The following is a 137,413-nucleotide window of genomic DNA, read 5'->3' on the forward strand; positions in this document are numbered from 1 at the left end:
TTGGGAAAATTAGGATGAGAATTTAGGGTTTTGTTCTGCGGTTTTGAGATAGGGTTTCGGGATGGTTTATGTGATTTTCTTGGGTGACGATTCCAGGAAACCATAGTAACCTATCAATGATTTCTATTTTCATGCGGTAGGGCTCGACCTTAAATTAGTAATGAGAGGTTAGGGGTATTTTAGCTAGTACAGTATTGTAGGATTCGAATACTCAAATAATTTGGTAATATTGTAGGATGGACCCAGGAGGTAGTAGCACGCACGCTAGTGGGGATGACAGAGCTGGTCCTTCTGGAGCAGGAGGCGGGGATTCAGATGTTGTGTTACGTAGTGTGGCTCAGCAAGTTATGGCTGAGATAGCTCGGAGCTCTAGAGAGCAGGGAGGTCCATCTCTAGCTCAAAAATATACTATAGAGAAATTTATAAAGATGAACCCGCCAGCATTTTTAGGAGTGACTGACCCTGCAGTTGCGAAGAACTGGATGCAGGAGGTGGAGAAGATTTTGACAGTACTTCACTGCACTAATGAGTAGAGGGTCCTATATGCTACGTATAGACTGGCGGGGGAGGCCGAGAGATGGTGGACAACCACTAGACTGTTGGAGGAGTATAGAACAATTCCAGTGCCGATGACCTGGACCCAATTCAGGAACGTATTCTTCGATAGATATTATCCTGCCTCAGTTAGAGAGGCTCGGGTATAGGAGTTTCTGAGCTTGTCCCAAGGATCATTGACCGTTTAGCAGTATGCAACGAAATTTATTGAGTTACCGCGTTTTTGTTCTTATATCATTCCAGATGAAGTTAAGAAGGTTAGAATGTTCAAAAGAAACCTGAGGCATGATATTTACATACATGTGGCAGTATTGAGAATATATGATTTTTCAGAATTGGTTGACCAAGCCATAATAGCAGAGGAGAGTTTGCCAAGAGAAACTGAGATACAGAACCAAAAGAAGAGGACAGCACCCTCAAGTTTTTAAGTGGTGTCCAGCCGAGGCTCGTGGAGAGGAGGTAGATCTGGCAGGGGACAGAAGCAGATAGTAGAGTACGATGGATTTCAGGGTGGATAGCCTCCTATCGCTTGCCCCAGATGTGGACGAAGGCATCCGGGGGAGTGCCGACTAGGGGAAAATGTTTGTTACCCGAGACCCGGCCATATGGCTCAATCGTGTCAGATGCTGTTGATTTATGTACCAGCTCCCAGGCCATTTCGGGGTGGATACCAGGCGCCCCGCGGAGGTCAGCAAAGGAATACTGCGCCGGCAAGAGTCTATGCATTGACGCCGGGTGATGCCAAGATGGCCGAAGGCGTAGTCACAGGTACCCTTATTGATTTTCCATATAAAGTTATTGTTTTATTTGATATAGGTGCCACTCATTCCTTTATATCGGCGAGATATGTAAGAATAACTAGGGTAGAGACACAACTATTAGATGTAGAACTGTCTGTGGGTACACCGATGAGATCTGTAGTAAGATGCAGGAAGGTGTTTCGGAATTTTCCAATAAGTATTCGGGAGAGAGTACTATCAGCTGATCTCGTGGTCCTAGATATGCAAGGGTTTGATGTGATACTGGGTATGGATTGCCTAGCAACTCATCATGCCAGCATAGATTGTCATCAGAAAGAAGTGATTTTCAGACCCCCGGGTGAGCAAGAATACCGATTTGTGGGTTCACGGGTGCGTGCCTCATCACAGCTAGTGTCGAATATTCAGGTGAGGAGACTGCTATAGGGGGGTTACTAGGGGTATGTTGTGTGCATAAAAGAATTGTCAAAAGAGGAACTAAAACAAGTTGATATATCACTAGTGCGTGAATTTCCAGATGTTTTTCCAGATGAATTGTCTAGCTTACCACCAGACCGAGAGATTGAGTTTACTGTAGATCTGTTGCCAGGGTCAGCATCGGTATCTAAGGCACCATACCGGATGGCTCTAATAAAATCGAAAGAATTGAAAGATCAGTTACAAGAATTGTAGGATAAGGGGTTTATCACGCCCAATGTGTCGCCCTGGGAGTGCCAGTTCTGTTCGTGAAAAAGAAAGACGGGACCATGAGGTTGTGTATCAATTATAGTGAGATAAACAACTGACAATTAAGAATAAATATCCTCTCCCTAGGATCGATAATTTGTTTGATCAGCTCCAGGGGACCTAGGTTTATTCTAAAATTAACCTGCGGTCGGGTTACCATCTGGTGAAAGTTAGAGCAGAAGATATTTCAAAAATAACGCTCCAGACCAGATATGGGCATTATGAGTTCATGGTGATGCCATTTGGGTTGACTAATGCACTAGCAATATTCATGGGTTTAATGAATCGGGTGTTCCATCAGTACTTGGACCAGTTTGTGGTTGTATTCATTGATGGTATACTGGTCTACACGAGAAGTTCTAAGGAGCACGAGCATCATTTGAGGCTGGTGTTGCAGATATTAAGAGAAATAAAACTGTACGTAAAATTCAAGAAATGTGAGTTCTGGTTAAGGCAGGTTTCTTTTCTCAGTCATGTGATCTCTAAAGCAGGTGTATCGATTGATCCAAGTAAAATAAAGGCAGTGGTGAGTTAAGAAAGGCCAGGAAATGTCCAAGAGGTCAAGAGTTTTCTGGGGTTGGTAGGATGCTACCGATGCTTTGTAGATGGCTTCTCCAGGTTATCGGGTCCATTAACACGACTTACGAGGAAAAATATAAAGTTTGATTAGACCAGTGATTGTGAGCAGAGTTTTCAGGAATTAAAGCTGTTGTTGGTTTCAGCACCAGTTCTAGTTATTCCATCAGGAGGGGATGAATTTGTGATATACAGTGATGCCTCTTTGAACGGTCTTGGATATATGAAAATGCAGCATGGAAGAGACATTGCTTATGTGTCTAAACAGTTTAAAGAATATGAGAAAAACTATCTTGTGCATGATTTTGGAGCTAGCTGCAGTAGTTTATGCTTTAAAGATCTGGAGGCATTATTTATATGGTGGGAAGTGCGAAATCTTCACAGATCATAAAATTTTAAAATATTTCTTTACCCAGAAAGAACTGAATATGAGGCAAAAAAGGTGGTTGGAACTCATTAAAGACTATTACTGCACTATTAGTTACCACCCAAGGAAAGCAAATGTGGTAGCAGATGCTCTAAGCAGGAAATTCGTGGGACCAGCACTGGCAACAATGGAAGTTCAACATCTGATCCTGATGGATTTGGAAAGACTTGGTGTGGAGTTGGTAGAGGATGATCCATAGGCATTTATCGCTAGCCTAGTTGTGCAGCCGACGCTATATGAAAAGATTAAGGCCTCTCAGAGTGATGATGTAGAATTAGCAGAGGTTATGGTTAAAGTGCGGGAAGGTCAGGGAGAGGAGTTCAGTATCTCTAATGATGGAGCTCTAAGGTTTTGCACCGGATTGTGTGTGCCTGCAGGTGATGATATTAGAAGAACAATTTTAGAAGAGGCTCACATATCACTATACACTATCCATCCTAGCAGTACTAAAATGTAAAGGGATCTGCGAGAGTATTTTTGGTGGAGTGGAATGAAGAGGGAAATTTCTGAATTCGTACAGCAGTGTTTGACGTGCCAACAGGTTAAGGCTGAGCACTAGAGACCAGTAGGGCGGTTGCAGCCATTGTTTATCCCAGAGTGGAAATGGGATCACGTCTCTATGGATTTTTTTTACTAGGTTACCACCAGTGCGACAGGGATTGAATGCAATTTGGGAGATTGTTGATCGTATGACGAAGATAGCCCATTTCATCCCTATTAAAGTCGGTTATTCCATGGACAGATTAGTAAAAATATATGTTTAGGAAATAATTCGCGTCCATAGAGTACTGGTATCCATAATCTCATACTAAGATCCTCGGTTTACCTCATGATTTTGGAAAAGTTTTCAGGAGGCTATGGGTACACAGTTAGCATTCAACACTGCTTTTCATCCCCAGAAAAATGGTCAGACTAAGCGGACAATTCAGACATTGGAAGATATGCTTCGGGCATGCATGTTAGATTTTGGGGGTGGCTGGACCCAATTTATGCCGCTAGTTGAGTTTGCTTATAATAAAAATTATCAAGCTAACATCGGCATGGCACCTTATGAGGCATTGTATGGTAGAAGGTGTCGTTCTCGTCTTTTCTGGGATGAAGTAGGTGAGAGGCGTGTTTTGGGTCCAAAGATAGTGCAACAAGCTTATAATAAGGTCCAACTAATTAAAGAAAGAATCAGTACCGCTCAGAGTCGGCAGAAAAGCTATGCAGACACTCGCCATCAGGAATTAGAGTTTGATGTGGGGGATCGAGTATTCCCGAAGATAACTCCCTTAAAAGGAATTATAAGGTTTGAGAAGAAGGGCAAGTTGAGCCCTAGGTATATTGGCCCTTTTAAGATACTAGAAAGAGTGGGGTCAGTTGCCTATAGGTTAGCTTTGCCGCCAGCTCTATCTAGAATACATGACATGTTTCATGTTGCTATGTTAAGGAAATAAGTCTCGGACCCATCCCACATAATCATCTATGCAAAGATAGAGCTTAAAGATTCACTAGCCTATGAGGAAGCACCAATACAGATCTTAGACCGGAAGACACAGGAACTGCGCACCAAGGAAATTTAGCTAGTGAAAATTTTGTGGAGAAACCATGCTATAGAAGAAGCATCATGGGAGCTTGAAGATGAAATTAGATAGAAATACCTGCATTTCTTCAGTGGGATATAGTAGTGATTTATAAAGTTTAAGAATAATAGTTTTATATTGTTTAATGTAAGATAATGAATGTATAGTTAAATTTTCTTTTGACTTTAGGATAGGTAGTATCTTGGTTTCAGGAGAATTTTATTTTATAGTTGTAATCTCCCAAGACTTTGAATGTAACCACGGTATTCCTCCGCCATAAGTGAGGGTAAGTAATAAAATAAGTAAACCATTTGCCCCTAGGGGATGGTAGATTGTATGAATGGTGTTTAACACAGATAGTAAATTTCGAAGATGAAATTTTATAATGAGGGGAGAATATAATAACCCAAGAAATTAATCAGGGCTTCATCGACGAACATAGGGGATTCGTCGACGAGGGTACATGAGGATCTCGTCGACGAGGACACAACTCATAAATAAAAAGATACCGAGAGGGGGTTTGTGGCAATCTGAAATTCATCGACGAGGGGTGCAGGTTTGTTGACGAACTTCTTCAGGGACTCATCGACGATATGACATGTCTCGTCGATGAACCCGAGGCTATAATTAGCTAAAACCCAAATTTTCTGCAAAATTTGACACTGGAACCCTCCCTTTCTCTCTCTAAACGTTCCTCTCCCCTTCTCTCTTCGATTCCGGCTCCATTTCTCGCCGGATTGACGATCTGAGGTCACCACGACGCTCTTGGAAAAGTTCTCTGCAAATCTACTGGAGTGGATCATTGGTGGGAGTGATTTGAATTCCATCCCAATTTCAGTGTAAGGCATTTTATTCAGTATTTGTCTTTCCCATAGTTATATAAAATGTTGTACATAAAAAAATAGTGATATTTTTTTATGAGAGATGTTGTTTTTAGGGTTTCGAGTGGGGAACTCTGCAGGTGTAGGACCAGGCACAGTGGGAGGCTTTTGCTGAAATCAGGTAAGGGAAATAAGCTATGCTAGGAGTTTTAACCATGTTATTAGAGATTTTATGTATATACATGTATGCTAGTTTATTATTCAGTTTTTTATAGAATAAAAGTTTTTAATGTATGTGTGGCCTAAGTAGGTATTTACCCGATATAGAATTTTATACAGATTTTCTAGCATATCATGTTATGCAGTATATACAGGTTTAGACAGATATTCACAGATATTTATGAGATAGATATAAACAGATTTTATTTAGTTCAATATATTACAGTATTTATAGAATGTCATGTTTCCTAATACCATAACACTCTGTTTATACAGACAGATTATGCAGACAGATTATACAGACAGATTATATAGATAGATATATAATTATAGCATCCAGATGCTATAGTTATATTATTAAGTTATATAGTATTCTAGTACAAAAGTATGGTGTTATGGTTATTTTGGAAACATGATGGAAATAGTAAAGATAATTATAGTATATATATTTATACAGTATCAGATCGCTAAGAAAATAGTATAGACAGATACAGTTTACGAAGTACGGTACCTTTGCTATATACATAATAGAGTGCAACCACATATCTCAGATAGTGTGTGGGTACCGTCAGCAGTGCTCGGAGTGGATGCAGTTCCCTAGTTTTTGGGTTCAGGGGGGCGGTTTGATGAGGTAGCAGTCCAGTTCTGTGCTTAGGAGTGGATGCAGTTTGGCCAGACTGAGGAAGGGTAGAGTACAGTGACTTACCTGGTGGGCGAACTAGAGTTAAGTCTCGCCTACGGGCCACACAACCTTGTCATGAGAGGTCAAATCATGACATACAAACTTCCAAGGAAAAAGCACAGTTATGCATATGTATATAGTTTTACAACATTTTATAAATATGGTATGATATTAGCAATATGAGAAATAGAAAATTCAGATGATACAGTTATATTTTAAGTTACGATAAATGTAAGATATATCTCTACTGACTTGCCAGCTTATATAGTTTCAAATGTTATTATTATAGTCATGTAACTTCGTCATCACACACTAGTAATAGCATATTTCCACTTACTGAGCGTCAACTCATCCCAGTACTTTAACATTTTTCAGGTGAACCAGTAAGGCGAGCAGATCAGACTTGCAGATAGAGTGACCCCTTGATTGCATTGTGTATAGGGTAAATATGAACAGAGAGATTGAGTTTTGAGGTGATGGTACTGGTATATGTAATTATAGTATGGGAAATACTAGATTCTGGTATTGCATGTATATATGGGTGTATGATTTTATGTTTTCCGCTACATAGGTGTGTCCGTATGTACATGAATATCTCAGTGCCCATCTGAGGCTTGGGATGTTATAGTAAGGGTATCAGAGTAATTTTATTTATTTTTTTTAAAAAAATGAAGTAAGTTTTGGGTCATTACACTGTAACTGTCTTGCCGATTTCGGGTGCTCAGCCTTTACCTACTGGCATGTCAAACACTGCTCCACAAACTCAACTATCTCCCTCTTCATACCACTCCCCCAAAATGACTCCTGAAGGTCCCAATACATCTTAGTGCTCCCAAGATATACTGTGTAGAGGGATTTGGGCGCCTCCTCTAGGATAGTCCTTTTAATTTCAGCATCTACAGGTACGCACAGCTTGGTATGGAACCTTAGAGCTCCATCATCTGAAATATTAAACTCCTCCCTCTGTCTGTCCAGCACTTTACCCATCAGCTCTTCTAATTCTACATCATTCCTCTTAGCAGCTTTAATCCTCTCCTGTAGGGTAGGTTGTAGTATCAAATTAGCACTAAATGCCTGATGCTCACCCTTTACCAACTCCACACCGACCCTCTCCAAATCCATCTGAATCGGATGCTAAATTACCACTGCTGATAATTCTACTCCCATTGATTTCTGGTTTAAAGCATCAGCCACCACATTTGCTTTCCCTCGAGTGGTAACTGATGGTGCAATCATAATCCTTAATAAGCTCCAATCATCTCCTCTGCCTCATGTTTTATTCTTTCTACGTGGAGAAATACTTCAGGCTCTTATGGTCAGTAAAAATTTCATACCTACCCCTATAGAGATAATATCTCCAAATTTTCAGCGTATAAACCACCACAGCTAACTCCAGATCATGCATAGGTTAATTCTTTCATACTCCTTAAGTTTTCGTTAAGCTTATGCAATAACTCTCCCGTGCTACATCAATACACATCTGCATCTTTTCTGGGACGCATCACTATATATAACAAATCCATCATCTCCTGATGGAATACATAACACCGGTGCAGTGACTAGCTGCTATTTCAACTCCTGAAAACTCTTCTCACACTCGTCGGTCCATTCAAACTTCATATTTTTCCTTGTGAGTTGTGTCAATGGACCCGATAACCTAGAAAAACCATCCACAAAATTTCGGTACTACCCCACTAAAGCTAGGAAACTTCTAATCTCCTGAACATTTCTCGGTCTCACCCAATTCACCACTGCTTCTATCTTGCTTAAATATATTGATATGCCATCCCCAAAGATCAGAAGTCTAAGGAAAGTGATCTGCCTTAGCCAAAACTCACATTTCTTGAACTTAGCATATAACTTCTTTTCTTTCAGTACCTGCAGTACTAGTCTCAGCTGAACTTTGTGTTGTTCAAAACTCTTTAAGTAGACCAGTATATCATCAATAAAGACAACAAAAAACTGATCTAAGTATTGATAGAATACTCGATTCATCAAATCCATAAATGCTGCAGGTGCATCACCAAAACTCACATTTCTTGAACTTAGCATATAACTTCTTTTCTTTCAGTACCTGCAGTACTAGTCTCAGCTGAACTTTGTGTTCTTCAAAACTCTTTGAGTAGACCAGTATATCATCAATAAAGACAATAAAAAACTGATCTAAGTATTGATAGAATACCCGATTCATCAAATCCATAAACGCTGCAGGTGCATGAGTCAGACCAAATGACATAACTAGAAACTCGTAATGACCATATCTGGTCCTAAATGCTGTCTTCGGAATATCCTCTACTTTAATTTTCATCTGATGGTATCCCGACCGAAAATCAATCTTGGAGTAGACCTGAATTCCATGTAACTGAACAAATAAATCATCAATTCTAGGAAAAGAATACTCATTCTTGATTGTCACTTTATTTATCTCCCTAAAATTTATGCACATTCTCAACATTCTGTCTTTCTTCTTTACAAACAGTTCTGACGCACCTTAGGGCGACACACTAGGTCTGATAAACCCTTTATCTAAAAACTCCTCCAACTGGTTTTTCAGCTCTTTTTACTCGGTTGGGGCCATCCTGTAGGGTGCCTTAGATATCGGTGTTGTTCCTGAAAGTAAATCCATAGCAAATTCAATCTCCTCATCTGGTGGTAAACCAGATAACACTTCTGGGAATACATCTGAAAATTCCTTGACTACTGGATATCAGCAAGTTTCAATTTTTCCTCTCACATCTCTTTTATATAAGCTACGTAACCCTAGCAACCATTCTAGAGTAGCCTCCTGGCCAAAATGGCTAACACTAACTGTGGCAAGGCGTGTAACGCCCCGAACCCTTAAACCCAGGTCCGGTGTGTTATACCTAATAAAATCCTGATAATCCATAAGTTAACATATACCCAACAGAAAGCATAAACATAGTCTCCATAAATATAACACCATAATACCAGAGTTTACTAATTCCTATCTACAATCCATATTATCCATTCTTCACCTGCATTTCCTTATGTTCACATATCTTTAAAACATTTCAGTATTCACAATCATTCCTTCCTCATCAAACTTAAAACATAACAACATAAAACATAAAGCAAAAACTTAAAATTTATACAACCCCATAGTTTAACAAAAATATACCATTTCTCTTTACAATTCTCAAAAAACTATAAACCCTCGAGCTCTATAGGCCCAACCTCAAGGATGTCCAGAAAAAGAAATAGTCATATTCGGGTGAGACATATTTCAGTAAGGGAAGAAACAATATATTAAAATAGCGTGTGACTAACATGAGGTTTGTAACTATCATTTTAATAATATTTGCAAAACATTATCATAAATACTAAAATCATTCTATGAGCCTAACCAAACACATGCAAAGTTTTTACCCACGAGATTACTTAAGGATAGGGGTGATTACCCGCCCATATAAGTAGCACCCCTCTACTCTGATACTTAGGCAACCTGAAGGTCACTACTTAAGCATATCAGGACACTCACATTACTCAGTAAGTCCTCAAGTATTAGATTGATCTTGTACTCAAATAGTTCAACAAAAGTTTACCAGCGAAGGCCCCAAGGATAGGGAAATCTACCCGTCCATACAAGTAGGTTCCTTCTGCCCTAATACGTTATACCGCTACTGCCACATCTGAAGTTACTAGCGCACTCGCCTTTCTCAGCAAGCCCTTTGACGAAGAATACGCTTCACCCAATCGTAACATGTTCTAATAGCATAAATACTTCTAATAACATAATACATTGTTCTTTTTGTCATTGCTCAACCATTCACATCTATTCATGTTCATAGCTTAAACATAACATTACATTTCACTTTAAGTGACTCTTTCCATTTATGTCGTCACATTTCACATTTCATTCCATTATCATTTTATTGCATTTTCCTTTCTTTCATTCGTACTATAGTTGGTCTTTAGCCATCATCTGTTAGTTTACAACTCCTTTTAGATGTCATTAGTTAGTCTACATAGAAATGTGCTAGAATCTGCTAACATGACTCTTTTTAGTTGTCTTACATTTACATGGTTGCACTAACATACACAAGTAGCATAGTCCATCACATATTTTATTCTTAATGTTTTACTTACTTAGCTTGTATCTCATACATTTAACATATATTTACACAAAATTTACATTTACTCATGCCACACACAATTTAACAGTAAAATTCATACATATTTCTTGTAAAATAAGTCAACCCACATTTAATGTTTATATACTGAACATACTTTTCATGTCTTACATAATTTTCCCAAAAAATACCTTTCACTTTCATCAGTTTATTTTCACATATACATAGCTATATAAGTAATCCTAGGCTCAGAAAACATAGTTTACATGGTTGGCATTTTCATAACCCACACCAAAACATAAACATAAATATAACATAATTTATTTCCTTTAATTTCATAAAATTTGATTTAATATACAATTTCCCCTTACCTGACTTCTGAACTACGCATGTAGGATCCCCGAACCGATACGCACGGCATTCACTTGGACCTTGAATCCAAAAATCCTAGTTTAATTAAATAAATCCCAATTGACTCAGATCTTAAGAAAAATACTTATTTAATACTTTCTAGACTCCAAATAACAATATTCATTAAGAAATTCCCAAAATAACTCACTTACCCTGATTTTGGGATGTTTCCCAAACCTCTCAAACCAACGATCAGCTCGTACAACCTTACAGAGAACGATCCTACGAACCTTGTGGTGGTTCCAAATCGTCAAACCGGGTCAAATCCAGCCCGAAATCGAAGAGAGAAGGCTGGGAGAACCATTTTTTAGAGAGAGAGAGAGAGAGCGAGTGAAGGTTCCCAAATTTTCTCGCTGAAATGAAGAAAACTTCTAGTTATAAGCAGGGCATCATTGACGAGACACGTAGGTTCTTCGATGAGTCACTGTAGATACTTCGTCGACGATAAGATACATTCGTCGACAAAATTCGGAGTTTCAAATTTACTCTCTCGGGATTCCTTTGTTGACAAGGAACAGAATTCGTTGACAATCTCTAGAAGGACACTCATCGACAAGGAAAGGACATTCGTCGACGAGGCCTACTATTCCTTCTCCTAGTTTTTTTCCTTTTTCCCTCATTATCCATTAATCCATTTCATTTAGTATATTTCCTAATTATTTATAATTTTTAATTTCTGGGTCGTTACATTCTCTCCTCCTTAAGAAATTTTGTCCTCGAAATTTTACTAACTAATCATGCTTTCACTCTACTTGAATTCATTTGCTAACTACAACTATAAGAACTCAGCATATATGTCATCATATAAGTCATTCAACCATTCTTCATTAAATTAAATCATCACTCTCTTAAATATAATCTCATACCTGCTTCTCTAATGGCATCCTCCTCATCTCGAAGTGTGTACACCCAGGGTGGAGCACCTCTTCTAAGCAGTACCTGCTGTTTTCCTTGGTCTTGATTCTGAACAGATACCATAGGCAATGGTTCTCGGCAATCTTTCTTTATATGCCCTGCTTACCGCACCTGTAGCAATTCGGAGTACCAAACCAGCATTCGCCCCTATGCCTCTTATTACACTTCGGGCATACAGAGCCCAATGCTTCTTTTCCTTTCTTCGCTAATCCCTGACTGGCCTCAGACTGAAAACTAGATGGTGCAGGTCTCTTCTTCTGCTCTGAAGACTCAATGCTGCCCTGAATACTCTTCTCCAACACTAAGGCCTTATCAACTAATTCTGAAAAACTTTGGACCTGAAACCCAACCACCAGCTCGTAGATTCTGTGCTTCAGGCCTTTCTCAAATTTCCTGGTCTTCCTTACTTCATTTGGGATCCTAAATGGAGCGAACTGCGACAATTCCACAAATTTAGCCGCATACTCCGCAACCGTCATATCTCCCTGGGTCAGATTAGTAAACTCCTTAATTTTTTATTCTTTAACAGATAAAGGAAAATACCTGTCAAAGAACAGCTCCTTGAATCTCTCTCAGGTAAGAGCTATCTTTACGACCCTCTGATCCTCTAGCAGCTTCGCAGAAAGCCACCAGTGCTTCATCTCTCCAGTCATTTTGAATGCAGCATACCGAACCTTTTGTTCGTCTGTGCAATCGAGTACAACCATAATCTCTTCTATTTCCTGTACCCAATTCTCTATAGTCACTAGATCAAGTCCTCCTGTAAAGGCTGGAGGGTTCATCCTCATAAATTTTTAATGCTGTAACCCTGTCCTGCAGGTGGACAGTTCTATTCTTTTGGATCCTTCTTCATCTTTGCCTTAACCTGACGAGTGATACCCCACAGCACCTTAGAGGTATCTATTTCTTCTTCACTAGAAGTCATTGAATCCTCTCTTCCTTAAGCCTTTACATTCTCATCTCCAGAATCCATCCTGAAAATGGGACAGAGAAGAAATAAGAATTCCATATCATAACCCCAAACATCATATTCATTAAATTAAATCCAATAAAAATCCAAAATCTCCATATAAGGACCAATCTCATGGCTAGGAAATACCACCGTCGATGGATTTACCATAGTTTTCTAAGACCATCGACTGAATCAGAAAATCACAGAAGTCTGCCAAGAGATTTCTGCCTCCTAGCTATAAGACAAAATCCTATACTTCCCTAAACCTAATCTAACCCTTCCATCTATTATCCTTATCTTAACTAATTCCTATACTCTAGTATAAATCATTTCTTAAATTCTCAAAATCCCAAAATCATTGCTCTGATACCATAATGTAATGCTCCGAATCCTTAAACTCGGGTCCGGTGCGTTATACCTGATAAAATCCTAATAATCCAAAAGTCAATATATACGCAGCGGAAAACATAAACATACTCTCCATAAATATAACACCATAATACCAGAGTTTACTAATTCCTATCTACAATCCATATTATCCATTCTTCACCTACATTTCCATATATTCACATATTTCCAAAACATTTCAGTATTCACAATCATTCCTTCCTCAATAGACTTAAAACATAGCAACAAAAAATATAAAACAAAAACTTAAACTTTATACAACCCCATAGTTTAACAAAAATATACCCTTTCTCTTTACAATTCTCAAAAGACTATAAACCCTCGAGCTCTCTAGGCCCGACCTCGAGGATGTCCTGAAAAAGAAATAATCATATTCGGGTGAGACACATTTCAGTAAGGGAAGAAGCAATATATTAAAACAGCGTGTAGCTAACATGAGGTTTATAAATATCATTTTAATATTATTTGCAAAACATTATCATAAATACTGAAATCATTCTCTAAGCCTAACCAAACAGATGCAAAGTTTTTACCCACGAGATTACCTAAGGATAGGGGTGATTACCCGCCCATACAATTAGCACCCCTCTACTCTGATACTTAGGCAACCCGAAGGTCACTACTAAAGCATACCAGGGCACTCACTTTACTCAGTAAGCCCTCAAGTATTAGATTGATTTTGTACTCACACAGTTCAACAAAAGTTTACTGACGAAGGCCCCAAGGATAGGGAAATCTACCCGCCCATACAAGTAGGTTCCTTCTGCCCTAATATGTTATGCAGCTACTGCCACATCTGAAGTTACTAGCGCACTCGCCTTTCTCAGCAAGCCCTTAGACGAAGAATACGCTTCACCCAATCGTAACATGTTCTAATAGCATAAATACTTCTAATAACATAATACATTGTTCTTTTTGTCATTGCTCAACCATTCACATCTATTCATGTTCATAGCTTAAACATAACATTACATTTCACTTTAAGTGACTCTTTCCATTTATATCGTCACATTTCACATTTCATTTCATTATCATTTCATTGCATTTTCCTTTCTTTCATTCGTACTATAGTTGGTATTTAGCCATCATCTGTTAGTTTACAACTCCTTTTAGATGTCATTAGTTAGTCTACATAGAAATGTGCTAGAATCTGCTAACATGACTCTTTTCAGTTGTCTTACATTTACATGGTTGCACTAACATACACAAGCAGCATAGTCCATCACATATTTTATTCTTAATGTTTTACTTACTTAGCCTATATCTCATACATTTAACATATATTTACACAAAATTTACATTTACTCATGCCACACACAATTTAACAGTAAAATTCATACATATTTCTTGTAAAATCTGTCAACCCACATTTAACGTTTATATACTGAACATACTTTTCATGTCTTACATAATTTTCCCAAAAAATACCTTTCACTTTCATCAGTTTATTTTCACATAAACATAACTATATAAGCAATCCTAGGCTCAGAAAACATAGTTTACATGGTTGGCATTTCATAACCCTCACCAAAACATAAACATCAATATAACATAATTTATTTCCTTTAATTTCATAAAATTTGATTTAATATACAATTTCCCCTTACCTGACTTCTGAACTACGCCTGTAGGATCCCCGAACCGATACCCAAGGCATTCACTTGGACCTTGAATCCAAAAATCCTAGTTTAATTAAATAAATCCCAATTGACTTAGATTTTAAGAAAAATACTTATTTAATACTTCCTAGACTCCAAATAACAATATTCATTAAGAAATTCCAAAAATAACTCACTTACCCTTATTTTGGGATGTTTCCCAAACCTCTCAACCGAACGATCAGCTCCTACAGCCTTGCAAAGAACGATCCTACGAACCTCGTGGTGGTTCTGGATCGTCAAACCGAGTCAAATCTAGCCTGAAATCGAAGAGAGAAGGCTGGGAGAACTGTTTTTTAGAGAGAGAAAGAGTGAAGGATCTCGAATTTTCTCGCTGAAATGAAAAAAACTTCTATTTATAAGCAGGACTTCGTCGACGAGACACGTAGGTTCGTCGATGAGCCACTTTAGATACTTCGTCGACAATAAGATACATTCATCGATGAAAGTTAGAGTTTCAAATTTACTCTCTCGGGATTCCTTTGTCAACAAGGAATAGAATTCCTCGACAATCTCTAGAAGGACACTCGTTGACGAGGACATGACATTCGTCGACAAGGCCTGCTATTCCTTCTCCTAGTTTCTTTCCTTTTTCCCTCATGATCCATTAATCCATTTCATTTATTATACTTCCTAATTATTTATAATTTTAATTTCCGGGTTGTTACAAGGCCCACACACACGATCCCACAAATCTAACTTCCTGCTTTCCTAGGCGTCTGAAGATCACCTCTTTTTTATAGCAATCAATGCTGGTGTAGTTAGCTTCCAGCCAGTCCATACCAAAAATTATATCGAATCCCTGCATGTTTAATACTACAAGATCGGTTGGTAATATTTTCTCCTAAATATTCACTGGATAGTTTTTAATCACTCTTCTAAATCTTATTGCCAATCTGGTTGGTGTCACTACTAACAAATTAGTATCTAACAACTATGTCTCAACTCCAATGGACTTGACATACCGCAGCAACACGAACAAATGGGTGGCACCTGAGTCAAATAAAACAAAACCTTTATATGATAAAGCAATAATCACACTTGTCACAACGTCGCATGTAACCTCACATCTCCCGACAACAACGCATAGACCCTCATTGAAGCTGTGTTCCCCTGCTGGCTGCCACCCCTGGGTAACTGGTTATGTCCCCAGAACGGTCTGGGACCAGGAGCAGTACTATACGGCACACGACAGTCTTGTGTTACATGACCCGGTCCACCACATCGGTAACAGACATTCCTCCTCGCTCGACATTCTCCTCTATGTCTCTTTCCACATGTAGGACAAACTAGATATGCCTGCTTGCCCTAAATCTCCCGTCTCCCAGTCTCTTGCCTCTGAGCTCTTCCGTATCTGTCTCCCCTCCAAGGTCCTCAGCTTGACCCTGCCTAGAATCCCAAAGGCGTGGGCCTCTTTCTTTGACTCGACGTCCCTACATCCCTCTAACTGCTCTCCTATGCCACTGTGGCCCTGTCCACTAACTTGGACAACGCCTGCACCTTTAGGACTGCCACCTGTCTATGGATGTCATGCCTGAAACCTCTCTCAAACATTCTCCCCTTCTTAACCTTATGTGGAACGATGTAGGGAGAAAAGCGTGACAGCTCGATAAACTTTGCTGCATATTGCTGAACTGTCAGTTGTCCCTGAGTCAGATTCAAGAATTCTGCTATCTTAGCTTCTCTAACAGTGGGAGGATAATAATGATTAAAGAACATCTCCTTGAATTAGTTCCATGTCATTGCCATTGGTACGAGTCTCTATTCCTCAAGCAATTTCACGGCTGTCCACCATCTCTCAGCCGCACCTGTAAACTTATATGTAGCATATAGGACCCTCTTTTCATTGGTGCAGTGCAGCACCGACAGTGTTTTCTCAATCTCCTGCATCTATTTTTCAGCAACTGTAGGATTAGCTCCTCTTGAAAACGTTGAAGGATTCATTTTGGCAAACTTCTTTATAGTGCAGCCCTGGTTTACTGATGGTCCTCCTTGCTTCTTAGGGTTCCATGAAATTTCAGTCATAACCTTCTGAGCTACACTACACAGAACTGCATCAGATTCACCGCCGCCCGCACTAGAAGGGTCTACACCATCATCACCACTAGCGTGAGTACTACTACTTACAGGGTCCATCCTGAAAAGAAAATAACATAGTCTGAGGACCCTATCTACATATCATAACAAACATATTTATCTTACTGGAATTTCATATTGTTAGCTTTACAGTGATCCCAAGAGGGGGGGTGAATTGGTATTTTTAAAATTTAACCCCTAGGTATTCCTCCTAACAGTAGTATGTTCACAACCCTATGGTCAATCTAGTGCAAGTAATATAAATATATCAGAAATTAAATAAAGTAGTTTAATCAATTACACAAGCACCAGAAAGCAGTAAAGAGAGGGTGACACGCAAATATGTTATTGAGGTTCGGCCAACTGCCTACGTCCCCACCTTGGCTAACTAGCACAAGGATTACCACAATAACTTGCTCACTTAAATTAGTGGAGCGGCACCTATACAAACCAGGTCAATTAGCATAGGGCTGACCTCAACCTTTACACCAATCCTTACCAGGCTGGATTACCGCCCCCTCAAGCCACGCCTGAATCACTCAGATTTACAATCAAATGGTACAATATAAAAGTGCTTTCGCGTAAAGCAGATTTGTACCCAAATGCGTTCAATCACATACACCACAGATGATTTAATATGTAAGCTCGGTGTAGTCTAAATAGTTCAACTCTCAAATGTATTTTCTATCAATGTATGAGTATGTGAGAGTGTCAACAACAATCTGTGTATCTCAAAATATTCAATCAAATGATTTCACACAGAATATCAAGTGAGTTTTAAGTATGTCAATCAATAGGATGTCTCAATCACGAATATAGTGTATATGCTTGGTTTGCAAAAGCTATGCAATCTTTGTATTCAGCAAATGATATATACTTGGATAAATATTGCCACAAAGATTAATATAACAAATACAAATATGTTTTCACAAAAATGTCAATATGAATACCACGAGATATTTGAGTAACTTTGAAATATTTTTGTAAGCCAAAAACAAATACAAACTTCCTAAGTTATTGCAACGAGAATGCAACACTTGGAAGTTCAACACAAGTCTTCTTAGGGTAGGCTTATTAGCAAAGCCTCCTAAGAATACTTAGGTTATGCTCTCGTAAAAAATCGATTCAAAACACTCAATAAACGAGAGAGCAAAACTCTAAATATCAACACTCAATATACTTACAAAGGATATGGAGAGATGTAGAAAGTAAGAATGAGTGGTTTCTCAAAGTATGTGAACAATAGAGAGATTTTTGGCTTGAGAGACATTTTTCACTTTTTTGCTTAATGATGTCTCTAATTTTCCCAAATGAAGGGGTATATATAGACACCCCATGAATTATGACCGTTGGGAACCTATTAGGAATTATTAGGAAAGTTTGATGACATTTCAAATATTTTAACCCTGTTTAAAAAATATTTAATTGCGGTAAAAATCAGGGCAACCCGAGAGGTCCGGTCGACCAGAACCATTTTGGTCAACTAGAGTTCATATGGTTCGGTCGACTAGGAAATTTTTGAACTGAAGACTCAGTCGATCGAAAGTGGTCGATTTTCCACTTTACCAAGGTTCGGTCAACTAGGTAATTTTGAACTGAATGGTTCGGTCGACCAGACCGTTGGAATTTTTCCTGAGGACTCTCGGTCGACCAGGTAGTTGGTATTCATTTTTGGCTCGGTCGACCAAATGGTCAATTTGTTGACCTCAGGGGGTTTCGGTCGACCGGGGGGTTTTGAACTTGTCACGCCCCGAACCCGCAAGTGGGTCCTAGGTGTGAATTTAGTAACCTAATATGTCTCTGCATCAATTTAGAACATACCTGATACAATACAAAGTGAGGGTCCGACCCCGTGAGGTGAACGGATGCCCACATACATACATACAAACATCCATACTCATCCATAATACGCAGCGGAATATGGTCTTTTATACATAAACAATATCATACTAGAGTCTATACAAGCTAGGATATACATCCTCATAATACAAAACATACCCTAGGTGTCTACAAAACTATTCCGACAACCAGGATACCAAAACTCATACCTAATAGGTACTAGTAGTAGCTATGACACCCTTGCTCTCGGACGCTAGGATGCTACTTACGGCTACCTGAAGGACCTAAAAAACATTGTACATACATTCGGGGTGAGACACCTCTCGGTAAGGAAGAAAGTAGGTTATATTAGTGTATGACATACCAGTGTTATTTTACATATTTCAAAACACTATAAAAGATACGATACATTTTGAAACATTTTCATACAGTTTCATGCATATACATACAGTTCCAGTATTTTCACAAAAACCATTCCAGTACATACGATACCCAAAACATACGGTTAGTGTCGTCACACTAGTTCGCAACTACACAAGGTCACCTTATCTCAGAGCGATTACATTACTACGCATGCAACTACGCTGCGACGACCGAGGCCCAATAGTGATTACATTGCTCCATGAGCAACTACACAAGGTCACCTAGTCTCACATCGATTACATTGCTACATACGCAACTACAATGCGACGACTCATGCCCACAGTGATTACATTACTACATACGCAACTACACAAGGCCACCTAGTCTTACAGCGATTACATTGCTACACACGCAGCTACGAAGCGACGAATCAGGCCCACAGTGATTACATTGCCACATACGCAACTACACAAGGTCACCCAGTCTCACCACGATTACATTTCCATATACACAACTACGCTGCGATGACCTAGACCCACCGTGATTACATTGCTACATACGGTGTAGAACACACCCTTCGGTGACCAGCTGGAACATATTGGTGATATTTCACACCTCGGATATAGAGCCGGCCACTCTCGCCCATGGTAGTTAACCGATACATGGCTATTTTACAAATCCCTGGAATCATTTTGGAACTCACGTTCCTATACATTTTAGCATACGGTAATTAGCCGCCACATAGCTATTTTACAAATACCTAGAACAAATACATGCACCCATACATACCACACTTATTTGGTTTACGACAAATCATATCAATTACAATTTCAAGTATACAGTTTATGCAAATATGGATTACGGTCACCTTAATAGTACAATTTTAACATAACCAACAGTTTCCAAAACAAAGTAGAGATGATACCCGAAATCCTCAATTTTTCCTGAAAATTGTAACCCGAAAATCTCGTATTTTACCCGATAGATTTCCCCAAATAAGTAGCCAAAAAATACATACGATCGTAGCCTACAAGCTTACCAATCCTGATTTCGAAAATGAACTGATATAAACTGAATCCCCTTACCTTAACTCGAATTCCAACTACGAACTCCACAGTCCTTAAAACTATGAACCGAGACTTCAAAACCTACAAACCACAGTATAGTACATGCTTACAATTGGTACTACTACACATATATTGAATCAGAAATGAAAATTGAGTCGTACCTCGATTTTAGCCCGAAACCCAAAATCACTCGAAACGAGATTTTGATCCGCTAAAAACGTAAAGAATCCTTCGCTCATCCTCGCAGTAACGTTGGATTTGCGAATCATGCGACAAATGGTGAAGGAATCGAGGAAAGAGAGAGAGAGCTTCGAGTTCTAGAGAGAGAGAGAGAGAGTTTGGGGAAAACTTATCTCCAAAGCAACCCAAAAATACCTTTTATAGGCCTTTGACCCGAGGGGATTCGTCGACGAATTGGGGTCCTCATTGACGAATTCTTCACTAGCGTCGTTGACGAATCGACAACCTCGTCGACGAGCTAGATATTTCACATTTTCTTGGACCTCTCGGCATTCACTCGTTGACAAGTTTCTGAATTTCGTTGATGAGAAGCCTTCAACCTTCGTCGACGAATTATGGCCTCGTCAACGAATTCTGTGCAAATTCCATTTTTACCCCTCTTTTACATAATTAACCCCTTTATCATGGTTCGGGTTCTTATAGAACTACACTGGTTCGGTCGACCAAGACCTTGGTAAACTGTTGACCTAGGCCTATTTCGGTCGACTGGGGTAGAATGAACTGCTAAGGTCGGTCGACCGAAAGTACATAATGTGTGCATTTTGGTCCTGTCTTGAAACACACAATCCCTATTCAAGGGCCTAACAATCATAGGTGCAATGGTGTGTGTCCTAAGGTCATTTTTGTCCAAAATAAAGACACTGAAAGAATCCGGGTCGGTCGACCGAAGGGTAAACCCTAAGGTCTTTCTAAGGTCATTTTGCATTATGGTTGGTTTGAGTTTACCTATTAGATCATGCATGTGATGTGTGTGAGCTTATTACAAACCAAACCCTATTTACTATTACAAATCTTTTGCATATGAATTATATTACAACATGAAATAGAGTATAATATGAAATGGGTCTTCCAGCTTTAAGCTTTCATGTCCCATCAATACATCTGCTAATATAGACCTGCACATGAACTAGATATTCATTAAATACAAGAGTATTTGTTATTATCAAAACTGGGCGCGACCTATAAGGTCAACACATATTATTAGTTAACCTAGCATCCTTATTCCCAATTTAAGATTCAGTCCAACAATTGAGAAACACAATATGACAATAGCTTACTATGACTTTCCTGAAATCGTCACCCCAAGAAAGACACAGAAACCACTACGAAAATTCTGCTTCCTGATCATGGAACAAAACCCTAAATACTCATCTTAATTCCCCAACATTTACTCACTAAATTCCTGATCTATTCTTAAACTCTAGTATTGTTTTCGTTGTAGACTAAAGTCTACAGAAACTAGCAACCTAGGCTCTGATACCAAACTTGTAACGACCTCAAATTTCGGCTATATTTTTTTTTCACATACAAATAATACTCTGATACCATAAAACATAGTCAAAGTCAACCTGGACCAATAGGTACCAAAAAATTACCTGTATATACATACATGTCATCTAAGCAGTGGAAACTATAATATACTTAACTTAAGATACAATATCAGAGTTTTACTGTTTGTAATATACATATACATATACATACATATATATATATATATATATATATACCCAAAAAATCCATCCTGCTCCTGACTTGACTACTTACCCTGTAATTGGGTTAGTACCAACGAACTCCTCTATCAAAGAACTCGCTCCACTCGTCTGTCAGGGTTTCCTAAAATATTTGTACTACTGGGGTAAGACACCTCTCAATAAGGGAAATAGACTAATGTCAGTGTGTGACAATGTGAGTTTTATCATATTATAAACATATACTACAAATAATATAACTGTAATGTAGAGACCTGCTTAATAAATTGATTTTTTTTTCCACTGTAGTAATTAACATACTCTGATACCATAGTATTAACCTAAACAGTAAGAAGCAGCAATCATACAAACATAACCATAAACCATTATATACAATACAAAACCAATACCACACAATACCAGAGTACTACATATTTCCCAAAATATATATATATCACTAATTTCCCAAAATACCCTTATCTAGCTAGGGTATACAAAAATTCTCCCAAAACATACTCACTTCACTAACAGGGCACTACAAACGCCCCTCTATTTGCGAGCCTGATCTGCTCCCCTACCTGGATCACCTAAAAAATATTTCAACACTGGGATGAGCCAACGCTTAGCAAGAAGAAATATGCTATTATTAGTGTGTGGCAAATGAGCTACTATATATCATGAAATCTGTTTTCACATAAACATGAATAACTGAATACGAAAGTACCCTATAAATAATAAAATACACCACCCCTTTTTTCCCTATTGCTTAACATAACAGTATTATGGTTATAATTCAAAATACTTCTAGTACATAAGTAGGATCCCTGTTTCTGTAAATCAATATGTAAGTAATAGTAACTGCAACTGTTCTCTGTGGCTAATTGTGTCATGACATGCCCCTCATGACAAGGTTGTGCGGCCCGTAGGCTGGATTTACCCTGGTTGGCCAACCAGGAATAAATCACTGAACTCTGTCAGTCGACCTACCCACCTCAACCCATATCTGGATGGGGAGCCTAACCTTTTCAAGGGCCTAGGTGGTCGACCATACCACGTATTATCTGAATAGGTGGTTGCACTTATAAAGTAACATAATATTTTGTAGCAACGGTACCGTGCTCTATAGCTACAAGTCCAATAGGGTCTGATATCATATAATATATTTCTATACATATTTATCCGATTTACCATGATTCTAAAGTAATCATAATAACCATGATGCTGCAAAACGTACTGAAATCTGAATAATCATAACATGGAACTACATATTCGTAATACTAGAATTCGTATAATCATGGTACTAAGATTCGTATAATCATGGTACTAAAATCCATAAAATCATGGTACTGAAGTTCACATAGTCATAACACTTAAATCCGTAAAATCATGGTACTGAAATTCATAAAAATCATGAAACTAAAATTCGTAAAACATATCCCCGTACTACATACACATTCACAAGCCACACCATACTTTAATACATAATCTTCGTAAATAAATAAACTGTATCATATTTAGAAATTTCCTAGCATAGCATATTTCCTTTACCTTAACTTTGAAAAGCCCCTAGGAAAAATAAGTCTAACACCCGTAGGGCCTCCTACAAAACACCCTGAAACCAACATATGCTAGAACAAAATATTAGCATTTTTTCGTCTATATCATTTCCTATAACTGCCAGAAAGCCAAAAACTAGCTAAAAGACCTTACCTCGAATTTGGGATGAAATCCAATTTCGTTTTCTTGACGATCCGCTCGGCAGTCTTGCAGAGAACTCCGTCAGGAGTGTCGTGGTAGCTTTGGATAGTCGATCCGGCGATTGGTGGGGCCGAAAACGAAGAGAGAAGGCAGAGAGAGTCGTAGGAAAGAGAGAGGAGAGAGAAAGCGGCGAGAGAAATGAGAAATATCCCGGTTTTCCTCATTTTATACTGCCAGATTCGTCGACGAGACATGTCACCTCGTCGACGAGTCTTTCATAAAATTTGTCGACGAAGCCCTGTATTCGTCAACGAAATTCAGAGCAGCCGGAAACCTTTCTCGGTATTTTCTCGTCGACGAAATCCTTAGGGCCTTCGTCGACAAAACCCTATATTCCTCGACGAAACTTGTCAATTTTCTAAAATTTTGATTATTTAATATTATCTCCAAAATGTAATGTCGTCGACGAAGTCTACGGTCTCCTTCTGTTTCTATATCTATTTTCTCTCCCTCTTATTATTAGAAATGTTATTATTCTTCGGGTCACTACATGTAATATATCTTAAGTTGTAACTGATAACACATGAAAATATGTTCTTTTAAACATAATCTTACTATATATCATAATGAATTCTCGTATCATTTAAATCATCTGTTAAATCTGTATATTACTGAATTCTTACCTTGGATATATAATTGCAAATCATGAATTAACCTCGCATGATTTGGGTTGTACGGCCCGTAGGCTGTACTTAACACTAGTTAGCCTACCAAGTTAAGTCAAACATGAATAACTACGCACGATTGCCCACCCATCCTGGCCTGCACATCCTACTCTTCGTCAAACCTCTAACAGGTCAGTACACAGTGGGTATCCTACTCACCAACTACACTTCAGGGCTGATTAGCCTCCGACCCACACTTCTTGAATAGTGTGGTTGCACTGTCGGATATACACCAACCTGGTCTGCCCATCCTTCTCCTCGTCAAACCTCTTACGGGTTGGCACACAGTAGGTATCCTTCTCTCCGATTTGGCTAGCTAGCAACGGTACTGTGCTCATAACATATGTAACCATCCAAATTCTGTTACTTAATACATTTCACATAATATATTTATATTCATAAATAACATTTTCATATTTGTGAAATAAAATATGGCTTTTACATATTTCAGAATAAAAACTGTCATTTCATAATTTCTAAATAAACTGTCATATAAAATCTGGCTTTCACTGATCACGGCATCTGCGCAGGCTTATCATATTACGACATCTACGCCAGCTATCATTACTCAGCATCTGCGTCGGCTGTCATATCATATTACACTATAAAATATCTTAGCTTCTCTACTATTTATGTTCTTTCTAAAAATTACTGTAAAATCATACTTATTCTATGAAATATAATATATTCTAAAATACTGTTATTTACATTAAACTTACACTCATGCCACACGAGTGAGTTCTACTCTGTATTATACTATAACATGCTATAAAATCTGTTTTATCTATTAAATACAAGTATTCCCAAAAAATACATTAATTCATAAATAAATTTTTGAAAATACCTTACTTAATCTATTCCCTTACTTGTTTCCTAAGAAGCTAGTAGAAAAACCCTAAATCACGTCTGCGACATTCAGAACTCCAAACCCTAAAATCACATCAACCTTAGTTTAAAAACCTCAAACCCCAGTACATTACCATCTAACACCTTTCCTGGGTTCACATATTCCAAATAATTGCATAAACCCTAAAATAACTTACTTACTCTGATTTTGGGATGGTGCCCAAGAACCCCAAATTAGCAATCTGCTCTAACTAAGTTGTAGAGAATCTCCCCGGGATCAATATGGTAACTTTCGATCGTCAAAACGGGGAAAAACGGAGCCAGATCTGAAGAGAGAAAAAGGGAGAGCCGAAGTAGAGAGAGAAAGTGAAGAGAAAAATGAAATCTTTGCTGATAATCTGATTCTTAACATATATATATGTAGACTGCAGCCACGTGGCTTTGTCGATGAAACACGTGTACTCGTTGATGAGTCAAAGAAGGGTGTTCGTCGACAAAGATGATGAGTTCATCGACGAACCCTTAATGGCCTGAATTTTCCTGCTCTTGATATCTTCTTGTCGACGAGACACGTGTACTTCGTTGATGAGATCTAGAAGGATGTTCGTCGAGGAGAACCCTGGGTTCGTCGACGAATGCCTGCTGATGCTCCTGTAATATAATTCCTTTTTCTTTTATTATTTTATTGTTATTATTCGGGTCTCTACTTCCTCCCCCCCTTATAAAAATTTCGTCCTCGAAATTTGCTATTCATCTCTTACACCAAATCCTGAAAGATAAATGTTAAAATTATATTAACAACCCTCTCTTATAGCGGAGGAATACCGTGGTTACACATAGGGTTCTGGGAGATTACAATAACTAACCAAAATCCTCCCAAAACCCACTATATCCTATAATCCAAAACACAATTTATACATTTATTACCCTGCACTGCATAAAATAAAATTGAAATAATACTTACATTACCCGAGCTATTACTTTACTTTTTCTGACTAATGTTGATCCCCACTGAGCATATGTGGGTACTTCTGTCGTATCTCCTCCTCTATCTCCCACAAGGCTTCCTCCACTGTATGATTCCTCCACAATACTTTCACTAGTGAAATTTTCTTGGTGCGCAACTCCTGTTCCTTCCTATCCAGAATTTGTACTAGTATTTCTTCATATGTTAAAGTATCTCTAAGCTCCGATTCTTCATAGTTGATCACGTGGGAGGGATCCGAGACATATTTCCTTGGCATAGATACATGGAATACATCATGAATCCAGGAAAATGCTGGTGGTAAAGCTAATTTGCAGGCAGCTGGACCAACTCTCTCAAGTATTTCAAATGGGCCAATGTACCTTGGGTTCAGCTTACCCTTCCTCCCAAACCTCATAACTCCTCTCATTGGTGCTACTTTCAAGAACACATGGTCTCCTACATCAAACTCTAATTTTTGGCAGCAAGTATCTGCATAACTTTTCTGCCAACTCTGGACTGCATTAATTCTGTCTCTAATAAGTCAAACTTTATCATATGTCTGCTGCACTATCAAGTTAGCAATAATTTTTTGGTGCTCACCCTCTACCAGCTCCACATTGAGCCTCCCCAAATCCATTTAAATTGGATGCTGAATTACCACTGCTAATAATGCTGCTCCCACTAATTTCCCCCTTAAAGCATCAACCACCACGTTTGCTTTCCCCCAGGTGGTAACTAATGGTGCAATCATAATCCTTAATAAGCTCCAGCCATTTCCTCTACCTCATGTTTAATTCTTTCTACGTGAAGATATACTTCAGCCTCTTATGGTTAGTAAAAATTTCACACCTACCCCCCATAGAGATAATGTCTCCAAATTTTCAGCATGTAGACCACCGCAGCTAACTCCAGATCATGAGTAGGGTAATTGTTTTCATACTCCTTAAGTTACCATGAAGCATATGCAATAATCCTCTCGTGCTGCATCAATACACATCCGAGTCCCTTTTTGGGACGCATCACTATATATAGCAAATTCATCATCTCCTGATGGAATAGATAACACCGATGCAGTGAGTAGCCGTTGTTTCAACTCTTGGAAACTCTTCTCACACTCGTCGGTCCATTCAAACTTTACATTTTCCTTGTGAGTCGTTTTAGTGGACTCAATAACTTGGAAAAATTATCCACAAAACGCCAGTAGTACCCCACTAAACGTAGGAAACTTCTGATCTCTTAAACATTTCCCAGTCTCACCCAATTCACCACCACTTTTATCTTGCTTGGATCTACTGATATGCCATCCATGGAGATCACATGTCTGAGGAAAGTGATCTTCCTCAGTTAAAACTGACATTTCTTGAACTTAGCATATAACTTCTTTTACTATTGTGAATGATTAGGTTTATAATTGCATAGACAGACCCTAGGTTGAGTAATATTGTTGTTAGATTAGTTGAACCTAGGAGAGAAATTTTAAATACCCAATTCACCCTCCCTCTTGGGAATACACCAAAGCTAACAGCAGCCCTAGTCTACTAATGGTCCTCTCTACTCCTTAGAGTTCCGTGCAATCTAAGTCATAACCCGCTGAACTACACTATATATAACTGTGTCTAAATGACCGTCACCCGCACTAAAGGGGCCTGCACTGTCATCACCACTAGCGTGAGCACTGCTACCTCCAGGGTCCATCATGAAAAGAACATAACATAGTCTAAGGACCCTGTCTGCATATCATAACTAACATATTTATCTAATTAGAATTTCATATTATCAATTAACTTGGCGTCCTTATTCCCAATTTAAGATTCAGTCCAGCAATTGAAAAACACAACTTAACAATATTTTACTATGACTTTCTTGAAATCATCACCCCAGGAAAGACACATAAACCATTACGAAAATCTTACTTCCTGATCACGGAACGAAACCCAAAATACTCATCTTAATTCCCCAACATTGATTCACTAAATTCTTGATCTATTCCTTAACTCTAGTATTGTTTCCGCTGTATACTAAAGTCTACAAAATCTAACAACTTAAGCTCTGATACCAAACTTGTAACGACCTCAAATTTCTGCTATAATATATTTTTCACATACAAATAATATTCTAATACCATATAACATAGTCAAAGTCAACCTAGACCCATAAGTACTGAAAAATTACCTGTATATACATACATGTCATCTAAGCAGCGGAAACTATAATATACTTTTTTTTTTCACCTCTCAGTAAGGGAAATAGACTAATATCAGTGCGTGGCAACGTGAGTTTTATCATATTATAAACATATACTACAAATAATATAACTGTAATATAACTTAAGCTGTAACTGATAACACATAAAAATCTGTACTTTTAAACATAATCTTACTATATCATAATGAATTCTCGTATCATTTAAATCATCTGTTAAATCTGTATATTACTGAATTCTTACCTTGGATGTATAATTGTAAATCATGAATTAACCCCGTATGATTTGGGTTGTGTGGCCCATAGATTGTACTTAACGCTGGTTAGCCTACCAAGTTAAGTCAAACATGACATAACCACGCACGATTGCCCACCCATCCTGGCCTGCACATCCTACTCTTCGTCAAACCTCTAACGGGCCAGTACACAGTGGGTATCCTACTCACCAACTACACTTCAGGGCTGATTAGCCTCCGACCCACACTTCCTAAATAGTGTGGTTGCACTTTTGGCTATACACCAACCTAGTCTACCCATCCTTCTCTCCATCAAACCTCTTACGGGTTGGCACACAGTGGGTATCCTTCTCTCCGATCTGGCTAACTAGCAACGGTACTGTGCTCATAACATATGTAACCATCCAGGTTTTGTTACTATATAATACATTTCACATAATATATTTCTATTCATAAATAACATTTTAATATTTCTGAAATAAAATCTGGCTTTTACTTATTTCTGAATAAAAGCTGTCATTTCATAATTTCTGAATAAATTATCATATAAAATATGGCTTTCACTGATCATGGCATCTGCGCAGGCTTATCATATCACGATATCTGCGCTGGCTATCATTACTCGGCATTTGCGTCGGCTGTCATATCATATTACACTATAAAATATCTTAGCTTTTGTACTATTTATGTTCTTTCTAAAAATTACTGCAAAATCATACTTATTCTATGAAATATAATATATTAGGACATACTGTTATTTACATTAAACTTATACTCATGCCACACGAGTGAGTTATACTCTGTATTATACTATAACATGTTATAAAATCTGTTTTATGTGTTCAATACCAGTATTCCCAAAAACTACATTAATTCATAAATAAATTTTTGAAAATACCTCACTTAATCTATTCTCTTACCTATTTCTTGAGAAGCTTGTAGAAAAACCCTAAATCACGTCTGCGACATTCAGAACTCCAAACCCTGGAATCACATTAACCCTAGTTTAAACAACTAAAACCCCAGTACATTACCATCTAACACCTTTCCTGGGTTCACATAGTCCAAATAATTGCATAAACCCTAAAATAACTTACTTACCCTACTCTCAGTATCTTCTGGTCAATGAGACACGTGTACTTCGTCAGCGAGATCTAGAAGGACGTTCGTTGACGAGAACCCTAGATTCGTCAACGAATGCTTGCTGATGCTCCTTTAATATAATTCCTTTTTCTTTTATTATTTTATTGTTATTATTTTTCCGGGTCTCTACAAAAGAGACCTTCTCATTCACTGCCAATGTTTTACCCCCTTTATATAAATGATAATATAACGAACTCCTTATATCCTGCCAACATTATATCGCGATTTATATCAAGGACAATATATTGAACTCCTTAGGCATGCCAACGTTATATTGTGAAATACACGAATAAGCACACAAAACAAATCACCCAAACATATAAGTTTTTGTACCACAGTAATCACAATCGGTTCATTATGAAGAATTAATCCCATGCCACATGATTTGAATGTTATATCATGCCCTAATAATTTAACCGGAGAACATATATCATATAATACCCTGTATACTTTAATGAAATCCAGGGTATGATCACCTCTACTGTTTTAATTTAACTCAAAATATGTAATTTGTAGGAAAACGGAGATGATCAACCCTACTCACCTTAGTTTTCCCAAAATACGTGTATAACCACAAAAACCATCGATTTTATATGTATATTACATTTAGAAAATACCATATGATGTTCCTGTATCCACATACTCAATTTTAAATGGTTCCATTTCCAAATTAAAATGATATAATATAATCCCTATACCCAAACTCAATTTCAATCAGCTGGATTTTGAAATACAACTAGTATAACATTTCTAGTATCATAAATTATAGTTTAATGGGTTCAAATTTAATAAAAAGATGGCATAATTTATTCCCCTTACCTGTTCCTGAAAATATGCCTAAAATGATGGGGAGATGGAAACCCTAGCTTTTCAAAACTATCGTGAAAACTGATCTGGCAACCCAAAAATGGAGAGAGAGACGATCAGAGAGCAAGAGTGGATCTTAAGAAGCCTGGGAAGAGAGAGAAACGCACAAGAGAGGGAGAGAGAGAGAGAGAGAGAGCAAAGCCCTAATTTTTAGAGAGAGAGAGAGGGATGAAGTTTTCTAAAAAAAATGAGCTTAAACCTATTTATAGGCAAGTTGGCTGACACGAAATCGTCGATGGTTTTCTTGAGCTTAACGAAACCGTCGACGGTTTTTCTAAGACTCCCTGAAACTGTTGACGATTTTTTTGAGACTTTCTAAAACCTTCGATGGTTTGGTCCTGTCCCCAACCAATTTCCTTCTTTCTTTTTATTTTATTTATTTTCTTTTATTTTCTGAATTTGGGTCCTTAAACCATATTGGGTGATTTTCGAATAAACTGTGTTTCTTTCGAAACATTGCACGCACTCTCCATTTGCAATCGAACTCCTTACACTTAGCAACTCATAACACTGGGTTAAACTCATAACATATAAGTCATGGTGGGTTCGAGCATGAAAAATCTGCACTGTCGCTATCAACTGATCCTTCGTCCCGAAGAACATCCCCTTACCCAGCTCGAACGATTCATCCCAACGAGTCGCTTGATTAGGAAGCTCCTCTTCGCATGACAAATCTGCTACATCTACATCAATTTGAGCGTACATTGGAGGTTTGTCCATAAACTTAGCGTTGTAGATGGCATCATTCGTTTCACGGGGGAGGGGGGTTCACATCATCTGTGAACTCATTTAACCCTTTAACGATTTCCTGCTCATATGTTTCTTCATCTTCTAAATTAACATCGTTCGTAATATTCATCCCCTCGTCTAATGCAACGTTCGCAATGATGAACAACGATCTTGGACCTTCAGCGGGAAATTCTTTGTGACCTCCCCGTTCATCTATAAAAGAAACAGGTCTTTTATACATCAACGACTCGAACGACAATCCTAGACCTTCATTGAAATCCACAGCAAGCATCCCACCAACCTCCGCACTCGTGTATGGTTCAATACAACCAGACGCAGTCATTTCATAATGACATGTTTGTTGGATGTCTTTCTCCACTTCAACCACATGTTCGGCAGGCGTCTCCGTCTGCCTATCCGTGGCGACACCCATTTGAGGAATGGTTTCCACATATAACTTGCACAGTTATATATAACGCATTTGCGCAGTGTGCATCCAACACAATGTGCAGACCATAGTCATCTGTTAGGAGAACAACCTCATAGAGTACTATATCATTGAACCCTCATATGGGGTATATTGCGGTCACCCGCAATGCATATTGTTTTGGATCAATATGTAAATATTTGTATATCTTCGCATACAATTTGTTTAATTTCGTCCTATTGCCAATTCTAATTGGTCGAATCGGCTTGATATTATAACTAACACCTTCTACTCCGGTAATAATTCCCCCCCATATACAACAATACAGTCACCGAAACACTGCTTGAACTTCCTGCCATTTAGATCGACCCTTAGGAAATAGTAAAAACCTATGCCAAAATAAAATTGTATATGTAAGCACATGACATAACACCTTTTTTCGAGATTTTAGACAATCAAAGTTTTCTTCTTCTTTAGGTTTAGAGAAAAATTTCAAATTGATTTGAATATACTTTATTATAATTTAAAAACTCATGCTTTAGTTTTTTAACAAAACCGTTGGAAAAGAAATACTTTGAAATTTTAATAAGTAAAACGACCATGACAAGTAAAACTACTTTGCAATTTTAAGAAGTAAAACTATTGTGTCAATTAGGGAAGATTAATCAAATTTTTTGTGGCGTATTTTAGAACAAGCATTCATACTTGTTTGGAATAACTCATCAATTAGCTCCCACATGTGTTTGAAAATAAAGTAGTACTTTCGAATATTTTAGAAATATTTAAGAATCTCCAGAGACTTTAATTATTACGATTAAAATATTTATTTTACTTCTTAAATATTTGGTAATAAATTCATGATTTTAAAATTTGTATCTTACAATTTGTATTACACATGAGTTTACTGAGAGACTAATAAAACAATTGAGAATATTTAAATAAATATTATCATGAAATCAAGTATTTTTTTTTTTGAGTGTTAAAGTAAAATTAAAATTTTATACTAAAAGTGTTTAAATACTTGAAGGGTAGGACGCGATTTTCATAAGCGATGGGTTAGAAATATTTTCACCGTGTAATATATATTCTCCAAATATTTTTAGGATTTCAATTTCAAGTTCAAAACATGAGAGGAGATGTATTACCTAGTGATGACATGTATAACAAAACAATATTTAAATACAACTGCATTTACCTTAAGTTTATTAAAACATATATTTAATGAACAAAATGCAAAGTCAAAAGAATAAAAATAAATAATATTTACAGATAAATTAAATGCACAATCCAAGCTGATGCACTGCTATGGCATTACTGACTACTCTAACCTCACAATGCCAACTCATTTTAAAGTCATAAAATGAAACCTACCAATAATTCATTTTCTTTCAATAACAATTTTAAAATACTAAATTGTAGCATACCCAAACACTATATTACACATATAATATATAACAAATTCAAGGAAGTAAATTACCAACCAAAAAACCTAACCTCAAATTTGTGGAGATTTCAAAATGATGCTTCCAATAAGCAAATTGAATGTATTAGGTACTATTTTATGAGTCACACTAATGAATTTATGAATCAAACTAACAAATACTTCAATCAAACTAACAAATCTAAATTAAAAAATATATGAGCGTAAGGGTTTAAGAGTGAAGCTACATACCTCAACTCCCCCATTTATATCTTCCTCCCCAACGTTCGGCTCTCCAATGGTCACCTGCTCAGGCATCCAATCGTCTAGCAACACTGCAACAGCTTTGCAACACTGCTCTCCCCTCTGCAACTTTACAATTCGCGAGGAAATGAAGGAAGAAGAAGACTTCATCCAGCGATTTTTGCCACGCGTCAAACACTATTCCATTTTTTAGGCAAAACTTACTGGATGTAACAACGAGATTTAATGAAAACTCGCTGAACCATCCAGTGAGTTTTAGCTGCCACGCATCAACACAAGAAGAGCCTTGGCCATTTAAAACTCGTTGCATGGTCTAACGAGTTTTAATTAAATCTCGCTGGACTATTTAGTGAGATTTGAGATGTATCAAAATGGAAAAATTTGTTATAATCAAGTTGTTATTTAATATTTAAGTAAATAATAAATTTAAATATGGAAAAAACTCAAAAAAGAAGGTATTCTGAATTGAAGCAAAGCTAAAACAGAGATGATGAAAGGTAGAAAAAATTAGTCCGACAGAGGATAGCAGGATTGGAACCGGACATAAACTCCCTGCGGTTCACTTTCCTCGGCGCTCCATCTCCGGTCTCTGCAACTGTAACGCTTCACATGTCCGAAAAAAACCCTAGGACGCCAAACGACCCTCTCATCCCCCTCCCATTCTCATCCGTGGAAATGGACACTCGCCAACTCATCGACTCTCTCACCTCTCACATATCACTCTATCACTTCTCCTCCCCAAATCATAATCCCAATTCTGACCCCAACCCCAGATCATCCATCCTCAAATGGTTCTCATCACTCACCGTCCATCAGCGCCAAGCGCACCTCACCACCGTCGAACCGAACTTCATCCAGCTTCTCCTCTGCATGCAGTCCAAGCTCCGCACTCATGGCCATGGCTTTTTCTTCATTCTCCCCGATCTTCCCTCCCGAAACCGTCCGTTCCTGCCCAGCCTCTGCTACAGAAAGTCCCAGGGGCTCTTGGCTCGGGTTTCGGAGGGGAATGGTTTGGAGCGGTCGGTTTATGAGTCGGTTCGGCTGTTCGGGTCAAGGGAAGGGGAGAATGCGAACGAGTGCTGTTGTTCTCTGAAGGGTCTCGATTCAATGACTGTGTGCGAGGATTTCGTGGTGAATGTGGATAGATTTGTGGCGGTAATGGATGGGGTTTCGAATGGTGGTTTTTTGAGGGGCGAAGCAACTGAATTGGGCGCGGATTGGGTGGAAATGAAGTGGTTGAAGGCCAAAGGGTACTACAGTATCGAGTCATTTTTGGCTAATAGGCTTGAGGTGGCATTGAGGTTGGCGTGGCTAAATTGTAGTAGTGGGAAGAAGAGGGGAGTGAAGTTGCAAGAGAAGGTGAACGCCACAGGCATGGCAGTTAATGTGTTTTGGAGGAAGAAGGGATGCTTGGACTGGTGGGGCAAATTGGATGGTGCAATTAAAAGGAAGGTGTTTCGGACAGTACTGGGAAAAGCGGCAAAGTCTCTGGTACTTCTCAAGAACTTTGCTTTCTTAATGTGATTTTGCTGATTTATTGTTTTATGCAACAATACTTAGTGTTGTTAATGATGGGATGAAGATGATAAATGAGTCTTAACACATGATATCAGAAAAATGGCGGGAGGTACATGATGTGAGCCAAAGCAGGGATCTTGAATGCCCCGGGAATTCACACAACTTCAGCTGAGATTTCAAAGAATTTAGGGATATTGTAGGAAATTATGCTCAAGTTTGAACCATAAGTCAGGAAATCATTTGCACTGGTATGACTAAATTTTGGATCCATCATAGGTGTTGCTTTTAGATGGCTTAGGAATGACATGAGTCCTGCATTTGCTGCTTTGGATATTGGTGTGCTGCCCGATTGGCTCTTCTGGCTGACTGTGCATGTGCATGGTTGAATGGGTGTGCAATGGACTGCCCCAAATGTGCTTGTTGAAACAATTCTTCATGCTTTGGTTAAGATATTATTTAGCATTGGATGAAGAAACTTTTGTGAAGAGATTGTTTGGTGACTAAATCAATTGTCAGTCATAAAACTGTTAGTTTACAATGTTTACTTAGTTTAGGCAATGCACTGCCACAAACAATATATATATATATATATATATATACATACATACATACATACATACATACATACATACATGATTCTATTTGGGCATGTGAAAAAATGTTGTAAAGAAAAATGTTATTTATATGAAAAGAGAATTTTGTGTTGTTGGCCTTGAATGTTACTTGTCTTGGTTCACTAGTAGTTGCATTGTCAGTTTGGATTAAATTGGAATTTTGATATCTCAAAATATGGCATTCTCTGTAGTTATGTTGTGCCTATGTCAGCTTTAAGGAGAAAATGTGAAAAATTACAGAGCACATAAATATGTTGTATAGCATGGGTTCCTATGTCATATTCAAGTTCTTTTTCACAAGACTGGGAGAAGAGGGCCTGTGTGAAAATTATGGATAACATGAATGCAATTTTATGAAGATTATTGAAGGGGCCATTTATGAACTATGGTCCATAATAAAATGATTTGAGAAATATGTGGCATGGCTGGATTTTGGATCAAACTTATGCGGGCATGCAGGGTGGATTGGTGATTTAGTCCAGCCAACCTGCCTTTTTGAATTCAGATAGTTCACTATATGGTTTGTTTTAAAAATTCTGAAACAAAAGAAGAGCTTAAGTTTCTTGAACAGCCTCGAGTTTGTTCAAAGGAATTAAAATGTTCATGAAGGTTTCTTGGTCAATCCCTTTGAGCTTAAGGACCAAGAGACATTTTACATGTGGCTATTTATTGACCACATCTATTATGGTTATTATGCAATTGCATAACTATAAATGGTAGTGAAGAGAAGCAAAGATAGTAGACACCCTCAGCATTGAATAGAAATACCGAACCTCTAAAATATGGATTGCATGGAGTTTGGACCCCGGAAAAGTACCTTATTTTATTTTATTGTTTTCTTTTTTTGGGTGGGCAAGGGGGTAGGGTGATGTGGGGTAGTAATTTACAGGCGATATTATGAATGTCCAACAATCGTTCTAAGGTGAGAAGTTTCAACTTTTTGTGGGCTATGTTTGCTTATTAGAGTGAGCGTATGTATGTTGATATTTTTGTTGATAAATAGAAAAGATTGGAATATGATAAACCTGTTAGAATAGAAGGCCTGAATAACTGCCATATGCAGATTTGATATATGATGTGAATGAAATAAAGCAAGTTCATATTGTTGTGCTTTTGAATTCCTCTAATGGTTGGCTTACTATTTTTATTTTAATGAAATGTTTACAGAGGTCCAAATATAGAACCAAAACATGATTTTTTTTTTCTATAAATAAATTCCTAGCAAGGTTGGCAATTTTAGATTGGATAAATGCACTATGCCCTGTTTAAGTGTCTATTTACATTAGCTTATGGGAAATTATTTATTATGTTTGAGTTTTGTGAAATGCATTATATGTCAACATTGAAAAGTGTAAATTAGGAACTGTAATGTGGTCATGCTGCATGGTTGCAATGAAATTGGATGGTGTTATGATATCTATTGTGTTTATCCCAATTGAAGTTGAACACCATGGCAAATGGTGAGTATTGTGGATTGAGGGATGTAAATGTCATAGTATAATGGCTGTATTGCCTTTTTGTAGCCACCAGCTTTGTTTTTGTGTGTGTGTGTGTGTCTATAAGGTGACTCGTGGAGGCGTTTGTTGGTATCTATTCATATATATATATATATATATATATATTTGTATATTGGTATTGTTGATTGTGAATATATAATGTTTGCAACTTGATACTGAAATGATCCTTGTTTACAATTGCAAGTAGGTTTATATATATAGGTTCCTTGCCTGCGACGACAATCTTTTAAGTTAATCTATGAAATGGATTAAGACAATTGTAAGAGATAGGGAACTAAAGAGGGGGGGGGGGGGCGAAATGAGAATATGAAGAATTAAGGTAACCTGTGTGGCTGTCAATGATTTTAATCCTCTTTATGTGGATATCATGAGGTTATTTCTAAAGTTCCTTGAGTTTTGCAAAGTTTTGAACCTTGCATTTGTGGTCATGCACTCAGAAAAAGATGGATAGGCAGTTGAATTAAGGCCACAAAAGCAAGAGAGTACAGTAAATTTGAATTTCTATTAAATAGCCTAAACGCATGAGGTGAAGTGGTAAAAAGGAATACTGTGACTGTGGAATAAATCCTACTTTATTAATTTCAATTTATAATGTAAAATTAATCTCACTGTTTCTCTTCCACAGAATGAGCAACAAGTTTGATCTAAACTTATGATAGAACAAAGAAACTTATAAGAGAAGGAAAGAAGATACAAAGAGGAATAAATTTTCTTCCTAGCCAGAATGGAAAACAGAAAAACAAGGAGAACATGACAACATCACAAGACTAATGAAGCAAAGCCTTCCAATCTCTTTGCAAATCAGTGAAAGAAACCCCTATAAAAACCATATGCAGAGCACCAAAGCAACACAATGGAGACCACTCTACATTGAACCAAAGCAACATGAGTTACATGAAAACACGAGCCTCCAAACAGACTCTAAAGAACTGCAAAATAACACGTCTCCAAATAGCTTTCCTTATCCAAAATCTCTAACCCTAGGCATAATCAGCCAAAGAAGGAGAACAAACCCAATTTGCATTTTTGTTTTCCTTGGTAAGATATTGCTTATTTTCTTAGGTTTCTATAAGTGGCCCTAAGTGGATTTCCTTTTCTAGCTGGATTTTATTCCAAATTGTGTTGCATGTTTCTTTTGAGTTAGAGTTGTTTTGATGGAGTCATGATTCTCTATTAAGACCTAGTTTGTTTTGGTTGAAACATGCTAGAACTCACTGAAATGCATTTTATTTCTGGAATAATAGTTTCCCTTAAATTTTTGTTAGTATTGAGAACTGAATCATTGTGTGCTTTCACTGCTTTGTTTAAAATTCCGTGATGCGTTGAATTGATTTCTTTTTGACCTCTGAATTCTTCGACACCTGAAAGGCTTTTTTAAGTGGCTGCGGTGTGCTTCATGTGGGTGGAATGAGGAGAGTTATCAGCTTTAGAAGCTCATAGAAATTTTAATTGCATGTGCATTTATCAACTTATAACAATCATTGTGATGTTTATTTCATCTACTGTTTGAAAGCTTATGTTCACAACTGCGGGGGCCTAACATTTTATCATCATAAGTTTTCAGACTGACGAGACTTTGAAGGGGGCGAATAGTGCCTTGGAGGATGAGATGTGGGCCTTCAGTGTAGGAATGGAGCAACCATTGAGGTACAACTCTTTTGTATCATCTCAAAGGACTATCACAGCACCCTCAGCCGATGTGGAATTTGGTTCAACCATTGCCCCAGCTTCTGTGTCTGGAAAAATTACTCCCTTGCCCCAAATCTTTAATGGTTTGCTTGTGCTTTGGGATATTCTTACTATGCTGTTGTCATGTCAGCACTCTGAATATGACAAAGAGAAACTATTTTTTAGCACATTGGGTTCTGTCAGTACCATTTCAGATTGTGTACTAAGGAAACTGCGAACATTTCTCATGGTTATTTCACTTGATTGCACAAAAATAGAACTATTGGGAGAGGGAACTTCAAAGTGCCCACCAAATAAAATGAAAGAAAACTCTGGAGCGGGTAGCCGGAGAAAAAAGAGGAAAACACGGAACATGAAAAGGGTAAATCCCGTTTCAGCATTTCAAGGAGATAATTTAACAAGATGTGAACCTTTGGAGGTACCACTTTTTTTCCGAGAGCATTTCTTGTTATTTCCTTACATATTGTTGCGAATGTCGAAAACTTCTGGTTTTAATTGCTTCAAAGGATATTCCAGGGTCAAGGACGCTGTTTGGCTCAGGCAGAGATTGTAGATTTTGCAGAATCCAACAATATGGCTTGTATACATCAGGGAAAGAATGTTTGCAGAGAGGCATTGTCATCAGCAGTTAAAATGGTACTTGAGTTTTTCCTTTAAAATAATATTACTTATTAATAATTTAAATAGTTTTAACTGGTAGTCTGTTATCAGGAGCATGCCCAGTGTCTGGTTGAAGAAAATGTCCAGACAGCTGCAAGGAAGAACAGGAAAGGAAGAACAAAGAACAAAAACGGTAACTTAATTGATCCTCTTGAAAAGAATAATGAGATGAAAACTAGAGAAGTTTCTTCTTTCTCTGATGGTTCTCAAGTCGAGGCTGGAAAGTCTCATTGTGTATCTGACAGTTCAGTTGTTCAGAGCTTGCCAAACAGTGACGCAACTATTAGAACCAACCTTGAGCGAAATTTAAGTTTGTGCAATTCTACCAGTGGAACTACTCAGGATGATGCTGCTCAGAGCATTCAAGGAGATCCTGTTCTTGGCTCTACTAGGAGTAGGTGTCATGCTAGTCTGGAGTGGGACCAGTTCACAAATAGCGTGATTGAAGAACAGACTGTATCCAGATCCAGTGGTGCCTCTCATGCTGCCCAAAGCATTCAAGGAGATTTTGTTCTTGGCTCTACTAGGAGTGGCTGTCATGCTAGCCTGGAGTGCAATCAGTTCACAGGTAGCGTGATTGAAAAACAGACTATATCTTCCAGATCCAGTGGTGGCTCTCATGCTGATACAGAGTGGGACAAATTCAGATATAGTGATATTGAAAATCATACCACAACTCCCAGTACTGAAACTTTAAGCTGCAGGGTAGATTGTAATAGAACGCCCCATGTCGTGCCTGTGATGGAGCATGATAGTGTTGTAACCGATGAAGACAACTTTTCTGACCCTGGACAATTAAATGAAAATGGTGCAAAGTCAATTATAACTGTAGATCCGATCAAAGCTACTGGTACTGAGGAGGAAAGCAAACCAATCCCAGGGCAGGAGAGCGAAAATCTATGTAGTAGTGAACTAGCAAATTCTGTGGGACGCCCTTCATATGAGTGGCCTAGTGTAAGCTGTGTAGCTCCTATTCATTTCCCATCTGTGAACTCACATCTCCCAGCTGCCACTGATAGATTACATCTCGATGTTGGCCACAACTGGCACAATCACTTCCGCCGAGCCTTTTTGCCTGCAATGCATCAGACAAGAAATCCACAAATTGAAGGTGGATGTGGCCGAATTCTTTCCCGACAACTGCCAATGAGTTTAGATTGGCCACCAATGGTGCGACATGTCAGTGGATTGGCTCCATCTATGACCTGTAATTTTGATTCTGGTTTTGCCTCAAGACGGAAGTCTTCATTTTGGCAGGGTTTCACCACTCACGGTTTACAGATCAATGCAACAGCTACTGAGGAGGAAAGGAAGTATTCTGGGGACTTTGCAGACTTGTCTGATCGAACAAATTCTCAGGACCTGGTGGATGAATTGGACAGTCATTGGGTGTCAGAAGAAGAATTTGAGGTGCATGCAGTTTCTGGGATGGATTATAATCAATACTTTGGTGGTGGTGTGATGTACTGGAATCCTTCTGATCATACGGGGACAAGTTTCTCTCGTCCTCCTTCTCTTAGTTCTGATGATAGCTCGTGGGCTTGGCGTGAGGCAGACATGAATAGGGCCGTTGATGACATGGTTGCATTCTCATCATCCTATAGTACAAATGGTTTAACTTCACCAACTGCAGGTTCTTTTTGTTCTCCCTTTGATACTTTGGCCTCTGGACACCAGGCACTTGGTTATGTTATGTCAGGAAATGAAGCAGCGAACAAGGTGCTGCATACATCATCAACAATGTCGGATGCAGTGGCAGAGGAAAAAGTCTCTGGATCTTTGACCAATTTATCAGGTGATGTTGAGGGGAATTCAGGAGACTCATTTCCTTACCCGATTTTGCGGCCAATTATTGTTCCAAATATGTCGAGGGAAAGATCAAGATCTGAATTTAAGCGTAGTCAAGGTCACAAAAGCCCATGTGTTCCTCCCAGTAGGCGAGAGCAGCCTCGGATTAAGCGGCCACCATCACCTGTAGTGCTTTGTGTTCCACAAGCTCCACGTCCTCCTCCACCCTCCCCGGTAGGTGAATCCAGAAAGCACAGGGGGTTTTCTACGGTTAGATCTGGTAGTTCCAGCCCAAGGCACTGGGGTGTGAGAGGTTGGTACCAGGATGGAACTACCTTTGAGGAAGCCTGTGTTTGCATGGATGGTGCTGAAGTTGTTTGGCCTTCTTGGAGAAATAGAAGTATTTCAGTTCATCCCATAATTCAACCTCTACCAGGAACTCTGCTGCAGGATCGCCTGATTGCAATCTCCCAGCTAGCTCGTGATCAGGAACATGTAAGCTTATACTCTTTATCGTTTCATTCCCTTTTTAATCTGGGCATTGTTTATGCATTTATTAGTTGATAGTGTTCTGTTACACAGCCAGATGTTGCACTTCCACTGCAACCACCAGAGTTACTTAACTGTCCCTTGCGGAAGGCATCGCTCTCTTTGATGCACAGTCGTCTTCATGATGAAATTGACTCTTTCTGCAAGAAGGTGCTGGGCTGGCTAAATGCTTTGAAAGCTTAAGATACATTAAAAGTTTGTATTTTTAAATTTTTTAATTTTTTTTTCATTTGCAATATTACAATATCATTGATTGTTTCTATTTTATAATTATATCCAAGGTTTCGGCAGAGAATATGATTAGGAAACCTTACATTAATTGGGCCGTTAAGCGGGTTGCACGGTCGCTCCAAGTCCTCTGGCCCCGGTCCAGAACAAACATCTTTGGTTCAAATGCCACTGGTTTGTCCCTTCCAACGAGTGACGTGGACCTCGTGGTCTGTCTACCCCCTGTGAGGAACCTGGTAAGAACAATCTTGATGTTTCTATCTTGTTATTTTCACATTTTGTGTTGTGATGGGAAAAACTAACTTGTGTATATGCATCTAGGAACCTATTAAAGAAGCTGGAATCTTGGAGGGTCGTAATGGTATTAAAGAAACTTGCCTTCAGGTATAGTGGTGTTGGCATTTTTTTTTCTAGTGCAGTAGAGAGACAAGTGTGGCATGACTAGTAGTTCAAATTGTGAATTCCTTTTTAAGGGTCTGTTTGGTATTGTTGCTGTTTTCTGTTTTCTGTTTTTGTTTCTTCACAGCGAAAAAATAGATTATAAAGATGCGTTTGTTTGTGTTGCCAGTTTTCAGCATTTTGCCAAAAAACTAAAATCGAGATTGTATGGTTTTCAGTTGTTCTGACAACTTGTTGCCAGAAATTTTAGTATCCAGAAATAGTTTTTTTGGATTAAATTATTCATTTTATATACTTTTAAATTAAATCCAAAATTAAATAATCATGCAAATTTAAATATAATTAAAAGAAAAATATACATAAATTTTAAAAAATAATTATAAAGCCAATTGCAAAATATTTCTACTATTTTTCAATTATTATGTCCGATAAAATTTTTATTGTAAAGTAAATTTTGAAAGAATTAAAAAATATTTCAACTATTTTTCACTTATTATGTCCAATAAAATTTTTATTGTAAAGTAAATTTTGAAAGTAGAACAATTAAGTAAAATAATTATAATAAAATTTATTTTTATTATAGTATTTTTTTAATGTGTATTATTTGTAATTTTATTATTTTAATCATATTTTTATAATATTTTGATTTAAAGATGAAAATGAGCATTTTTTAATTAAGTTGATAATTTGTATTAGTTTTATAAATGTTAACCAAACACAGGTTGCTTGTTTCTAGTTTTTAGTTTCTCTTTCTGGTTTTTGGTTTTTGTTTCTCTTATTTTTGATAGTGATACTAAACGGCCCCTAAATATTTATGCTCTACCAAAAACAAAAATGGGGTTCCCCTGCCACAATTTTTGTAAATGTTTTGCAAAAGGAATTGGAATATTTGTTTTATATCAGCTTGATCAGTTTCTAGGGTAGATCATATTATCAATTGAACTCTCTTTTAAATACTCCTGGATTGCCTTCTGCTGTTTTATGGATGAGAGTGGTTTGTGATAGAAGCATGCCTACGTAAAAAATAGTTAATATCTCTAATATAAGTGGATGATATTTGATTTTGATGCTTAATTCAAGCATGTGATTTCTGCATTTGTTTTTAAAACTTATTGTGTTGTTGAAGTTCAAATTTCTTGTTCGTTAGGGATGTACTTGGCTATTCTGGTAGCATTTGCAGCTAATATTTCCTGTAGTTACTATTTGTCTTGGCTGATTGGTAAATTCCAAGCTTTTGTGTTGTTCTTGTCTAATACTGGCTGGAATTTGGTACATAATTGGGGAAAAAATTAGAATTCATTTGTTTGGGTAATGCTTTGACATTATTCCACTTATTTCTTCATGCTACTTTTTCAGACCTTTTGCTGCTAAAACTGATGTCTCCATCGGCATTTATTTGTGGTACACTAATTAATGACCTTTAATGAAGAAATAATTACCTGGAGTTATTGGAGGTGCAACTAGTTTGAAACAAAATCTAATTAAATTATTTGCTAAATAAAAAGAAATATTTTGCAATACCCCTGGCATGTTTTCGTTTTTATTGTAAACATAGGTTGTCTATATGTTTGAACTATTTTTCTAGAAACTTACAAACTCTAAATAAGATGTAGTTTAGTTTCGTAAGGGTGGTGTAAATGGTAGTTAATCAAAATAATGGTACTGCATAATCATGTTTCCTATTGAGAATTTCACTCGTATATAAAACTGGAACATTCTCCTCCCTTAAATTCTGGAGTGGCAATGTTTTTGCTGTTCCTTTTATTTATTTATGTCTTCAAATGCTATTACTCTTTCCTGTAAATTTTCATTTTATGTTCCGTGTTGTAATCAACTCAACCAAAAACAGCAGACTGGTCTCTGTTCCATTTATGATCTCAGGGTTATGCACTATCCTTCCTTCTTCCCCTCGCCCTTTCTCTCTTTTTTTCTTTCTGTTTTAGGTGGTAAACTGGAAAATGAGCGGTGATAATTGTTTTGCTTTCTTTCTCCCTTTTTTTTTCACTTACCTGTGGAAAATTGTTTCTGTTGTCAACTACTTTATTGCTGTTGCTTGTTATTGACAACATGTCAGTTTGGTTTTACAGCATGCTGCAAGGTATCTTGCCAATCAGGAGTGGGTGACAAACGATTCACTCAAGACTGTGGAAAATACAGCTGTAATGCCTCTTTCATTGATGTCATTTGTGCTCCTTTTTCTACCTTTGCATTTTTTATCATGTATCTAATCATGTTGCTGATTTTTGCTCTTAGATACCTATTATCAGGCTTGTCGTGGAAGTTCCTCATGATTTTATAACTCCTGGTGCGTCAAATTTACAAACACCGAGGGATGTGCCAGCTGGAGTGACCAGTGAACTAGGCAATCCTGCTCATATCAATATGGCTGGTTCGGAAAATTTTGTATCGTCAAAGTGTTCACAGATAAATAGTGGCAATGATTCAAAATCCATCCGCCTTGACATCAGTTTCAAGTCTCCATCGCATACAGGACTCCAGACAACAGAACTTGTAATTAAGCACTTCCCATATTGCAAACTCACAACCTTTTAATTGTTTTGTTGTTCTTTTCATCTTTTTTGTTCATGCGTTTCCAGACCCTAGCTGGTGTGGGGGAGCGTCGTGCCTTGGGTGTTAAGTTTATTTCTTCCCAAGCATACTTCGTAATATTTTTGACCTTAGAGAAGTTAGATATAAGAGAAGAAATGATTAGAGAACTCCTGGCCCAGTTTAATGCCCTAGATAGAAATGCATTATATTCTGAAGCATGTGATCTGGTTTACAGATTACAAGTGTTTTAAGTGCTTTAAGGTGACTTTGTTCATGTCCATGCAAGGTCGTTTGTTCTCCCTTTCTACTGTTTACTTTTGGACTAGATTCTGAATCTAGATTACAATATATTAGAAGGGGGTAAGCCATGCTGCATGAATGCTTTGGTATTGTTAGGAGGAGATGATGATGAACCATCTTGTTTTTATTTCGTTCCCTGCTGGAACGACAAGAGTTTATTTCATGGATTCTTCGCATCACTTGGATATTTACTTATTCTATGCTTTTTATGTTGGGAAGTTGATCTCCCTGGTGGTCTGCTAGGACCTGTATGAGGAATGTAGTAGTTATATTTATTGTTTATCATCATAATGTTGTTGACAGTGTATTTTCTGTTTTAAATTTCTATTCTCATTCTGACTTGATTTTAACATCTGTTGAACCTTTATCAACATGGTAATTGTAACATTCTGTCAGAAGTTTGTTGAATTAGCAAAGGCTTGATAAGTGTAAGTCTCTCTGTCTCTCTCTCTCTCACCCACACACAAGGGGTTATGGCCGTTGGGTTTGTGGCCATTGAAAGGAAGATATTCAACCTTGTGCTTAAGGGCAAAAAGGAGGATTCTTTACATGTTTCTGAATATGGTAGGAAGCATGGGATTTCCATTTTTCTTGACATGGAGAAGCTGCAGTAGTTCTTCAATTCATGGATGGCTTTCTTGAATTGGAAAGGGGCAAATCCTTGGCTCACGACACTGGGGAAGGATGATTAAACACTGCTTTTCTGTCTTAATTCCAACGCTTATGGTATATTTTTGGTATCATCAGAAATCAATGGAGGTGGTATGAGATTGACGGTCTTCCCTGGGGCTTTGGCGCAAAACAGTTTGGCAGAATCTTTCCCAAGAGTTGGGAAAGAAGATTATTCTTGCCTCCGAGTTCAAATTCAAATCGGGAGATGGACTAACCTAATCATTTGATCCACGGTTAGGGCAGAGCTGATAAAATCCACCTTCGATAGTCTTTATTATAGCCCTAACTGCTGGAAGCAGAATCCAGAGTGGGAAGATACAAAGAAGATATATGATAATTTGGCTGTTGAGTGGGGTTGATCAACAACAGCTATGAAGGTTTAAGAGAGGATCGGTAGGTCTCTTCTCTAGAAGATGAGATGGACGCAGAGAGGGTGATGGTGATAAAGGAGATGCGAGCACAGTTGGAGATAAATCAATCTTAGATCTGCCAAATTTTGAAGATCACTCTATTCTAACACCCCCCCTCGCCCCCACCCAGACCCCCCGGGGGGGGGGGGGGGGGTGGGGGAAGGATCCATGACAAACTGGAAAGATGTGAATTTTGAATGTGGCCCAATGAGCAAATCTTGCCAGTTTGTCATGGGTCCTTCCCCCACCCAGACCCCCCGGGGGGGGGGGGGGGGCGTGGGGGAAGGATCCATGACAAACTGGAAAGATGTGAATTTTGAATGTGGCCCAATTAGCATCCTGACCAAGAGTCTGTTTTGGCCTGGGTCATCTGAATGCAACACTGGTGCACAAATATTCCATGCCATATCAGGCCTGGAGAGGGAAGGCATGATGTATACCACCTAACCTCCTCAATTGGAGAGGTGGTTTCTTTGACTTGAACCTGTCTTTTGGGTTTGAGTGTTACACCTTTGTCATTTATTTGTATGTAGCACTCTCCCTCTGCAAAGTCAAAGCTGTCACTCAATCAGTAGGGGTCTCCTTTGAAGTCTTTGAAGAGCTGGTTTATAACGTATTTCAAGAAATAGAGGGGGAGAAGAAATGGGAGGTTGCTAATAGAAAAGGGTGCAAGCAACAGTATAAGAAATTGGGAGGTGAAATGGTAACTTAAAAGGTCGGAAACTCGGAATTTGCTATCTACTATGATTGAAATCAGGTGGAGAAGGGATCAAGTGAAGGCAAAGTGGAAGAGAAAGCAAATACTTTCAACTGAAGGCTTTAAAGATAATCTCTTGGAATGTTGGGGAGCAGAATGACAGGTGGAAAAGGGCAATCATAAAGCATTGCCTTACAATCTGGAATTATCTTATCTGCATCTGGGGAAACAAAGTGGGAAAAGTCAGTGAGCTGCATTTGCAGATGTAAAGTTTTCAATTTGGAAGCTTTACCTGGAAGAATAACAGCTGAAGGGTTTCTTGTAATCTGGAAGAAGGAAGACAGATCTTTAGGAAGTAACTGACGATTGGTCACATGAGTTTTATGTTAGTCGTCTTATAAAAAATCTTGTGGTTATTTTAGGTTGAGTTTTTTAGTCTTTATGGGCCAGGGGAAGGTCATAGTAGGGCTCATTTAATGAACAAGCGGCTGACTGTTAGGGAGAGGTGGGGAAATCCTTGGCTGCTGGGAGGGAACTTTGATATGCTCCTCTTTGGGTAAGCAAGGAATGTCTCAAAGCCCTTAAATTTTTAAGTCTGAATTCCCTTACCCTGTTCTTGGGGATTGGAGTTTGGACCTTAGATTTGGATTAGTGAGGATTTGGGTAAAATGCAATATAAATTTGTATTGAGTTTTGTCCAAATCCAGAAAAATCCAATTCAAATGGCTCAAGTCCATGCTCCCAAGCACAACCTTTTTAATCTTTTATCTCCCTCTATTGAGAGGGTCTTTCACTTGATAAAACTTTCTAGAGAATCCCTTGCGATCCAAATTGATAGGTTCCTCTTATCCATTGATTGGGAGGAGCACTTTCTTAAGCAACTCAAAAGCTCCTTAGACTAGTATCATATCACCACTCAATTCTCTTAGATATTGGAGAAGTGAAATGGGGTTTTGCACCCTTCTGCTTCTAGAATATGTGGTTTAGAGCAAAAGGATTGAAGGATTGTGTGAAATAATGGTGGAATGAGTTACTAGTTGAGGGATTTGCAAGCTTTGTTGTGGCAGCTAAATTAAAAAGAAGCTCAGGCAAAAAATTAGGAAATGGAACAAAGAAGTTATTGAGGATGTTGGGGTAAAGAAAGAGGTGATACTAATTGAGATTTCTTCTCTTGATTTGAAGGAAGAAGATGATCTGTAGAGAGGAAATTAATTGAGGAACAGGGTTGAAGAAGGAATTTTTTATTATGGCAGGAAGAAACTTACTCAAGGCAGAAGGCAAGGGCACTATGGCTTAAAGGAGATAGAAACTCAAGTTTCCTCATACGAGATGCAATTTCGTTGATAAGGTTGAAATTGATGGATTTTATCAAGTATCATCCTACCTCTAATCACGTGTCTCTATCTTTTATCCCAGCCAATGGACGATGAGAAGAGAATGTGTTGAAGCACAATTGATCATATCCTGTTCTTCTGTTTTGCAGGTAGACAAGGACGGGGCTTTAAAGAAGAACTCTCTCCCTCTCTCGTGTGTGGCGACACGAGAAGAACAATGGTCGTTGAAAGGAAGATTTCCAATCTGATTCTTGATGGAGAGCATGTTGATCTCCCTGGAATCACAGAATACCGCAGAGCCAGGAAGATCTATTTTCCTGGAGGTGGATGAGGTACAGTGGTTCCTCGCTGTATGGGAGGATTTCTAGACATACAGAAGGGAGGGAACCCTATCCTCTTCATAGTTTTGTCACAAAAGGAACAAGGATAGAACCTTGTTGTTTCAACTTAAAGAATAAACCTTGGTAAATTTCTTGCCAAGTGGAGTTTAATGCTGGTGGTGAAGAATATAGGGCCTTGGCGCAATGAGCCGGTGTGCAAAATTTCCTGTGCGGCTGTGGACCTGGGGAGGCAAGTGATTCCTGACCTGAAGTGAAGTCACATGCTTCTTCGTGCGTGCAATGACAGGTAACCAATGATTGTTTTAAATTTTTTTTTGGGTCAGGCCCACTTTGGCCTAAGGACTTTTCAGGCTTTAAGGATCTTGGGATGGGCCTTTGTTGCCTTTGTTTGAGCTCAGCTAGCATTGAGTATGGCGAGTTTCTATTCAACTTATTGTACTCCAGCCCTCTCCCAGGGCCCCCCTACCAGCACTATCTTTTTCGCTTCCTTTTCAACTTAAGAAGGTCCAAGTGATGCCTAATCTCTTAAGGTCCTGGTCAGCTTGGGGACCCCTGTTCGAGCTCACCTGGAGCTTCCACCTCTTCAGTATCATCTCATGCGGGGTGAGAAATCTAATTGGCAGTCAAATTTGGAGTCTTTGAAATCTCGGGAGGATGAAGATTGCTTGGCTACAGTTGGAGCTTCTATTCATGCCTTAATGACTCACAGGACACTATCCCCTCTACTTGAATTGAGGTGATAAGAGGACTGGACACTGGCAGCAATTGCTTCAAGTAGCTAATTTTTCATTTGGTGCTCTTGAAGTGATGATAGTTAGCAAAATTATTGGAGGGTCTTTTGAAGGCTTTGAAGATAGGGCCATGAGTCTATAAAAAAAGGGAGAAGAGAAGGGAAGCTTATCCTTTAAAAACCACTGGGCAGTAGTAGGAAGAAAGATGCTAATAGGGAACTCAAATGATTGGAGTTTTCAGTAAATTATGACATGATTGAAGGGATCTCAGACTTGGTGGAGACTGGCAGCAGCTGGGCTATTTCGGTGACCCTATGTTGAGAATAATGATTTCATGGCATGTGAGGGGTCTGAAAAAAAGGGCTTTGGTTATGGCTTTTTACAAGGATTGGATGGGAGATGTTGCATGCTCGCAGAAAACTAAACTGAGTCTGTACGATTATCATCAACCGCTTATGGGGGCATAAAAATTGCAAGTAGGTTTCCCTTGGATTTGCTGGAAATGCACGAGGTATTCCTCTTTTATTGAAGGATGAAGGGGCGGAGTTGCTGGATCACTCTATAAATTTCTTCTCAGTTTCCTGCCTTTTGAGGAATATGGAGATAATTTCAAGTGGATTCTCAATAGTGTCTACATTCCAGGTGAAGGACCGGGCTCTTGGAGGTTAAAGGTAATTGGGATGCCCCTTGGGTCATTGGGGGAAGACTTCAGTATGGTTTTATATCCTCATGAAAGAAGTGGAAGCATCTTGGAGACCACTAGCATGAAAGAATTCCTCTATTTCATCAATGTGAATGCCTCTTATCTTCCCCTCATGGGTGGCTCCTTCACATGGTCAAACTCTAGGGAGACCCTCATTTTCTTGGATTGATAAATTCTTAATCTCCATAGATTTGGGAAGAACATTTCTCTAAGGTTACCTAGAAACTTGATAGGGATTTATTAAGTCGGGGCCAACTCCTTCCTGGTTCGAAAACATGTGGCTCAAGCATGATGGGTTCGGGCATTCGACTTTATGGTTAAACAATGGTGTACTCTTTATTTCAAGGGGAAAACAAGTTCTGTAGCTGCCTTGAAATTAAAGGGGCTGAATAAAAAATTGGAATGGAGCAAGAATACTTTTGGGAATATTTACTTAAAAAGAGTCTACTTCTTAATGGCATAAAGGAATCGGATGATGAGATAGTCGGTCAAGGCTTCAATACTGATAATAAGGCAAGAAGAATTTTGCTTGTAAAAGAGCTTGCTGATGCCATTAACAAGGAAGAGACCTGTTAGAGACAGAAATTGAGGGCTCTATGGCTTAAAAGAGGGGGATTGGAACACGTGTTTCTGCCACTGAAGTGCAAATGCTCACCACAGGTTCAACACTTTGACTGGAATTGAAATTCAGGGGGAGGCTTTGGTTGAAGAGGATATCAAGAAGCAAATGCTCACCACAGGTTCAACACTTTAACTGGATTTGAAATTCAGGGGGAGGCTTTGGTTGAAGAGGATATCAAGAATGGCATTTGTGATTCATAGAAGAATCTTTACACTGAACGAGGGACTTGTAGTCCAGCAGTAGATGGCGTCACTTTCAACACAATGAATCCTTCCACAATGCAGTGCCATGAAAGGTCCTTTGATGAGGAGGAAATTTGTCAAGTCATCAAGGATTGTAATGGGGAGCAACTGGCCCCCATGAAAACTTTGGCTTTTATCAGTCTGATTGGGAACATTTTAAGCAATACGTTATCAGCATTTTTGTTTACTTTTAAAGAACATGCAGATTAGTATTTACTCCACCTTTTTTTGCACCCTGGTTCCCGAGCAAAACGAGGCTTGCAATATTAAGGCTTTCATCCAATCAGTCTTTTCAGTAGTATCCGTAAGAACCTATCCAAAGTCCTTTTTGTGAGGTTTAAAAAAGCAATTTAGGAAGTTATTGACCAGCACCAGCATGCTTTTCTAGCAGATGGGCAGGTCATTGACGAAGCTGTAAGAGGTATTTATGTCTTTTAGTATTATTATTATTATTATTATTATTTAGTGTGTTAGTATGTTAATTAGTGAGAGTTAGTAAGGGTATTATTGTCATTAGAATGTATTTTCTTTGTATTATAAATAGAGGGAGAGACCTATCTTCTAGTTAGGTCAATCAAATCTTAACATGGTATCAGAGCGTGATCTTAACATGGTATCAGAGCGTGATCCGACCTAAACTCTATTCCCCTCAGTCATCACCGGAAAACACCATTCCCGCGGCTGCCCCTCCCAGACTCACCTCCATCCCATATTATTTCACAAAACCAACCATACACCCATAAACAAAACCCCCCTGAAGCCTAACCCCACAAAACCCCATCATCAAAGGAGCCCCCATGCGCCCCCACGTGCTAGGCAAATGCTAGTAGGGCCGACCACAAGCATGTTTGTGAATATCCGGCCACTTTTTCCTACCTCCCCCCCCCCCCCCCCCCAGGCGCCATGTTCTGATTCCTTCTCTAGACTATATTATCAAGCTGTTAGGCCAGTTTTTGCTAGAAAATTCAACATTTTTCGACCATCCACTTGCGTTATTTGGTTATTTTATGTTCAGAGTTTGTGAAGGCTTCTTTGTGAATTTTTTTGGAGCCGTGGCAGCGTTCATATGCTCAGTTTTGAGGCTGTGGCAGTGCTATATCCGTCAGTGAGTTGTTCATCTCGTCCATGGTTGTGTCGGGTTTGTGATTGTCTTGATTAGTTTTGATTGTTCTTCTTGTTTTTGGTGTGGTTGCTGATTTGTGAGTGCTGTGGCAGTGCTATATCCGTTGGTGAGTTGTTCACCTCGTGTAGTAACCTGAACAAAAAAAAAAAAAAAAAACAAAATAATAAATAAATAAATATAATAATAAATATCTTGGAGGAGATATTTTTAGATATTTATATATATAAATATCTTGGAGTAGATATTTTTAGATATTTATATATACTAAGTTATGTATTTTTTTATATGACTCTCAACTCTCTCTCTCTTCCTTTCTCTCTAAAATTAGGGATTCGATTTTCTCTCTCCCTTCCCCTAGCTCGTAGGATCTAGTTGTTCGGCCGGTTCAAAAAGCTAAGGTTTCGGGTTTTCGTCCGTTTCGGGTCGTTTTTCAGGAAATAGGTAAGGGGATTTGTTTACATCAGTTATTTTCAAAATCTAAACCGGTAGAATTGTAGTTTAGGTTTATATGTACGATATGACTGCTTATTTGGAAAATTTCACCGGGTAGAATTGCTGGTTTTTCGGTTTTGGTAATAACTAGGGTTTTGGGGTATGGTCTCCAATCTTCTTAAAACTCCTTTATTTGTATTAAACTTAAAGTAGGAGATGCTTGAAACCCTTGTTTTCAATTTAAATGATATTTTACGAACCATTTACTATACTTTTGCATATTAAACCAAATGAGTGTGGCATGAGATATTAAATGTAAGTATACTGAACTGAGAAATATGAGTATGAGATATGGGAACTGGAGTTCCAAATTGCTATCAGGAAATGTATAAAAGAGATGTCGGTTAATTACCGAGAGATGTACGTACAGGGCTAAGCCGAGAGCTGTGTGTGTCGGTTTATACCAAAGAATGAATGAAAGAATGAAAGAATGAATGAACGAGATTGTGAAAGATACTGGAATTGCTTAAATGCTTTATAGAATGAAAACAGGCTACGGTGCTTATGTTATAAATTGTATGTGTGATATATGAACCGCCTTAGAAAGCTTGTTACTAAGAGAGTACGGTACCATTGCTAGAAAGAGAGATACAATGCAACCACACGTTATTCTTGAGTGTGGGTATCTATGTATAGTCGATTGGTGCGATGGACCATTGGTTACGTACTGGGATGGTGAAGGCCAAGTCAAGCTGGAGGAAAAGTATGTGACTAGTGTGGTGGCCGTCAGGGCTAGTCAGGGTCTACGGACCGCACAACCCTTGTCATGGGGGAAGTAAATGACATTGTTATGATGTTTCAAAGCTGGGATGAATTCAATATGCATATACATAATTTAGAAACTAAAATGGGCAAAGTCACAGCAATGAGTACCGAGCAGAGGGTTTGTATAGTGTATGGGCTTGTACCTTACCCTAAACTCGGGAACTCTCGCTTGTAATGAGCCAAACTATCTTTTGCAGGAATTGTGTATATATCTCCTATAGTACAGGATTGAGAATGATTTAAATGTATAACTATTTTCTATTAGAATAAACTCATGTAGTCACACACTGATGTAATATGATCTACCTTACTGAGAAGTGTCTCACCCCAATATACAAATATTGTTTTAGGTCCTGCAGGAAACCAGTCCTAGACTACTAGAGGGATTCTGGGGTATAGTGCTTTGATAGTTCATGTAAGTTCTTGTATATGTACTGGGCTTTGGCCAGGTTACCTTTTTGGGGATTGCAATAACAGATTATGTTTTTAGTATGTACAGATGTATAGAGGAAACAATTAGAAAGTCTGATAAGTTTGTAATAGATGTTTATGTTTTCCGCTATGTATAATTATGCAGATCAGTATGGAACACTTGATTCTCCCTTAATTGGGTGGGTTGTATATGTATGGTATCAGAGATATGTATATTATGTATGTATAGTAGCACTCCAGGCCCACTTAGAGGGTCGGGGCGTTACATCTTGTTTGTGGTTATTTTGGTGCTTCACATAGTTTGCGATTGTCGCAATTAGTTTTTGTTCTTCTTGTTTTTGGTGTGGTTGTTGATTTGTGAGTGTTGGGATGGAATCTATGAATCCCAAAAATTTGTATCCTACATTGCTGCCACAAACAATGACTCAAAAATTGGATGGAAAGAACTATGTTCAATGGTATAAAGCTGTTCGGATTTAATTAGTAGGATTAGGGAAATCTGATCACTTGCTCCAATTTGATCCTTTTGATGAGAATAGAAACGTGTGGGTTCAAGAAGATGCCTTGATTGTTTCTCGTTTATGAATTTCGATGGAGTCACAGATTGCACAAATGTGTATGCATCTAGATACATGCAAGGAGATTTGGGATTATGTTAAACTTCTATACTCTAGTAACATTTCATGTATGTATGATTTATTCCAGGAGTACTTTCAGTTACAACAAGGAGATAGGAGTATTGCAGATTATTTTGGAGAGATGAAGTGTATTCATGATGAGCTTAACGTCGTGCAACCTATAATTGCTGACATTTGTTAGATGCAGAAGTGGAGGGAGTAGATGACAGTTCTTCGTGTTCTAGCATGCTTGAGACCTGAGTTGAGGCAATTCAGTCTTGGATACTTAGTAGTGTCAAGCTGCCATCATTTGTTGATGTTTATTCTCGTGTTCTTCGTGCTTCCTGTAGCATGCATTCTCCTGCTCTTGTATTTGGCTCTGATAGGACAACCTTTGCTACACATAGTGATTCCAGTTCTCTACCAAAGAATCGCAAAAGCTACCGTGGTGGTTTGAGTAGTCATAGTGGTGGAGACGGACGAGGCATAGGTACTCCTTGCAAGCGCACTCATTGTGGACAGAATAATCATACTATTGAGTAGTGTTGAGGTCTTCGTGGTAGAACTTCACAACTTGCCAATGCAACCACCATTGACTTCACACCTTTGGGTGCCAATGCAACCACTACTGACTCCTCACCTTTGGGGTTGAGTGGGGGGCAACGTACTGTCTCTATGTTAGAGGAAGAGTATTCCAAGTTCCAACAATATCAAGCGTCACAACAAGCTTCTCTTCCTATTGCATCTCTTTCTCCAACAAGTAATCACACAGTATGCCTGTCATCCAGTACTTTTTGTCCTAGTCCTTGGGTCATAGACTCCGCTGCCGCTGATCATATCATAGGTATATGTAGCTTTTTCTCCACTCTTCAATATCTTGCTAATTTACCTTGTGTTACTCTTGGTGATGGATTGACTACTGCAGTCAAGGGAATGGGGATTATAAATCCCACTTCTTCAATTTCTCTTCCTTTGATTTATATATTCTCAAATTTCCTTCCAATCATATGCCCTTTAACAAAATTACTAAATCCACGAATTGTTCAGTGACATTCTTCCTTGATTTTGTGATTATTCTGCATTTGAAACGATTGGCAGAGGTTGAAGCTGGTGGACTCAATCACTTTGAGCCACTCTCTCCTTCTACTGCTTGCACTGCTGCTGCCACACCTTTTCAAATTCATTGTTGCCTGGGTCATCCTTCATTGGAAAAGTTAAAATGTCTTGTTCCTAGTTTGAGTTTTGTGTCTAGTCTCGATTGTGAGTCTTGTCATTCAGGAAGGCACCATCATGTTCCTTTCACTTCTCGAGTAAATTAACGGGCTGTAAGTTCTTTTATGTTAGTTCATTCTGATGTTTGGGGTCCTAGTAGGATTGTGTCCAAGTTGGGTTTCTGGTATTTGGTAACCTTTGTGAATGATTATTTAAGAATGACTTGGTTGTATTTAATAAAAGATCATTATGAGTTATTTAATGTATTTTATGGCTTTTGTTTTTGAAATACATACTCAATTTGGTTTGCTAGTTTGAATTCTTTGAAGTGATAATGCTAAAGAGTTTTTTAGTACACAATTCACTACTTATATGACTCAGTTTGATATTGTTCATCAATCATCTTGTGCCCACACTCCTCTACAAAATAGGGTTGTAGAGAGGAGAAATAGACATCTTTTTGAAATCACTCGCACTTTACTTAATCAAAAGCATGTGCCTAAAGCGTTTTGGAGTGATGCTGTACTTACTACTTGTTATTTGATCAACAGAATGCCATCCTCCGTTCTTAGTGTAAAATTCCCTACTCCGTTCTCTTTCCTAATTCACCTATATTTTCTCTTCTTCCTCGTATATTTAGGTGTGTGTCCTTTGTTTATCAACTAACTCCTGGGGTAGATAAGTTGGATCATTGTGCTATAAAATGTGTCTTTTTGGGCTACTCATTTACTCAAAAAGGATATGGTTGTTATGGTCCTGTGTTGCATCGCTTCCTTTTTTCTGTTGATGTTACCTTCTCTGAGTCTAACACCTTACTGCACTAGTTGCTGAGCACTTTTGAGCTCAATGAGTCTTTTCCTTTGCCTAATCTTTTAGATTCTACGTTGCTGTCCTTGCCCAACCAATCATCTAAGTCTCCATGTAATTCGAGTCCTTCTGATTATCTTGATCATCCTAATTTGTAGGTGTATTCACAATGAAGACTCTAAGGAAGAGAGCCCCCTCTAGCTTCTACTAACACGCCTTTGGTTTCCTCGTCTGATGATCATACTTCCCATGATGTTGATCCTCCTATTGTTTTTTGGAAAGGTAAATGCATAATCAACATTCCATTTCCAACTATGTTTCTTATGACTCTTTATCAACCTCCTATTATTGTTTGTTTACTATATCATCTACTACCCTTCCTAAATCTGTTTTGGAAGCCTTAGCCCATTTTGGGTGGAGGGATGCTATGGTTGAAGGGATGAATGCTTTACATGACAATGGTACTTGGGACTTGGTATCTCTTCCTTGTGACAAGTCTGTGGTTGGTTGTCGCTAGGTTTACACTGTGAAAATCAACCTTGATGGTTCTGTGGCTCGTCTAAAGGCCTGTCTTGTTGCTAAGGGATACACTCAGGTGTATCGTTTGGATTATTGTGATACTTTTTCTCTAGTTTCCAAACTTACATTGGTACGTTTGTTCATCTCCTTGGCTACTACTACTACTAGTCACTAGCCTTTGCATCAGTTAGATGTAAAAAAATTCCTTCTTGCATGGTGACCTTGAGGAGGAGGTTTATATGGAGCAATCACCTAGGTTTGTTGCTCTGTGGGAGTCAGGCTTAGTGTTGTGGCTCAAGAAGGCTTTATATGGCTTAAAATAGTCTCCTACAACGTGGTTTGGTTGTTTTAGTGCCGTAGTTCTTGAGTTTGGTATTCGACGGTTTGTTGTGGATCATTCCGTGTTTTATCATCATACTTCATTTGGTAGGATCCTTCTTGTTGTTTATGTGGATGATATTGTTGTTACATGTGATGACGACAAAGGTATTCACAGTCTCAAATATTTTATACAGACTAAGTTCTGACCAAAGATTTGGGACTGTTGAAATACTTCTTGGGTACAAAAGTATCTAGATCTTGTATTGGAATTGTTTTGTCACATAGGAAGTATGTTCTTGATCTGTTGGATGAAATTGGCTTGTTGGGATCTAAATCTATTGAAACACCCATGGATCCTAACGGCAAGTTTGTGCCGGATATGGTTTATAGTCACTTGGCCAGACATATCGGCTGGATATATCTTTTGCAACAAGTCTTGTGAGTCAATTTCTAGATTCTTTGAGGACAAGTCATTGGGATGTAGTAATTCGCATTTTAAGATATCTTAAAGGTGCACCTGGGAGAGGTCTTTTATATTGTGATTAGGGTCACACTTATATCCATGGATATACAGATGCAGATTGGGATGGATTGCCTTACGATTGAAGATTCACAACTGGGTACTATATTTTGGTTGGTGGTAATTTGGTTTCTTGGAAGAGTAAGAAACAAATTGTGGTGTCAAGGCCAAGTGCTGAATCATAATATAGAGCTATGGTTTACACTACTTGTGAGCTTTTCTGGTTGAAGAACATGTTGGAAGAATTGGGTATTTTTCATTCTTAGCCTATGAATTTGATGTATGACAATCAGGCTGCACTTCCTATTGCCTCCAACTCGGTCTTCCATGAGTGGACGAAGCATATTGAAGTTGATTGCCACTATGTTAAGGAGAAAGTTGTGTAGAAGATCATTACAATCACTTGTGTGAAGTCGGGCATGCAGCTTGCTGATTTGTTTACCGAAGTGTTTTGGGGGGGGGGGGGGGTGTGCTCATATTAATTTCATTTGTAACAAGCTAGGAGCATATGACATTTATGCTCCTGCTTGAGGGGGAGTGTTAGAGGTTATTTATGTCTTTTAATATTATTATTATTGAGTGTGTTAGTATGTTAATTATTGAGAATTAGTAAGGGTATTATTTTCGTTAGAATGTGTTTAATTTGTATTATAAATAGAGGGAGAGACCTATCTTCAAGTTAGGTAATTCATTTTAATCAAATCTTAACAGAAGCCTTTGTAGCAAACGAAGTTTTAGGTGCCTATAGAAAGGCTACAAATCAATTTTTTTGCTGTTTTAGAAGTCCAAGGCAAGATGATGATCTCCCTCTCCCCTTTAGTCTTGGTAATGGAAGTGTTGTGTCTTTTTATGAGTAACCGAATTGAGGGAGGCCTTCTCAAAGGTCTTAGTATTGGAATGAATGAGGTGGAAGTCTCCCATCTTTTCTTAGGTGACATCATCATTTCATGTCAAGAGGACCCCCATAAAATCTTTGGTCCTAGGTGTATTCTTCTCAGGTTTTAAGCAGTCTCAGATTTGAAGGTGGACTTAAAACTGAATTCATTCCAATTGAGAACAACACTGAGGGGCCTCTCTTTGTAGCCTTTGGGTCGCAAGCTAGGGGCTTTTCTAATTACCTATCTTGGTGTTTCTCTTGGAGCTAAATTCCAAGAAAAAAGAGTTTGGAACCCCATCATTGAAAGATTTGAGAGGAAGCTAGCCAAAAAAGGATCCTTCGTGTATAATCTTGCATAATCTCGAATGTTTTCAATTCTAGTACTTAGACCAAATGATACAATGCAAGCAAAAGTTCCTAGATTCATGGAAATAAAAACTTCGTATAAGTTATCATGTTTGCATATCCATCATATGAGTCTCCAATAATTATTCCAATAAATACGTATCCGATTTGTTGACCTATGGACGAATATGCAAGCATGTGTTTCATGCTTGTTTACGTAATAGCACTGATATCCCACAATATCATGGTAAGAATAGCTAGGATTTCCAAAATAAGATGGCATTTGTTTGATGAAAAATAAAAAGGAATATTGGAAATTCGAGTGGCTACAACTGATGTAGCTACTTTCAAAGTAACAAAAAGAAAAGCAACGACTAGGTTGGAGATGGAATTATTTGTCCAAAGGAGGGGGGGACTTAGCCTTATTAAGAGCAATTTATTAAATCTCCTTGTCAATTCAAAAGAAGGTTAGAAGGAATTCAAAAGAAATTTCGTTGGGTGAGTTCGGGGGATGAGGGTTTCAAATAAGAAATATCATCTTGTCATGGGGGCTGTAAACCAACCTATTAGTATCAGATACGGAGGTTTAGGCTGAAATTTCTCTCTCTCTCTCTCTCCACCTTCAACAACGACTTCCTTGGGAAATGGCTTTGGAGATTCATGAAGAGAAGGATCATCTTTGGAGGGGAAATATGGCTTCAAAATATGGTTTCTAGCATAATGGTTGGACTACTAAAGTTAAGGAGCGTATGGTGTTTGAGTTTGGAAATTCATTAGGAATGGTTGGGATGATTTTTTTCTCCCACATTAGTTTCCAAGTGGGGAATGGAGATAGTATTTTATTTTGGCATGATATTTGGTGCAGCCAATTTTTTTAGCACAAAATTCTTCTATTTTCAATTTGGCTTTTGACAATGACCTTATGAGTAATTATCTCAAAATTCTGTCTGAGGATTTTTTTGGAAAGTTCCCCCTTGGTTAGAAATTCTTTTGGTTGGGAAATTGACCATCTACAAATTTTCATGGTAGCTTGTACAAAATTCAATATGGGAGCACTAATAATGATCTCACGTGGATCTTGAATGAAAGTGGAATATTTAATGGTCAGATCCTACTATAGAAAACTCATTCGTCCAACAAAAAACTAGCAATCAGCCAATGGCTTTCCCTAGAGGTCCATGTGGAAAACAGCGGCCCCCACATTGGTTGCTTTCTTCGTAGAGGAGGCTGCCCCTTGTTAACAGGTGCTTTGGTTTTTGTGAAAAGGCTGAATCCGTTGATAATGCACCTTGGCAAGAATCCTTCGGAACTCGCCACTTCTCTAATCAGGCAGCAGCAGCGGATTAGTGCCAAAACAGTGGAAGGAGAACTATAGGCTGGGAAACATATCTCCTCTAGCAAGGAGAAGAAGAAAGCTTTGTCCATTGTTCCCCTTGCCATTTTTTGGTTTGTGTGTAGGGAAGAAATAAGAGAGCTTTTCAAGTATTGACCATGCCCTTAAATATTAGGGCAAAGGACATTCCCCTAAGATTTGGCAAAAAGACAAGGGCGTTCTAAGTTTTTAAAAATTTCATGAACCTCGCTTGAGGTTTGGAAAAAGATGCATACCTCCCTTGAAAATTTGAGAAACCTCTTCTAACTTTTGATTTTTTGGACACTTTTAGCCTCATCTTGTGCTTGTCTTTTTGCCAAATATAAGGGGATGTTCATATCTTTGTGTCAAGCCTCAGGGAGACTATTTTTGAGACCTCAGGGGGTCCATCAATAGTTACCAATATTTATCAAATTTGTTCCCATCTAATAGATTGTTATTTGATCAAATGACAAAGACATTGTTGAGAAAAAAGATGGATTTTCTTGGATGAAATGAAAATTCGATAGATATAACAAGAGAGTCTTTTGGCCAAACCTTAAGGGTCGTTTGTGGAGTTTTTGAAGCCTCAAGGGATGTTTGTGTCTTTTCGTCAAAACTGAGGGGAGGTGAGTGTCTTTTTCTGTAAATATTTTTGAAGACCAAGGTCTCATATTTTGATTTCAACTCAAATTTTGAAGCTCCAAAAGTATGGAAATTTCAACCAAAATTTCAATTTGAAAAAATAACAAAAACTTGTAGTAAAACATGGAATTCTTTTATGAAACTTTAGAAATGGTATTAGACTAATATATTGCAAGTTAAATATGTCTAAATTGTGTATATGAGGTGGAAAAGTTGTAATATGTGTGTCAAACATATTTGTAAGATAATGTCAATTAAACATAATTAGTAAATACAAATGAAATTCATAAATCAGTTAAATATTATTTATTATACAAATAATGATAATTTAGACATGAATGGTTGAGTAAAATGTTGTTGTGAGTTTATATTTTCATATAATGGCAAAATCCTTATAATAATCTTTTGTTTCAATAAAAAAAAAAAATAAATTTAAGAGAGAAATTTTACTTCACTTCTAAATCTCTCATTTGAATCTTGAGAAAATTTCATTCTATAGTTAAAATTTCAATAAGTTTTGCTAAAATTTTGAGATTTCAATAAATTTGGATGACTCATTGAAATTTTGATGAAAATAACGTAAGACAGAAATCGACTGCCATTTCGATTTCAAAGGTGATGGAAATCGGAATTTCGACAGAAATTTCAACAATTTTGTGGAAATTTAAGACCTTGTTAAAGACCAATGGATTGCTAATGGCATATTTATTGGTTTTTGGTTGACTTTCTTGTAATTTTTGATTTATTTGACACCCTGCTGTGCAGGAAATTTCCTTCTCTTGTTTATACTTTGGATGGCATCCCCTTGGTGGCCTTTAATGAAATTCTCTTTGTTGAATTTGATAAAAAAATTTGAAATTGATGGCATGGTTTTAAATCGTGCTAGTGGGTAGCATAACGTAATGGTAACGGGAAGCGGGAGTAGCGGATGTTACATAACGGGAAGCGGTTGTAATGGTGGTGAATTGTTTTGAAGCATGCACAACCTTGTGCATATTAGCGTACTTGCATGTTTTAAGCTTTTAGCCCTTCTTAGAAAGAGTTTTAGTGTATTTTGGATCCATTAGTTCGATTAACTAAGTTATTTGATAAGGGCAACAAGTTTCCATTTGTTTCCATTGCTAGAAAAATTACGTGTGTGCGCGTATTTATATGTCTCATTGTTCTTATCTGTGATAAATTCTTACGTTTGCTAAATTAATTAATAAAAAAAAAATACATTATACACTTCATTAATCTATTAGACACATAAGACATACGAACAATACAAATATAAAATAGCTAGAAAAGAAAGAAGGTTGAAGTTGAAAAATATAGAACATAAATATCACATTACTAATATTGTCAAAATAAAATATTTTCCTACCAAGTTAGTATTTTCAAATTATTAATTAATGCCTCTCTTTGGAGTATTTAAAGAAATAGTAAATTTGGTATCATTGTCATCTTCATTATAATCTTTTCCCCCTCTCGCCACATTGTATATTGAGAATGATTTATGAAAGAGGGAAAAAGTGAGAAGAAAAAGTAAAAAATAAAATAATTTTTTTTGGCGTAACAGCCTTGTAGCGGTTACGTAACGGCCGTAGTGGCCTTTATGTAACGGTCGCGGTCCATAACGGCCACTACAACCGTTATTTTTCTTCCTACCGATTTCGAGGTTTGTAATGGTATCGGTAACCCAAAAAACTGTTACGTAACGACTTTACGAAGAAGAAGAAGCAGGTATGAACACGTCCTTAAATTTTGATTTTGACTCAAATTTCGAAGCTCCCAAAGTACGAAAATTTAAACAGAAATTTCGATTTCAATTTGAAAAAATGACGGAAATCATTAGTAAAGCATGAAATTCTTTGTGAAACCTTAGAAATGGTTCACATACATGATAATGTAAGCTTTAGGACTAATATATTACAAGTTAAATACATCCATGTTGTGTATGAGGTGGAAAAGTTGTAATATTGTATGTGTATCAAAAGTATTTGTAAGATAATGTGCATTAAACATATTTAGTTTGTACAAATGAACTTCATAAATCATTTAAATATTATTTATTATACAAATAATGATAATTTAGACATGAATGGTTAAATAAAATGTTTTTGTAAGTTTATTTTTTTGTATAATTTCAAAAGCACTTGTAATAAACTTTTGTTTCGATAAAAATAAATAAAATACATTAAGAGAGAAATTTTACTTCACTCTAAAATCTCTCATTTGAATTTCGAGGAAATTCCATTGCATAGTTAATATTTCGAAAAGTGTCACTAAAATTTTTAGATTTCGATAAATTTTGGATGATTTGTTGAGATTTCGATGGAAATCACACAAGATGGAAATCGACTTCCATTTCGATTTTGAGGGTGACGGAAATCGGAAATTTCAATGGAACTTTCGACAAATTTGTGGAAATTTGGGACCCTATGAACGACATTTGCAATTTCTATAAAAATTCTATGTTCAAAACTGGAAGTTAAGAAACATATTTGAGGGGGTTATAGAATTTATTTAGGTTAGTGAGGATATAGCCTCTTGGTTTGCATGAGGTTTTGATTGCCCTCAGCCCTTGTTCAGGATGGATTCTCTATGACATTCTAGAAAACAAATTGTGCTTGAAAAGGACATGACGATGATTTTAGAAGATTTTTATGCAACAGAGGACTTTGTGGACAAGCTTAATGCAACTTTTATAGCCTTGATTTCTTTAAAAAAATGTGCTGCCATCAGTACAAAAGTTGTTGGGCCTATCAACCTTGTTGGGAGTGTGATGGATTCTCTATGACATTCTAGAAAACAAATTGTGCTTGAAAAGGACATGACAATGATATTAGAAGATTTTTATGCAACAGAGGATTTTGTGGACAAGCTTAATGCAACTTTTATAGCCTTGATTTCGTTTAAAAACATGTGCTGCCATCAGTATAAAAGTTGTTGGGCCTATCAACCTTGTTGGGAGTGTCTGTAGGCTCATTTTAGAAGTGTTTGCTTCAGACTGAAAAGGGTGATAAGGGAAGTGATTTGACTGTGCCACTATGCTTTTGTCGAGGGGTGACAAATTATGAATGCTACCTTGGTTCCAAATGAGGTGGTTGTCAATCACATAAAAAGGGAGGATGGCATGGTGATATGCAAATTAGCCATAGAAATGGCTTTTGACCATGTTTATTGGGACTTGTGTATGTAATGGACATAATAGGTTTTTGTTAATAGTGATGCAGATGGATTAAATGGTAATCCTACAGGGTTCTTCAGATCCACTAGAGGTCTTAGGCAGAGGGACCCTCTGTCTCCCTTCGTTTATTTTGGTCATCAACATCCTAAGTAGGATGTTAATATACACAACTGACAATGATCTTATTAAGGGCTTTGGTGTTGAAGTAAGATTTAACAACATGAATATTTCTCATCTACATTTTACAGATGACACCATGATCTTGTGCAAATTCTCACGTGCACTGTAGTTTGCTTTGGAGTAGTCTCCAGCCATGAGGTCAACTTAAGCAGAAGTGAGTTAATCACCTAGCGAGAATAGGTTGAGGGAGGTTACTGGTTGACAGTTGGCACTTTCGGATGCAGTTTGGGATCACTTTGTACGGCTTATTTGGGGTTGCCTCTTTGGGCAGAGTTTAAAGAGAAACACATGTGGGGTCATGTTGTCAATAAATATGAGAAAAAAGCTTGCTGGAAGGAAGAGGAATCTCCTATCAAAAGGAGGAAGGATTACTTTCATTGAAAGCAATTTCTTTTGCCTATTTCCTATATGTTTCTATTTCCCATCCCCAGTTCTGTGGTGAAGAGGCTGGAAGGCATTCAAAAGAGATTTTTACAAGGAGTTCAGTTATGACTTAGTTAAGTGGAGGTAGTTAAATTAGCTTTAAAATGAGGGGGTTTACTCATTAAATCTCTCGCTAGCTTCAAGAAAGCCCTTCTTGGGACGTGGATTTGGCACTCCATGGTTGAAAAAGTGTCCTATGGAGGAAGGTTGTTGGTTCCAAATGTGGCTGATATAGAAATGGGTATCCATGGGGGATGTTAACGAGGTATATTGGGTGGAGGTTTGGAGATGGATTAGGAGGGAGTAGGATGAAATTTGGTAGCATGTGGGTCTTGTAGTTGAGAAAGGAACTTTGGTTCTCTAGGGCATGACAATTGGTGTGGTGATCAAGCTCTCAAATTTCAATATCCATAGCCCTTTTGGCTTGCAAAAGAGGGGAATGCTCTGGTTGCAAACTGTATCACTTGGGTAACGACACATGACTTGGAACAGTAATTTTCAAGAACGGTCACTAAATTGGGAATTAGAAAAACTTTATGAGTTTCTAATAGTTTGCTGAGGAAAACATTGAGTGCTGAGAATGTAAGTTAAAAAGGAGATGGGGGGAAGCTTTCTACGATGAGATTACAAGCAGGAGGGCGGAGTCTGTCAGTTCAGTTTTTCTTGGAAAGCTATATGAAGAGGTCCAGCAGAAGTAGCCTTCTTTACTAGAGAGGTAGCCTGGCACAGGACCTCATCAAAATAATGTACAATATGTTTCTTAACAAAAGAACAATAGTCTGTCCACCATCTTCCGCTTCACTATTCGTGGGCCAAGGAGCTTTGGGAAACAGCACTTTCTATTGTGGGTCTTTCTTGGATAAGAGCTGGATTAACTGCAGAAGAATTGTGGGCTTGGTCAGGAATTAGAGTTTGTATTGAAAAAAAAGCCCAATTAATCCCTTTTACTAGTTTTTAAATTGTAGGAGAGGAATAGAAGAGCCTTCAAGGTTGGAAACCTGTCTTGTTTGACTCAAAAATAAATGGTTAAAAATCTTGACTTTGTTTACTGGAAGTTATGAAATGTATGTGCAGTGCTTTTGAATCTTGTTTATATTTTGAAGTGAGTTGTACTTTGGTTGGCGTTCCCTGGTGCCTTTCTAATGAATCTGCCTCATTTTTACTGATAAAAAGTTACTTTGCCCAAGCATGATGAGGTTGCCCTGTTTTACATTCTTTGATTTGCATTTTACTTTGACACATGGCAGTTATTTTTTTTCTCCTGTCTCAAGGGTTTGTGGGTTCAGGAACTTGATTGGGAAGATATTACAATGGAAGGATGATCTAAACATCATAAATCTTTATTGATGATTTTTTATGCCTTTTGCTTTTTTTTTTTTTATTAAGTGAATTGTTCCAATTTTCTAATGTGCAGTATTGTGAGAATATATTTTGCCTTCTAAAAACAACATGTTGAAATTCCATGCATGGGAACTGTATTCATGGCTGAAACAGTTCATGGAAATGATAATAGGATGAAATTGATTCTTTTGCTGTAAACATTCTGTAATTAATTGTAGTTTGAAGAGAAACGTGGAAAAGACCTTTGGAATTTCTTTAGCTCATGAAATTGAATCTTTATTGATGATTTTTTATGCCTTTTGCTTTTTTTTTTTTATTAAGTGAATTGTTCCAATTTTCTAATGTGCAGTATTGTGAGAATATATTTTGCCTTCTAAAAACTACATGTTGAAATTCCATGCATGGGAACTGTATTCATGGCTGAAACAGTTCATGGAAATGATAATAGGATGAAATTGATTCTTTTGCTGTAAACATTCTGTAATTAATTGTAGTTTGAAGAGAAACGTGGAAAAGACCTTTGGAATTTCTTTAGCTCATGTGTTTGACTTTTATAATACATCTTCCTTCAAATAATTTCAACTGTTGTTCTCATCAGTTTTTGAATACATGCTGATAGTTGAAGTTCAAAATTTTATTTGCTTGTTTTTGGTTCTGTTTGGATATTTTTTGAGCAATGGATTGTGGCATGCAGGTTAAAGAACTCACTGACCAATTTCCTGCAGCGACTCCGCTTGCTTTAGTTCTAAAAAAGTTTCTGGCAGATCGTAGCCTGGACCAGTCCTACTCTGGTGGTTTAAGTTCGTATTGTTTGGTAAGTTGTTCTTCATTAGCCAATCTGATTGTGTAAAACCATCATTCAGTTTGTTTTGTTTAGTTGAGAGGATAGTATGTGCCATTTTGAGTAGATAAATTCATGCCATCAGGTTTTGGAATTTCAGTATTCAATTTGTGAATGGTCAGATACAGTTTTCTTATTAAATATGAGCAAAAGAGCCCGGTGTTTCTATTTTCATGTAAGCTGCCCTACTGGCAAGTGTATGGACAATACACATTGTCTATCAGGGGTTTGAATCTCATCTCATTACCTGGTTGTTGGTAGGAATTAAGGGGTGATCCAACTTCTGGAGTTTTCAAGCTTGGCTCTTGGGCCAGGTTGGGGTTCTTCTCATTGAAAAGGAGCCTGATGTTTCTATACATTGATAGGTGCAGTGTACACTGGTTGTGTAGTGACTCATGGATCCTAGAAATATTTCACCATAATATGATAATTGAGATGGTAATATTTTAGATTGGTGTATATGAATTTCCATCATAACTAGCTCTAATCATCCATTAGATGGTCACGGAGTGCATGTGATTGTAGTATCATCTGCATAAATATTTTGTCAGTAGGTGTCTTAAGACTTTGAAATTTGGCTTTGGATTAAAATGGTACCCTCTCTCTTTCCCTCTCTGTGTCTGTCTTTCATATGTCAACCATCTGTTTTTTTTTTGTATTGCAGGTCATAATGATCATACGTTTTCTTCAGCATGAACATCATCTTGGCCGCTCTATAAACCAAGTAAAATATATTTTTTTCCCTGGGATTCATTCCATATTCTCCCCATTTTAGTGAGATTTAAGTTCATTTCACTTTTAAAGTGTTCCTTGTTTTTTATATTTAGATATCTTGAAGACCACTGGAAAATAATTGTATATTCAGATAACTCATTCGATTCTATGTTGCTGTAAATAACCAGTCCATATACAGAAATCCAAAATAGTATGATTTATTAATGAACAAATTTATTTGCTTGTTTTATGAATTCTTTTGCTTGAATGCTTCCTTTAGTAGGTAGATTTATGGATATGTGTTCTCTTAAGTAATCCAGCCAAATAGTTGTACTTGGTTTTGTCGAGGGGATGCTGTCCAACTCCCATATAATAAGAAAATAAAAAGAAGAATTATTTTTTAAAATTTATTTTTTAGTTTCAACTGAATGGATATATATATATATATGGCTCTTTGTGCTGTGTGAAATTTTCCAAATTACAAGTGGTTTATTTGGCTGTATATGTTGATCATATTAAGGCTTCCCTTGTTTTTGTTTCCTATCTCTGAATAATACAGAAATGCTTCTTTTAATCACAACGCTTATATTTTTTTTTGCAGAATTTTGGAAGCCTTCTGATGGATTTTCTTTACTTCTTTGGGTAAGTCAGAACTCGTCTGTTATAAATTATTTCTTTTTCTATGTTAAAACTGATTTCAACATCTGACTTTGGATTATTGTTACATATTATTATAGATATGCGTAGTTTACAAGTATACAGTCTTCTTTTATGCAATCATTGTCATCACTCAATTGTCTGGTTTATCCAGGAATGTGTTTGATCCCCGCCTAATGCGTATTTCAGTTCAGGGTAGTGGAGTATATATAAATAGGGAAAGAGGGTACAGGTAATACTTGCACCTTTTTGCTTTCATTGCTGCAATTTGCTTATGGCATCAGCTTCCTTAATGTTAGCCTTATTTTTTGACGTATTGATAACCCACCCATCAATCTTGTAGCATTGATCCAATTCACATTGATGATCCTCTATTTCCGTCAAATAACGTGGGGAGGAATTGCTTTCGGATACATCAGTGTATCAAGGTCAGCTTGCATTTGCATCTACTTCTTTCTCATAAAAATGCTGTGCATGATTTGGTGATGATGGTTGGCCTATTTGTGTAATCATATTGGTTGATTCAGACCAAATAAAGAATCAAATTGATCGCTGCAATTTTTTAATCATGATACATCATACGTGTCAAGGAAGTGGTTAAAACTGTTTTCAAAATTCTCCCAAAGCTTATTATGAAATTATGCTGATGTATCAGCGAGGAGCTTGGTGAAAATATTTACATGTTCACGATTTAATTTGTTGACATAAAAGAGTGAATGGAAGCTTGAATTGAATTTTCCTGTGTGACACAGTTGTCTTCATTTGTGAAACTGTTTGCTTGGGTTTGAAGTGCCTATGTGTATGAAGGGCATGAGAACTCATGCAAATCAATTGACCACTCAAAAAAGGGGAAACAAAGTAATAAAGAAAATGATACTCTTTTTTGAGAGATAAATATCCATTTCTTTTATTGTGCCTATATTTATATGTCAAAAATCGTTGCATTGAGTTCTTTGCAGTTCAAAATCTTGGTTTGTTGAGCTTTTGCCTTTCATATCTGTTTGGCTGCCTTGACAACTGGAAAGTCTCATTCCCAGAAGATTTCATTTGATGCTTCTGTTAATTTTTTTAATTTTTATTTGAAGTGGATGTTCATGGGTGGGAAGGTGAATTTAAAGTTGCAACTGCGGGTAATCATGGCAAATATAAATATATCTGGATGCTATGAACCATCATTAATGATATCTTCGTTCCATCTGAAAATTTATGTTTCATTTCCTTACATTTTTATGCAATTCAATAGGGTCATGATGCTTCATCCATATGGGCTACAGATTCAATAGTTGTAATTCTTGGTTTAAATAGAGTTCCTAAACAGTTCAGGTGTATTGTAAGTGATGGCATAAAGCATTTTGTCTTCCCTTGTAGCATGAATGTTTTGGTATTTAAATTTTTACGTATAAAGGCCTTTTGACTGTGTGTGTTACATGCTTTGCTTTATAGCATCATTTATGCCATAAATTTTTTTGAAATGTTTTTTGGAACTGCCTTGTAGTTGTTTTAAGCCTTCTGAATGAATTGCTTTTGTTCAAGAGGTGCAGTCTATTTCACAGGGGCTTGTAAGCCTGCTGTTGGTCAACATGATTACAAAGTCTGTCTTAGGGAAACTCTTGACAGGAAAATATCCTTTGAAATGATATGTGTGTGCAGCCTATTCATGAGTTTTCTAACTGCTAATGCACAATTTATACTTCAAAGATAACACACTGGCATTGGCTATGGATACATTATGCTTAACTATGGAATATCCTGAGGAACACTGACAGCTGAATAAAATTGTGTGATTAATATAGTCAATTATTTGTGTGCAGGCATTTTCAGAGGCCTTTGCTGTTCTGGAGAATGAGCTCGCCTGCCTTCCAAATGATGGTGATTCAAGTATTAAGCCACCATATAGGCTGCTTCCTAAAATTGTCCTGAGTATTGATCATTTATGAGGATTTTGAAAACCTGGTGCCTTCCATATTACAAAGGTACTCATATAGCACTGTGCTAATTCAACCCCTTCTCCTCCCTCTTCCCTTTTCATGCCTTGTTTTTGTTCTGGAGAAAGAATAATTCCAGAGCAGTGCTCAAGAAAACCAAACACACGCAAACATGCTTGCACACACATGTACAGTCTGGCTGAAGCCTTTAAGCTTGTGCTTTTGAATTGAAATGATGAAATTGCATACATGGGCAGGATATTTTTTGATTAGTAAAGGAAACTTAGTTGAGAAGGCATCAAGGGGGTGCCAGCGCGTGTTACAGTAAGTGAAGCACCGTGAAGGGTGTCACAAAAATCAAAGATTACATCATAGTCATTAACAACAGTCCTACTATGCCAGCTATTGACTGCAGCAATGTCTTAAAAGGCTTAATCGAGGCTCGCCTCAAGGCAAGTTATGCCTAAAACACCTTGAGGCTTAATTTAAATGACCAATTCCCAAAAAGGCTAACACTTTACACACTCAGCCTTATGCATTTGCGCAAAAGGCGTGCACCTTTTTACTTGAGGCTTACGCATTTTGAGTGTGTGATTCTCAAGTAAGATTTGGCTAGAAAATATGACCTCCATTTTTATATAAAAGGAATGCCGTGATATGAGTTGATTTCTAAAACTCTTGAACCTCAACCTTTCCAAAACAATTTAGTTGTATCTTAGATCATGAAAAATAATTTGAACTTTGTAATGTTATAGCTATCTCTTGTCATGATTTATGTAATGAATTTATGCTAGCAATTTTTTTGAATGGCCAACAAGAAGTTTGCAAATTATATTTGAATTTTTTTTTTTTACATTATATTTGTGATTTTCTTAATTTTTTCTTTATTTTTAAAATATATAATTTATTTAAATATTTTATCTAAAAATAAAATCTCAAAAGGCTTACACCCCAACACCTTAAGGCTTATGCCCCAACGCCTTAAGGGTTACGCCTCGCCTCTTAAAGGTTAGAGCTCCTTGCCTTGCGCATTCGCCTTTTACAACATTGGACTGTAGTAAACCACAGGATATTTTTTGCTGATCTGGATTGCTGAGGGTGGATCTTTAAACACTCGCCTATCCTCTCGTTCCAAATGCACCAGAAAACTGCAAGGGGAATGAGGGATAGCCTTTCTCTTCTTCTTTTTTGCCTGAATCCCTTTCCAAGCCCTGAGTTCCCCTCCCACAGAGTTAGCAATAGCCCACCATTGCCCAATCAGAGACAATGCCATATTCTAAAGATTCCTGGTCCAAGTGCAATGAAGAAGGATGTGCTCTACAGATTCTGCGTCAGCCATGCAAAAGGGACATCTGTTGGCGACTAGCCAACCCCTTCTTTTCAAATTGTCCAGAGCCAGAATCTTACATGAGTTGCCTCCCATGCAAGGAAGGCAACTTTTGTAGGGGCAGCTGTCTTCCAAATCTGAGTCCAAGGGAAATTAAAGTTGCTTGACTACATAGGGAATAGCTTCCTGTTGAGAATCTTACAGTGAAGACCCCCTTCTCATCTGAGGTCCAAACAGAAAGATTAGTACTATTATGGCGCTCGAAGCTGTAAAGAAAGTAGTAAAAGTCTGTGAGCTAGTTGAGTTCCTAATCTTTTACATTTATAAGGTAGAGGATGTTCCAAAAGAGCCCCTGATTTGTTGTTTGAATGTGTTGACTGATGCAGACGTATTTATCATAGGCCAAGTTGTAGATGACTGGAAATAAGACACTAAGAGCTTCTTGGTCATGCCATGAGTCATGCCAATAATAAAATGATGTGTTCATTCTCTACATGAAATCTGATACAAGAAGTGAAATCATTCCAGCCTTTCCTGATGAAATTCCATGCCCCTACACCATGTGGTTCTCTGTTAGCCTGGGAGATCCAATGTTACTTTCAAGTGAATCAAGTCCATATTTCACAGCAATGGTTCCCTGCCAAAGGTGGTCTTTCTTAATCATGAATCTCCACAACCATTTCCCTAATGGGGCTTTATTGAAAATGTGGAGGGACTTCAAACCCAAGCCTCCTAGACGAAAGGGCTTTTTACCATGCCCCATTTGACAAGATGAAATTTGAATTTGCCTCGAAGCTTTTCTGGAAAAACCTCCTTTGAATTCCTTCAAGTCTCTTGGCAACTGAAGTCAGAAGGGGAAGGAGAGACGTGAAATAAGCAGGGAGATTTGTCAAGGTGCTTTTAATGAGAGTGAGTCTTCCACCTTTTGATAAGAAATTCCTCGTCCATCCAGCCTGTCTTTCTTCAAATTTTTCAATGATGGGGTCTCACAGTCCTTTATCTTTGAATTTGGTGCCGAGAGGTAGCCCAAAGTAGTTATAGGGAAAGTACCCATTTTGCAACCTAGAAGGCCAGCAAGGAGAGGCTCATCTACAGTTTCTTCAACTTAAATGATCTCACTTTTTCCCAGGTTAACTTTCAAACCTGAAACTGCCTCAAACCCTGCCAAGATACATCTCAGATTCAGAATGTGCGGAGGGTCATCCTCACGAAAAATGATAGTGTCATCTGCGAACAGGAGATGTGTGACCTCCATGGACCTTTCGTGCCTGCCAACTCTAAGGCCTTTGAGCAGCCCTTCTCCGGTAGCTTTTTTCAACACGAGGCTCAGCATACAGGGCAGGATTTTGTGCCTTTGATTGAGCATGAATAATATAATAAAAGGCAAACTCCATGCATACATCCTTTCTGATTATGAAGACATGATCTTACTCATGCAATTTTATATTTTCAGCTTCCTACGCCCCTTCAACCCATCCTCCCACGAAAAAAAAAACCCTTCGTTGCCCCCTGTCTTTCTTATATTTCCACTCCTAGTCTAGCTTAAATTTCTTGTCTTGTTGCAGAGTCACGAATAATGTGATAGAGGTGAACTCCATATCTACCATCTGGACCAAGAATGAGGAGGTATTATACTAGGAAATTTGATAGCTTTTTAACACCCTATCCCCCAACAAAAACTCTCGTTTGCTGTCAGTCTCATTTGCCTTTCTTTATCTGTATATTTGTCCCCTTGTTGCAAACTGTTTTCCTTAACCAATTTAATTCAAACATGGTGACAACTTGTTCTGTTTAACACTCTGCACTGTCATTGGTTAGCATGTAGTTGCTCGGTTTTACATCATTATTTATACTTAGCTTGAAATGTTTAATCATAACAATGAAGCGAGTATCTCTCTTTTGTCCTGGTTAGCTTTTCTTCTCCTTACTCTGATTCTTTGATGCTCGAGTGCTAGGTGATGTCTAATTATTCATCTGGGGAAACTGGAGGTTAGGGAATGATTAAACCATTTAAAGAATAGAAGGTTTAATAAATATGATGGAGATGGAGTTGTAAAGTTTCATTGGTCCATAACTTTAATGAAATGCTGGTTAACTGGCTGTTTACTGCTGTGAGTACGAGCTAACCATGCTCATTGTGGAAAAGGATTTACATCTGGTGCTTCTCAAATGAACAAGTACTATTGACATCGAATCATGTAGAATTGTAGATATGGCAGATTGTTACATTTGGTGGCCGACATTTGAGTTAGCTATAAAAGGTGGAGTTTGGAGTGTGGATTCACTAATTTGATCTACGTATTCAGTATTCAGCATACTGAACCTGAAACCTGTCACCTAGTGGGACTGGTCTTGTTTGTGTAAAACTTTTCAAACCTAAAAAGAGTCTAATAATTGGAGCTCTTATTTGTAATAGGAGTTGGGACCATTTCCTTCTCCTCACTGTCCATATTCCCATATTTTTCCCATTTCTTGTATTTGAATTAAAATGTTGCCGGTACCTTTGTAAAAAATATTCACTTTTAGGGGAATGAGATTGTTACAAAACATCAACCACTCTGTAGAGTGTCGCTCAAACATTAAAAAAGACATTATGATCATTAACAATTTGCCTACGAAGCCAGGTGGAAACAACAACAATCCACTGGTCTCTGCAAGTCTGAAGCAGTGTAGTTGTATCTTTGAAGGCTCTCTTATTTCTTTCTTTCCAAGCACACCAGAAGATGGCGAGAGGGATGAGGTTCAAAGCCTTTTGCTTCTCCTTGTTGGCTTTGATGCTTTTCCACGCCCAAATCTCCCTTCCAACTGAATTTTCCGTAATCCACTGTTGTCCAGTCAAGGATAGAACCAAATTCCACAAGTTCCTTGTCAGGTGGCAGTGGTGAAGAATGCAGTTGACTGATTTTGCATCAGCCATACGAAGAGAATACTTATTTGCGACTGTAAACCCTCTTTTTTGCAGATTGTCAAGGGTTAAAATATTTCCATGTGCAGACTCCCAAACAAAAAAAAGTAACCTTTTGAGGGGGCTACTGACCTCCAAATGTGAATCCAAGGGGTGTTGTTGCAATTTGATCCCATCGATAAGTGCTTCTTCTAGAAAGATTTAACAGTGAAAACACCATTTTTGTCCAAAGCACATTTTGGTTCATTGGCAATGGTTTGGTTGTGGAATTTACAGAGAATTCTGTAGAAGTCAGAGAGTGCATGAAGTTCCCAATCTGCCACATTCCTAGTAAAAGGAATATTCCTAGAAATTCCCTGATTAGTGATTTGGAGTGATGAGTGATAAGGGCATTTTTGTCACAAGCTAAGCTATAGATGGAAGGAAAGACAGCTCTAAGATTGCTGTTCTCATGCCACACATCATGCCAGAAGTAAACATTGGCCCCATTTCCCTCTTAAAATGTCATAAATTGGAAAAAATCATCACATGCTTTCTTGATAAATTTCCAAATTCCCACTCCATAGGGTCCCGTACTATTGTGTGTTGTCCAACCATTATGCTCAAGCCCATGTTTAGAAAAAATAATATCCCACCAATAGCGGTCTTTCTCCTTTATGAACCTCCATAGCCACCTTGCTAGGAAGGCTTTATTGAAAGTGAGGGATTTTGGCTCCAAATCTCCCTAACAAGTGGGTTGTTTAATCACTTCCCATCTAATAAGGTGATATTTAAACTCCTCCCTTAAGCTCCCCCAAAGAAACTTGTCTAAATTCCTTTCAATCTCCTAGCGATTGAGGCCGCTGAGCGTAGGAGGAACATGAAATAAATTGGAAGATTCATCAAAGTGCTCCTGATGAGGGTGAGTCTGCTGCCTTTTGATAAGAAATTTCTTTTCCATATTGCCAATCTCCTTTCAAACTTCTCAATAATAGGGTTCTAGACACCTTGGTCTTGGAATTTGGCTTTGAGGGGTAGACCGAGGTGATCAATGGGAAAGGATCCCATCTTGCAACCCAGAATACTAGCAAGGAGGGTCCCCCCCCCCAAAGGGTTTTCTCCAATTGGAATAAGTTCACTTTTACCAAGTTTCTCTTTTAGGCTTGAGCAACCTCACACCCTAACAAAGTGCATGGGAGGTTGAGCATGCAAAGGGGATCATCTTCGCAAAATATGATAGTATCATTTGTAAAAAAGAGATGAGGAACTTCTGTAAGCCTTACATTCCACCCACCTTGAGACCTCCGAAGATCCTTTCTTTAGTAGCTTTCATCAGCATGAGTCTAAGCACCTTCATAACCAAAATTAGCAGAAAATGGGACAAGGGACTCCTTGTCTCAAGCCTCTCAAGGAGTCAAAGAAATTAGAAGGGCAGCCGTTTATGAGCAATGAGAAGCTTGGAGTTTTGATGCATTAAGCAATCCAACTGCGCTAGAGCTCCCCAAAGCCCATTTTCCTGAGGAGATAAAGAAGGAAGTCTAGTTGACATGGTCAAAGTGCTTTCTTCATATCCAGTTTGCACACTATTCTCCATTTTCCTTCGCTCTGATAGGCATCCACCACCTCATTAGAAATAAGGACAGCGCCCATCTATCTTCTAGCTACAAAAGCATGTTGATACTTACCAATGATTTCCGGCATAGCCTTTTTCAACCTTTGGGCTTGGACTTTGGCAATGATTTTATGAATGCTTCCTACCAAACTAATAGGGCGGAAATCCCTGATGTCAACCACCCCAACTTTCTCAAGAAATAGAGTGACAAATGTGGTATTGATGCAACTGATGAAAGAGTATGTCCAAACACCCTTTTAGGACAAGCAAAGGAAATCCTTTGCACTATAATAACTTTTTGGAAAAAGGCTAACTAGGACAACACCCTAGCTTCCAAAATCTATAAAAGGGAAGCTAGGACTCCCATGATGGGGGAAGGCATTCGCATTGAGGGCTTGGAGAAGCGATGTTTCCTTATGTTGGGGATGAGGTTTCACGTTGAAACACATTCACACTACTTGCGTTCGAAAGCAATAGGAAGGAGAGAGCATAGGATTTTTTGTATCTTCTTGTTATTGGGTTTTCTCTTGGTATTTTAGCTTTTTGAGTAGCAAAGAACGAGGTATTCTTCTTGATCTCTCTTTTGTATTCTCTTGTAACATTGCATGTTGTTGTAGATGATTAGAGGAAGAGTAAACTATGAGCACGAGACTTGCTTGAATATGGATGTATGTTGGTGTTAAGTTTATCTTATGATTTAGTTTGGGTTAAAATTGAAGTCTCCATGTGTGTATTAAAATTCCAATTTTTATTACATGGTTGTGTTAAAGTTGCAAACTTTGTTCCATGTTTGTGTTAGAATTAGAATCTTCATGCGATGATTGGGTTGAATCAACAGTCTTCATGTTTGTGCGAAAAATGCAATGTTTGGTTCCATTAAAGTAGCAATTTTATTTGAAACGTGCAAATCCCTCCATGCTTAAATTTCCGATTTCGATGGGAGTACCCATGCGAGGGAGAGGGGGAGAGAGAGAGAGAGAGGGAGAGGGAGAGAGAGACCGAGGAGACAGAAAGGGAGAGAGAAGCAAAAGCATGGGCTCCAGCTTTTGAAACGTTTTCTGGCAGCGAAGGTCGCGGTGAGGGGAGCACAAAAATGCTGAGGGGCTTATGGGTGTTGGAGTAGGCCTATACGGCTCTAGGGGTTGGCTAGTCACCATGATAATGGAAAGTAAAGCCTACAAAGCAATGGAGAAACGACGGTGATGGCCGTGTGGCGGCAGTGCCCTGATGGCACTGCTGCATCGTAGAATTAGGGTTTCAAGCAGTCCCCTTGTGGGGAAGAAGATGATACCCAAGGGTTTACGCATGTGCCCCCCTCACGCTTTTTTAACAACTGAACCAACTGTTTTTTTTTTTCAATCTTTTTTCTTTCTTTCTTGTCTGTTTTTTTTTTTTTTAAATACATAACAATTAAAAATAAAAAAATAAAAAGTCAGAATAAAATTTATTTTTATTTTTTGTATAGTTACTATATTTATTACTATTATTGTTATTTTTTTTTAATTTTTATAAGTAAAAAATCCAGATAAATGTCCATAAGGTCAGAAAATAAAAAATAGGTTCCTATTTTCTGTTCGTTCAGACTTAGCTATTATTATTGTTAGTTTTATTATTGTTATCATTATTATTATCACTATTATTTTTTTCTTCTTAATTTCTTTTTAATCGTGTGAAAATCCAAAAAAATTCAAAAAATATAATTTAATTCCAAAAAATCTGGTTATTTCCTAAGGTTTCTAGGGTTCGTAGGGTGTCTTGTAGTGGGCTTTCATCATAAAATTAAGTTTTAAATTTGTTCAAAAAAAGAAAAAATAGATGAAAATTAAAAATCGAAGAGAGAAAAGGTCTCTCATGTACATAAATCCTTGACACCATTTTGCCTATTTAAAACTTGTTGTGGATTGGGAATTGACTCTGTGAATGCTTGTTTTGTGAACACCTTGTCATGGAGGATGTTGGTTCACTTACTTGGGCTTGATTTGGTTTAATGATGTGTGTTGATTTATTTGTTTGATAAGTTCTATGTTTTACCTTGATGCATGATGTATTTTGTGCTTCTTTGAATTGGTATTTTCATATGTGGATTTTTTGGACTCTTAAAGAAAACCCAAACTTAATTAATTTGATGATGGAACTCGAAAGTCGGGCAATATTGTCTTTTTGGGATTCTCGAGGTGAGAGAAGCCCTATGCACTTGACTGAGATATTAGATGGTCATAGGATGGAAAAATGTTTAAGGGATGGTAATCTAAACTTATAAGGAAGAATTAATGGTCATGCATGATTCATGTTTGAAACTCTGAAGTCATTATGGTACTGTTCGCGGAATGGGTGTGTAGGGGACATTAGTACTTTTCACAATTGTACTCCTGAACTTGGCTATGGTATTGTAGACCCTGACTATCAATTCCTTGGACCTAGGTTGACTTAGAGACCAAATATTTGGTCGCAATTAGGTGAATTGAACCATACATAGGGTAAATAAAATGTTAGTGGTGATTCTGTGGAACCTTTATTTTACCTAGACACCAAATAATTGGTAGTAATTAGGTGAACTAAACCACAAATAGGGTAAATAAAACGTTAGTGGCGATTTTGTGGAACCTTAAAGAGCAAATAAAGACCAATAAATCATATTTGGATCGCCATCCTCGCCAAGCGCCAAGGCGTTAGATTCCCGATTTACATGTGTTGACATAGATGCCTTCTGGGTCTTTGCCTGGTGCAGTGGTAAAAGTCTAAGGTGATCAAATGAAGTGCATGGATTCAAGGCTGGAAGCTTCCTTCAAAAAAATTTTGAAGGACCATATACAAACCACGGCTCCTATGAGCTATGGGCGTGCAGCCATTTTTAGGGGATTGACAAATATAGAGATAAAAACCATTTTGGATTGGATTCCACTATTTCAATCCATCTTACATGCTTTATTGGGGACCAACATGAAATGCGCCCGAGGAACTTTAGCTAAGTTGTTCCCTTTTCCTCTAACATGTATGGTGCATCAGTTATTGCTTGTAGGCATGCAGTTCTGCACGAGCAAGACTCAAAGAAACCTGATTATCATGCTATCCTCACCCTTTGTTTATTAGAGTTATCACTTATCAAGTGAGTGCCCGTGGATATTGTGCAATCTGAAATCTTACGTACTAATGGGTTGGAGATATTATCTGTATGGAGATTATTATATGCATTTGGTTATTTTATTGATTAATGTAGTTAGATATTAGGGTAACTTTATTATTTATGGAATTTTTCTTATTTGAAGAACTTAGGATAGTTTTCTTTTTAATTTAGAAAGCTTTCTGTGTTGAGACACGGAAATTTCTTATTTGAATAGGCTTTTAATATTGATGTACTTTCTAATATTAGAGCATCTGATTTGTTACTTTGTACTTCAAATTTCATTGGGAATCCTTTCTGGTTCAGTGCATTACAAGTTTGGAACCTTCTTTTCTAGAGTGCCAAAACCAAACTAAAGTGTCACTAATGAGTTTTTGCTTGTTTTGGTTTAATATTGGAGGCATGGTTGCCTGATCTTCTTCTTCGTCTTCCTTACCTCTTTTGCACTTTATCTTTGATCTGCGGTACAATTTGGTACTCTCTCAATTCACTCAGACTTTAATCCTAAAGTTCTATTCCCTTCTGCCCTGAATCTTTTTCCCATGGTTTTACACTGTAAAAGCACCAAAATTCTCAATTAGTTGCTGTCCATTGATTTCAGACATGATTTCCAAAACTTTCAGAGGCTAATAATGACACTTTTTCTTGAATTCTAGCAACTTGCTTCCTTTACTAACCATAAACCATCTTTCTTTTGCAAGATTGATTGTGGTATTAAATTTTTAAGGGAGTTTCTTGTCCTGTATCACCGAGTCTTTTGATTGACTGTAACTTTAGTAATCTTGGGCTTATCTTCTTCTTGGATAATGTTCCTGTTAGAGGCTGTTTCTGGAAGGTTTAGGGTTCGGTATTTGGGAGGGAAATTGAAGATTTATATTATTGGTAGTCTTTTTCCTATCTTAACAGTGGTAGATGTAAAGTGTAAAGAGGACTACTTCAGCTAGGATTGCATTAATTCCTGGTTCATTTATCGGGACAGAGTCATCATGCCTTCTGGTGAATTTCAAACTGTTGAATAGTATTTTATGAATGATGCCCGGTTCTTGATAGAACTACAGATGCCAATAAAACCATGTTAGAAAATACTGATCCCTCACCATCTGTCATTGACATATTTCAAATTCTTATCATTCTCTTTGTATATTCTTTTACTTCTAAGTCACCTTGTCAGTAGTGTGCCATATCTGTAATCGTTTGGGTTGTAGCCTACCTTTCATCCTGGAAATATCTTTCCGCATTTGGATCACAGAGAACATTAGGGTTGGGCATGGTTTCTTGGTTTCTTTGCCCGACCCTATAGAACATGATAATACATTTTAAGTCTCAACTATGTCATTAATATCCAGTCTTGACTTCGACATATATATCATTATATCATTACATAGCATTATCAACATAGTCGTCATCACTGTCCAATCCTTACCTAAATTTCATTGAGATTTATTGCATAGATGTCAGTTTTTTGATATCCTTTATTTGCATTTATATCATTTGAGAATTTGTGGTTTTTTTTTTTTTTTTTTTTTCCCCCTAGATTATTTCCCTTTGCTGTTAATACTTTTGTTAATTGGTGTTGGGAAAGTTATTGACTTTGTTAATTGCAACTATATGGCTTGCTCATGTTTGTGCTTAAATAATGTTTTGTTAATTGGACAATGGCTGAAGTTGTGGAGAGTACTGACGATTTATTAGGAAAAAATTCATAATTATTTTTAACACAACTGAAATGAGAATATTGAGATTGGTGAGTAGTATAATAAAGGATATAATTGATCCCCCTTCATTCACTTTTGGATTAACAACCGTATCCTAGACATTTTTGCCTAGACTAATCTGTTGCCTATGCCAGCCGTGCCCGCAGCCAACACGCAGGAGGTAAATCGCGGATGTGCAACGCGAGCGGCAGGAATCGAACTTGGACCACTAGGGTTACCAGCATGTTCTAAGGCTCGCCCTTACCACCCGGGCATATGCCTGGGGGCAATCCCCCTTCTCCAATTGCTTCCCTTTAAAAAGGCTTTATAAGCCTCTATAAGATATTTCTGTGATAAAAATGGGCAAACTTAGTGACCTTTAAGGTTTTTTAGAAAGCAATAAAACTGCATGTGTTTAATCTCTACAATTTATGTATAATTATTTTAGTTATTGTTAGTTTGTCTAGTGAGGAGGTGGTTGGCTGGGGAGACCTTTTAAGGAAGAGGAAGTGAGGGCCACGGTTTTTGGGATGGAGAGGGATAAAGCTCTAGGACTTGACGGTTTTAATATGAATTTCTTCCAAGATTGTTGGGAGGTGGTTAAGGCTGATTTGCTTAAGATTTTTAATGAATTTTATGGGAATGAGTTTTTAAGCAAGAGTATCAATTCCACTTTCATAACTCTAGTGCCAAGAAGAATAAATCCATCAAGATATCAGACTATAGACCTAGTGGGCCTAGTTTCTATTGTTTATAAAAGTCATCACTGAAGTTTTAGCCAATAGGTTGAGTGTGGTGCGTGGTAGGACTATCTCTAAGACTCAAGAGTGTGCTTTGGTGGGGGGGAAGGCGGGGCGGCTAGGCAAATTGTGGATGCCATTTTGCTTGCCAATGAGGTTGTTGAGGATATTAGAAGAAGGATGAAGGGAATCATCTTTAAGTCGGATTTTGAGAAAGCCTATGATAGAGTGAATTGGAAGTTCCTGGATAAGATTTTTGTGAGGAAGGGGCTTGGTGAGAGATCGTGGCGTTGGGTTAGAGGCTGTGGAAGAAATTCCCAAGGAGGATTTATAAGCCCAAGATCTTTTGGATAAGCATTATTTAATGTTGAGAGATATTGGAAAATGAGGTTCGCTTAGAGGTTGGTATAAGTCATAAATTGAAGGCTCAAAGAGAATTAGCAAGTTCAAAGAGTTCAGTAAATTAAGATGGAAAGGGTTTGAAAAGGGGTTTTCTTGGTTGATTTTATCTAGTTCCATGGTTTGATCTTCAATTTTTTTAATGTTTATTTTTATTTCTGTTTTTTTTATGGACTCCTTGTCCCTGCCTGTTGTACTTTATTTTTTTCCCTATCTAATATACTTTCTTTTATTATATATTTAAAAAAGATTAGAGGCTGTTTTTATAATGTGAGCTACTTGGTTTTAGTGAATGGCGAGTCTAAATCTTGGTTTAAGGCTACGAGAGGGATTAGACAAGGTGACCCTCTTTCCCTGTTTTTGTTTGTTTTAATGGCTGGTATTTGGGTAGGATGGTGGATAGGGCAGTGGTTAGAGGCTTAGCAAAAGGTTTGGAGGTGGGGAGAGAGGGGTCAGGGTGTCACACCTTCAGTTTTCCGGTGGTTTCATAAGCCCTTCCTTATGAGTATTTTGGGTCTTCTTCACGTTTTCAAGAAGGTTTCTGGACCTAAGATTAATATTGGAAAGAGCAGTATTGCAGCTATCAATTTTCTCATTGAGAGTATTAGGGTGTTATCTGCGGAGGTGGGTTGTAGTGTTTTGGATTGGCTGCTGTCCTCTCTTGTGGTTTCTTTGGGGGGTAACCCTAGATCTGTTAGATTTTGGGATCCTGATGCAAATGGGGTTTCTAAGAGACTGGATGGGTGGAAACAAAGGTGCTCTTTATTCTCTTGGTGGTAGAATAATACTTATCTAGGTTTGTCTATCTAGTATCCCTTTATATTTTCTTTCAATTTTTTCAAGATTCGGATGGGGGTTGCTAGTAAGAGTGTGTAGATAATGAGAGACTTCTTGTGGTCGGGGGGGGGGGGGGGGGATGTAAGGGATTTTAGGGATCATTTGATTAGTTGGGGAGTGGTGGGTAGGTCTAAACAGGAGCGTGGTTTGGGTATTTAAAATTTTGTGTCCAAAACACAGCACTTTGAGCTTAATGTTTGGCAGTTTCTGTAAGAGAATTCTTCCTTGTGGCATTTAGTTAAACGTATAGATTAAACAAGAATGGGTGTGATAGTAATTTGAGATTTAGATGTTCTTTGGAGAGTCCATGGAAAGCTATCTCTCAGAGTTATCCCCTCTTCATTCCCTATATTAAAATCTTGGTGCATAGAGGTAGTAATATCCATTTTTGGAAAGATCCTTGGTCGGGGAATGCATTTTTGTTGGCCTCTTTTCCACGTCTTTTTTGCTTAAGCTCAGGACAGGATGATTCCATTTGCTCTTTTGTTGTTGATCTAGGTGGTCCGTTGCTTTCTTGGGATTTCCACTTTTGCAGTTTGTTAAAGTGGTTAAATGATAGGGAGTTGGTAGGGCTATCCTCTTTGCTAGTCTTGTTGAATAACTAACTATTGTTTTTCTTAGAGGATAGTCGATCTTGGGGGTTTAATCTTGCAAATCTTTTTGTGATTTTCTGAGTAGGTCTAATTTACCTTTTCCTCTCTATAGATCCATTTGGAAGTTCAAAGTCCCCTTTAAAATCAAGGCTTTTATCTGGTTGGTTGCACTTGATAGAATTGATACCAATAACTTGCTGCAGGTTAAGAGACCTTTAAAGGCTATATCTCAAGCATGTGTGTTCTTTGTTTTAAATGTTCAGAATCTACATTGCGTTTGTTCATTCATTGTGATTATGCTTGGAGGGTGTGGAATAAACTATTTGGTATTTTAGGCAAATGTTAGGTGAGTTCAGGGGCAGTGGAGGACGTTTTGGCTGTTTCTTTTTGCTGGTTTTGGCAGGAAAAAGGAAAGGGAAGCTCTCTGGAAATGTGTGCTATTTGTTTTTTTTTTTTTGCCGTTTTTGGAGGCTGTGGATGGAGCATAATGTGCATATTTATCTAGGGAAGAAGTCTCATTTGCTAGTTTGGGAAAAGACAAATTATTTGGCTTTTCTTTGATGTGTGAGGCAGGGGAATTTTAAGGGGGTCTTTTCTGATATTCAGTGCGATTGGTGTTATGTGCTGGTGTTTTAGTTCATGTTGGTTTTTTTTTTTCTGTCACTTGTTTTTTTAGTTTTCATGTTGTTTCTTTTTTATTTCGATTTTCCAGACCACTTTAAGGAGATGTCTTATTCTCCTGGTTATATATTCTTATTCTATTAACAAAATTCTTCTTTTACTATAAAAAAAAATTATTGTTAGTTTTTCTCTGTGTATGTATGTATATATATATTTGTCGATGGTTATTTTTGTCATTTAATATTATTAGTATGTGCTAAAAAAAAACTAGAGAGCCAGATGATGGGTTTCTCTCTCTCACAAACTTTTTTATCCCCTTGTGCTCGATACCATGGAAGCTTCTACAGTAGCCAATGCTGAAACGTTGGATCTAAATAAAAGGTAAATCCTTCGATTTGCAATTAGATGAGGTCAAAGGGTTTGCATCCTTGCTCGTGGTCGAGAACAATATCTCTCATAGCAGGTGGGTTAGGTTTTCCAGAGAGGCTGTGCTTTGGTTTGCTGATGGCATATCTACTTTCAGTTGTAGGCAAAGGGGGTGTCGTTCGGTCGATTGGGTATCACGAAGCTCTGGATGTTGATTTAATGGATGAAGGTAGGATGGTTTTTGGAGTTGGTGTTGGGATAGAAAGGGAAGAAGTTTTCAGTCTTTTTTCCTCAGGGTGTAAAAGGCGAAGGTTGGTGAAGCTTCACGAGTGCCTTTTGCAAGACAGCAAAGGATTTTCTGAGAAAACTAGTAGTGTGGGTGCAGATAACTCTTCAGGACACAAATCGTGGAGTTGGAAGTCAAAAATCGCGAAGATGATGGATGTGGTAGTCAAGCCTATTCCATAAAGCAAGGTCTGAAGGTTGGGAAACAAGATCTATGCCACTAGTGCGGGGACAAGTTGCATCGAAATAAACATAAGGCAATCGCTAATTAGTCAACTTCGATTGACAGGAGCAAGAAAAAAGCTTGGGTTTGCAATGAAGCAGAAACGATCAAAAGGCAACTAGGGCTGCGTTCGGAGAGGAGGCAGTAAAGAGATTTGGGCTGGGTTGCATGCTACTCATTTTGGGCCTGGCCCAAGTAATTCAAAAGGGGGGTATTTGTTTTTTTTAACTAAATTGGGCCAATTATTTGAAAAAGGCCCAGTTTTTAGGAGATGCTTATAGGAGCTTCAATTCAGATAAAAAGGGAGGTTCTTCTCATATGTGCTTCTCACAAAGGGCCTTTGTGTGAGCAGACATATGATTCAGAAATTAAGGCTTCTTGTACAGCTGTGTTGGCTATGGATAATAGATAGGCCCATAGTATTGCTCGTATTTCTTAGAAGATGAGTACTGGGAAGGAGGAAGTTATGCCCTCTGGTAATGGATTTCTGATTCAACATCCAGTTAAAAGAAACATTATTCAGCCTACAGGTATTAAGAATATGAATCAAAATGATCAAGAGTTGAAGGAAGTTCAGGATGTTAGAAGGGCAGATTCGGTTTAACAGTAAATCTGCATCTAGTCTCGTAGAATTTTTAGGAGGTGTGAAAAAGAGTGAAAAATAAACGGGTTTGCAGGAGAAATTGGTTGATTGTCGTATTTATACTGATAAATTTGAAGGTAATAAGGCTTATTCTTGTCGAAAGGTGGCTTGTTTGGGCGCTGAAATGAAAAAGATATTCGAATATGAGAGAGAAAATTTTGGTGAGCCTATGACAAATATTAAGGAGAGATTCTAAGTGATGGTTTAGTATTGTGGAAGTTCCTTTAGTTGAGAAGAATTCCAGAGGTTCTAATGAGACTGGGAAGGGCAAGAAGGTAAAGAAATAGGGGGATTTTTTAGATTCAGAAAGCGATGATAATCGCGATTTTGATTGTGGTGGGGGGTTGTTGTTGGATGAGATACGAGAACAATATGGGTATATTTCTGACTCTTGCGATGAGATAGGGAATTTATTTTATGTTCATCCACTAGCCTTGTACAGTTTGGGGGAGCTTCTATTTTTGATAATGATGGGTTGGTGAAAAGAGTACAGCTTGGGGATGGAATTTTGCCCACACCGGTGGAGGAGATCCCAAAGAGGAGTTAGAAGCTCAAATTCTTTTGGATAAAGTGGATTTAAAGCTGAGTGATATTGGAGGAAATGAAGTGTTTTTGGATGATGGCGAAAGTCGAAAGGTGAAGTGCCAAAGTAAATTAGAAAGTTTGAAGAGTTTGGTAAATTATGATGGAAAGGGTTAAAAAGGGGATTTCTTGGTTAATTTCATTTAGTTCTATTTTGTGATCTTGTGTTTTTTTTTTTGTTTTTTCTTTTTCTTTTTTTTTTTCTTTTTATTTTTCGTTTAACTTGGTGGTCTTCTTGTCCCCACATGTTGTACCCTCTCTTCTTTTTATCTAATATACTTTCTTTTCTTATAAAGAAAAGAATTATTAGTATGTGCTAGTGTTATGTTAGTAGGCGTAAGGGTATTATAGTCATTGGTATGTACTTATATTATAAATATAGGGATAGACCTATTATTGTGATTTATTCAACATGTTAGACCAAGTTCTGACCTAGTGCATTGCTGTTGCTGAACCAAACCCTAAACATCATAATCCTACACAAACCTGCCACTGTAGAAGGATCATCCGCATCACCAAAGACCAGATGCAGGTCCAGGAGTTGCCACAAAACACTGTAGTCACCGGAATTATCCTTGATCCTGCTGTCCTTTTCAAAGCCCCCAAAAAACCCTTAATATTTGCAAAATTAAGCCCATAACAGGTCACAGAACCTGCCAATCTGCTAGCTTGCAAAATTTTCATGGCTGGAGAAGGCCTCACATGGTACCACACGCCGGCTGAATGGCGGCAGCTTTGAATTTACACGCCAGCGCGTGGGAGTGTTTTGAGCAATCTTTTTGCTCAGATTTCCTCCCAAATGTCTTGAATCCTTCCCTACACCATAATATCAAGTAGTTCGTCATGTTCTTTGTCCAAATTTTTAGTTGTTTGTGTGCAGCACTTTGGGAATGATAGTTTGGCACTGCCTGAAGCTGTTTGTCAATGTTATTTAGTTCATTAGGGCCTGAAACAGTGGTGTTTGCTGTGTTTGTTATTTGTTCCTGTTGTTTATTTTTTTCATCTTGTGTTTGTGGTTTGCTTTGGTTGTTGAAGGGTGTATGTTTTGGGATGGAGTCCATGAATCCTAGAAATATGTTGTTCGCTCTGTATTTCTGATTTGCTGCCATATCAAGGTTGTCTGTCTGTTGGAATGAGTCCCCAAATCTCGAAGGTATATTTCCCTTGTCAGTCACTTGTTTCGGTGAACAATGTACTGTACTTGTGTTAGGAGTATTCAAAGTCCACAGGCATCCAACAAGCATCTCATTACATTGTATCTTTTGCTTAGAAAGTTAATCCTATAATATGCATGTTGTTTGGTATCCCACCCAGCAGTTCTTGGATTATCGACTCTGCTGCCATGGTCACATCCATATGGCGTGTAACCAACTTCTTTTCTGCCCTCGAGTATTCTAAATCTCTACCTTGAGTTACCCTTGCTGATGGGTACACTACTACTATTATGGGTGGAAGATTATGAAGTCACTAAATTGTCTTGTAACTTTTTCTTCCTGATTTTGCTGTTATATTGGATTTGAAGACGAGGAAAACCATTGGCACAAGATGTAATGTAGGAGACTTTACTACTTTGAGTTGCTCTCTCCTTCTATTCCTTGCATTGATATTGCTACATCACTTCAAATCTGTTGTTGCATGGGTCATTTGTCATCGAACAATTTAAAATACCTAGTTCCTTCTTTGTGTTATTTGTCCATTTTGATGTTTGACGTCTTGTTGCTATTGTACCAAAGTTGAGGTTTCGATATTTTGTTATATTTGTCGATGACTACTCTAGGGTGACTTGGTTATATTTAATGAAAGATCATTCTGAGTTGTTTAATATCTTTTAGCACCCAATTCACTACCTATATGACTGCCTAACTCTAGTATGATCCTTCAGTCATCTTATGCCCACATTGCACAAAAAAAATGGAGTTGCAGAGGAAAAAACAAATATATTCTCGAAGTCACTTGTACCCTACTGTATCAAAGGAATGTCCCCCCCCCCCCCCCTTTTTGTGGTGATTTTGTGCTCACTTCTTGCTTTCTCATCAATAAAATGACATCCTTTGGCCTTGGTGGTAGAATCCCGTATTTAATTATCTTCCTAAGTGCTCCTTTGTTCTCACTTCCTTCTAGTATATTTGGTTGTGTTCGTTGTCCATTAGTTAAGTCCAGGAATGGATAAATTGAATCATTAAGTGCCAGATTTGGGTGATTTGTTGCCTGACTTAGAATGGTACATGAGACTTGTTGGAAAGTTGATATTATCTCTTGTAACAAGTGTTGTAGGTTAGTTTCTTGATTCTCCGAGAACAAGTCATTGGGATGCAGTAATTTGAATCTTGACATATCTTAAATGTGCAGTTGGGAGCAATCTCTTGTATTTGGGTCAGGGTCACTTATATTTAGGGATTATATAGATGGAGATTGGGCTGGGGCACAAGATCCACAACTGGGTATTATATCTTTGTTGGTGCCTTGATGGGAATTGGTTATGAAAGAATAATAAACAATCTGTGATGACCAAGTCAAGTGCTAAGTTAGAGTGTAGGGCCATGGTCCAGACTACAAGTCAACTTATTTGGCTAAAGAACATGGTCTTCCACATTCTCGGTCTATGGAGTTGACGTGTGATAATCAATTTTCAATTCAAATTGCCTCCAACATGGTCTTCCGTGGGTGGACATAATGCATTGGAGTTGATTGCCACTTTGTTAAAGAGAAACTTGTGTAGAAAGCTCATTACAACCAATTGTGAAGTTTGAATTCAGCTTGTTGTTTTATTCACTAAAGCCTTTGTTTTTTTTGGGGGGGTGGGGAGGGTTGCTTGTGTTAAGTTCATTTGTAACAAGCGAGGAGTATATGATATCTATTCTCCAGCTTGGAGGGGGTTGGGGGGGGGGGGGAGAGTGTTGATGGTTATTCTTGTCATTTAGCATTATAAGTATGTGCTAGTATTATGTTAGTAAATGTGAGTGAGGGTATTATGGTAATTTTATGTACTTGACATATACTACAATAGAGGAAGAGACCTATATTTGTGATTAGGTCGTCCTTTTTACCCAAATATTCAACAATATTTAAGAATTTTTATGCTATCTTTCAAGCATGTGTATAAAATTTGTATAAGTTATGTATTCTTCTTATTATTTATTATTAATATCATGTCATATTATATTCTTATTTCTTAGTGCTTTAGATCTTAATATTATGCCTTTTTGTTTATAGTTCATACTATATTCTAATATTATGTTTTATATATATTCATAGAAAAAAACCAAATTGCATTTTCAATGTGTTTTGTTAGTTTTACATGTAGACATAAATTGATTATGAAATTTTATGCTGAATATTTGAGTCTTTTCTCAAATTCCAAAATTAGGATTTCAATTCACTCTTTTGTTTTTTTTGTCAAGGTAGGGTTTACATTGGGTTCATTTGACCCAGGATCTCTAAATCCAATCCAAGTGGATGAAGCTGAGGTGGTGGCAATCCAAAGTACAAGAAATCTTGCCCAGGCTCACTGAAATTCAGGTTGGTTGGGTTTTGGATGCGTTCCCACGATCCCCAGGGCGCAACATATGCTTATTATTGCTCAACTAAATACCTAGGCACAAAGGCCTTTTAGAAACTTTAAACATGCAATTAATGATCCTTGCTACTTTTGTCATGAATGATTTTGTGTGCATAAGGGTTAAATCCACATTGAACTATTGACTAAAATCAATTAAGGTCACCAACCTTCTTCTTTTCCCTCTCTCTTTCTCTTTTGTTGGTTTGTGCATGAAGGTCACTCAACTAGCAAATTGTTGAAATGTCACTTTTTCTATCTAGGAAAAACATTCCTTTGTTAAAATGCTTGTGTGGTAGCTCTGAGACCCACATGCCAACTCTAATAATATATTTTCTCTCTTTTAATTTTTATAAGTTTCTTATGTTTTTTCCAATATTTCTCTTCCCTCCACCATCTTTTTTGTCTAAGCAAATGCTCCGGTTGGCCATGGTATTAAAAATAGTCTAATAACCATTGCCAACGAGGCTTGTATCAGATTGCGTGCCATGAAGCTCATTGCTGGAGATTTAGGGAACTGCAGTGGCTACTCCACCACGTTGAAGAGCGTTGCACGGTTGCCTGACTCCTTGAACAGTGTTATTGCATGGAGGAGCTTGTAAAGCAAGATCCTTAAGGTCCACTAATCAGCAGATTGCTGTGGCCCTCCCTGTGGATGGCCTCCAACACTAGGTACTTGTGGGTCCCCATGAATGACATCGACCACATATTTGATGGTTCTGCCATCATCTGCCCACGAACAGGCTAAAGTCGGGTTTGGATTTGTGGTTCTTTTTGGAGGGGAGGATTTGCAGTAGGAAGCTAGACAGCTTCACCCATCGTGAACCACCTGCTTGTCGTCGATGTTGCTCTTGCTGGCACTGCTTCTGGCAGCTGTGGCAGGCCACATAGCTAATGTGCGCAAAGGACTTGATAAGGGTTGGGCTGACTGAGCAACGGAGGGAGAGGTCAAAATCAGACAGCATAATGTGACTCTCATCTCTCACTAGAACCTTTTCTAGCTCCAGATTTCTGCACACAATCCCTAGCTTCAAATCTAGAGCTGCCAGGCTTGTTTGCTGATGTCGACCTTTTTGAGTTGGGATGCACAGTGAGTGGTGGTGGAGTCCGCAGAGAGCGGAGTGAGTGATGAAGAAGAAATCGTTGGAGATCAGACAGCGAGTGGAAAGATCAAGAGCAGAGATTCGATGGTGAAGATGAGGGGGGTAGGAGCCAGGCAGTTTGTTAAACTATCTTAGCTGGTGGTGGCACAAGAGAAGCATTACCTTAGTTTATAAAATCATCTCAGTACGGTGCAGAAGACTACCTTCGCCTCAAGTCGGTGAGGTTGTTGGTGGATCTTGGTAGGAATCCTACGGTTTTTTTGTGAGATTAGACGCATCCATTTCCCTATACAGCAGCTATGCTAAGGGGAGCACCACTGCATGCGGTGGTTGAGGATGTGGAGTTGGAGGGTTGGCCCATGACATTAGTAGGCGGGGCTTGTTTTGTTCTCCATTCATCACATCATGGTTGTCAATTTTGTTTTTTATTTCTAATTTTATTTATAACACTTTTACTTTTGGCGGGAAACTGAGGGGCTTTAGTCAAGATCGGTCCCAAGCCGCCATGTACTCAAAAGGGGTTCTTCATAAGCATCGTTAATGGAGAAGCGTCTCTATTGGACCGAAAGAGTGGCCATTGCAACATTTTGGTAGATGAATGACCTTTATGCACAAATTTAAAGATTAGTGACCTCATTTGTTTTAGTCAAAAGTTTAGTGACCATGGGTGCATTTTACCCATGTACATCATATCAAACTTCTCTGTTGGTTTATACCTGTATGCTACGTCAATTAATGGTTTTCTCTTAGTTTTTTTTTTGGCAGACGATCATCATTCTATCAATGACTTTGAAATGAGCATCTGATATTTTTATAATTGTATTTTCGAGTTGGAACTTGGAAGTTAGAACAGTTAATCCATATCACCTTTTCTGGAATAAAATATAGTTTTATAATTCTTATTCCATTTTGTTTTTTTTTTTTTTGAGGTGTTATTATTATTATTTTTTTATGTTGAGGGATATATTTTCCTGAATAATGTTTAGTCTATGTTGTTGACTTGTAGCTGTGGCAGCCTACTTGGAGCAACTCATTGAATGCTGTCTTCTACAAATGTTGCTTTTTTATAGTGTGAATATTATAGTCTGTCTATGTTGTTTTTCTTGGGTTTAGACTCAAAGATGGTATATCTTGAGAGGCATGTAAGAATGTGAATGAGACTGGGATAAAAAAAATTATTGGCAAGGATTATTTTGTTTGGCAAGTTGTGAAAAGTGAATACTGAATTCATATTTTTAGCAAGAATTCAAGGCATTTTAGGTGCAGTGTATCAAATTTTGTTGTTATCCCCAAATAGTTGAATTGAAGGCTCAAATAATACTGATTCTGTAATTTAATGATATTTTCTCCTTGCTTTGGTATCATGTAAATCAAAATTTTAGGACTTTTGCCACATCTTGATCATTTGATGTTTCTAGTGGACTTGCTTTTCAGTTCGAATGGGGAGTTGGTTGGCAGAAAATTGAGCTCTGTATGCTGAAATCAGGCCAGGATGCCTGATTTTTGGGGATCTCTGGGGATACTGATGCCATATTTTAAGCAAGATTTCAAGGTACTATAGATTTAGTTTACAAATTTTGTCAACCTATATAGTTGAAAACTTGCCATAAGCTTACATATTGTTATGAAATCTGTTGACCTATCTCGCAGACTTGCTTTTCAGTTGAGATGAGGAGGTTGCTGGCAGAAAAGGAGCTCTGTATTATCAGGTTTGACCTGCCTGATTTGGGGATCTGCCTTTGTGACTCATAAGGTGCAATATTTTAGATTAAATGTATCCTTGGATGAGCCATTATGGTAATTTCCATGTTTACTTGACTGTTTTTATCTAGCCAAAATGTGCGTCCCTGTGTGTTTATGCTTTTTTTTTTTTTTTTTTTTTGAGATTTTTTTTAAATGTTATTTTTATGTTCTAATAGTAGTGGTGGCTGTTGCTTTGGTGAATTCTTCTTGTGGAAAATTTGGATGAGTCACTTCTTATAATCTTCCTAATCATAACATATTATGCTCTTGGAAGGCTGGACTTTATGTTTAGAATGTGCATCCTTGCATTAAGCATGTTTAAAATATGTATTCATAACTTATGTTGTTCTTCCCCTTTTAAAAGTTCTGACATCAGGTAAAACATCCTTTTTTTATTTGCTGTTTATGCTCTGCTATGAACAGAAACTGTGTTTTGATGCTGAATACATTTGCTGAACATGTGTGTAGCTTCATAGCTGAATATATGAACCAGAAATTTCCATTATAAAGTCAGCTGTGAGTGAGTGCATTTAAGTTTTAATTTTTTTTATTAAAAATTGGTTCTAGGCTCTAGCATGGATAATTTTTTATTGTATCATTTTTTGATTCTCATTACTCCCTATAAAAAAATACAATCTATTCAAACTTTTGAAAAAATTGAAAATATGTTCCATAGTAGTAACAGTAGCCTTCGGCATAGGTTTTCTGGGTTGCCTCATTGAAGCAAGCTTTTCTGATTGATCAAATGTAGTAGGATTGGTTCCATTTCCCATGTTGATAAAGGCTATATATTGTACTTTTCTGATTCTCATCACCCCTAAAAAAATAAAATAAAATAAAATAAAATCCATCCAATCTTTAGCAAAAGTTGACAAATATGTTCCCCCATGGTGAGAGTGATTCCCCAGGGGTTTGTACTTTGTATTGTAAATAAATGCTTTTATTGCTGCTTTTTTGTTTAAATAAAATAAATAAACCCTTCCACACATATTATGGTGCTCGTCTATTGTGTGCGCCATTGCTTGATGAAGATATGTTATGCTTATGCTCTTGCCATTAAGAATTCGTGGTTCAAGTGACTCGTGTGATGATCATTCACCATTGGGAGGGATTCTGACTTCTTCTTCTGACTTCTTACTTTTGACTTCTGGTTTCTGATTTTCGATTTCTGAGGACTTTTGATGGGACGGAAGGAGGGAGTTCTGACTTTTGGCTTCCGATTTCCAATTACTTTTGATTTTTTACTTCTGATTTTTGATTTCTGATTTCCAGTTTTGTGCGAGCAGCTGTGAGTCATAGATTTTTATTTTGATGTATAAAGATATATATATATATGAAGGTTCGCGAGTCATAGATTTTATTTTGATGCATAAAGATATATTGATATCTAGATATATAGATATGAAGGTTTGGGAGAAGTGACTCGATTGATCAGAATTCATAATTTGTAATTCATAGTGAAAAATGGAAAAGGAGGTGTGGGAATAGTAATGTCAATTGTAGTGGTAGTAGTAGTGCTTTGACATCCATGAACGCCTTCAACATCTGTTATTAGCTTTTGAAGAAGCACAGTTGGAAAGAGGGAATTGGTCTTAGTGCTTCCTAGTAGAATCAATAAGGTATGCTATAGAAAAGGGTTATTTGTAGTTAAAAGAAAATAATAAGACCTGATGTGCATTGTTCTCCTCTCAACGATCTTGTTCCTTGAGTCCTTGAGGATGGCAATGCTCGCCCCCCTCCTCCTCCTGGTCTTCTTCATCACCAATAAGATTGAAGTATTGCAGCTCCTGTTCACGCAGCTGAAATCTGACTGACTGATCTCCTTGAAGCTGAATCTACCTCACCATTCATCCTTCTTCCAGCTCTCTTTTCTCAGAGTCAAAACCTAGAGGATTAACCTTTTCTTGAAGCCAACTCTTCCCCAACAATTCATCCTTCTCTGAGTTCTCTTGCTTGACCATTAGTAGAGTTGCTCCCAGAAACTGCTACAGTAGTTGCATGTGGGAATCTACCCAACCCTCAATATTTACAACATTGCGACCCCACCTTAGACTTGATTCCCCTACCTTTTAATTAGAGAGACTGCAAGCTCCACTACTGCTTCGCTCTTTACCTTAACTTCTTAATCCAGTGCTCCTTTGACTTTTTGGCCAGGAGCCTCCATCTTTTTCATACTCGATACAAGTATGGGAGAGTTTGCTGCATTCAACACTAAGAGAAAAGTGATCTCAGTCATACATTTGGACATGCAGGAAGACATGCCTCATACATTGTGTTCAATAAGAAGGAACTCGTGTGGGTCCTAAAAATTTTTAGTTTACTTTGTGACGTCAATGAAGAGATTGGTGCTAGTTGCCGTGGTGCCAGATTCATAAAGGAAGGAAGTAGGGTGAGTATGAAAATTTTTAAAAATGATAGGCAGATTTGTTTGCATGGAGAAAGGTAGTAGCAACTAGCAACTAGCAAGTGCCTCCTTGATGCTTGTGTTGTTGAGAGTGATTATTGGTGGAGGGCCTTACTGCACTGTTGGAATTCTCATCACCCATTGATGAGTCCTCCAAAGCCTACAAGGGCAGCTGGAGATGCTTAGACTGTGGCTCTTCAAATGTCAAGCTAGAAAAGAAGATAAAGTGTGTTCCAGAAAATTTCCTTCGCTCATTACCAGAGGAGTTTCAGCAACATGGTTTGATCTAGAAATGGTTTTTTTCTGCAGCCAAAGGGACCTGGGGATGGGGGTTGGGGTGGGGGGGGGGAGGGAGTTGCCTTAATAGGTATCCCATCACTACACGAGAAATCAATCAGGTCCCAGGGGAAGCTTCTAAATTTAATAGGAGGTCATTCGGGAGGAAGAAAGGATTTGATAAGGTTGGGATGGACACATTTAAGGCCCAATACATATGGGAATAAGATATCATAGTCAATGTGGGTTATCAAAGATGAAATTACTACACTAACAGGGGATGGCGGGAAGAGTTTAGTCCTAGTGTCATAGCAACCTCGAGCTGTGGAAGAAGTGAGAGGGTGTAGAGTAGATTGCACAGGTCCGTTGGTGTGCAGAGTGCAGCAGTTACTAGGGAGGGCGAAGGTCTAAAGACCATATGCAGCAAAGCAGTGATCCCCATGATCAGCAAGGAGCAAGCAGAAACCAGCAATCAGTTTTCTCCTTTGTTATCAGTTCCAAGGGAGGAGAATGAAGAAGAAGAGCTGTACTATGATCTGGAAGAAGACGTGGGCAACATAGTTGAGTCAGAAAAAGAAACTATTGGTAGAGCTGTACTCAAGGTCTTAAATTTCGATTTCGACTCAAATTTCGAAGCTCCAAAAGTACGGAAATTTCGACGGAAATTTTGATTTCGATGTCAATTTCGATTTCGATTTGAAAAAATAACGGAAACTAGTAGTAAAGCATGAAATGATTTGTGAAACTTTAGAAATTGTTAACAAACATAATAATATAAGTTTTAAGACTAATATATTACAAATTAAATACATCTATGTTTTGTATGAAGTGGAAAAGTCGTAAAATAGTATGTGCATCAAACATGCTTGTAAGATAATGTACATTAAACATATTCAGTCAATGCAAATGAAATTCATAAATCATTTAAAAATTATTTATTATACAAGTATTGATAATTTAGACATGAATGGTTAAATAAAATATTACTATAATTTATTTTTTCATATAATTTCAAAAGCACTTGTGATAACCTCTTGTTTCAATAAAATAAATTAAAAGAGAAATTTCACTTCACTCTTGAATCCCTCATTTGAATTTCGACAAAATTTCATTGCATAGTTAAAATTTCACTAAAATTTCGAGGTTTCGATAAATCTCGGATGATTCGTTGAGATTTCGACAGAAATTATGCAGGACGGAAGGAAATCGGAAATTTCGACAATTTCGTGGAAATTTAAGACCATGGCTGTACTATGGTTCAGAAGAAGAGATGGTCGGCATAGCTGAGTCTGAAAAGGGACTATTTGTCAATCAAATGAGATTAGACCTTGACATGGTTTTAAACAACGTCTGTGATCGTTGCAGATATAATTGTTTTTTGGGTCTCTAATACCATTACATCCCCCCTAAATTGGTGGGAAGAAATATCACACTCGTAATGGCCGTTAAAGACAGCTACTGTTACGTACTGCCCACTACGGCCATTACATAACTGAAACAGGACCGTTGCAGCAAAAAAACATTATACACACACACACACACACACACACACAACTTTTTCTTCTCATTTTTAGTTTTTTCCCTTTTCATAAATTATTGTCGATAAGCTATGTGGGGCTATACTGAGGATGATAATGACACAAAAATTATTATTATTTTTAATATTCACAAGAGATGAAGTAATTGGAGGGTCGGCCTTGGATCGGCGGTAAGGTTGCTATTTTGTGCCCAATTGGTCATAGGTTCGAGTCTAAGGAAACATCCTCTTTACATAAAAAGCAGGGGTAATGCTGCGTACACTGTGACGACCCTGCCTTAAACATCGCAAAGCGGGGAGTCTTGTGGCCTGGGAACACTTATTTATTTTATTTTTGTATAAATACAAGAAATACATTAATTAATAAATTGATGTGGACATTATTTTGTTAAAAATATTTATTTTGATAATAATTTGATTTTTCTTTCCTATATTTTCAACTTCAAGCTTCCCTTGTTTCCTAGTTTTTACCTTGTTCAAGTTGTTACTTGTTAGTGCATTATTTATTTAATGATATATTTTATGATTATATATCATAGTTTTAAAGCATAATTTACATTTACTCTAGATAACTTGTTAGTCTAAAATTATTAGATTCTTATTAGTTTAGCAAATAAAATAATAGATTTTTTTTTTAGTTTATTGTATTATTTATGTCTTATATGCCTAATAGTTTAGCGGAGTGTATAATGAATTTTGTTTTATTAATTAATTTTAAAAGCACTTGATTAGTGAAAAAATGAAAAAGTATATATGTATAATTTGTCTGCCAATAGTGGTTTAAACAAATATAACATTTGTTCCCCTTACTAAACAATGTTAGTAAGTCGAACTAAAGGATCCAAAATACAATAAAATTCTTTTTAGGAAGAGTTAAGCTTAAAACATGCAAAGTTACCAATACACATAAGCATGTGTGTGTTTGGAAAAGATTCATAACTGTTACACCTACTTCCTGTTATGTAACCTCCGCTTCTACCGCGTCCCACTACAGTTGCTACTGTTACATTATGCTACTCACTACCGCTATTTAAAACCCTTAGACCTCAAAGCTGCAGAAAAGAGGAGGGGTTAAATCAGCCTTTTGCTGAAAGTGGTGGAGATTTTGAATGGGAGGAGATCCTTGACAATAAAAGTATATTACAACCCTTGGAAATCGGAGAGAAAATTTCTTTAGCTAGATCCGAAGAACACTCAAGCAGTTATAAATTTTATTAATCATAATTCAGATCATTTGTTAGCTTTAAATAATGAGGGGCCTTTGTCTTCCTATCCCAACCTTGTGCCCAATATTTCTCCTATGGTTAAGTCGGTTTTTTCTTTTAGTGGTGTTTGCCTAGCTTGGGGGATGAGTTTGGGAGGGGTGATCTTCTCATGGAGGATCTTGGTCCATCTAGAGTAAGTAAAGGTATCCTCCCCCATCCTACTCGACACTTTCTTTCTTTGGATATTTTATGCCGAAGGGAGGGCTGTGGGGTTTACTTTGAAGGTGGTGAGAGAGACAACCTAGACCTACAAAACTCCTTGGGGACTTAGGTTTGGACCTATTAGCTATTAGGTCATGCTGGAAATCTAGTGAGGGTGGGTTTAGGCCCTAGGGCTTACAAGAGGAGCAGGAAAAAAAGCTCAGAAAGAGCTAAAAAAACCTTGTTTCTTTGATAAATTACGAGGGAGGTAAAAAGGGTTAGGGAAGGTTGGGGGGGGGGGGGGGATTAAGCATGTTAAGTTATGAAAATTATTAGATGGAACGTTATAGGGCTAGGGAGGGACCAAGAAAAGGATTTTGATTAAGAAGTGTAGGTCAAGTGCTCCCCCAAACATTATCCTTACTGCTCATCCAAGAAACCAAATTGGAAACCGTAAACAAGGGATAGTTTGGAGTATTTGGGGTGGTTGTTGTAGGGATTGGGAATATCTCAAGTGGTGCCTTTGGTGGTATCCTTGTCCCGTGGGATGCTTGGAATGTATTTAGAGTGGACACATTAGTGGGGTTTTTGGTCCCTTTTGGTGGTATATGAAGTGAGAGGGAGGGGTCAGTGGTGCGTTTTTGTTAGCATATGGGCCTTCTAGATAAACTCTTAGGAGTTGTTTTGGGATGAACTAGTAGTCATTATTGATCAACGTCAAATTGCCTCCACTCTTATCAATTTCATATGGGCCTTCTAGATAAACTCTTAGGAGTTGTTTTGGGATGAACTAGTAGTCATTATTGATCAAGGTCAAATTGCCTCCACTCTTATCAATTTCTTTCAAAACTTGTATTTGGAGGAAGAACATTGTGGACCGATGTTAAAGGGGTTGGATTGGAATCCTATTTTTGTTTATTAGAAGAGCTGGTTATAGAGACCCTTCGAAGAGAAGAAAGTGATGGGGCTGGTTTTTGGTATGGATAGGGATAAGGTCCTAAGCCAGAGATTTTCTCCAAGATTGTTGGGAGTATGTAAAGGGTGATTTGGTAAAGGTTTTTATTGTATTCTTTGGCAATGGGATTTCTGCAAAAGCATTAACTTCTTTTTTATTGTCCTGGTGCCTAAAAAGTCTAGATCTATTAAGGTTGAGGATTTTAGACCTATTAGCTTGTTTTTAGTGTGTATAAAATTATCACTAAAGTCAAGGTGAGTCGGGTGCTTGTTGATGCCATTTCTACTGCCCAGTGGGGTTTTGTCTTAAATTAGATTTCAAGAAAGCCAATGATAGAGTGAGTTGGAGCTTATTAGATGAAGTCGTTGAGAGAAAGGGTTTTGGTGAGCATTGGTGTCGGTAGATTAGGGGATGCTTGTCTAATGTGTGGTTCTCAATAATTTTTAATAGTGAGCCAAAATCTTGGTTTAGTGCTTCTAGGGGCACAAGACAAGGTGACGCTTGCAACTAATGTGTTGAGCAGGATGGTGGATAGGGTTGTGGTGAGGGGGCTGGTTAAAGGTCTAGAAGCAGGGAGAGAGGGAGTGGTGGTTTCTCATCTTTAGTTTGCTGACAATACCATTTTCTTCCTTGACGATCATAGCCTGTCCTTTAGGAGAATTTTGGGTATTTTCTTCAAAATTTTGAGAGGATGTCGAGCCTTAAAATTAATATGGGGAAGAGTTGTTTAGCAGCTTTGGATTTGCCTGTGGAGCGAGTATGGGGAAGGGCAACTGAAGTGGGGTGTGGCATTCTAGATTGGCCTATTACAGTATTACCTAATAGGGGTTCACTTGGGGGACAATCCCAAAGCAATGGATTTTCAGAGTTAGATGGCTGGAAGGGGGCTCTTTTCTCTTTAGGGGGCAGAATGACCTTGATCCAGGCTTGTCTTTCTAGCATTCTCTTACATTTCCTGTTTTTTTTTTAAGGATTCTAGTGGGGATTGCTTGCAAGTTTGAGAGAATCATTAGAGACTTTTTGAGGTCGGGGGGTTTTTTTTTATTTTTTTGGGGGGGGGGGGGGTCACAGGGACCACTTAGTTTAGGTTAGGTGTGTAGGTCAAAAAAGGAGGGAGGGTTGGGTCTTGGGAAGTTGATGTCTAAAAACATGACTCAATTAGCTAGATTGCTGTGACACTTCTCTCTCGAAGAATCATCTCCTTGGCATAAAGTAATAAGAAGCAAGTTCAGATTGGATGAGAGTGGGTGGGATACTAGTGTTAGTTTAAGATGTTCTTTGGGGAGTCCATGAAGGTCCATTTCTCAAATTTATCCTTCTTTTATCCCTCACACTAAGCTTGAGGTGGGGAGGGGCTCTTGGATCCTTTGGCTGGGTAATGCATCCTTGTCCGCTTCATTCACTTGTCTATTTGTTGGGGATTTGGGTAGACCATTGATTTCTGGGAATCTCCATTTTAGGAGACCTCTTAATGATAGAGATGTCTTCTTTGTTATCTCTACTGAATGGGAGTAATCCTTCTTTGGGGAGGGATGTTGGGTCTTGGTCTTTGGATTAGTCAGGAGTGTTTTCTCGTAAATCTTTTTTTTGAAGTCTTGACTCTAATTCTTTTCCCACTCTATTGTTTCATCTGGAATGCCAAGGCTTCTCCAAAAATCAAGGTTTTCACTTGGTTGGTTGTGCTAAATTAAATTAATACTAATAACTAGCAACAAATTAGGAAACCTTTGAAGGCTCTCTCTCCCGATATATGTGTGCTCTGTTACAAAAATTATGAGACAGCTTCTCATCTTCTTCTGCATTGTGAATTTTCTTGGAGGATTGAAACATGCTTTCGTATTTCTGAAGAAAGCTGGGTACTCGTTCTCTGGTTGGTGAGTTAGCTATTTTTTTCAGAGGCTTTGGTAGGAGAAAGGATAAGGCAGTCTAATGGAAGTATGGAATACTTGCAGTTTTTTGGGGGTTATGGTTGGAGTGTAATGCAGGGATTTTCAATGGGAAGAAATTAAATCAGGCAGTGGTTTGGGATAAAATTCTGTATTTGGCCTCACTGTGGTGTGCCTCCACAAGTTACATAGAGATTGGAGGAGCATATTGGCATGTTGATCTTTTATTTGCTGTTTTTTAGTTTTTTTTTTTCGGATTGTTCCAGGCCTGGATGTCTTATTCTCCCTCGTGTAAATCCTCTTCCTATTAATGAAATCTACTTTTGCTATTAACAAAAAGAAAGTAGTGTGGTTGTCTTGGAATTGAGGAAGTCTTGAATCTTTTATTGTTGTTGATGACTTGCTTCGCTGATGACTCCATTTGCAAGGATCTCTTTGACTTCTCTGGTTGCAACTTGTTTCCTTGAAATGGTTGGTCTTTTTAATCTGAACAGTATGACTTCATATTGCTGACATGAAAACTGGGTGGACTGTCTTTTGTCCTGGTGCTTCCAGCTGTTCGATGCCCATCTGGTCCAAATTTTTCTACAATAGATGAGCCCTTTGTACGTCCATAAGAATCTACTGTCCTTATTTTGGAGTAAGTAGGACATTTCTGAAGGCACTTTCACAAGTACAAGGTCCCCAACTTCGAATTATTGTAGACGTCGCCCTTCGAATTATTTTTATTTGTTTTAAAAATAAAATAAAATGATTAATAAAATTACAAATAAAATAAAAAAATAAATAAAATATAATTTATAACCAACTTCTTGACTGCCCAAAAGAAATACTAACTTCAATTTATTAAATCATGTGAAGATATAGACATGCAAATAATTTTTAAGATCTATGATGCAACTTTGAATTATTTTTGTGAAGATTGAGGTTTAGGAGTTTTTGAAATGGAACTCATTAAGAAATTTCTTTCTTATAAACACATGTAGTTAAATTTTTCTAACCAATTCAAAATTGAGATTCACACACCCAAAATGTGTATGGCTCAACTGAAAATATGCAAAAGGTGTGCCTTTGTTACAAATGCGTTGGCCTTTCTAGGATTTGGTATTTTAGACTAAGCCTTGAGGCATTTTAGGCATGCCTTATCTTGACGCGAGCCTTTTAAAACATTTCTCTCTCGAGATGAGTTCAGGTTACTTCTACATTCTGCTTCCATTCTTTTGTGAAGTGGTATGCTTTAGGACAATTTCCATTGTGTGGGCCATTGAGGGTGTGGAGTAAACTGGTTGTCCTATTACAATCTTGACTTCTATTAGTAATGGATGATTTTTGAGAGTTGAAGCAAAGCTGAGCAACATCCAAAATTAAAGCCAATTATTTTTATTAGTGTTCTTGAAGTGTCGCTGATATTCTTCCAACAACTCATTAAAGTATTTTGTTTGTCTATTTGAAGATGATGGCTTGTGGAGAGATTGAGGCTTGATCTCATTAAACAAATGAGTTCATTGCAAAATACCTTTTTGAACCTGATGTCTTGATAATTAATGAGGCTCTTCAACACGTACCAATAGTTCATTAAGTGAGCTGTTTTCTTTGCGAACAAGTTTTTGAAATTGGAACGGAAGTCCCATATTTGGAAAATCGGTCAATTACTACCAAAATTGCATCATAATCCTCAACTTGTGGGTGGGAGGTGATGGAATCCAAGGAAATGCTCCCAACAACCTTGTAGATACTGGCAAAGGCTCCGACAATCCCAAAGTCTTCTTCCTTTTGACTTTATCTTGCTGACAAATCATACAAGTCTTCATGTACTTTTGTCACATCATTCTTCCATGCCAATGGTATCCTTGTTTAATTAGGGCATGTGTTCATTGCCATCATAGATGACTCGTCCACAAGGTATCATGACACTCCTTTAATTGCAATTTTCTTAATTTCTCGACTTTAGGCACATGTAGTTGTCTCCTTTTGGTCGTCAAAAGGTCATCTTCTACCCGAACTGTTTAGTTGAATTCTTTAATGAGCTTTATCAATGCTTTGGCTTGGTGGTTAGCAACTAGATGTTTTTGAATGAGGTCCCTCATCAACAATGTAACTACGGATGATAAATCATTCACCCACTTTAGCACAACTAGCTTGGTCTTTTTGCTTAAGACATCCACCACCTGATTTGTTCTTCCAACCTTGTGTATCTACCCCTTTTCAATGATATGACCGAAGAACTTGCTGCCTTTCTAAGAGAAGACTTATTTTTCCCCTTTAAGGCATACGTGATTCTCCATGAGCCTGTTTGGAACCTTGTACAAGTGTTTATTGTGATTTGCTAGAGTTGAGCTGAAGACCACAATATTGTCAAGGTAGATGACTATGAATTTGTTGATTTAGTCTTGAAAACCCAAGGTGCATAAAGTGGCAAGTGCATTGGTTAGTCCAAAATACATAACAAGAAATTCGAATGCTCCATACTAGGTAATAGAAGTGGTTTTCAATCGTTGTCTTAGGTGATGCAAATTTGGTGTACCTAGAGTTTAGATTTTACTTCGTGAAATACTTTTTTTGCTGCTCATATAGATTTGCGTTTAGGGGGATGGGAGCCCTCTATAGTCCACATAGAACCAAAGGCTTCCATCCTATTTCTTGTGGAACAAAACAAGGACTCCAAAAGGCACTTTAGACGGTCAAATGAGTCCCCCTTTGTGGTTTATAGTTTTGCTAATTTTGACAGTGTTATATGAGAAGGGGATTAGGCATGTGGTTTTACCCTAGGAAGGAGCTTGATCTCATGGTCTACTAAGCATTGAGGTGGTAGTACCTTCGGGAGTTGATTTGGATTTACTTCTCAAAATTCTTCTAGCATGTCCTTTATCTCTATTGTGTATGCACCTATTTCTCCATTTTCTGGGTCCACTTGTAACATGAAGAATGAGAGCTTTTTCTCCAAACCCTTTTTAAATTGGAGAGTTGGAAACAACTTCTTTTCTTTTATGCTACTTAAGGCTATTGGAATGATGCAAGGGCTATTTGCGAGTATCAAAAGGAAATTCACTATGGTACTGGGATCACTTGAGTAATCTCGAAGAAGTCCATCCCAACACCACATCAAAATCATCTAGAGGTGTTACTAGACCCATGAAGCAACTCTCATTGTGGACAAGCCTTTGGAATTCACTGCTTGTAATTTGTTTTTTTTTTTAATATTTATTGACTCATAGTTTTTACAGACAACTTTGATGTTAGTAGTGATATAATGGGTGGCACTTGTGTCATTCATTGACTTGCTTTTCTTCCCATTTAGTACTAACGTAACATGCATGAGGCCCTTCTCTTGGGTCTTGTGGTGTTCATCTGATGTTCAAGTGCCCCTAAAAACCCTAAGTTCTCACCACATTTTGTTTTTCCTCATTGTCTTCCTTTGAGGCCTATGCATTTTTTGCATAGTGCCTTTAAATCGTTCTATGCTTTCCTTTCAAGACAATCTGCTACTCGATGGGGTCCTTTGCAATGAAAGTAGGTTTGCTCTCCAAGTTTCCTTTTTGCCGCCCTTTGAAATTTTAGCAATGTTTTAAAAGGCGAAGGCGTTAGCCGAGGCGCTTTAACCCTTAAGAGGCGAGGCGTAAGCCTTAAGGTATTGGGATGTAAGTCTTTTGAGATATTATTTTTAGATAAAATATGTAAATAAATTACATATCTAAAAATAAAGAAAAAGAATAAGAAAATCACAAATATAATGTAAAAGAAAAAATCAAATATAATTTGCAAACTACTTGTTGGCCATTCACCAAAATTGCTAACTTAAATTCGTTACATAAATCATGACAAGAGACAACTATAACATTACAAAGTTCAAATTATTTTTCAAGATCTAAGATACAACTAAATTGTTTTGAAAAGGTTGAGGTTCAAGAGTCTTAGAAATCTTACTTGAGAATCACACACTCAAAATGCGTACGCCTCAATTAAAAAGGCTCAAAAGGCGTGCCTTTTGTGGAAATGCATAAGCCTCGGTGTGTAATGTGTTAGCCTTTTGGGATTTGGTATTTTAGATTAAGCCTCAAGGGGTTTTAGGCATGCCTTGCCTTGAGGTGAGCGTCAAGGTGAGCCTCGATTAAGTCTTTTAAATCATTGATCTTTAGAAACCATAGCCCTTTCTTGTTAAATAAAGTTGGGTGGAAAGAAAAGGTTCCATTTTAAGTCTGGGTCGTTTGGACTCTCATACTCAACAAGATTAATACGAATGATGTGTTATAGATCAGGAGACCCTACTAAGAATTAAGGTGTAATCCCAAAGGGGGGGGGGGGTGAATTGGGTTTTTAAAATTTTCTTAATAACTTTAGTTTACAAATAATAGCTTAGTTAAGTATTACCTTTTTCAAATCAAATCTAACAGTCACACAAACACAATAACACTACTCAACAACAATGACAATCAACAATCCTTTGTATGTATATTATCACAATCCAAATTCAATCTTCTATAAATGAACAATATTCAAGATCAGCTGTAAATTTCAATGAAAAATATCAAGATAGGATTTTAGAAGATTGATCTTAAATACCTTGTAATATATCTTCAATGAGATATTCAGATTCACAAGGTTTATCTCAGCTCTATTCTCAAAACATCAATATTCAGAATATTTCCAAATCATACAACCAATCAGTTTCTTTATTCAAATATCAATCAAAATCAGGATTTCAATAAGCTCCCAATATTCAGTAATTTAGTATTTAAGTATAATCTGATTTTTTAATCCAACAACAAACAATCAATATAGTTCCTTTGATCAGTATTCCAACAATTCCCCAATAACCAATAAGTTCTCAACAATCAAATAAGCATACACGCAGTTGATCTACTTGCAATAATTTAAAGTGATTAAGGGAAGAGGAGAGGAACACCAGATTTTTTACATGGTTTGGCCAGCGGCCTACATCCTTGCCCCAAGCAACATGCTATGAGGATTCCTTTCCAACTTCTTTACCAGGTGAAGTTACAACCTCTCTCCGTTCGAGGTTGGAGATCTCTCTCTAACGAGAACACCCTCTCGTTAGGCAATGATCCAACAATCCTGAATTGTCAAGAAAACAGAAACAAGGAACAACTTTTGTTTGTACAAGTAAAACTCTCAGTTAGAGCAGATTATTACAATTCAAAATCAGTATACTTCAAAACAAATAACAATAAAGAAGATGAAGCTCAGAGAAATATCACTAGAGTTTTGATTTAAGAGTGCGAAATTCGTGAAAACGAATCAGAACTTCAACAAGATTTCAGCAATAGCACTTCTCCAAGTTTGGGAGTCAAGAAATCAGTTTTGGAAACTTTACAAACGCTGTTTTAAAGTTATAACATAACCTTCAGTCGACTAAGACTCGAGGGTCAGTCACCTGATCCTTTTAAGTTCAGCATATTTTGAAAACTTAGTGTTGAGTCAGTCGACTGTGATTTTAAGGGTCAGTCACCTGTCTCGGCTCTGTTTACTTAAAAATCATCAGCACAAAATGTCAGTCGCCTGATGTTAAAACATTAGTCGCCTGTCCTGCTTGATACTTCTTTGTTTTGTAAAATTTGATTTCAGATCTTTAACTTTGATCTTGGAAAACGTAAGTGAGACTTTATAAAAATATTTTCCATGATTTTAAAATCAGGTCTCGAAGTCAATATTATTTCCTAAGAGCTTCATGCATCAATATTGAATTTATGAAGTACTTACACGAGACTTATATATGATCAAACTATCTTGAGTACTAAGTCTTCATGCTTTGGCTTGCTCTTTATATCCAACTTGAAACTTTTATCTTCAATAAGCTTTAACTGATGAATTTAAGGTCTGTGCTGTTTTCCAGTGCTGTGGGTGATGTTGTTCGAAAGGAATGCCTGAATTTTCAGAGATAAGAAGACCCCTCCTCTTTTCTGGGAGAAAAGTCATTTTTTACGCCTCTTTTTGGGCGCATTCTTTTGGGGTTTTTAAGGGTTTATTGCTGTCTGATGTCCAAAGAGATTTGAAAGAGCTTTAATGTAATTGCACTTCGTAGTTAGTTTTCAGTGTTTTCCTTGAGGATTTTTTATCTTCCATTCTTTGTATTTATTCTTTTCATTAATAGATCCTTTTTTGCTATTAAAAAAAATATTTAGAAAATTGAAAGGCCCTCTCCCCTCCCCTACCTGTAGGCTTGTTCATCTTGTTGAGCCTCTGTTCATTATTGGTGGAGGTTGGAATTTTTCCTTTCAAGAGGGCTTTCTATCTAGACATTCAGCAACAGCAAGAGCGGTGGGGAGGTCTCAAACCCCTTGCATCCGTAATTCATTCTCAGACCAAGTTTTAAGCCCCGGAAGGAAGTGAAGAAATATATCAGATAAAGTCATATCTCTGATATTGAGCATCAATGCCTCACATTCCCGTTGTATTTCCAAATTGCACAAGCCACCAGCTTGTTACATTTCATACAATTTGCATAAGCCATGTTCACATTTTCTGCGTAAAACTTAGCTTCACCACAACTTTGCATCATTTGAGAGATGCATTTTACCTATTGTTACTTTCTTATTCAGGTTCAATTTGAGAGCCCTTGAAATACTCTTACCAGTGTAAGATGAAGTTCTCCAATTCTTTGGCATCTCAAGCACCATTATAAGCCTTTGGTTATTTTAGTTTCACTTGAACCCCCCGTCAGCGGTGTGTAAACCTCATTTGTTAGGCTTTTCTGCCACTGCATTTTATTTGGCGTTCAGTTCTTGCAGCTGGCTTTGGAATTGGGGTAGAATGTTCTTATCCAACCCACTTCCTTCAGTTGTCTCATTAAGGGCACTGATAGATTCTCTGACATCATCTGCGAGTAAATAGAAGTTCTTCAAAAGCTTCCATAAGGAGGCCTCAGGTTCTATTGACTCTCCCTTCTAGGATGTTATTGTTAGAATCACACCCTTGAGCTCTTTCAGCCTACCTTCAAAAGTGTTTATTTGGTCAAAGCTCCTCTGGAAAGCCTCGAGCTCTATTAACCTATTCTCTAGTTCAGCAGCCCTTTACTCTAGACTTGATGCACATTTGAAGATCCCTATGGTGTTCTCATGGGTGGTTTCAAGCTCTATTGGCACACCCTTCGAGTTGGACAATTTAGCCATGAGTATCTTTGGTTCAACAAATCTTGTCTCCAGTGTTCCTAATTCCGCAACTCTTGCCTTAACCACTTCTATATGCTCCGTCTTAGCCAACCTAGTAGTTCTCGAGTATCCGTGTAATGCCCGATGACAATGCTGTGATACCAATTACCAATGATCATGGTCCTGAGTGCGTTGACTTTAGGAAGGGTCATGTGGTTCTTGTGGTTGGGGGTGCACTTGTAGTTCTCCCCCAACCAACATTCACACGTTCAAAGCTTGCATGCATGAGCATCACATAAGTCACTTGAATCAGAATGGTAACAAGGAGAGTTAAATTATAAGCAACCTCGAATTCATGAGGGCAAGAGTTGAACATAATAAATATTTATCAAGCAGCTGGACACAATAAACAAACACCTTGACACATGCATGAAAGTGTCTACTTGGTATTATTCGACCAACAAGGCCACAATGCAAGTATCCACTTAAAGAGGAAATAACATATGGGGGTTATATTCTCTCCCTTGTCATCCCGTTGACATAATGCATCACCATGCATGTCACTTTCAAGTCATTGCATTGAATGCTACTGTTTTCATGTCCACATAAAGTCATTCGTGGCTTGTAATGATGGGAGTGAGCCAGCAGAGCAAACAAATATTTACATAATCACACACAGGGAACCTATAATCTACCTTCGCATTTGTGATTAATACCTGAAGTTCGCTGAGGAAATGGGGTCTCACCTTTGGTGAGTGACCACCTAGACAGTGTACATTCTGAAATATGCTGTGGTTTGATGGCGAGGACTGGTTGTATTCATAGTGCTTGTTTTGTTCCTTATGTGTTATTTTTTTTTTTTTTCCAATGATGACCATCTGTAAATTTTTCACCAGATATTGCATGCTAAAAAAGTCATTTTTTAGGTCAATTACATAAGTAAATTTTACTACTGTGATAGGGCAAGGAATGAGGAGCATAAAGTTTATGTATATATATATATTTTTTTTTGGATGGTGGTTGTACACTCTGCTGAGTTGTGTTTGTTTTTTGTTTTTTGTTTTATACTGAGAATATTCATAAACATGCTCGATTATTTTTTTAATTGCTTCTGTGTTAAAATTTATGTACTATTCCTCTCATCAACATTATGGACAGAAACATGTGTGCTTGTGCACTAACCCTGTATTAATATGATTCCAGTGGCTGTCGAGTTGTATGCTTCTTCATGCTGAGTGGAAAGTTGGTTAAGTTTTGGGGTGCAGCATCAGGCCTCCACCACAATCTTCCCTGATGCTCTCTCTCTCTCTCTCTCTCATTGTGTATGCCAACTACAAGTCAGCCATGGTATGCGGATTGCGACAAAAATGAGGAATAGCTGAATTTTCACTTGCAACACCCTTTAATTTGGCAAGTTCTGCACTGCTGTTGTATGTGTACATCTGATTCATCTTATGTTTGTGCCAGACTAAGTTCAATTTTTCAGTCCTTAAAATGTATATTTTTGGCTCCTTGCAGTGGGACGTCTAGGTACAGGTTAGGAGTTCTTGAATATGGGGGGTGTAACCATAAACCAAAGTAAATGAATTGAGTACTTGATTTCGGTCTGAAATCAAATTTAATATACTTGGTTATATGGTGCGTAAATATTCTATGTCACCTTCATTTGTGGCTTGAAGTAATCTCTGGTATCCTGTAACTAGATGATGAATATGGCGGTGCACTTGTCAATGACTGATCTGAGCGCCGCCAGAGATAGCTTTGTAAAATTGGAAGTTCAAGGTTTCAATTCCTAAATATTTTATTTGAGATTGATGACTATATTATTCTCAAGTGCTTCAAATATCCACGCATTTTGTTCGTTTTGGTAGAAGTTAAAATCTATGGTGCTGGTCATGGGGTACCCATTAAAATCTTATTTTTTGTTCTTGGTGAAATACTTTTAAACCTTTTGAATGGTTATTTTTCTGAGGATATGCTGCTGTTGTCGTTTATTTAATTTTTTCCTTTTGAGGGCAATGTTGAAGTTGAAGCATTTTGCCAGCTGGAGGACTTCAGTTTTTTCTTTTAATTAATCATTTTTTTCCCTCTAGGTTTGGTCTTCATGCCAATTTGCTCTCATTTTAAATTTTACTTTTTAGAAAAAGTCAAATGAGGCTCAGCAAATGTTTTGTATGAGCTATGGAGAAAGAAGAACGGCGACTGGATTTTGTCTCCTTTGATCTTGATGCTTCATTTTATATTATTCCGCAATTGGGGATGAATGGAACTCTTACCATTATATTTAGAATGAATTTATTGGCTCTTCTCAGTATAGAATTGCCACTTTAGAGACAGATGGGTTCAAGAAGCTGACTATTACAACAATTAGGTAAGCATATCCGTGTCAAACTTCATTAATTTTTAATGAAACATGCCTATTTTTTATCATCCTTGTGTTTTTTTCCTTTTTGTTTTTTCAGATGAGAACCTAAATCACACAAACTAAATCCATTATCTTTTTGGTGAAAATTGGCTTCACTTTAATTGAAGGGAGGAATTGAAAAACGATGACAATGATAAGAGGGAATATTGGTAGAGATGGTAAGGAGAGAAAAATAAAAGATTAATGAGAAATGTTATGGAAAAAAAGGGGATGGTAATTTTGTTTTTTCAGAAAATACTAGAATTACTTGTGGCTATTTACTTTATGATTAGCCCTGTATTTATTTAATCATTCAGTGAAGGCAAATAGGTAAAACTAAAATTTTATGCACAAGTCATGAATATATATATATATATAATAGAACCTAGATGGAGAACCAAAATAAATAAATAGAGCCATAATTTCGTTTTTTAACCTGTCAACAATCTCTCCAAGGAGATCCGGCTTGATGTTCTTGTCTTGGTGAGTGCTGGTGAGGCTTGGGGTTCAAGGGTTAATGGCCAGGGGATACATGCCCTAAAAGATGATGCAACTTACAAATGTTCTACCAAAAACGCAAATTGAGCTTGGGGCGCAGCAATTGTACAAACCACTAGAAGGTCCAAAATATAAAAGGCTGCCCTCTCGAATGAATCAACCCCTGGCAGGATCCCCAAATAATTACCCAACAATAGAGAGTGCATTCTGCGTTCAAAAAGGAAAAATGAAAACAGAATCACAATCACAATCAGGACAAAAAGACAAACTCTCAAATAAATACAATGCTATCTTTGGAAACATAGCTTTTGAACCTTGAATTTGAATTTGGACGAATTTTAATACAATATATATTACATTTTAACCAAATCCAATATAAACTCAAACCCAACATCTCTCCAAACATAAGTAAACAAATTGGTTGTATATGAAAGGGTTAATGACAACAAATATCCCTGTATCAGGCAAGGAACTAAACAAAGGACACCTGCAGGCCGATGGTAGATGTAAGTTCAGATCGACATAGAGGGGGTACAAATAAAGAGCTAGTATATTTGAACCTGTACCGATGCTTGTCCAGAAAGTCTCTTTGTCCACTACTATAAAATCTTAAACTGAAATTAACAGAATTAAAGAATAAAAATATGAGCAGAAGGATCAGTTTTTGTACTACAAGGGCTGGGAGCTATGGATTGGAAGAATTTAATTTAACAGAACTTTGAAACGAGTATGTATATCAGAGCTGGGTCAAGCTACATCTTCCCACTAAATAATTTAAGTGTTCAACTCTCTACTACAACTTCCCCATTTACAAAAATAAAAAAAAAATAGTTTTTACAAAAACATTTGGACAATTCATAAAATTTGTAATAAAAAAGATAATTTTATGCTTACTTCCATCATTGTAATTCTCTCTGGTACCTACCACTCAACCATGAATAAGACTAGAATTGCAGTACACTTCAGAATCTTGCTGATGGCACGGGAAGTAAATTCCTATGCCTTGAGTTTTTCTGGGAAGAAATCCACATCCATGGGTGGACCCCTGCGAACCATTTCCTGGAGTTCCAACTGCTTGGGCCAAACAATTTCAGTTCCATGACCTGACATGGAGAAGTATCTCTCCAGTACCATCTGTGAACAAAAAAATGGTGAACAATAAAACTAAATTGTGCAAAAATAGATACTTTATATTGGTTCACATTTTCATACCACAAAAAGACAGGCCACCACCTACTAATTCATTAGGTGATGCGCTATGTGCAAGCATAAAAATTAGTAGCGCAAACCACTGAGAAAAATTGTAGACAAATAAGATAATTTGATCCATTGCATACCATGGCAGCATAGGCATCTAGTTCCCCTTGGCGAGCAGACTTGCTGAGGCCCCTGAAAGGGTAATCAAAGAATTACCTCGTAATATACACACTATTCGGCAATCGAGTTTTCACTTCATAAGCATGACATTTTATGGCATTGAGCAGCAAACTATGCACATTTCCTCAGTCAAGATGACACTTCGAATAATTTCTAATAAATTATGCACATTCACTAGAATTTATGTTTCTTAAGGGTCACTAAGACAAACTAACTTCATAGAATTCAGCATTCAGAATTCCTTTAGGACATAACACCACCATCAAAGCATTTTATGCTTTGAATGGAACCCTCTGTTCTCTCTAGTTATATTTGTGTGTGGCTCTTATACTTAGTGGGATCACAAACAAAATAAGAAAAAACATGTGAGAGAAGTCTTCTTATGCTGGCAGCAGAAGACTCGTTGACGAGTGCCCTGTGCTCGTCGACGAGTAGATATCAAGAGCTAGAAAATCTCAGAGTTAAAGATTTGTCGACGAAAGGATAGACTCGTCGACAAGTGGGCTTCTTTGATTCGTTGATGAATCCCCTGTTCTCGTCAACATGTGCCCTTGAGCTGCGCGAAGAAATTTAAATTTTGAATTTGAATGTTGGGGTGGTTGGGTAATTGAAGGGAAACCTCCGAAGGAATGTCTATTTATGCCTATCTGAGGATATTGTGAGACATAAGAGAGAACTTTGTGAAGTGTATTGTGTATTCTCAAATTTCTTAGTGAAATTTTTGTGTCGATTGCTTCCGTGGATGTAGGCTTTGTCGAATCACGTAAATCTTGTTGTTGTGCTTGTTATTTCATGTTTTCTGGTTGAGTTTGTTTTGCTTGTTGTGTATTTATTCTGCTGTGCATCCTACTTATTCGATCCATTATTTCAACAAATTGGTATCAGAGCGATTGTTGTCATGGTTTCGGGATCATCTTCTGCAAGATTTGACTTCGTCAAATTTGATGGAATCGGGAACTTTGGTTTATGGCACAGGAGAGTGAAGGATATACTTGTGCAACAAGGAATGACTAAGGCTCTACATGGCGTTCAACTAGTTGGAATGGACGAGACAACATGGGGAGAATTGGAAGCAAAGACCGTTTCTAAAATACGCTTGTGTTTGGCCGATGAAGTTTTCTATCATGTGATGGAGGAGGATTCTCCAGCGGCTGTGTAGCGAAAATTAGAAAGCTAATATATGTCTAAATCTTTGTCGAATAAACTTTTTGTTAAGCAAAGGTTGTATTGACTTAAGATGGTTGAGGGTTTGGATTTGAACCAACATATCAACACTTTCAATCAAATTGTGAGTGATTTGACACGTGTTGATGTAAAGTTCGAGGAAGACAAAGCATTGATGCTATTAAATTCCCTACCTATGTCTCAAACTTATGAGAATTTGGTTACAACTCTTACATGGGGCAAGGATGGTCTGAATTTGGAAGAGGTGACAAGTGTGTTGCTTGGTTTTCATCAAAGAAAAATGATTAGCGATGAAACTTTACATGGTGAAGGACTTGTTGTAATCAAGAATATGGGAGACGTAAGTCCCAAAGCAAATCTCGGTTGCAGTCCGAAAAGAAGAAGAAGGACGTGAAGTGTTTTAAGTACGGTAAAATTGGGAACATAAGACCAGAATGTCCGGAGTGGAAGAAAGGGAATTCTGAAAATCAGTAAGGTCCGTCAGAATCTGCAAATGTAGTAGAAGAAGATTCGGAGCGCAATGATGGGGATATGCTATGTATTTCATCAGGTTCAGAGTGCCTCACGGATGATTTTTGGATCCTAGATACCGGATGCTCTTATCATATGACAGCAAATAGAAAATGGTTTGACGTTAATACTGGTTATGTTTTGATGGGAAATAATATTTCATGCAAAATACTTGGTATTGGAAATGTCAAAATCAAAATGCATAATGGTGTTGTAAGAACCATATGTGATGTAAGGCATGTTGAGGGTCTAGGAAAGAATGTTATTTCATTGGGTATTTTAGACTGTAATGGATTTTGTTACAAGTCTGAAAAAGGAGAAATGAAAGTGTGTGAAGGCAACTCTATAGTGATGAAAGGAGAAAAATAGCAAGAAATATCTATGTACTGCAAGATGTTACCGTTGTAGGTGGAGCTACAACTGTTGAATCTGAATCAGATACTTTGTGGCATATGAAATTGAAGCATATGGACGACTACATGTATTCAGATGTTTGGGGACCTATGATGATAACATCAAAGGATAGACATATGTTTTTCATGAATGTATCACAAAGGTCTTGATTTATCTCACGTGGCACAAGCCAAATGTTGACGTGTTGTGGTTGAGGTGGAGTACTAGACCAAGAGAGAAATCCTCACGTCAACCATTGGTACTGAGTACGTTGGTTTCGTTCAAGGAGATTTGTGAGCAAGGCAGGTTATATGTAGGGCTTGTAGGGTACTTCTTGATGAAATCAGTGAGTATGGTGTGTTTCTCGTGTAATTGATCGCCAAAGGTATTGCTAGATGGGAAAGTTGCAGGTGAATGGTGGACAGGTTTTGCGGTAGACTACTCGATTGTGAGTGAATGTTTACTGGTGCACTATTCTAGTGATGGAGCATCTAGGCTTGGTGTTATGTTTGGACAGTACATCTTTCTGAGTTATAAGAAAGGTGAGTGCAAGCTGAGTGATCCTGTGGCAAATAAAGGGGTGATCGAGGAAATGACTTTTGTTGTTAAAGTCGTGGGGTAGCGTACTCAGGTAAAGGAAGAGAAACAAATGCCAAAAAGCTGCGGCAGTAGCAATCATGTTATTCAGGTGGAGTTAGGGACTCAAGGCAGAAATGCAGGGAGTTCTATCTTGATTCAACAGTATCACGATATGAATGAGCATGTGATGCAGGTGGAGCAACAGACTTAGGGCAATAATGACATTGGTCGTATTGCAGGGAGTTTCAGTTCGAAAAATCAGTAGGATCACGGTGGGCCCATGTGCACTATCAAACCACCATTCAGGTATAAATTGGTGAGACTTCCAGTTGGGAAGGGGATGAGAGTGATGTATGAAGTGATATATTTGTTGTATGTGAATGCCATGTTATTGGCTGGAAATGCTTTAACTTAGGGTAATCAGTTGGGAACTTTGTTGGAAGTTTTTGACATGTATGTGTTGGGTACAGCCAAGAAGGGTCTTGGTTTGCTGATTCACATGGACAAAACTGCAACGAGATTGGTGTTATCTCAGGGTGGCTTTGTGGACGGAATCGTAGGAAGACTTTGTTTGCCGTCTCAGGGAGGTTCTGTGGAGAATCGTTGTGAAATGTCTACCGTTTGGTACCTTAAGGACGGGTTGTGATATCTGGAATATGTCAAAGGTCCTCCATGATTGTGTAATGGAGTGTTTTAGCAGGCAACAGAGTGGACCGTCAGTAGTTAGTTTTGTTGAAGACTATGTAGGGGACTTTGGCGAGATATAAGACTTGTAGCAGCTTTTGTATTTACTGTTGTGGGAAGGTCTTGTTGGAAGCCTAGGGTGAAGTCTTCGGGTGTTGAATCTACAACTGTATCAAGGTTGATTGTAGAAGCTGAAGCTGGCATCGGGAAGTTCAAGCGACATTGCTTGGACTTGGTGCATGTCTCCAGTACTAGAAAGGAGACGGTCCCAACCAAGCGTTTCAAGTTCAAGAATCAATCATATTTTTTGGGTTCTCCTAAGGGGTGTATAATTGCCAAGGTGGAGATTGTTATATTTGTGTGTGACTCTTATACTTAGTAGGATCACGAACAAAAGAAGGAAAAACATGTGAGAGAAGTCTTCTTGTGCTGGCAGCAAAAGACTTGTCGACGACTGTCATGTGCTCGTCGACGAGTAGATACCGAGAGCTAGAAAATCTTAGAGTTAAAGATTCGTCGACGAAAGGATAGACTCATCGGCGAGTGGGCTTCTTTGACTCGTCGACGAATCTCCTGTTCTAGTGGACAAGTGCGCCTGAGCTGCAAGAAGAAATTTAAATTTTGAATTTAAACGTTAGGGTGGTTGGGTAATTGGAGGGAAACCTCCGAAGGTATGTCTATTTATCCCTATTTGAGGGTATTGGGAGACATGAGAGAGAACTTTGTGAAGTGTATTGTGTATTCTCAAATTTCTTAGCGAAATTTTTGTGTTGATTGCTTCCGTGGATGTAGTCTTTTTCCCGAGCCACGTATTTCTTGTTGTTGTGCTTGTTATTTCATATTTTCTGGTTGAGTTTGTTTTGCTTGTTGTGTATTTATTCCGCTGTGCATCCTACTTATCCGATCCATTATTTCAACATCTCTTTTAAAGCCATTATGCTCATTATGTCAACAAATAACAAGAAAAGGAGGAAAGCAAGGAATCTTACAGCTTTTGGACCAACTTAATTTACTTAACAAATTTATTATGTCTTATCAATTGAATGGGGCATTTAGGAATCTAAAGATAGTTTCAAGCGATTTTCTTAATGGAAAATGCATCCAATGGAAATCAAAGCAGTCTAGTGTTTTCTACATAAGTTAAGAGACAAGTCCAAAATGTTTTTTTATTAAAAATGATGTCTGTGTCATACCACTAACTTTTGTTCAATTAATATGAAAAACACAATTTCTGTGATTCCATTGCCAGGGGTTATCAAATTTCCTACAGTTCATCCCTAGAAGGCAAAGACCAAAAAAAAAAAATCAATGCAACTTGTTCAGAAGATGCACAACTTTTGAAAGATCAGCCAATCTATTCACAAGGGCAAAAGAGAATATTCAAAAACATATTCATAAAATCACAACCCATCATCAAAACTATGCAAGGACATAACCACTCTGACTAGATGCATTTGGAAAAACGTCATTACATTTCAATCATATAGCCAGAGGCATCCGTTGATGTCCCATGTTCATCCAGCAGGTATACTCTCCAGCCCCTGTTTTTGATGGAGGAGGTAAATAATGCACGTCTCATGAAAAACAGATAACAGATACTGCTTTACAGATTGTGAAGAGCGATAAATCCATGTAGAGAGAACAATGGATATATGATATCATGAAATTTTAAATGGCATTGGCATACATGTGATTAACCATGATCAATGTAAGGATTCGGCAATATTAAACAAATACATTTCCTAACTGTGTAAGCTAACTGGCATAACATACATAAATAACACAACACTGATTTAGCCTTTTAGCCTTTTGAGGCAAGTTAATAACGCCCATTCTTACATGATTAAATGTTTTTTTCCCTGTTCCAAGCGGTAGTTATTAAGCAACTTCAGAAGGAATTCTGCACAAAGAATGAAAGAACTTACAAAAGTGAGCACTTATCATTCTCACTTTTAATAATTTGGGTGAATAAAAAATAGGTAAGTAATATTTATTGTAAGCCCACAACACCAAACTGCAGTCGAGTTCATCAGATACCTTATTTGTATAGGCAGCAAATCAACTACTACCACAATGTATATTGGTATGTAAAACTTAGCAGCATGTTATGGGTAGCTATCAGTACACATAATACACTGTAATTTTGAAAATAAAGGAAACTGGTTAAAAATCAGACACCAAAATGTAAATGTTTAGAAAGATTGCTTAAGCTCTGAAACATGATTTGTAACTGTTTTAGAGATTCTGGGAGCATACACCCCTCTTTCTCTGGTTTTGGTATGTTAATAGCCCCAGTGGGAGGAGAGGGAGGACGAACCAGATAATTGAGATCCAGCCCCAGCAACCGAGGTACCCTTGGGGATAGAGAAACCCATTTATAAAGGTTCCATATCATGGTTGTCACATAATTTTGACAATGAATATTGATGATTTGAACAACTTTCTGACTAAGCCTATGAAGATCCAAACAAAAATCCAAATCCACATGACCAATGGTTAGCCTATCTCAAATGCAAAGATCCATTGATATAACAAGTTCATTAGTCACTTAAAAACATTTTAAAGAAAAGTAGGCCAACACTACAAACCGAAAACCAGCATATTATTATGACCTCGTTTCTTATAAAGGATTCAATGCCAAACACAATTTTTTCCAGCAAATAATCATTTTATAATTGTTGACAAAGGAAGTGCAAATAGAACTGAATCATCATGATTCACCTCTGGGCAGCTCGAACCGCAAGCCTACCCGCCACACTACGAACTATGTTGGATTGGGGCGTCTCCTTTCCATCAGAGGATTTAGGTAGCCCTATTATAAATTCGTCAGCTTCCTGCATTTTCTCAATCATCATGTTCATAATAAAATTAGATATAAACCAAAATAAAACACTACAAGCGCGCGCCCACGCGCACAAACAGAAGGAGAGAGAGAGAGAGAGAGAGAGAGATGAACCTTCTGTTCTGCAATTTCAAGCAGACGAAGCTCAAGCTTCTGGCCTCGCAACTCCAGTACCTGAACAACCTCAGTAGAAACCCTAAAAATCAGAGAGAGAGAGAGAGAGAGAGAGAGAAGCAACGGTTACCGTTAGGGGACGAATTGAGAAGCCCTTGCTAAGGGCAAGGCCAGTGCGGGACGATCCCAGGTCTACCCCAAGACTGAACCCTCCTCTCCAGAGAGGGTCGCGCTTCCGGCGAAGAGCATTGGGGGGGATTTCGTTTAAGGACACTGCTCTTATTCTGCGACCGACGAGGCTACGGGTAGAAGACGAGTTCAGGGAAACAGAGGCAATATGTCCTTCGGAAGGGCACAAGGGCCCAGCAAGAATACTCGCGAAGGAAGAAGAGTGGGGCTTGGGACAGATAAGGGTTGCAGCTGCCATTGCTGCGCCCTATGAGCTGCTTGTGAACTACCTCACTCAATTCAGCGCGCGACAAGAAGGGTGTAGGATGACGTCATCTTGAACGTTAACCCCTCTCATGAAGGATTTTCTTGGAAACACAACAACAATAATAATTTTTAGTTGTATAAAAGATGTAGAAAATAAATAAATAAAGACTAAACAAAAATTTACGTGTTTCGGCTATACTTACTCTACGGGCGAATGAGATCAAAACTTTACTATCACGGGAGAAATTATAATATGTTATAAAATCGATTTTATACAAGATATCTTTATCTTCTCTTTATCTCTTATCTTCTTTTTATATACCCTACTTATTTCAAGCATGCAAGTGAATATTTAAGCATGCAATGATACATGTTACAAATGTGAGAGATAGGGTGCCCTTTTATAGGGTAATATGGATAACATTACATTAATTGGGGTGGAAACCAAAGTGGTGGAAGATGGGGTGACATCCACTTTTCCTATAGTCCTATTTTTCATAACACTCCCCCTTGAATGTCACTTATATATTAACTACTTCTACTAAGATCTTTAAGATGTCTCATTCCGATAAAATGAACCAATTTCTTGAATGTTGTAGTAGACAAAACTTTGGTGAACAAATCTGTTAGATTATCACTTGATCAGATCTGTTGAACATCTATATCATCATTCTTTTGGAATTTATGTGTATAGAAGAATTTTGGAGAGATATGCTTTATTTTGTCACCCTTTATATATCTTCCTCTTAGTTGAGTTATACATGCAACGTTGTTTTCATATAAAACTATTGGAATATTCTTGATTGATTGAAGACCACAATTTGCTTGGATATGAGAAATCATTAATCTAAGTCACACATATTCTCTATTAGTTTCATGGATAGTTAGTATTTCAGAATAATTGGAGGATGTTGGTATGATCGTCTGCTTTACTGATTTCTAAGATATAACAGTTTTTTCGTAAAGAAATACAAATCTAGTTTGAGATTTAGCATTGTGAGGAACAAAAAGATATTCAGCATCTGCATATCCTACTAATTGAGATTTAAAATCAAATGAGTAGAATATACTCAAATCAGATGTACCTCTTAAATAACATAGAATGTGCTTAATTCCATTCTAGCGCCGCCGAGTAGGAGTAGAACTGTATCTTGCTAGTAGATTTACAACAAATATAATGTCAGGTCTTGTACAATTGGTTAGATACAATTGAGAGCCGATAGCACTTAAATATGGTACTTCAAGACCAAGTAATTCTTCCACCTCATCATGAGATCGAAATGGACCCTTCTTAACATCAAGTGATTACACCATCATTGGAAATCCCAAAGGATGAACTTTGTCCATATAAAATTGCCTTAATACCTTCTCAATATATTTAAATTGATGAACAAAAATTTTACCATTTACATGTTCAATCTGTAGGTCAAGACAATATTTTATCTTTCCTAAATCTTTCATTTCAAATTCCGCCATTAAATAATTAACAGCTTTAGTTAGCTCTTCAGGAGTCCCAACTAAATTCAAATCATCAACATAAATAGCAATTATAGCAAATTTGTATTAAGATCTTTTAATAAAAATGTAAGGACAAATTTGATCATTTATGAAACCTTCTTTCACAAGGTTCTCACTTAATCGTTTGTACCACATCCGTTTAGATTGTTTTAATCCATACAAAGAATGTTGGAGTTTAATTGAATATAAATTTCTGAGTTTTACTTTAGGCAATTTAAATCCTTCAAAGATTTTCATATAAATTTCATTATCTAATGATCCATATATGTATGTTGTTATTACGTCCATAAGACGCATGCTCAGTTAATCAGCGATTGCTAGCTCAATTAAGAATCTGAATGTCATTCCATCCATTACGGGAGAATATGTCTCCTCATAATTATTTCCGGATTTCTGTGAGAAACCTTGTGCCACAAGTCTTGCTTTATACCGAGTAATTATATTATTTTCATTTTGCTTGCACACAAATACTCATTTGTATCGAACGAGTTGGACATCTTCTAGTGTCTAGAATACAGGTTCAAAAATTTCTCTTTTTGATAGAGTTTAATTCTGATGTGATAGCCTCTTTCCATTTTGGCCAATCACTTATATATTGACATTCATTAACAGATTTAGGTTTAGGATCCTCATTACTTCTGGTAATGTCAGTAGCTACTGCATATGCTAATATGTTGTTGACAATAACTTTATTTCTATTCCACATTTCTCATGTATAATGAATTGAGATCTCATTATTATTTTCAGGTACTTGTCCCTTTTCAAGGGATGCCTCTTTAGGAGTTTTCTCTTCCAGAGATTCTTCTTCAGGAGGTTCCTCTTCAAGAGGTTTTATAATAGGGATTTTATTTTCTCGAGAAATGGGTTTGTGAATGTTGAATGAATTATCCACCTCTGTAACCTCTTCTGGAGTGTTTAAAGATTTCAGTCTTCTCTTCCTAGGAGTTTTATCTTTTGCACCAACAGGTCTTCCACGCTTAACTTGTGGTTTAGGTTCATTAGCCGGTTGTTGTCCTTTAGGAACATCAATACGTGTTGGAATATTTGCAACAGGTATATGAGATTTTAGTATAGTCTTGGTATCTACAAAAGTATATGGTAATTGATTTGCAATCCCTTGCAAATGGATAATATTATGAACTTCAAGTTCACTTTGATTTGTGCGAGAATCTAAATAAGATAAACTCATGGCATTCCATGTGATTTCACGTTGTGCTTTAGGCACTGATTTAGCTCCCCCTAATGTATGGAATACTGCTTCATCAAAATGACAATCTTGAAATCGTGTTTTAAACAAATCACCTGTTAAAGGTTCAAGATATCTAATAATAGAAGGGGAATCAAAACCAACATAGATACCAAACTTACGTTGAGGACCCATTTTAGTTCTTTGAGGAGGGGCAATAGGAACACATACTGTACAACCAAAAGTTCTTAAATAAGAAATATCAGGTTGTTGCCCAGAAACTAATTGCATGGGTGAAAGATTATTGTAAGCAATTGACCTTATACGAACTAAATATGCAGCATGAAGAATAGCATGTCCCCAAACAGATAAAGGGAATTTAGTTCTCATTATCATAGGTCTAACAATGAGTTGAAGTCTCTTAATAAAAGATTCAGCTAAACCATTTTGTGTATGGGTATGAGCAATAGGATGTTCAACATTTATTCCAAGTGACATGCAATAGTTATCAAAAGTTTGGGATGTAAATTCACCAGCATTATCCAAACGAATTGATTTAATTGGATAATCGGGAAAATAAGCTCGTAATCTAATCAGTTGAGAAAGAAGTCTAGCAAATGCAATATTACGAATAGAAAGTAGAGAAACATGTGATCATCTAATAGATGCATCAATTAAGACCATAATTTCTAAATGGTCCAGATGGTGGATGTATAGGTCCGCATATATCACCATGAATTCTCTATAAGAAACTGGGCGATTCAAGACTTACTTTTGAAATAGATGGTTTGACAATTAATTTCCCTTAAGAACAAGCAGTACATATGAAATCATTTGATAAAAGAATCTTATGGTTCTTTAGTGGATGACCATGTGAAATCTCAATGATTCTTCGCATCATTACACCTCCAGGATGTCCAAGATGATCATGTCAAACTATAAAAACTTTGAGTCATTGCACTTCTAATGCAAGACATTATATGATTCAATTACTTTAATCTTTGTATAATACAATCTAGAAGATAAAGTTGGCAGCTTTTCTAAAATTTGTTTCTTCCCAGAAACTATAGGTACAATATAAAGGAATTCTTTACTGCCTACATTTGTAGTTTCAATGTGATATCCATTAAGTCTTAAATCTTTGAAGTTTAACAGATTTCTTCTAGTTCTCCTAGAATATAAAGCTTCATCAATTTGTAATAAAGTACTATTGGGTAACTTTATATTAGCTCTTTTGGAGCCTTTAATCAAATTTGAAGAACCAGATATTGTATTAACATTTGTTGAAGATATATTCAAGTAATAGAAATATTTCCTATCTTGAAGAATTATGTGTGTTGTAGCAGTGTCAGTTAAACAAACTTCTTCCAAAGACATCTTAAATCGATCAAAGCTTCAAGACAATTCACACTACAACATATATTTTAAAAACTCATTACTATAATTGATCATAGCAGCAATTTATCAAAATACAATATTACTTACTATATATATCCTAAAATATTACTGACAGTAAAGGTGTATTCCCAAAAAGGGGGTGAATTGGGTATTTATAAATCTTCCTAGTTTAGGCGTGTTCAATTTTAAACCACAGCCAGTATTGCGCAACCTAAGGTCTTTCTAAGCAATCTCAAATCCCCCAAATAATCAAATATGCAAATATTTAAAACGGATTTATCTTTCGCAAAAAATTAAATATTAGCATGCAAGTAAGGAAAATAAATAGCATAGGAAATAAGAGAATGACACAGTTATTGTTATTGAAGTTCGGCCAATCTTGCCTATGTCCTTGCCTTGGGCCAACCTCGCAAGGATTTCACTATATGCTCACTTAATCGGCGGAGCGACACCATTTACACTTCTCCTTACGGGCTAGAGTCTCCCCAAGTCACTTATCGAGTGCAGCTAAACTAGTTCTCCTTACGAGGCGGAATCTCCCTAGCTCAATTTTCCAGGCCGAGCCAAACCAGTTTCTTCTTATAGGATGGAATCTCCCTAGTTCACTTACCGAGCGGAACCAAACCATTTCTCCTTACTGGGCCGAGTCTCCCCAACTCACTTATCGAGCAGAGTTAGACCTGTAACAACCTGCTATTTAACTGGGTTTTTTTTTTTCCAACCATCAACCTAAGCAGCGAGAGGCGGAAGTCAAAGAAACATAACCATATATAATTATACAATACTAGAGTGTCTAAATATTCCACAAATATTACATATTTCATTGTACCCTCAAGAACTACTCTTACTAATACCAGGACTAACGAAATTGAACCCCAAAAACACTCGCCCTAAAAAAGGGCAGACTAATAGCTCCTCTATCTACGAGCCTGCTCTACTCGCCCAACTGGCTCACTTGAAAAATAAATCAACACTGGGATGAGTCAAAGCTCAATAAGACGAAACATGCTATCACTAGTGTGTGGCTAATGAGATGTAAATCTGTAAAAATTAATCTGAGTTAAGAGTAGTACAAATAACTAAAACTGAAAATGCTGATACTACATAACATATTATAAAACTTTTAACTACATAATTTAACATGTCAAATTGTATGAAATTACTTTTCCTAATAATACTACTATTTTGGAAAATCTGATAAAATATCCCTGGATGGCTGTATGTCATGATTTAACCCCTCATGATAGGGTTGTGCTGCTCGAAGGCTAAATCTATCCTGGCTGGCCAACCAGGGTAAACCACTCTACTCCTCGATCAGATCGGCCCTCCTCAACCCATATCTGATGGGGAGCCTGTCCACAACTAGGCACGATCGACCTCATACTACTTACTATCTAAGTTAAGTGGTTGCACTCTAAACTGAATATCTGTATATTTGTAGCTACGGTACCATGCTCTACTATTTGATCCATCAGGGTCTGATACCATATAATACGTTTCTATATACACTAACTATTTTACCATGATTCTATAATAACTGTACAAACCATGATGCTGTAATATTCTGTAACTATATGAACTGTATTTCTCAGAGATAAACTGTAAATTTACTTGTTATGGTGCTGTAAAACTGTAAAATCATGGTATTCTGAAAGATACTGTAAACGCATTTCACTGTCTGTATATTTTGTAAAATATATTCCTGAAAATACTGTAAAAATATGTTTCTATACTGTTTTCATACTCTCATGGCACACCATAATTTAAAATATTTTAACGTCAATAATAAATTGCATAAATTTCTGCTCCAAATAATAATCTGGTAAAACATAAACTTCATACTGAAATCATACTAGGTTTTCCTAGCATAGCACGTTTCCCTTACCAAACTATCGAAAAGCCCCTATCGTATACTTGTCCTACACCCACAGGGCTTCCTATTCCACACCCTGAAAACCACATTTTCCAAAACCAAATATCAATATTTCCTGGCCTACATCATTTCCTACAACTGTTAGAAGGTCAAAAACTGAATAAAAGACCTTACCCTGATTCTAGGGAGAAACTCGACTCAATCCCACCAACGATCCGCCCCAGCACACTTGAAGGGAACTCCGCCAGGAGTGTCGTGGTGGCCTTAGATTGTAGATCCGGTGACTGACGGGGCCGAAATCGAAGAAAGAAGAGGGAGGAGTCGTTGGGGTAGAGAGAGAGAGAGACTGTGACAATTTTTTGCGATTAAAATTAGTTTAGGGCTATTTATACTGCGAGATTTGTCGACGAGTCACGTCACCTCGTCAACGAGTCCTATAGAAAGTTCGTCGACGAACCTACACCTTCATCGATGAATTTCAGACTTCTCAAAATCCTCTCTCAGTATCTTCTCGTCGACGAGACGAGACCTTGTCGACGAGATCCTGAAGTACCCTTGTCGATGAAACCCCTGTGTTCATCGACAAGGCCTGGAAAATTTTATTGGAATTCTCACCTCTAAAATGCAATGTCGTTGACTACCTCCTTCTATTACCGATTCCATTTTCCTCCCTCTTTATTATTAAAATACTATTATTCTTCGGGTCACTACATTCTCCCCTCCTTATAAAATTTCGTCCTCGAAATTTACTGTTCATATAATTTATCATCCCTTAAAGGAAAATGGTCTACTTATTTTATTACTTGCCCTCACTTATGGCGGAGGATCACCGTGGTTACATAGGTAGTCCTGGGAGATTACAACCATAAAAGAAAATTTTCCCCAAAACCAAAATACTACCTAACCTATGCTCTACATTACAATTACACTAAACTCAACAAAATAAAATTACCATCCTAGCATATACATCAATACTATAATTCATCGAACAAATGAGGGTATTTCCGTCTAATTTCATCTTCAAGCTCCCATGAGGCTTCCTCAATCGCGTGATTTCTCCATAGAACTTTTACTAATGGTATCTTCTTGTTACGCAGTTCTTGTTCTTTTCTATCTAAAATTTGTACTGGAGCTTCTTCATACGCTATTACATCAAAAACATTTTAGCATGCATCATATCATAATCATTCTAGCACATGGTTTATGGTTTTTGAGTATTTTTGGAAAAATTTAACAAAATTTCGGCAGCATGCCGTTTGTAAATAAGACATTTCCCAAACCAGCAAATCACAAAAAACATGCACCAGATAGCCTAGTAGATTCTACAGCATGCAGATCACAAGATTCTGCATCATGCAAATGCCATTTAGATCAAGCATGCAGCAACCTAAAAGTATCTACCAACATGCAATACACAAAATACCGCATCAGTCATGCAGTTGGTATTCAAATTTGCATGCAATCCTAATATCAACTATCAGTATACATTTCATAATACTGCATTATCGATGCAATTGGCATTCCAGATTAAAACAACATGCAATCCAGTAGTTTATATTATAAACAAAAGATAAACCATCCATCAAATATAAACAGTAAGTAACAATAGATGGTGGGTGTGTTCAGTGTAGTGGTCAAAAATATAAACAAAGGATGAAAAACGTAAACAAGAAAACATATTTAGTGTTTAAAAATAAAGAACAAAGATAAAAGTGTTTAACAGCCCCAAAAAAAAGATCAATAGCTGAGAATTTTTAAAAGATCTGCTCCCCCTCGAATGTAGCTCCTAGGCCTCTCCATCATGAGGACCTCAACCAGATGCCTCTTCATCACCGCTAATGTCCATTTGATGCTTTCCATCCTCATCATCATCACTTTTAAGTTCATTGAAGTGGTCATTTATCTCAACGAAGTTAGCTTTCATGAACTGATTCTCTGTAGAAACTACATACTCTCTGAAATCCTTCTAGATGGAGGTGTACCAGAAATCAGAGGTAGCTTCAAGTTCCCTTAGCTCACCTTGCATAGAGGTGAGGTGACCATCTGTAGACTCTAAGGATTTTTCTGTGGATTCCCTAAACTCACTGAAGGAAGTGAAGAGTCTTTCAATCGTAGCCATGATCTCAGCACTAGTCGGCTGAGGAGGCTGCAAAGGTTGGTCTTGAGGTCCTGACTAATCTCCTGCTCATCTAGGGACCTGAGGTAACCACATATTCCCAACAAGCTCATACCCCATCTGCTTTATAGTAGTCAAGGATAATATATCTGTGTGCTTACTCCTCTTAAGCAGTGCATAGTTAGTCCCAATGACCCATAATCTCAAAAAGACCCTACTCAGTATGCCTTCATATGGCATAATTATCTTGTTCCTCGTGATCTTAATGAACAACCACTTTATGATTAAACTGGTCAGGCCCACCTTCTTCCTCGTTAATAGACACCACATAATGAAATAGTTCAGAAATGATACATAAACCCTGGACCCACTATTTGGCAAAATATTATATGCAATCAAGTGGTGTACAACTTTGGCCTCTAGGCTCTAGGGTGAAGGAATTGTAAGCCGGGGTGTGGATATGGTTGACTACATGATGTACCATGACCAGGTTAACAAAAGGTTCAATAGAAAAATCCTTTTCATTAATCCAAGTAGTCCTGGGGTCAGGACATTCATAGTTTGCTCTCTCAATTTCAAAAGTTTCGGCGAGGAGTTGGGCATCAAATCTAAAAGGTTGTTCTAGGACTCTAGAATAATATCCTCGGTCATCATCTCCTAGATTGGAGTAAAATAGCCTCACAAGGGTGGGATTGACTCCTCTGAACTAGTAAGCAATGAAAGGGTACCACCCTTGGTATTTGAACATCTCTAAAACATTTCTAAAATACTGTTCCATGAAAGAGATGTCTAGAACCTTACTCGAAATTGCCTCTTTGGGGTGGAAGTCCCTCTCGTATTTGATCATCTCTTCTTGGAGATGAACCAATTCCCCTAGGTATCTCCAGCTTCTTGGAGAACTTTGCATTTATCAGGCCTCGTCATTGTAATTTGAAGGTTTGGTGGTAGGATATTAGCTAGGAGGGACGAAGATTCAGAAGGAGAGCACAAAAAAATGACATCGTGGATTTTGCTCTCAAGATGGGCATGAAAATGAGACAACTGGGTGCAAAAAAATTATATATAGCTCAATGATACGGTTGATTGGGGAAGGTCTCGGTCAACTGGCGAGCATTAAAATAGCCCATCTATGTCTCTGGTCGATCTGCTGGGGACAGGGACTGGTCTATTGGGGCTAAAGAACGTTTCAGATTCCAAGGCCTGGTTGGTTGGGGTATGGGACCGGTAGATTGGGGCTTGAGCGAATGGTTCATATTTAGTTGCCCGGTCGGCTGAGGAATAGTACCGGTTGACTGGGCTCAAACAAAAAGCCTCGGTTTTGGGTCCGATCGATTGTGGGGAAATTGGAGGGGTTCGGTTGACTAGGGAGTTGACTGAGGCCAATCCGGTCAACTGGGCGTGTAAGACCAGTCGACTGGGCTTCACATTTTTTTGAAAATTAAGCCCCCTTTTCACCCTTTTTGAAATTTTAACATATTAAGCCAAGGTATTTTAAGTTGTCAATTAACAAAAAATTAGCTTTTAATCTTTAAGCACTATTGACCAGATTAAAGAAAAAATTTTCAAATAAAAATCCCTTCAATAAATTCATTTACTCTTGATTTTGAAGCATGTGAATGATGCATTTAAGTTCTTGAGCCTAAGACCTAAGGTGGCAAGAATGGGACTCGCTTTGGTACCCAGTTTTCTTTGAGTCTAGACGATTCATAATTCAATGTTTCTTTGACTCTCCACACCAGTTTTGGTTTCACACCTTTTCTTTTGAAAGGGTAATCAAACTTGATATGACTCTTCTTTTTACAAAGAAAGCATGTGGTGTGAGTATATAAACCGGAGGATGAACTAGCATAGAACTTTGATTCGTTTACAAAACACCCCATATAGAGGTTCTTTCTTTTCTTGTTCTTAATTCCATCATATCCTATGTCCTTCTTATCTAAGGTCATCTTCTATGAGCCTAGTTTTTCAAAATTTTCTTGGCCCTTAGTGAATTTATGGATGATCTTAGCTTGGTCCTCAATTTTTCTTTCTAAGCATAAAATTTTCAAGTCTTTTAGGCCCTTGCAAACAGTTTGTAATTTTACAAATTCTTTGGTCATCTTGTTTGCTTTACACTCAAGTTTGGAGATTTGAAGATCCTTTTCATTTTCAATGGAAATTTGGGATCTTAAATTTTTCAACTCTTTTTCCAACATGGCATTCTCGTTATCTAATCTCATGATTTTCAAATCCTTTTCTTTTACAATAAGAGTTTTAAATTCTAAATCTTTTAATGATGTCTCATTCTTGTTTTTCAAATCAGTGTATTGTTTATGTGTTTTAACAAGAAACTTATCAGTTTTAACATATTCTTTTTAAAGTTCATCATAAGTTGGCATGCATTCAAAACTATCACATAATTCACTATTAGAAATATCACAAGATTTAGCACATGAATCAACAACATATATAGAAGGAGAGGAATGTACCTCTTCGTTAGTCAATGCTATATAGCAATGATCTTCTCCTTCTTGGACATTTGAGTTCGAAGTATCTAGAGTAGTGGACTTCTTTTTCTCGGTCTCTCCATATCTCTTTTCAAGTTCTTTCCAAATATCCTTAGCATTCTGACAAGCTATGATTTCTTTAAAAACATCATAATCTAAAGCACAATAGAGCATGTTCATAGCACTAGAATTAATTTGCAATAAATTATAATCATGCTCATTCATTTCACTGTCTATCGTGGAAAACTCTACATTTTGAATAACTTTCATTGGGATATAGTTCCCTTGATCAATTACTTTCCAAGCCCTCCAATCAAGTGTTTGAATAAAAATAGTCATTTTTTGTTTCCAAACATTGTAATTTTTACCATAAAACATTGGAGGCCTTGAACAAGATCAATCCTCACCAAACATAGATACACCATTCTGAGTCATTGCAATCTTTATGCAAATGCGGTTAAGCTTATTGCAATTTGGCTATGATACCAATTGAGGGGAATGGTGTAATCCCAATAGGGGGGTGAATTGGAATTTTAAAAACTTTTGATCACCCAACAATATCCCAATCCAAGTAAAATGCATGTATGTAAAGTAATCACAGCAATTAATAAATAAGCATACACTTGCTAGAATTTAAAGGAGATAAGAGAGAGGGAGAGAGTGACACCAATATTTAACGAGGTTCGGCTATACCCGCCTACTTCCTTGCCTTGGGAAAACCCCCCAAGAATTTCACTAACCTTGCTCACTTAACCGGGTGGAGCAGAAATTGTTACAATCACTCCTCAAAGGATGGAGCCTTCCTCTTCAGGAGATACCCCACGACTAGCACACTCCTTACAGGATTGAACCCTCCTCCTCAGGCGATACCCCATGCCTGGAACACGATTCACTACCTAAGCCATAGGGATACAAAAGATATAAAGTTTTCATACAATGAACAATGCTTCTAACAAGCTGATTTGTACAAGTTTAAAACTAGATGCACTCTCAAATGATTTATAAAATGAAGTTTGGTACAGTATTTGGTTTTCCTTTCAAAATATTCTTCAAGTAAAGATTGAGATTTTGGAAAATGTTTTTCCTTAAGATTGATCTTTTGTAAAATCAAAAGAGAAGCCTTTCAAGTAAGTATATATTAATTGAATATATGCTCAAAGCTCTCTTGATTTATATAAAGATTTTCTCTACAAATAATTTTCAATGATGAATTGTATAGGAGAGTTTGATCTTTGAGATTAACCCAAAAGAAAGAAAAAGGCTCTCAAGATAGATATATGAAATGAATATAAGCTCAAGCCCTTTTCAAGAACCCTTAAATTTCCCCAAAAGGATTTTTCAAAAGAAAGGATATGGAAGAAATTTGATCTTTTGAACTATGGAAGACAAAAGGGCTTTCAAGTAATATATGTATGAGATTAACTATATGCTCAAGCCTCTTTGAGTAACTCAAGGATTTTCTCCAAAATGATTTTTCAAAATAAAACTAGGAGAAAATGGTTTTGATCTTTGAATGAGAGTATAAAACAAGAGAAATAATCAAAGAATAAACAAATGTAAGTTTAATGTATTTCTCTAACATTTGCAAAGTGATTTGGCCAAGTATTTATAGCCATTTTGGAAATATGGTCGTTATGTGACCATTGGGCATTAAAATAATAATATAATTTGAATTTTTTCTGATTGTTTGGAGCTCAAACTGGCTCAACGCGAGAGGTCCAGTCGACTAACTCAAGGTTTGGTCAACTGACAAAAAGGCGATTTCTTTTTTTGCGAGCTTCAGTCTACTAAGCACCAAGATCCGGTCTACCAGATGATAAGGCCGGTCGACTAGGCCAACTAAATGTTCAAGCGACAGGTCGACTGGGACATCTTAATTTACAATTTTAGCCTTATGCATTGGCCGATCGACTGGGCCAAATAAACTTACGAGAGGCCGGTCGACTGGGCCCTTATATAATTGCCCATTTGTTCATTCTAATCGTCTGGGCCATCAAGGCTTAAGTGTGGTCGGTCTGCCGGGTTTTATCAAATTACGTTTTTAGCCTTATGCCCTCACCAGTCGACTGGCCCAAGTATAACTATGGAAGGTCGGTATACTGGGCTCTTATCAAATTGCCCGTGTGGTCACTTCGGTCGGCTGGGCTTGAACAGCTGGTCAACCATGCCTTAACAAAAAATGAGTTTTGGCGTAGTCTTTGATTTCAAAAGCATTTTAAACCTTTTGTTGGAAGTTAATCTTTAAGTATAAAAAGGTTGTCATTTAATTTAGGATTCCTAAGGTCAATTTAGATTAGTTTTAAGCTTTAATATAAATCATGTAAGCATGCATGCACACATAAACCCTAATTACTATTACAACATAAAATTGTAAAGTCTTGAGTCTTTGCTCTTTGTAATTCATGGAATACACCATGGAATATGATCTTTTAGCTACTTTTCAAGGCTTCCATATTGCATCATCATATGTGCTATTAAAAGGATGAACATGTGCAAACACTAAGCACACAATGAGATGATGCGGTTTGTCATAATCAAAGTAGGGATCAAACTCAAAAAGTCAACATCAAGCTTGCATAAAATTTTGTTTTTGTTCCCTATATATTCATTGCATTAAGGCATTCTTTATCCATAAAAGGAGTATTCAAAATATAGCATCCATGAACAAGTTGGCTTTGAGAAATTAAAATTATAGAGCTAAGGATGGTCTTGAGTTTGCTGACTAATAGCTTGGACATCATTAGGCTAATAGCTTGGACAATATTTTGTAGATTAAGCATAGCGAGAAGGCTTATGAGCCTTTAGTCCTTTATACTTTCAACTCCCTTTTTTTCTTAAGGACAATGAAAGTTGCATTCAAGCTTTTTCTGTAAGCTCCCTACCTGGATAGAAGGCTTATAGGCCTTCATCCTTTATACTTTTAGCGCCCCCCTTTTTTGATATTAGGACAATGAAAGTTGAATTCAAGCTTTGTTTTTTGTAACCTTCCTTGTGGTGGCAGTCATTTAACTACTACATTATGATCTCTAGTTTAAGGTATGATCTCAAGTTTAAGGATAAATGTTAGGCAGAATTTGAGCATGAAGTTGTAAGGACTTTGAGGATGGGGATAATGTTAGAAAGAATTTGAGCGTGAAGCTGTAAGGACTTGGGGGTTTATCCCCATTTAGTTCCTTAGTAGCTCTGACGACTTCAAAATCTTCAAAAGGGTTTTCTAAGTCACATTTTTCATCTTGAGATAGAGAGTTTTTTTTTTTTTTTAGATCTTTGGTAAATTTGGCATCCAATTATATAGTTCATGTCACTTCCTTGATCTTATTAGGCTCTGAGTAAGGATGACTTTTCACAGTTAAGTTGGAAATAAGCCTTTGCTTCCTGTGGATGGAAGCTATGAGATGAAAGAACTTGGTGGATTATTTGATAGACAAGAATGGAATAAAATTGAATGGAATTAGTATTTGCAATTTTATAAATTCGTTATACAATTTTTCATTCCATTTCATTCTAGTGTACCAAACATAGGGTTGGTGTTCTTCTTGTCGATCCTCACCCTCTCCCCTTTTTACCACCAATTTAAGTCATATTTCCCAAGATTTCTGTCTCCATATGCCTCTTCCGTAGTCTCATATTAATTCAAAAAAGGAAAGTATAAACATATACATGTTGCATGCTCAGCTCAACTATAGTACTCTGTAGTTTCTTCTTCAACCTCCCTTAATCTATTTATTTAATTAACACACACACATTAATGATTTTATTTTCTTGGAAGACAAAAAAGTGTAATGGAGACAATCGAGTCTTGGTACAACATAAATAAAAGATATAATATTCCATCTAATTTGCTATTTTAGGATGTGTTCTTTCTTTAATGTGTATAATACTCTAAAATGTGTGCTTATGTGGAAATTGATGGGGGGGAAAAACACCAAAGTCCCACTAAATAGGAGGTATATATGAAGGAATCTTAAAGACGTAAACATCCAATGCAAGTGGAAACCACAAAACAATTAATTAGAAAAGGCAAAAGAAAAGAAACAAAGACCAAAAAAATAAGTTTTTATGTGGAGTTTTTTCCCGTTTTAACTTTTTTTTTAAAAAATATATTAAATAATACCTCATTCTGGGAAGTTTTTCCCAAAATGACTCTGACGTAATCTCGCTAGTCCAAGTAGCGATTTTTAACCAAATCTCGCTACTTGGAGTAGCGAGATTTACTGTTTCGTAAAGGTATCGTGGTGACGCGTGGCAATTATCGCTACTCGAAGTAGCGAGATTTAATTGGGACAAGTGACACTCCGGCAGGCACGTTTCGACGCGTGTAACTGTCTGCGAACCAGAATTTGACGCGTGGCAAATCTTGCTACACGAAGTAGCGAGATTTTGTTCTGATAATTAATGCTCTGCCAACCCCTTTTGAATTATTATTATTATTATTATTATCCTACTAGTATTATTATTATTATAACTATTATTATTATTATATTATTATACAAAAAAAAAAAGAAGCAAAAAACAAAAAGGAAAGTTTATATTTAGGGTTTTTTGGGAAGATGCCTATTTAAAGGCAAGTTTACACAAGAACAGCCGGGGGGGCAGCGCAGCAAAGAGCCAAAGAAAAGAAAAAAAATTGTTCGGCTGCTCTTCTTCTTCCCGAAACCTATCCTCCACCCTCTGCAACTCACCTCTGGCCACTTGCCAGCAGCCCCCATCAAGGCCTCCATCCGACCACCGTCCGACTGCCAAAATAGCCCGCCTTCCTCTCTGCAGCAGCCGCTACCAGCTTCTCTGTCCCACTCTCACTGCCCTCCCACAGCATCACCAAACTCGTATCCCATAGCCCTCACTGTCCTCCCATCTCTGGTAGCCAACTACGAGCCTCACCGCAGTCATCTGTTTCGACGTACACAGACCAACCGAAATCAGCAGCTACAGCACCTCGCCTGCAACTCCGACGTGACTCACACACAGCAGCAACCTCAGTGGCCTTCTTGCTTCGGCCACAAGGCAGCAACGGCAGCATACCCAGAAGGCCTCATCTCCAGCCACCTTGCAGTCCTTCAGATCCCGGCCAGTCCCACCACTACTCCACACCATCCTGTTCCGATCTCCCACCACTACTCCACGCAGCCATGTAGTATGGTGAGAACACTGATTTATAGAAGGAGCAAGAATCGAGCCATCAATGAATGCTACCTTATTTTTAACTGTTAGAGCAATGGTGATTGACCGACTCCATGCAATGTAATTATCACCACTAAAAATTTTAGAAACCAGTAATGCACCAGGATTATCACTTCGATGTAAGTAATATGGACTGGATGAATCATCAGAAAGATTGATCATACAATGACAATTTTGAGAACTGGTAGAATTATCAGCAGAAGTCATATATGGAATTTCTCGAAGAAATATAAAAAATTTGCAGATCAACGAATTTTTCTTTGTAAAGACCAGAGATAAAAGCAATTCACTTGAGGCTTTGCAATTTGATACCAAAATAATGCCGATACAGAATACTAATCTATCAGCTTCTCTTGATCAGCGTCCGAATTTTTCTGAATATTCGTACTGCTCAGAATTTTGAGGTGCAGTCTGGCTAAAAACAGAGCTTTCGTGGTTTCTTGAAAATTAAAAAAAATTGCGGAAGGGAAGCAAGTGCTCTGATACCATGTGAAGTTTGTACATAAGTTGAAAAATTCTTCTCTATTATCTGCTTCAAATACAGAGTATATGTTTGTATTTATATAATACAAGAATCAAGAATAAAGAAAACTAACTAATCAGGCTAACTAATTAGCTAATCTTCTCTTCTTCTAATTTAACTTGCGTAGCTTTGGATTTCAGTTCCAACTGTTCAATTCTTGAAGCAATATTCCAACACTTATTTATCTTATTATTGATCTTATCATGAATGATGGAATCATTATATTCAATATAGTATGCACGGGTCAATCTGCATATTTTTTTTTTTTTACGTCTCGTAACTCTTCCTCAGCCAGGCTTGGGCTGAATAGCGGAGCAAGTACAAGTATTAGTATAAAAAATGCGTCATTTGTCATCAATATTTACTCACGGCCTCTCGGGAGAATCGATGATTGCATCTTTATTTATCATTTTTGGGGCTATCCACCCGAGACAATCCATTCAACGAGCCAAAAAACACTACAGCACAAGGAACCGAGTTTTTTTTTTTTTTTCATTTTTTAAAATATAGATATTAAATAATATTTTTTTACAACACATAATTAGATTTGTCTTTTACAAAAAACAATCTGCAGTGACACGTGGTAATCTCGCTAGTCCAAGTAGCGACTTTTAACCAAATCTCGCTACTCCAAGTAGCGAGATTTGTGCTTCACGAAAAATAAACCCCAGTGACACGTGTAAATCTCGCTACTTGGAGTAGCGAGATTTGGTTAAAAGTCGCTACTTGGACTAGCGAGATTACGTCAGAGTCATTCTGGGAAAAACTTTCCAGAATGAGGTATTATTTAATATATTTTTTAAAAAAAAAGTTAAAACGGGAAAAAACTCTTTTTATGTGCCTTGCAAGCTTTCGTCGTTTGTCATTTTTCAAATTGTTTGCCTTTAAGTTAAACAACAATTATGATAGTTAAAATGTCTTTACTCATTAGGTAACAGATTTTAAGGATTCGATACCGTCACACACTTCTAAATTAGTCTTGAACAGAAACGTTAAGGTCAATATACAACTATTGTAACATTGAAAAAATATTTTTATTATCTTTAGAATTTTTCTTCTCATTTTTCCGCATTTTCCTTTGCTAAACCATCAACACCTTGATTAGCTAAGCCAAGATGAGAGAGAGAGAGAGAGAGAGAGAGAGAGAGAGAGAGAGAGAGAGAGAGCATAATAAGGATGGTAATCATACAAAAATATTTAATTAATTTTGTAAAACTCAAAAGATATGTTGCATCAATTAACTATTTATATATATAAACAATGTTTTTGTTTGAAGGCAAAACAGGAACATTACGAATTGATCACAGCTACAAATGGAAAGGCCTGCTTAGCAAAATCCACAAACAGAAGCAGAACTATGATCCATCCTCTATGATACTTGAGAAAAATTGAACTTTTTTTTTTTATTTTTCGGGTGAGATTACAAAGCATATGAATGTTGGAATGCTAGGAGCCAATGGTGTCAAAAGCTTTTCCAATTCAACATTGATACTGCTAGAGAATTTCAGTGCAGGGACCTTTTCTGTCAACTTGTTAATGGCGAAGTTTCTATAAAAACTAGTCGGCACTATTGATCTCAGACTGCCTTTCTGCTGAAAACGGGACTTCCAGGATCTTTCTCAGATTGCATTATGCTCCTTACGGGCAATGAAAAACTATTTTGAGAAATCAAGGGAAAAGGTTTCATAGAAAGGAGGTTGATTAATGGGAAGAAAATCAAAACCCCGGAGCAGAACAGGGATCATCTTTCTCAATGATGCTTAAGATCATAGAACACTGCTTTAGAGAAAAAAAAAATTGAGCCAGATTACAAAAATTATGGGGAGAAAAAAAATTTGGACAATTTCTCGAATTGTGTGCGCCTTGGCACAATTGCCACATAATCCGATGTCACTGGAGAGAAAGAAATGATGCATGAAACATAAATATAAAATTCTTCTCTGCCTCCATGATGTTGGACTCATGGGCAGATTATGTTCGGTAAATCTTATCCTATATCTCCATATATTTAAAAAGAAAATCTCCTA

General features: G+C 37.5%; 3 protein-coding genes across 22 annotated transcripts; 1 reads left to right on the top strand and 2 right to left on the bottom strand.

Annotated features, from left to right (window-relative positions):
• Positions 1-33,870: 33,870 nt before the first annotated feature.
• On the top strand, positions 33,871-109,917 carry LOC131166376 (uncharacterized). 17 transcript variants are annotated; one of them, XR_009139824.1, is made up of 19 exons: positions 33,871-34,833; positions 38,549-39,098; positions 39,197-39,316; positions 39,392-41,623; positions 41,711-41,827; positions 41,959-42,141; positions 42,227-42,289; positions 44,392-44,463; positions 44,558-44,815; positions 66,743-66,862; positions 67,554-67,613; positions 68,205-68,245; positions 68,415-68,492; positions 68,604-68,688; positions 70,072-70,233; positions 89,518-89,631; positions 92,206-92,323; positions 92,422-92,524; positions 109,288-109,917. XR_009139824.1 is itself a non-coding variant. In XM_058124865.1 (16 exons), exons 1-15 carry the CDS (start codon positions 33,952-33,954, stop codon positions 70,195-70,197), a joined length of 4,980 nt encoding a protein of 1,659 aa, XP_057980848.1. In that variant the 5' UTR covers positions 33,871-33,951; the 3' UTR covers positions 70,198-70,233; positions 70,443-70,510. The 17 variants fall into 17 exon arrangements, 2 of the variants coding, with proteins under 2 accessions (XP_057980848.1, XP_057980849.1); XR_009139819.1 differs by having other exon boundaries at positions 38,556-39,098; positions 89,514-89,631; positions 92,190-92,323; XR_009139816.1 differs by having other exon boundaries at positions 38,556-39,098; positions 89,514-89,631; positions 92,190-92,323; positions 92,435-92,524.
• LOC131166625 (uncharacterized) lies at positions 72,066-72,767 on the bottom strand. Its single transcript, XM_058125208.1, has 3 exons — positions 72,656-72,767; positions 72,435-72,574; positions 72,066-72,353 (listed from the first exon to the last, which is right to left on the bottom strand). Exons 1-3 carry the CDS (start codon positions 72,765-72,767, stop codon positions 72,066-72,068), a joined length of 540 nt encoding a protein of 179 aa, XP_057981191.1.
• Positions 109,918-110,840: 923 nt separating the features above from the next.
• On the bottom strand, positions 110,841-119,195 carry LOC131165739 (uncharacterized). 4 transcript variants are annotated; one of them, XR_009139638.1, is made up of 7 exons: positions 118,801-119,195; positions 118,671-118,730; positions 118,436-118,548; positions 117,187-117,255; positions 112,324-112,375; positions 111,912-112,120; positions 110,841-111,193 (listed from the first exon to the last, which is right to left on the bottom strand). XR_009139638.1 is itself a non-coding variant. In XM_058123761.1 (6 exons), the coding sequence occupies exons 1-6, from the start codon at positions 119,095-119,097 to the stop codon at positions 111,983-111,985; spliced, it is 729 nt and encodes a 242-aa protein (XP_057979744.1). In that variant the 5' UTR covers positions 119,098-119,192; the 3' UTR covers positions 111,679-111,982. The 4 variants fall into 4 exon arrangements, 2 of the variants coding, with proteins under 2 accessions (XP_057979744.1, XP_057979745.1); XR_009139639.1 differs by lacking the exon at positions 117,187-117,255 and having other exon boundaries at positions 118,801-119,161; XM_058123761.1 differs by lacking the exon at positions 110,841-111,193 and having other exon boundaries at positions 111,679-112,120; positions 118,801-119,192.
• Between the last annotated feature and the right edge of the window lie 18,218 nt (positions 119,196-137,413).

The sequence above is a fragment of the Malania oleifera genome, chromosome 10 (genome assembly GCF_029873635.1).
Source record: "Malania oleifera isolate guangnan ecotype guangnan chromosome 10, ASM2987363v1, whole genome shotgun sequence".
Lineage (NCBI taxonomy): Eukaryota > Viridiplantae > Streptophyta > Magnoliopsida > Santalales > Ximeniaceae > Malania > Malania oleifera.

Bases quoted from the DNA above. Each gene is read 5' to 3' on its own strand.
- LOC131166376 (XM_058124865.1), top strand. From the start codon at position 33,952: ATGTCCGAAAAAAACCCTAGGACGCCAAACGACCCTCTCATCCCCCTC. The intron at 41,828-41,958 runs GTGCTGGGCTGG...ATTATATCCAAG, and splicing joins TTGACTCTTTCTGCAAGAAG to GTTTCGGCAGAGAATATGAT. The intron at 42,142-42,226 runs GTAAGAACAATC...ATATGCATCTAG, and splicing joins TACCCCCTGTGAGGAACCTG to GAACCTATTAAAGAAGCTGG.
- LOC131166625 (XM_058125208.1), bottom strand. From the start codon at position 72,767: ATGGAGGTCACACATCTCCTGTTCGCAGATGACACTATCATTTTTCGT. The intron at 72,575-72,655 runs GTTTGAAAGTTA...CTGGCCTTCTAG, and splicing joins AGGGTTTGAGGCAGTTTCAG to GTTGCAAAATGGGTACTTTC. The intron at 72,354-72,434 runs GTGGAAGACTCA...TTCTGACTTCAG, and splicing joins GAGGAATTTCTTATCAAAAG to TTGCCAAGAGACTTGAAGGA.
- LOC131165739 (XM_058123761.1), bottom strand. From the start codon at position 119,097: ATGGCAGCTGCAACCCTTATCTGTCCCAAGCCCCACTCTTCTTCCTTC. The intron at 118,549-118,670 runs GTTCATCTCTCT...GAGAAAATGCAG, and splicing joins TTGAAATTGCAGAACAGAAG to GAAGCTGACGAATTTATAAT. The intron at 117,256-118,435 runs GTGAATCATGAT...CATCAAAAACAG, and splicing joins GCGGTTCGAGCTGCCCAGAG to GGGCTGGAGAGTATACCTGC.